This window comes from Sphaeramia orbicularis, chromosome 13 (genome assembly GCF_902148855.1).
Source record: "Sphaeramia orbicularis chromosome 13, fSphaOr1.1, whole genome shotgun sequence".
Classification (NCBI taxonomy): Eukaryota; Metazoa; Chordata; class Actinopteri; order Kurtiformes; family Apogonidae; genus Sphaeramia; species Sphaeramia orbicularis.
The window spans coordinates 49,191,784-49,326,783 of NC_043969.1; the positions used below are offsets into that span (position 1 = coordinate 49,191,784).

Genomic DNA, 135,000 nt, shown 5'->3' on the forward strand with positions numbered 1-135,000 from the left:
TTAAACACTTTAAAGTCTGGGCTGGTTACAGAATTTTACAGTTAAATACGTCTTTATGTCCCATCATCTGACCACATAACAACACAAAAACATGAGCAGAAATGGAAACTCTGACTTCCATTCAATCAAATTTTGAATTAATTGATCAATAACGTCAATCACAGGTGCCGTTGGTCCGTACAGAGGATTTACTGACACGAATACATTTAAAATCCACAGACTGATCCACTTTGATCATTTAACAGGTTTTTCTCACTGCGATCGAGTCCCATGTGGGTTTGTAGACGGACTTCCTGTTGGGTTCAGGGTCCGGTTCCATCTGGACCTGGTGCATCCAGGTCAAACCACATGCAGCGGCTGAGGGTTTTGGGTTTTTTTTACATTTTCTTTTAGGCTGCTGTCGTTTCTATCAAAATATCAAAATCGATTGACTTTTTCAGCAACAATTCAACCAGTTGAACAAGTGGTCACAGATGAACCGTCAGTAGGAGGACGACGTTAACCCATGAAGAGCCAGAGCCCGAAGGAATGTTTCTGTAGATTTAATCTTCTGAAGTGATTTATCACCATTTTTTATAATATTATCCTGTGTTTTGCATTTTTTTTCTGTGAAAATCATTATTTTTTACAATATTAAAGTTACTGATCATGTAGGTCACAGGTGTCAAACATGCGGCCCGGGGGCCAAATCCGGCCCACCAAAGGGGGAAATGCAAAAATGGCACCAAGATATTAACAATTATTTTAGTTCAGGTTCCACATTCAGACCAATTCAATCTCATAATAGCGTATAAATACTCGCAACTCCATTTTTTCTCTTTGTAAATGTGAATGTTTTCATGCATTTACACTAAAACAAAGTATAATTTCGCAAAAACTCTGAATAACCTGAACCATATGAACAACCTGAAATATCTTCAGAGAAGTGCAATTTTAATAAAATTCCACCTGCTACTAAATATTTTGTGTATCTGTAGGTCCACTGTGATCTGTAAGTTATACTGTACATGTGGAAATGATAAACTAAAGCATAATAGTGTCAAAGTTACATTTTTTTTTCAGTTTTTTCATGTTATTCACATTGTTTGAAAGGATAGTTTGTAGATGGAAACATTTTCATAATGTCATTTTACTTTTTTTGCTGTAAAACATAGAGGAAAGTTTGGAGTTGACATTATTTATATATTATTATGCTATTATTTTACTGGTCTGGCCCACTGCAGATTAAATTTAGCTGAATGTGGAACTGAACTAAAATGAGTTTGACATCCTGATGTAGATGTTCATAAAAGGTCTGAGTAAATTCAAAGGTTATTTTATCAAAACAAAGAAAACTGCAGAAAAATTGACGTTTTCAGTCAAATCCATCATTAATTAGACATAAACCCAGTGTGTCCATCCACTGTCATTGATCCAACTCCATGGGTTTTACTGGGGAATCAATGTTGTAGAAGATGACGTTGTTTCCATGGTAACTACGGAGCCTCTGAACGTCCAAATGGGTCATATCTGATGACCATGAAAAGATGAAGAACTGTATTTTACACCAATTATTGACATGGATTGATGAGATTAGTGGAACAGAAGGTCTTAAACAGTTTAGATCACTAGATGGTTCTGGTCGCTGGTGGGCGTTTGGGTCTTTATGGGTTAAACTGGGCTGAAACGGTCCATCCAGACCAACATGGTGGACTTCTGTCGGGTTCAGGGCTGAACTGGACCTGATCCACGTTCAAACCAAATCTGGTTCGTCTGCGTCCAAACACATTCAGAGGCTGAACTTTGGAAACGACCGCGATGAGGCCATTTCTGTCCAAACACTGAAGTTCACTGCATATGGACAAAAGTATGTGGACACATTGAATTCAGATGTTTCTTTTCTAACAGGAGTCTGGGATACAAAACAATAATGACTAATGTCAGAATATAGTTTTATATTATGGGATCGATATCATTGCATTGGTTAGTTTGGGTTAGATTATTATCTTTGTTTCCAAAATGACTCTGAGATGGTTTTTATTTAATTTCTATCAACATTGATTTTTATTTATTTATTCATTTTTTATTGATAACGATGAATTTAAATGTTTTACCTGAAAATTACTAAAATATTTTTCATGCTCTGACTGTAAATATTGATGTTTATATACCAAATGGACATAAATATTGGGACACATCATGTCTACAGCTGTAACATGTCCTGTTCATGAGGATGTAACATAAAAACATCAATATTTCCTTAAAGTTTAATGGGAGATTTTTCTTCCTCAGTGAAATGTGAAGAAAGTAGATGGTTAGTTGTTGGTAGAAAATTAATATTTACAGTAGGGGCAGAAAAAATATAGAAATTTAGAGGAAGAACATTTAAAATTATAGTCATGAATTAAAAAATACATAAATCAATGTTGAGAGAAATTAACTCAAAACCATCTGAGTCATTTTGGAAACAAAGATAACAATTTAAACCAAACTAACCAATGCAATGATATATATCCCATAATATAAACTATATTCTGACATTAGTCATTATTGTTTTGTATCCCAGACCCTGTTAGAAAAGAAACACCTGGATTCAACGTGTCCACATACTTTTGTCCATATATTTTATTTAAAATCCAAAATGAGCAGGAGAAAATCTTTTAAAGATCATGGGATCAAATCAAATGTGAAATACAATAAAATAAAACAGAACTCCTAAATGAAGACCAGACGATGAAGCGACTGGTAAAGAGTTCAAACACAGGAATCAGTGACGGTTTGAGGTTCGGAGGTGGATTTCTTCTCTTTAGGACCAGTTGGTTCGGTTTGACGCCAACAGTCGGGTTCAATGTTCGATGTAAAAATGTGTGAAATTGTCCTTTAGTGTCTTACTCCTGTTGGGTTCGAGGTAACTTTTTCTAAAAACTGTTTAACTATTTAAAAGTTTTGTGTTTGTTTTGTTTCCTGTAGCATTTTTTTTCTTCAACAATCAGTTTAGTTCATTTTTTTCTTTCAGATTACATTTTATTTTTTTAGTTAAGATGAATGAAGGCGTCGCAGTTTCACATTTAATGGACTTTTATTGAATCAGACGTTGGTAAATTATTCTAAAAAGCTGCTGATTGGTTTTAAAATGTTTCCGACTCATTGCATTGAAGATAAACATGTTATATTTAGCCATTTCCTTATTTCCAGGAGGACTCTAAATGTCTCATCAGTGAGTTTTATCAATTAAAGGACTTTGATTAGTTATTGAAAGTCGTATATGGTTCAGGGGGTCCAGTGTGAGATTGTGCTGATTGTTTATTATTATTATTATAATTTTTTTTTTTCAGTCAATAGTTCTTTTTTTTTGCACTAAATTAGGATCTGTTTAATCAACGGGTGTTTTGTGATAATTCCTCCCGTTTTAACATCAATAGAAGGATGGAAAGTTGACGCACATTAACAGAAATCCATGTCTTTTATTAACAATCAAGCTGTTTGTTTTCATGATGTGTTCAAATCTAGTTCGTAAATTTGCACTCCCGACAAACAGCCATCATCAGCCATTTTTAGTTGAATGGAAAAATGATGATCTGTGTTTTTAACATCAAATTAAACTGAGGAATATTATGAAAAGCCAAAAAAAAAACCCAAACAAACCAAAAAACAGAATCATACTTTTGATTCTCAAGATTCAGATCAATTTAAAATGGAAATAATTTAAATCAATATTTTACATGTATTTTTTTTTTGTTCGTACCAATAAATCCTTCAATGAATGTGCAATTAATTAGTTGTATTTTAAGAAATATGTTCATGTAAAACTGGAGAAGAATGAGCAGATTCATTTTCAGTGTGTGATTCATAAATGTTTCTCTGTAATCATTCTTTTCACTCAGAATAAATCTTTTTTTTTTCTCTTTAGGGTCGTGCATTAAGTTAAAGTTTGCCTTTTTTTTTATTGTCTTTAAATAAAACCAGTTAAACAAAGGTGAGGATGTGAGTCAATGCAGTCGTTACTCCATCAGAAGTACAGATACTGTGGTAAAAGTACAAGAACTGGGTTTTACTGCAGTAAGTAGTTGGCAAAAAAGAAAGCTTGTAAGTGAGTAGTTGGTATTTTTGTTTATGGCTCAAGTGGATTATATATATATATATATATATATATATATATATATATATATATATAAGTTAAAAACAAAAATGCTGGCGTTACATTATGTGCTTTTGATGGTTAGAAGGACTTCTGTGGGCAAGATAGGATGAAGTATATCATGAGTGGATTTATGTCACAGGTGGTGTCCTGTCACAGTCCCACCCTGGAACTGACGGAGCTCCTGAGAGTCCACCCAGTTCACCCGTGGACGTGGAACAAGGTTACAATAGTTTTGGATTTTTCATTATAGTGTGATAGCCTGTGTTAAGCATGTTAAGAGTGTTTTTGTGTTTCTGCATTATGTGGGTATTCATGTTCAGGCAGTGACTGTTGTATTCCTGTGCCTGGGCTGTGCGCGCGCATGCGCAGAGAGTGTGGGAGACAAAAAGGAAAGAGACGCGGTGTGTGGAAGTAACAGCAGCTTGTGTTCCAGACTGTTTAGTCCCTGTGGAAAGCCTAACCCTAACCCTGTGGAAAGCCTGAGTCCAGTGGAATTACACTCTGTCTCGGGTGTCCTCAACTTCAGGGCTATTACAATAGTTTAGTTTTGGCTTTTTTTTCTCTAATTCAGTTAGTTTTAATTCGTTTTTAGAGCAGGTTTGCTAGTTTTTATTAGTTTTCATTTTTTCTAAATGCTTAGTTTTAGTTTAATATTACATATATATCTTTTCTTCTCCGTCGTATTCCCATAAATCCCAGACAGGACTGTGCTGCTTTCTCCCAGTTTTAGTCTGCATGTTTCCAGGCAGAGTGGGAACCAGAAGACTGGAAACCACAAGTGACGGACCTAAGTGTCATATGGTGACTGCAGAGAAACTAACAGAGCGAAATAAATCGCTTTCGTTTCAATCCGACATTTACAAAGACGAAAACGAAGGGAATTTTATCCATAATTTTCATAAGTTTTAGTTAGTTTTGTAAACACACAATACAGTTTCAGTTAGTGATCGTTTATTTTCTTTTAATTATAGTTTTTATTTATTTCAGTTAACGAAAATATTTTTTTCAATTCTAGTTTTTGTCATTTCGTTAGTTTTCGTTAACGATAATAACCTTGACGTGGAAATGATCAGAACACCTTTATTTAATGACCTAGAGAGCTGTCCCAATACTTTTGACAACATAGTGTCATTCTCAACACTGAAATACCTGGCACTCAAGTCTGTGATATTTTCATATAGATCTTTTAATTTCTATACTGTAGATACAGAAGTGTGCAACCGCTGAACAGTGACAATAAACTTCTATTCTATTCTATTCTATTCTATTCTATGAAGTCTCAGAGTATAGGATAAATCTTAAATCTAAGGAAGTGTGATTTTTTTTTTTTCTTTTTCTTATACAAAACATAATACAAACACTCGTTAAGGATTAACAATCCGCAAAGGGGCGCAGTATTAAATATTCCACATCACAAACATCAAAAGGAGCAAATAGGTCAAAATAAAAACAGATTTGATATGTGTTGGCTGATAACTCTAGCAGTTTTCCAGTTTCCTCAAGTAGTAATAGAGCTATAATACAGTTGAAATTCGTTCATAAAACAAGGGAAGGAGGGTTTATTTGTGGAGAGACATTTGTTTCCTCATTCATCGATCAAATAGAAAAGATTTGAGAGCAAAAGACAGTAAGTGGCAATCCAAAAAAAGATGATTTTGCTTATAAGTCAGTTCTCAGTGCTTATGTTGACTTGACTCTGTCTGCTCCTGTTGTCCAGTCCAGTCTGTGGGATGAGCTCAGCGGCGGTGTGGCCACGGACTTCCACGTACACTGATATTTACGTGTAAATAAGTGAGTCACGTCCACCTGCCATCAGCATAAGTCGTTTGACGGTTGTAAAGAGCAGAAAACACAGAAATTAGAGGAAAACGGTGGTGTTTTATTGTGGACCGCCTTCAATCCAACATGGCGGAGACCTGCTGGGTGTAGTAGTGAAATCAATAACAGCTGTGAGTTGTGCTCAGTGAAGGCGGAAACAGCACAACGGCCAGCCACTCCTGTTTTTTTTTTTTTTTTTTAATTTTTTAATTTTTTTTTTAAATTGAACTTGTGAAAAAATATAAACTCTCAATGAGGATAATAACATAGTAATACAAATGAACATAAATAAAAATAAAGTACAAAAATCATGGGGATATGTAGCGCAAGAACAAAAATACAATCAAATACAATCCAGTGCAAATAATCAGGCATTTTAAATTAAAGAAAAGGAGCAGAGATGCAACAGTACGACGACGTGTTAGGGCCACATAAGAAAAAAACAAAACAAAAACACTTGTCACTACGAGAATAAAGTCGTAGTTAAAAAAAAATTCTATTTAACGAGAATAAAGTCATAGTTTTAAAAAACTCATTATTTAACGAGAATAAAGTCGTTAATTAACGAGAATAAAGTCATAATATAATGAGAAGTTGTACCTACTCATTAATGTAGAACTGTGAACATTTTGTGAAGTTCTGCTTTCATTAGTCTGTCCTCCATCAACACATGAGTCTAAGGAGTTTGAAGAGAGTTTGCACACATTTGGGTTTGTTGAAAGAACTGAACTGATTTGTAGTAAATTTGGAAATGGGATAAGGAAGAAATGATTAAATTTTGGTGGTGATCGGGGGTGGGGGGGGCCCACGGGGGGGCCCATTTCCAACAAACCCTGAAAATTTCATCAAAATCTGTCCATAACTTTTTGAGTTATGTTGCACACTAACGGACAGACAAACAAACAAACAAACAAACAAACAAACCCTGGCAAAAACATAACCTCCTTGGCTTGGGGGGGCCCACAGGGGGGGCCACTGATCAGCCTTGGCGGAGGTCTGCGCTCTCCGAGTGCTTCTAGTTACTTATGGGACACAGTTCATTTTCAAAAAACAATAGACTGTCAACTTACTCCCCAGTTTTTGTTTTTGTTTTTTTTTTCATATTGTATCTCTCCATTGATTTCCTTTTTTTATTCATTTGTAGTTAAGTTTTTTTTTTTCCCAACTTTATTAATCAAAATCTGGTTATTCAATCAATCAATTTAATAGAAAAAGACTTATTTTTCCCAGACTGAGCAACAACATCAAACTTAAAAGAACAATATTAGTAAGAACATCATAAAATAAAATAAAATAAATATCAAAATAAAGTCAGAGGTCTAATCACAAATTAATACATTCAAATTTTCATAAACAATCAAGGCTCGTTTGGTTTTCACATGTCTCAGTGTCTTTTTGAAGTTTGTTATTTCATTCTTGTAAATTACGAACAGTGGGGGGGGTTTTCATAAATCTGCATCTGTGTATAAATTGTTTGGCCATAATAACCAAAGTGTTATACATCATTTCTTTTTTTCTGTTTTCCATTATAACTCCAAATTTAATGTCTTTGTATTCCAGTTTGGGCGATTGAGTGTCCTTCTCAGATGTCCATTCTTGAAATGCTGTCCAAAATGTCCTGGTGTATGGGCAGTCAAAAAATAAATGTTCTAAAGATTCGATTTCAAATTCACAAAAAAAAAAAACAATTATTTTCTCAATATTAAATCTTTGTCTCATAAAGTCATTGCAAGGATAAATATCATTTAGTGTTTTAAAATGAGTTTTCTTTGGCTTTTGGGGGTATGGGTAGAGTCAGGTATTTGGTTCTAACCCTGATTAAAATTCTTTAGGATAATCTTTTAATGCATTTTTCCGTTTTAATGGTAAGGGGAAAAGTTTACATGTAAGGGCACCACGCAAGAATTTGTTTATACATTTTTCTCCCATAAAATTAACATCATCTATAAAGAGTGACGAGATCCTGAGTATTCTGTTGTCATAAAATAACATTCCTTTGACCATGCTGGCTATGCCTTGTGGAATCGCTTTGATCACCACTGAGTCATGTTTTTTTACTCCACTTATATTAAATTTGTGAACAAAACATCATATTCCAGAAATTCCCTCTATGATCCATTAAATGCAGAATAGACCGTATCCCTGCCTCCACCCAGTCCTTATAAAACAAAGATTTTCTTCTGGACAAGATCCATCCATTATTCCATATAGGAACAGAATGTGGAGTAAAATTATGATTATAAATTAATTTCCAATACAGGAGGACCTTGGACAACTTCACTGGTAACTTGGTAATACAAAAATCACATCTTAACAGAAAATCTATTCCACCACATTTCTCAAATATTTTAGAAGGAATATGAACCAAAAAACATCCACATTTTTTAAATAACTGTTGCAACCATTTGAGTTTGATCATGCTATTCACTGCTTCATAGTCAATCACATTTAGACCTCCTTCATCTAATGATTTTACCACATCCCCTTTTCTAAAATAATGATGCTTTTTTTTTCCAAATAAAATTTAAATTTATTTGATTAATTAATTGAATTAAATGATCAGGAATGGGTAAAGAGAAAGCTGGATATGTAAATCTAGAGAGTGCTTCAATGTTAGTAATCAAAATCCTACCAAAAATTGATATATCTCTTTGTAACCAGGAATTCAATTTAGATTTACTTTTCTTTATGACAGACATAATATTTAATTCTTCTCTGGTTTTATAATCCTTTGTAATGGTCACTCCTAAATATTTCACTTCATTTTTCACTGGGATTCCATACAAGTCAATTGGTTGATAATCATTTATCAAGGTAAGGCAAGTTTATTTGTATAGCACATTTCAGCAACAAGACAATTCAAGGTGCTTCACACAGGACATTGAAATAAAAGAAAAAAAAAGAAACACATTTAAAACATTATAAAAGAAACATGTAAAAGGTGATTAAAACAGCAAGTGAGAAAACAACACATAAAATAAAAAAATAAAATAAATAGAATAAAATAAAAATAAAAACACACATATTAAAGTAAGAGTTGCAGTGCAGAGTTTCAAAGAGAATATAAAGTTTAAAAAGTCAAAAGCCTTTTAGTCAAAGGCAGCAGTGAACAGGTGAGTCTTTAACCTGGACTTAAAAGAACTCAGACTCTCAGCAGACCTGATATTTTCTGGTAGTTTGTTCCAGATATACAGAGCATAGAAACTGAACGCTGATTCTCCATGTTTAGTTCTGACTTTTGGAACCCAGAGCAGACCTGCACCAGATGACCTGAGTGGCCTGGATGGTTCATACTGGACTAGAAGGTCTCTGATGTATTTTGGGCCTAAACCATTCAGTGCTTTATATGTTAGTAAGAGAATTTTAAAGTCTATTCTCTGAGAGACAGGGAGCCAGTGTAGAGACCTCAGAACTGGACTGATGTGGTCCAGTGTAGAGACCTCAGAACTGGACTGATGTGGTCCACTCTCTTGGTCTTAGTGAGGACTCGAGCAGCAGCATTCTGGATCAGCTGCAGTCGTCTGATGGACTTTTTGGCAGACCAGAGCAGATACTGTTACAGTAGTCAACTCAACTACAGATAAATGCATGGACAAGTTTTTCAAGGTCCTGCTGCGACATCAGTCCTTTAATCCTAGAAATGTTCTTGATGTGATAGTAAGCTGACTTTGTAATTGTTTGTACGTGGTTTTTAAAATTCAGGTCTGAATCCATGACAACACCCAGATTCCTGGCCTGGTCTGAGGTTTTTAACTGAAGTGACTGGAGCTGCATGCTGATTTTAAGACGCTCCTCCTTGGGTCCAAAAATGACTACCTCCGTTTTTTTTCTGTTTAACTGAAGAAAGTTATGGCCCATCCATTCAGATATCTGCTCCATGCATTTACCCAGTGCTTGTATGGGGCTATGGTCACCTGGGGACATTGAAATGTAGAGCTGTGTGTCATCTGCATAGTTATGGTAATCTATTTTGTTTTTTTTCTATGATCTGAGCCAGTGGAAGCATGTAGATGTTGAACAGAAGGGGCCCCAGGATGGAGCCTTGGGGGACTCCACATGTAATTTTGGTCTGCTCAGATTTAAAGTTACCTATTGACACAAAATAATCCCTGCCCTTTAAGTAGGATGCAAACCAATCAAGAACTGTGCCAGATAGTCCCACCCAATTTTCCAGTCGATCAAGTAATATATCATGGTAGACTGTTGAATGCAGCACTGAGGTCCAGTAACACTAAAACTGAAGATCTGCCATGATCTGTGTTAAAGCAAATGTCATTAGATACTTTGAGCAGAGCTGTCTCAGTGCTGTGATGTGGTCTAAAACCTGACTGAAAGACGTTAAAGCAGCTGTTGACTGTTAAGAAGTAATTCAGCTGTTGGGACACTGGAGCCTTTTCAATGATTTTATCTAAAAAAGGCAGATTTGATATGGGCCTGTAGTTGTTCTAGATTATTCTTTTTCAGGAGCGGCTTAATAACAGCTGTTTTCAGGGTCTGTGGGAAGACTCCTGAGCTTAGAGACACGTTTACAATCTCTAACAGGTCAGATGCCATGACATGTGAAACTTTTTTGAAAAAATCTGTGGGTAAAACATCTAGACAGCAGTAGGAAGAGCTCAGTTGGTGTAAAATTAACTCACATTTTTTTTAAGTTTAAATATAATCCAGACGCTTCAGAAAAATCACTTATTTTATCAGTTACTAAAGAGATCTGCTCTGCCCTTTTGAGGAAGAGTGTGGTATCATCAGCCAACTGAGTTATGGTCAAATAATGACCTAATACATTTAAAGGCTCAATGTCTGGGCTGTTTTTAAGAAAAATAGCTAATAATTCTGCAACTCAAATAAATAATAAAGGAGAGCAGGAGCAGCCTTGTCGGATTCCTCTTTTAACTGTAAATCTCCTAGTAGTTCCTTGAGGGAGTGAGACAGAACTATTAATATCCTTATACATCAAATTAATTACTTTAATAAACTTTTCACCAAAGCCAAAATACTCTAAGGATTTCATAATAAAAGAATGCTCGACAGTCAAAGGCTTTGTAAAAAATCAAAAAATAAAATAAATCCTTTATCTTCTAGCAAATAATTATAGTCTATTAAATCTAGAACCAACCTAATATTATTATGTATAGACCTGTCTCTAATAAATCCTGATTGAGTTTCACTTACAATCTGTTGTTTGTTTTCAACCGATTAGCAAAAATTAGAGTAAACAATTTGTAATCAACATTTAATAAGTTATTGTTCTCAAATTTTTCAATGTACCTTTTGTCTTTACCAGGTTGGCAATAGAGTAATGACACTTTGTTTCAAAGTCGGCATAAATCATTCTTTTCAATGCATTCCTTCAGAGCATTAAATAATAGTTGTTTTAAATCTTCCCAGAAAAACTTGTAAAAATTTGAGGTCAAACCATTTTGACCAGGTGACTCTCCTGTTGACATTTGCTTTATAGCTGCATCCAATTCTTTCATTTGGATCTCAGAATCACATAATGTTTTAAATGTCAAGTCAATTTTGTTTAATTCTCTCTGAAAAAAGAAAATAAATCTACTCCTGTATGAGTAGATTCATGAGTATAAATTAGAATAAAATCTGTGAATTTCTTCAGATATTAATTTTGCGTCAGAGCATTCTCTTTCATTGATCATCAAAAGATCTATTTTATTCCTTTCTGTTCTTCTCTTTTGAAGCAAAAAAAAAATAAGATGAGTTTTTTTCACCTTGCTCTATCACTTATTCCCAGTAACATGACACAGGAGAAGTGGGTTGAACATGGAAGCTGTAGGCGGAGCTGGAGCGAGGCCAAACCCACCAACAGAAACTCTTCTGTCATCCATACATTGTTGGCTCCGCCCATGAAGTGCGCTTGAACTGAGAGGGTGGGGGCGGGAGGAATACATGGACCAGTTCCAACCTTCCGGTACAGCTCCACCCTTCTGAACCACTGCCAAGAAAAGCGTTCGCAACCTGTGACGTCACACGCAGAACATTTACAGACAGCACCCTTGGCGTACTGCCAGTGAAAGACTCAGCGAAGTAGAGAGTGTCTCCATTTTTCTCACCGACGTGAGGTGCGTTGTATTTCTTGTAAGAACAAGAAATACAACTAAGAACTAAAACACACAAAATGACCAACGATCCGACTACATTTACCCAAAACATCTGTTGGAGAAACTACGGGTTTTAACGTTTACCGCCACGATGTAAACAGCGCAGATGATCCGCGAGGAAGACAGAGTGAATGCACCAGAGGCTGACGGGAAATGTGTGAATATGGAGGAAACATGGAGATCTGCGTCAAATGAAGACCTGGATTATAAAGAGAACTGGAATATATGAAGATCTGGATTCTACACAGAGAAACGAGTCTAGGCCATGAAACGAAACTACCAGTAACCAACCACCAGGAGGCGCTCCGGGGTCCTCTGCCATGATTGGATCAGACTGGAGCCAAGGACACGAGGCCAGGCCAGGGGTAGGTGCTCTGAGGGTCAGGTCTACTGTTCTGATTATTCACAGAAATCTACTGTCATGTTCTGTAAGGCACAAACGAAAACTATTAGTCCTCCCACAACAGAACACTGTGTAGCACAGAGTTGAAACGGAAAGAAATAAACACTATGAATAAAAGAATGTAAAACGATTTTTTTTTTTTAAGTTTATTATTGAGAAGATTAAGAAACCAAGCAAATGAACAACAACCTAGTTTAGAGGGAAGCATTAGTTTCAATTCAAAGATTCCGTTTGGACAGTTTTATTCCGTTTCAGTCTGACTCAGCTGTGTGCACATGTATGATAAACGGTGTGGAAGTATGTCATCATATGGAGCCAGTTCATGTGGGAATAGTAGGAAATGAGCTGGCAGATAAATATGCTAAGAAAGCCTAAAAATCGGACAAAATATTGGTACAGAGTAAATTTAATTATTAAGAAGGAAATTACGAAGCTGTGGCAAGATAAATAGAATAAAGGAAGTAAAAGAGGAGAGCTTTTTATTGTTTGTCCAAACGTTGACTTGAGGCGCTGTGGTAGCAGATGCAGAAGAGAAGAGACATTAATTACAAGACTCAGATTAGGACATGCAGGTCTAAATAAGACTTTATTTGTAATAAGAAAGCATGGAACAGGAAACTGTGATAGATGTAATGTCCCAGAAACTGTTGAGCATGTAATTATGAAATGTATAAAATATTAAAGAGCAAGAAATAACATGAAGAGGAAAAACAGGGGAAATAAGAGGAACTTTCAACATAAAAGATATTTTAAACAAATCATCTGGAGATAAAGCCATTAAGTTTCTGTTATAGTATTTAAAAACAACAAAATTAGCAATAGAATATGAGGAGGTAAATATGTTTGGGTTTTTTTTTGTTTTGTTTTTCCATATTAATGTGTATTATTATAGCCTGTAAATCGTGTTGAGATCATTCATGTCCAGAGGGTGGCGGAAATGCACAATTCATGTTTGTAGCCGCCGTTACAAGATAAAGAAGTAGTAGTCACATGGATCGGTCAACCAATGAGCATGAAGCTGACAAACGTGTATCCGGACGTGGTTCCTGCATGGAGGCGGTGTCAGGTCACAGCAAACGAGAGCTGACTTTCTGCCCCAAGCCGCTAGTACGCTAATGCTAGCCGTTGTTGCTGAGTGATGCAGAGCGCAGACATGATCAAGTTTTTGTAACTTTCGGATTGTTTTGCCTTTATTGGGGTATCATTTTCTCCGCATCTGAGGGTGAGTTTGAGGCGGGTCCGTTGCGTCGTGTTTGCTCATAAAATCGGCAGTTGTCGCTGGCTGTGACTAGCTGTTAGCATTTGGGCGATAGCATTCGTTTGGTAGTATGTCAACTTCAAGTCTTTTATTTATGTTCTTATTAACATTGACATAGTTTACTGCTCACCTACTGCTTCATACATTAATACTTGAATGCTGAGTGATGTTATGTGGTGATGCTCTATAGCTGTTTGCAGACTGGTTCGCTTTGTACGTGCTAATGCTGGACTATTACTCAGTTGACAACGGGTTAACACTCAGGTTCTCCTATGAAGGTAGATTTGTTTCTTTATTATTCAATCAGAAGAAAAGGTGCCTTAGCCAACAGACTTTTTTTCAGTCAAAAACAACTTCACTTCAATGAAAAAAGAAACCCTTTCAATCAAAGAAAAAAAGTGTTTGAATGCCAAAAAAAAGATCTTATTCAATGTCTTTCTGGTTGTTTCTGATGGTCTTCAGTTTTTTCTGATGGTCTTCAGACACTGGGCTGCACTCATACCCCTGTAGAGAAATATTCATGAAATCACACATCAGTAATGGACAGATGAGAGAAGCCCACATCTGTCCAAATACTCAGGGAATGTTTTCTGTGTTTCTAGAGATTATGGCACGTCCTGGACAAACGGCTCTACTATCGTGTCGCTGTCCTGAAGCTGTCTCCATCCTGATGATGAAGGTGGTCAAAGAGGATGCCGGCAACTGCTTCTTCTACCGTGAGGGCCAGCCCCGAGATTTGTACCAGCTTCCCAGTTGTAAAGACCGAGTTGGTCTGAAAGACCCACGGATGGAGAACGGAGAGGTTTCAGTGTTTCTGAGGAACGTCTCACTCAGCGACACCGGGACGTATAAGTGTGTTGTCGGATACGAGGTGGCAGGAGGCAATAAGACAAAAACCTTCACACCATTCCAACCAGCTGACAGTTAAGGGTGAGTTCAGTTAGAAACGTACAGTTATAACCCCCCCAGAACCAGAGGCCTCTGCAGGACTCAGTCTGCGTGTGATACCTGAGTGAATATTTGATTTTAACCAGAAGTACCGGACCTGTTCATTCAGCCGCTGTTTGAGCTGTGAGGGCTCACGTCAGCCCCTTGTCCATCCTTGGATTTGGAAAAACCTTGGCTCAAAATTACAGGATTAAAAAACTTTCCTTCGACCCCAAATTTTGCCTGAAAAAAATCTTCCTATAGGGGGTGGGACTTTTCAGTTTCCCTGGATTTGTTGAGGGTGGGGCTTTGTGCAGAAGAACACACTTAAGGCGCGTTTCCCACCGCAGGTTAAAATTGGTCATGTAACGACTGAGTCAGAGGGACGTTCCTCTAACCCCCCCCCCCCCCCCCCCCCCCCCACTTGCACCAGGACGTTCCTGAGGTGGAAACGCATGTTTGATGAATGAAGTGTGTTCCACCAATCAGCGTTCTTCACTTTTTTCAGGGAAAGTTTGGGTTGAATGAAAGGCTGTTGGTTTTTTTTGGGTGTAAACACCAAGGTTTTTCCGAATCCAGAGTAGATGATAAAAGTTCTGCTGTGGAAACGTGCCTTTAGATGCTCAGTTGAATTGTTTCTGATGAAGTGTTGGGTAGTTTCCAGACGTGTGGGTTTGTGTTTTTCATTGGTCAAACAGCTGATTGGTCTGTCTCCTCCTCAGATGGACACGTCCAGGTCAGAGGACACACTGGGCTGATTCTTCTGTCGGTTCTTCTGTTCTTCTTCTTCTGCTGCTGCTGCTCGTCCTCATCATGACTTTATTCAGATGTTTTGTCCTCAGATTGGTCCAAAGACTATCAGAGTATTTCTACTGATCTGACCTCACACATTCTGCTTGGTGTTGATTCTGATTGAACATGATGCTGACATACAGGGTCACTGGTCCTATTTTTATATGGTGGGGGTATATGCATATATACATAAATACATTTACCAGGATTTCCGTCTATCCAACTGATCTCTAGGACACTATTCACCTGTTTCTTTATGTTTTACGTGTATGATTTTCAAATTTTTTTACAAATTACAAATTTTTAAAAAGTTTTTAAAAGGATTGTGAAAGTGAAGACTAAATGAATTAAACCCTGTGTAGGCAGGGTATCAGTGAGTAGGAGGGGCAAAGTGTTGTGTCTACATTTTCACTTTTTATAGACCTTTTTGTGCAGGTTTTTAACAGATTTGTGTCTGAACCAGCTGTTTTTGCCAAATGATTACAGTAGTAAGTGTCAGTTACTGGACCATATTGGACCGAAGTGGACCATACTGGACTGTAGTGGACCCTACTGGGCCATAGTGGACTGTAGTGGACCATAGTGGACCATGGGTCCTCTCTCCTGCCTTAAACCAACCACCAGTGTCTTTTGTTGTTTTATGGATTTTTATTGGGTCAGTTTTGGTTTTATTTTGTGGTTTTGGTTTTTGAAGGTTTGCAGCTGTTAAAACCGGACCTCGTCTGACAGAACCGACCCCTGGACTCAGACTGGCACCAAATTTAAAACCTGCTTAATGAGATTTTAAAAAAGAGAGAAAGAAGAAACAGAAAAGAATCCACCTGAAGCCCTTAATTCTTCTTCTGACTTTTCTGTTCATTTGAAGTTTTCTAAGTGATTTATCAGCATTTATTATAATATTATCATCTGTCTTCACCGATCATGTAGATATTCAGAGTAAATTCAAGGGGGGGGGGGGGGTTATTTTATCCCCCCCCCGATCACCGTCAAAATGTAATCATTTCTTCCTTGTGCCAGTATCAACATTTCCTGAAAATTTCCTGAAAATCTGTCCTTAACTTTTTGAGTTATCTTACTAACACGCACGCATGCAAACACACAAAGCAAAGTGACCACAATACCTCCTGGCAGAGGTGATGATGTAAAGCACTTTAGGTGCCTTGAAAAGCACTACAGAAATTCACTTTAGTAGTAGTAGTATTAAAATACTGAGTCCTGGTACTTGGGCCTAAATATGATGAATTGAAGACTATCATACACTATTGGCATAAAAAAAAACCTGTATGTGAAAGTTTGATCTTCATCACTCTACCTCTTTTGTGTTTATTATCTATGCTGTTGTGTTGATGCTGTAAATAAAGGCCTGAATGTTCAATCTGCTGTTTTCTGGGTTTTTCTGCTGAGTTTTTCTGGATCCTTGGCTGTAATGGCAGGTTTTTATGGCTGTAGTGTTGGTTTTTTCATGGTTATACTGTGATTCAGCAGTAAATGTTGGCTGAACTTTTACCATTTCACAATGTGTTGGAATGAATACACAACTATAATCAGAAACAAACCGTGTTTTATAGTAAATAACATTTATTTTGGGTTATTTCAGAATCGGACTCGGTTAACGAAGTAAACTGAGAAAACCGATTTAAACCCGAAAACTCTAAATACGTTTTAAAAAACAAAACTTCAATCAGTATAAATATTAGACTTCACACAGATTACTACCACACTTCTCAGTTGTGTTTACATATTAAAATAAAAACACATTAAAAATAAAACATTATAACCCAAGTAGAACATAATGATCAATTCATTTGACTGTTCGTAATATAATAAAAGTCGTCACATCCTGAAACTTCCACTTCTAAGACCAGCAAGTCCTCGCCACAATATAAATGTTCAAAGTTAAACTGATAATATTAAAATGTTCAAAAAATTCCTGGGAAGGAATGCTTCTTGGACCAAAAAAAGAGTTTGTTTGAGGTGCTCTCTGGAAAAAAGGATTCATAAAGTAGATATCAAACTGGAAGAAAAATCCAAGGCACTCTCTTTAAACAAAGACTTCCTGGATGAAGGCTGGAAGCCGAAACGTGTAGAAGTGTTTTTGGGTCTAGATATGACTGTGCCATGTTAATAAAGGCATTTTAATGTTTAATCCTTTCATGCACGAATTATGATAACCTTAGTCAAGATTTTTTTCCTGAGTGTTTTCATTCCTCTCTAGGCATGAAAAAACAATGTGATTGAATTTTTTTAGATGAACCTGTTTTTCATGGAGTTACATGTCCACTCAGCTGGACACCATGTGTTTAATTTTTGAAGCAAAGAAACGTGTATTTACAACACAATATCAGAAAGTGATATAATGTGTGAAAACTATGAAATAAAACATTTTTAATGCAGCTAATCTGATGTTTTCTCACATTTTAACATACTTTAATACTAGTTATTACTCACTTCATGGAGATATTATGCAAAAAAAAATCTTTTTGTTTAAGAAAACTATTATTTGCAGTCTAATAACCATAAGCAATTGATTTACACTCAAACATGTCCCTGCAGATCAGGTTTATCAAGAACAGCGAAGTTACAATAATGGTACAAATTGCAGTGTTTGGGATGGTGCATAAGTGTCCACTGTGTTGGCTGATATGCAACTAAAATGACAAAACCCATGAATATACAAGAGAACAGCTGGAGAACAACTCCATTTTCTCCATTTTCCACAGTGGATATGACATTTACCCAATTAAAAAAATTATGTTATCACCGATGCTTTCTGGCCCAGTGCTTCATCATAGTGTTCACTGCCTGAGACCTCACCGAAATAATACTAATAATACAATATAATATAATATAATATAATATAATATAATAACAGTACTATAATATTACTAATACTGCCATCTGGTGTTCAAATTAAAATATGACAGGCGAGTCCATATGATCATGACCTGAGGTGAAAGTAGTAACAGAACCCATATTAAAGGACATTAGGACTCTACTGAAAAAGACTTGACGTCAGGGACGGACTGGGACTAAAAAAAAGGCCCTGAACTTTTTCCAAAATTTATACCCACAACTTATACACAATTAGGCCTTTAAATAACCACCTGCCAGCGTGTCATGATGCTCCACCACAAGCCTAGACAAGATGTTCACAGAGAACGACTATTTGTGTTAATTAATTTATTTATTTACAGCAGTGGTTTCCAACCTTTTTTATCTCGTGACCAAATTTTAACATCCCAAATTTCTGGCGACCCCAGACATTCAAAACACAGACTTTTTTTTTTGCTAAAATTAATTTGTTTTTGATCATGTAATAGTTTGCTATACTATGTTGCAAATAAACATTATTTTTAGAGGACATTTAGTCTATATAATGTATATTATTGTGGACAGAGGCAGTAAATCCAGGTGTAGATTACTGCACAAAGGGAGAATTGGATTTTCCTTGGTCAGGATATGTACAGTCAGTCCAGCTGTGATTCACAAGGCTGACAATTAAAACTGAACAAACAAGAACTCAAACTATGAATTATGAAAGAGCTGCAGCATCTGAAACTGACCACAATGAACATTTGACAGATAAACAGAACCACAGTGCTGCAGTTTCACACTCACAGTTTGTCTTTTATGGATTGGGATTGGCTCTGTCAACTCAACATATATATATTTTTTAGGAATTTTTTCTTTTTTTAATCAATTACAGATTTAAAAAAGAAATTTCCAGTGACCCAACGTGGGGTCCTGACCCTAAAGTCGAAAAACACTGGAATAACAGTAAATAACTGTTTAAGTTGATGGTAAAATATCATTAAGCCTTCAATAAAGACTGTGAAGTACTGTTCATCCAAGCATAAGATTTTAAAATATCATTAAACTTAGTGTAAACTACTGTTTGGTTTAGCTTAGAGACAGTTAAATGAAGCTGATCTTAGGCACATAGTAAAAATCATGATCATTTCGGAGGCAGTGTTTTCCCTTTACTGAAGAGTTGTCATGGTAACTTGTCATGAAATGTTTCTGTTCCATTGTCCGAAAAATATACCTGTCAGTCGTAATATGTATAAAACAGAACCACAGTACTTCAATTTCACAACCACAGATTGTCTTTTATGCATTGGGATTGTCTCTGTCAACTCATTATATATTTTTTTATTAGTACGTTTTTTTTTTTTTTTTTATCAATTACTAGGCATTTCAGGTGACCTCATGTGAATTCCAGGCGACCCCATGTGGGACCCGACCCCAAGGTTGAAAAACACTGATTTACAGCCTTCGCCTGTAAGTAGCTGGGATAGGCTCCAGCGAACCCTGTGACCCTAGTGAGGATAAAGGGGGTTCAGAAAATGAATGAATGAATAATTTCTGTATTTACAAAGCACTAGTACAGTCTTATAATAGGATTATGTAGGACAGAGCATCCTGGGACTTCCATGTGCTTTCCCTGTCATGATCTTTGGAGCTACGTCTATCTTCAACCTGAGTTAACAAATTATAATATTGTAAAACACTGACTGAGCACGACCTGTTTGGAAGGGTCACCAGGTCAGAGTGTCTTCTCTCAATAGACCATGGCAGGAGGACTTAGGTTCACAAAGACACATCTGAACAAACCGTTAGACTTGTGGGACAATGTCCAGATGAAGTGGAGATGTTGGACCATAATCCACAGCGCCACATCTGGACCAGAACCAAACATCAGCACAAACACTTCATTCTGACCATCCACAGGCTGGTGGAGGTTCTGATGGTCTGGTCCTGCAACACTGAGGCGACCCGGGTCAAACTGGGTCACGGAAAACCGGTTGATGATCCCAGTAAATCTACAACAGAACGACTGAAACAGGAGAATCAAGCTGTTCCAGAACCGGGTCGAAGTCCAGACCTCCACCTGACGGGAACACAGTGGTGGGCCTTCAGGACAGAGTTAAACAACTTTAGAAGGCCGAGAGGACCAGGTGAGTTTTTATTACATTCTGAAACATGAACCCATAGAAGCTGAAGGATATGGACTGTTTTTCTGAAGTCTGTCAATCATCTGAAGTCAGTGGAGAAATGCCTTTTCAAAACTTTATTTAAAATAGTCATTAACACTAAAGAAACAAAGCTCAAAGCGGTGACTTTAGTCTTTTTTCTGTTCAGAATTGATGCTCAGTGGTGACACGGATGATGTCATCGTCTTCATCCAATCCCCTCTCGGCCTGGGTGGGCAGTGCCGCCATCGCCATGGAGACGGGGTGCTGTTTTCCTGCAGTGATTCAATCAGAGGATGAATGTGGATGATCTGACTGAGCTCATGTAACTGGTATTTTGATGAATTTTAGGAACTATAAGCAAACATAAAACAATAATAAAAGGATAATAAAATCATGTTCAAGTTAGAAATAGTATCAAACGTACACTGTAAGACTCACAAAGACTGGGACTCACATGACCACATTTATCCACAAAATAATCATAGGTTCAAGAATAACAAAATAAAATTTAAAAAAAATTACAAAATACAGAAGTGGGTGCTTCTGTGAAACTGGTCCTAAAAACAGGACAGAGGGGCTAAAAATTCACACCAGATGTAGACGAGTGTTATGAAGCAGGTTGGGAAGCACTTTGGGTCTATTTTAACCTCCTAAGACCCAGGAAATGTCAGCAAAGTACAAGCTTTTTTTGTTTTTTTTTAAATAAGTGCCTATATTGGAAACATCATGATGCATCATTTTTTTCAGATGCCGTTTTTAAAATTTTTATGGAATATCCTTTGTGGTGGACAGTTTTGTTTTGTTTTTTTTTCTGTATAAAGTTGTGAAACTCTTGTCCACAAATGTGGACAGAAAACCCATAGCTGGGTCTGAGGAGGTTAAAAATAAATATTTACTGAGATAAAAGAGAAAAATTTTTCAGATAAAACACATTTTTATATTATTTTACATTATATTTAATTTAAAAAATCTGCATGTAACACGGTTAAAAGGACATGAAAATTTCATGCTACGATTTTTTTTTGTATATTTCTTTATTTTCTCACAGGTACATTTTGGGAATTGAACTAATTATGCAAGGCAGTATTTCACAAAAATGACTGCTTTCTCGATTTATATGCGTTTAAATGTTCAGGTTCTGTATGTAACACCAGTGGACACGATGGGTTCCACATCAAACCTGGAATGAGACTGAGACTGATGAAAAATCCACATGTGTGGATTAGAAAAACCACTAGGATCGACACATTGAACACAGTGTCTTTATTTAGAGTCTATAGAAGAGCATTTACACATGTTTACACATCTAATGCTCTGACACCTAGGGAGATTTAATGTCCATATTTGGGTCCTATTTTTGGACCCAATATTTGATTAAAAATTCATTAATTATGGGATGGCTCAGAGCAAGACTATAATTTTTTTTTCGCATTTATCTGAGGTCATCATTAGGTCCATCTTGGGAAACATATGTCAACATTTACCTTTAATTATTGGGTCTGAAAAGATGGAAAAGTGACAGATACTAAAATAAACCCAGTTTCACAGAAGCACCCAAGCACAAATATAAGGAAGAATAAACTCCTGATGGATTCTAGAAATGACTCAACATTGTATGTTAAAAGCAAATGGGAAAGAGAGCTGGTGAGGAGATTCCAGAGGGGATATGGAACGATATGTGAGAAACACACCAGTCAACATCACAACCACCTAAATGGAGAGAATTTAACTGGAAAAATCTAATTTGTTATTTCTTCACACCTAAAATTAAAAGTAAACACATGAATACTCTACAGCTGTGTTGGAGACTTTGTAATCACATGGATTCAGATCACACACACATGTTTTGGAAATGCTCAAATATCCAACCCTTCTGAGGAAAGGTTCACTCAGCTCTCTGTGAGGTGTGTGTATGGACATTTCATTTTATTAACTTTTTTAGTTATTTATTCTATTTCTTTGCTCTATTTATTATTATTGTGACTTCAAATTTTTTAATTTTATGTTCTTATCCTGGTTTTTATCCCAGACTGTTTTTATCTTCTCTGGGTTTTTATTGTGTTTTATTGCATCTTGTTTTTATTTATTTAATCTTATTTATTTACTCTGTTATTTTACTTATCCATGCTGCTAAACTGATAAATGGTGGAACACAGGGTATTTTTCGTCCTGTCTGGAAGCTCGATCATGTACCTGTCTGACAGGTTCAGTGTATGTCTTGCTGTAATGCCAAAAGCAGTCACCTAGACTGCAAAACAAATCTACCCATGGATATAAATAAAGTAACCTTGAACCTTGACTTGATGCAATCCCAAATTCTTGTCTTGTTCTGTACCTCGGAAATTTAGAAGAATCAGTGCATAAAGTGACATATAAAGAGACAGGAGGAGGAGCAGCTGGGTGGGGGTGTATAGGAGGTAGAAGCTCAGGAACACTTCTGTCCTCGGGTGGGTTTCTATGATTTTATGTTTTTATGCTTTTATATTTTTATGTTTTAGGTAGAAAACACATCTTGTCTTTTAAGTCTACGTCTTTTTAATCTAAGTTATTCACAGCTACTTACACTCTGCATTTATTTATTTATTCAGTGTTGATGTGGTATGGCTGTGTTTGTGGAGCGGTGACCGCATTTGTATTCTGAATTTCCCCTAAGGGATTAATAAAGTAAATCTATCTATCTATCTATCTATCTATCTATCTATCTATCTATCTATCTATCTATCTATCTATCTATCTATCTATCTATCTATCTATCTATCTATCTATCTATCTATCTATCTATCTATCTATCTATCTATCTAAACTGAAGTTGAAAGAAAATCTCTTTATAAAAAACTGGGGAAAATGGCTGACATTCAGAGACAAATGTATCTATTAAAGGACCTTAAATATTCTGACACCAACACAGGCTGTTCTTTTCATCTGTTGGTTTTTCTGTTCTTTTGCTCTTTTCCTGCTCCTCAACCTGAGGAGACTGTACTGTACTGTTAAAATGAGAAATAAAAATTGTTAAGAAAAAAAAAAAAAAAAAAAGAATAAATAAATAAACTCATAAAACTGGAGCAAAAAGTCATACAACAAAATAAGATGTCAACAGCTTTTGTAAAAGACACAAACAGACCTGATCTGGATTGAAACTAAAGGGAACCAGACCTGCCATCCTGATTGGCTGATGTATTGATTGATCGGGTCAGTGATTGGTTCAGTGTTACCTGTAGCTCTGTGTCGATACAAAGACACCATGAGCACAGTGGAGATGAAGTATGGACAGAAGACCACCAGGTGACAGAACAGTCTGAGCAGGAGCTGGAGGTCATCAGAGCCAGGGGGTGGAGCCAAAGCAGTGGGCGGGGCTGATTTAAAGGGGTGCACTGTAGGGTTTCCTGTTGACAGAAACACACCTGTCAGGTGAAGGCTGGTGCAAGAAAGACACAAGTAAGACGTTCAGGTACGGTTAAGCTTAGTGTAAAGACGGTAAAGTACTGTTTAGTTTAATGTTCAGGTGGAAAAGTTCTGTTGGACTAGAATGAAGACGGTAAAAACAGTGTTTAGTTTAGCAAAAAGACAGTAATGTAGCTATTAGCTTAGCATTCAGATGATGAAGTTCCATTTAACTGAGACTCATGAACATGAAGTAGAGCTCAACTCCATTAAATACAGCTTTACTGAACAGAATAATCCAGTGGTTCCAACCTTTTTTTCTCTTGACCCCATTTTAACATCACAAATTCCTGGCGAATCCAGACATTCAAACGGAGCTCAAATTAATTTGTGTTTGATCCTGTAATACAGGGATCTCAAACTCATTGTCTTTCAGGTTCCACATTCAGCCTGATTTGATCTCTAGTGGGCCACACTTTATTCCTGTGGCTATTAGCAATCTGAATTCACTTAGCTGATATCAAGAATTTTTTTATGTGTCAGTTTTAAAAAAAATTTATGTGATTATTTATTTTTAATGCTCATGGCCATTTTGGCAGTTAACTTGTGTACTGCCCTATTGGACCTTTTTATTACTTGTGTTGGGAAGGGAATGGCTCCATTGTGTATTGTCCTGTACTGTGTAATTTTATTGGTGTGGCATCTGGTGGTGCTGTTTCTGTGAATGTGTTTAGTGTATGTGCTTTTGTGTTTATGATCCCTGCTGCACACTGAATTTCCTTTCCTAAGGATAAATAAAGTTGAAAGTTGAAGTTGAAAGACCAGCAAAATTATAGCATAATAACCTATAAATAATGACAGCTCCAAATTTTTGTTTGTGTTTTAGTGCAAAAAACCCCATGAAATTCTGAAAATACTTACTTTTATAAACAATCCAAACAAAAAAGATGTGAATAAACCTGAAAAAATGAAATTTCTTAAGAAAAGTAAGTGCAATTTTAACAATATTCTGCCTCATCTTATCATTTCTACATGTGCATTATGGAACCAAACTACAAAGACACTAAACACTTAGTAACAGGCAGAAAATAGTTAAAACTGTGCTTAATTTTCTTCAGACATTTCAGGTTGTTCATATTTGTTCAGGTTATTCACATTTTATTGTATCAGGATAGTTTGTAAATGTAAATATTTTCATGATTTAATGTTTGTTTGTTTTTTCACTAAAACAAAGACAAAGATTAAGCCTTCAATAAAGACTGTGAGGTACTGTTCATCCAAGCATAAGATTTTAAAAATATCATTAAACTTAGTGTAAAGTCCTGTTTGGTTGAGTTTAGAGACAGTTAAATGAAGCTGATCTTAGGTACATAGTAAAAGTCATGATCATTTCGGAGGCAGTGTTTTCCCTTTACTGAAGAGTTGTCATGGTAACTTGTCATGAAATGTCTCTGTTTTGTTGTGCGACTCATATGCCTTTCAGTTGTCGATACAGTCATTATATATTTGTTGTTTTTTTCATCTTCCGTGAGCGTGTTGACTGTGTGACTGAATATATTTTGTTGAAAGAATAAAAATAAAGAGTTCATATGTCAATATACGTTTAGAAAATTTTGTTAGTGTCATATACATTGACATATAATTTAAAAGTAGTGCTTTGACCCGTAGGGAACCATGGTTCTAGATCCTCTGATCCACTTCAGTCCCTTACTTTCTTTCCTTTCTTTCATGTTTCTCAAATTTTTGTACATGTTTTGATGTTGTTATTGTTTGAGTTGTTCTTATTTGTTGATTTTGTGTGTGTGTTCTTTTGTTTATTTTTGTTTATTTTTTTGTTATTGATGCTTCTCAAATTTTTGCTAATTTTTTTGCCTGTTTCATTGTTATTGTTCTTTTTTTATATTTGTTGATTTTTTTAAAAAAAAATTATTTTTGTTTATTTCTGTTCATTTTATTCATGTTTCTCAAAATCATGTACATTTTTGCCATTATTTTTAGATAATTCTTATTATTTTTCTGGTCCAGTCCATTTTAGATCATCTTGGTCTGTATGTGGAACCTGAACTAAAATGAGTTTAATTTCAACATAGAAACTCAGGGACAGAAGTCATGGTCAGTCATCATCTTAAAGTCAGAGGGCAGCGTTGGTCCAGAAGTCAAACGTCCTGACCTGAGACAGACATCCAGGAAGACGGAGACTGTCCGACTCCTCCCACCTCACACCTGTACGAGCCCTCATGACCCGGTGAAACCTGGCGGATGGTCATGTGACCGGCAGGCCCAGTGCCGAGGGCAGAGCCATCTTTAAAGAAATGAGCGGGCAGGTTGGAGGAGGTCTTCGTTACGCAGCGTAGAATGACGTCACGTCCTTCCATCACAGAGACCGGACTCTGCAGGATCACCGGTCCACCTGGACACACAAGTACTGATCTGAGATCTGAGACCACCTCCACATTTACAGAAACTCCACCCACCAGCATCTCCAGCAGGAAGGAAGATACAAAAGATAATTATATGGTAAATAGTAAAATTAAGAATGAAAATATACTAAAAGTGATTAAAATAGATATAAGATAATAAATTAAATAAATAGAATAAAAGATCTAAAACACAACTGGTGGATAAAATAAATAAACGCCACACATTAAAACACATTTAACCCATGAAGACCCAAACAGCCGCCAACGACCAAAACCATCTACTGATCTAAACTGTTTAATACCTGTTGATCCATTAATCCTATCAATACATGTCAATAATTGGTGTAAAATACAGTTCTTCATCTTTTCATGGTCCTCAGATATGACCCATTTGGACGTTCAGAGGCTCTGTAGTTACCGTGGAAACACTGTCATCTTCTACAACATTGATTCCCCAGTCAAACCCATGGAATAGGATCAGTGACAGTGGATGGACACACTGGGTTTATGTTCAGTTAATGAGAGATTTTGCTGAAAAAGTCACTTTCTTCAGTTTTCTCTGTTTTTGATATAATAATCCTCAACTTTAATTTGGGCTTTTTATGAACATCTACATGATCAGTGAATTAAACATAGTAAAATAACTGATTTTTACTGAGAAAAAGTCAAATACAGAGGATAATATTAGAATAAATGATGATAATTTGCTTCAGAAATAGAGAGAAAAATACATTTGGGAACTACCACAAAAGTAGCCCTGGATCTTTATGGGTTAAAAGCCAGTTCAAAAGAAACTGAAAGTGTTCAATGAACTGTGCAATTGTTATTTGGGCCGAATAAACCTCCTCTGATGGTGAAAATGTAAAGATCCCGTTCAGGAGCCATGTTGTTTTTTTGAGCTGAGACTGAACTGTCGCCGTTATATCATCTCAACCTGAATGCAACAACTCTGTTACGTCTTGTTTTAGTGTTTTGTTTATTTGAAGTTGAATTTTGCAGTAAGTGTCTGTTGTTGAGGCACTGAAATGTACCATTAAAAATTCTAAAACAATGCTAATGCTAATGCTAATGGACCAGTATAACCTCTGACCATGATGCGTTTACTTCCATCTCCAGAGCTCTGGAGACTCCACATTCGGCTCTTACCAGTCACAATGACATTGGCACTGGACCCGGCCTCTCCCAGTCCGGACTCACACCAGTAAACTCCGTCATCTATTCGGTCCAGGTACTTCAACGCGCACAAGGACCCGTCCACGTCCCCCCATTCGATCCCACATGTGGTCCTGGTTTCTCTGGTGGTGTTCCTCCTGGTGCTGGCACCAGCAGCGCAGATCACAGACAAGGACTGGCCTTCAAAGAACTGAGACCTGTCAGGATTCAGCTGGACTGGACCCCAAACAAGAGGTGAAAATGAGCCAACCATCGCAGACCACCGTCCTCCTGCGTGTCCTAGGTCAGTGCAGATACTCCACCACCTCAGTACAGTAACTTTTACTGTATCTGAAGTAAATCACCTTGTATTTTACATCAAGACTAATTCAGACCTAAAGGATTTCATCTTGTTGCATCTTACTTTCATCTTGTAGATTTGCATATTTTTACTTATTGTGTCTTTAATACAGTTTATTCTTGTAATGTCTAATTTTACAGATTAAATCCATTTCAGTCTTGTTGTGTTTGTCATGTGATTTTCACCGTTAGATTAATCTTTTCTGTCTGTCTCTGAGCCTGTTTGCATTCACACTAAAAATTTGACCATTATCTGATTTCTGGAGTTATGGGATTATTGATTTAATCATGTAAATAATATAATCTGATATGTTTAATCTGATTATGAGAAATCAGATTAACACACCTGGATTTCTCCCTAATATGTCTTCATGTATGTACAGTTGTGCTCAGAATTATTCAGTTTTGTCAAATTTGTTTCACTGCAAAAAATCTAAGTCTTACCAAATGTATTTTTCTCATTTCTATTCCAAATATCTCATCACACTTAAAATAAGACATAAGAATCACCTGAAGATTAACTTTTCAGTGAGATATAAGAACTGATTTTTACACAATAGATCTAGAAAATCTTATTTCAAGAAATCTTACCATGATAATTTTCACTTGTTCCATTGGCAGATTTTTTTTTTTTTTGTTGCTTGAATTAAGCAAAAAAAAAATCTTGAGTTAAGCAAAAAGTCTGCCAATGTTACAAGTGAAAATTATCTTGGTAAGATTTCTTGAAATCAGACTTTCCAGATCTACTGTCTAAAAATAATTTCTTATATCTCACTGAAAAGTTCCTCTTTAGGTGATTCTGTCTTATTTTAAATGTGATGAGATATTTGGACTAGAAATGAGAAAAATACACTTGGTAAGATTTAGATTTTTTGCAGTGTTGTGACTTATGTGACTTACAAGAGAAGGAATATCAACAAGTGACACTTGAAGAAATTCAAGCTGAAGAACACAGTCCCAACCATCAAGTATGGTGGTGGCAGCATTATGCTATAGGGTTGCATTTCTGCTAGTGGCACCAGGAACCTCATCAAGACAGAGGGCATCATGAAAAAGGAGGATTATATCAACATAAAACTTTGAAGTATGCACCACTTTTAGACAAAACACACTGTCAGTAGTAGGAGGTAAACTCTGGAATAACCTGCCCCTCCCTGTAAGAGAGAGGGTCCAACATACAACACTTTTAAAACTTATTACTTCCACCAAGGAGGTTATGGTTTTGCCGGCGCTGGTCTGTCTGTCTGTCCGTCCGTCTGTCCGTGTGCAAGATAACTCAAAAATTTATGCATGGATTTGGATGAAAATTTCAGTAAATGTTGATACTGGCACAAGGAACAAATGATTAAATTTTGGTGGTGATCGGGGGTGGGGGGGACTGATCTACCTTGGCAGAGGTCTGCGCTCTCCAAGTGCTTTTCTAGTTTAAAACAGTGGCTCCTAGAAAACCACAGATGCACTCATTTTTAATTGACGTACATTTCATCACCCATACACGGTTTGTGTTTATGTTTATGCATTTGGCAGACGCTTTTTTCCAAAGCGACTTACAGGGGAAAACCAATTAAATCACTCAATCAATCAAATTTTATTTATATAATGCCAGATCACAAAAAAAGTTATCTCATGACACTTTATATATAGAGTTGGTCAAAAACCAGACTGTAAGCCAATTTACAGAAACCCAACAGAATCCTCCAGGAGCAAACACTTGTGACTGGTGACAGCGGCGAGGAAAAACTTCCGTTTAAGAGCAGAAACCTGGAGCAGACGCAGACTCCTGGAGGATGGCCGTCTGCCTTGACCAGTTGGGGTTAAAGAGAGAAAAAAAAATCTTGAATTAAGCAAAAAATCTTAGTTTAGTTTGATGTAAGTATAGAGGTGGACAATAAACTGAAAAAAACTGAAGTTTCTTAAGAAAAATAAGTGTAATTTTAACAATATTATTCCTCAACTTACCATTTCTCCATGTGCATTATGGATCAGATCTACAAAGACACTAAACACTGAGGAACAGGCAGAAAATAGTTCAAATTGTGCTGAATTTTCTTTAGACATTTCAGGTTGTTCATATTTGTTCAGGTTATTCACATTTTATTGTTACAGGATAGTTTGTAAATGTAAATATTTTCATAATTTGTTATTTTCTGCACTAAAACAAAGGCAAAAAATTTGAAGTTGTCGTTATTTATAGACATAATGTAATATTATTTTTTTCTCATCAAACTGAGAAGAAAATATGGAGTCATTGTTTTTTGTAGGTTATTATTTGACTGTAGATCATATTGGTCTGTATGTGGAACCGCAACTAAAATGAGTTCCACAGCCTTGACTGTGGAATTTTTGCACTTTGTAAATTCATCCCGCATGCCAGATTAGAACCTCTGGGGGGCCGCATTTGGCCCCCGGGACGCATGTTTGAGACCCCGGATCTAGAACAAAGGTTCCTCTACTGACTATTAAGAACAGACATTGGCCTGAGTAAACCTAGGGCAGGAATAATTATGAACATGGTGTTTTTTGAAAATCCATGAATAGAAAAACTCCTGAAAAAATGTCGTCAAGTATCATTTATTGTTATTCCTTCACTTGTGTATTACATATACTGTAAGTCACAAACAAAGTTGACAAAACTCCTTCATTTCATCACAAAAACAAAAAAATCACACACAAAAAGGCAGGGGTATAAATAATTTTGAGCTCAACTGTATTCCTGTTTATCTCATTCATGTCATTCTTTTACATCTGAACATGTTAAAACAAAACTGTAGAAAACAGAAATGATGTATTCGCAACATGATTGGAAAAAAAAAAAGAACAAACATCACGCAGCAGCAGAAAGTTGACAAAGTGTTCTGACAGTAGGTGTTGCCATGTCTGAGAAGACCAAATGATCTGGAAATAATAATAATAATAATAATAATAATAATAGCTTTATTTATATAGCACCTTCAAAAACGAAGTTTACAGAGTGCTTTGACAGACAAAGCAGACGGCACAACAGCAGGATACAAGATGCAAGTAAAGACACTAAAACAGAAACAACACAATAAGAGAGATGTGTACAGCAAATGCAAAAACAACAGGAAGTCTGATTCTACCATCACTACATATGTATGTGCTCCAAAAGAAATACAATAATGGACTGAGGCATCTAAACCTGGGTTTTTCAATGATCAAATTTCAATGATCATGTAAACTGAATATTACAAATACTAAGTTATCGGGTTTTTATGGTCATGTCATTGTTTTGTAAATGTAAATCATTCCATGAAGAAGACACGCAGTGATGCTAAATAAAAATAATTCCAAATTCAGCTCAGATATCGGTGTTAAAATGTAGGAAACAAAAGGAAAAAGTTGTGAGAATAAGTTATGAGGTGTGTGTGGTTTTTCTTCCACCTCTGAGTCTTTTCTCACCTTGGTCAGTTCTGCAGAACATCAGCAACATCAGAACTAAAGAGAAACAAAACTGTTGTTGGCTTTTTGACTTTTACAAATGTAGATTTGACAGAAACAGACTCAGGTTTGTGGTTCTGTCAGATGAACACACTCAGAGAAAACCTTTACATCTGCAACTTCATCCAAACTTAAACTTTTTCCTGCTGAAGCTGCTCTCAGATGCAGTTTTACAGCAAAGTCAGAATGTTTCTAAGGTGTAAATGTTGTAATGTAATGTCTAGTGTAATGCCAACATGCTTAGAGTGTGTGAGATGGACTGCAGTGGGATGAAGAAGAGTGAATGGTTGGATGTGAATGATTTTTTTAATATAGATGGAGTTATAGAAATGCATTTGAAACTGCTTTTTGTATGTTTTAGTTTTTATTAATGCAGTGTTTTTCAACCTTGGGGTCGGGACCCCACGTGGGGTCGCCTGGAATTCAAATGAGGTGGCCTGAAATTTCTAGTAATTGCTAAAAATTAAAAAATAAATAAATAAATAAATAAAAATTAGCAACTAATAAGAAATCTATGGTGAGTTGACAGAGCCAATCACAAGCATACCAGACAAACTGTGAAGCTGAAACTGCAGCACTGTGGTTCTGTTTATCTGTCAAATGTTCATTGTGGTCAGTTTCAGATGCTGCAGCTCTTTCATAATTCATAGTTTGAGTTCTTGTGTGTTCAGTATTAATTGTCCTCCTTGTAAATCACATCTGGACTGACTGCACATATCCTGACCAACAGAAATCCAATTCTCCCTTTGTGCAGTAATCTACACCTGGATTTACTGCCTCTGTCCAGAATAATATACATAATATAGACTAAATGTCATCTAAAATTATCATTTATTTACAACATAGTATAGCAAACTATTACATGATCAAAAGAAATTAATTTTAGCAAAAATAAAAATGTCTCTGTTTTGAATGTCTGGGGTCACCAGAAATTTGTGATGTTAAAATGGGGTCACGAGCCAAAAAAGGTTGGAAACCGCTGTATTAATGTCTGTTTTCTAAATGATAACATCAGCCTGAACAGGTACTACAGGTGGAAATTAGCACTAGTGCTACAACCTGCTTCATTACACCTGTCCTGTTTAAGGTTAATGTATATTGTGCATTGTTCCTGTTAAAATAAATAAATAAAAGGAAAAAATAAAGAAAGCAAAATGAACTGTTCGGTCGGTGTCGTCTCCGTCCCCTCATACTGATGCTGGTGTTGGACAGTGAAGGTAACAGATCGTACTCACTCAGCACAGATGTTTGTCTCATCGTCCTTCAGCTCCAAATGCGACATCGACAAACAGTGACAAATCTTAACACCTACATTCTCACTTCATGTGAAACCTTTGTGGTTTCATTTAACAGGAAAGTGGCCACACGGATGGAAGAGGTCAGACTGCCTGGTTACCATGGTTACCATCCACCCCCTACCAGTGAAGAGGCTTTCAGGATGTGACATGTATTCACATCCTGTATAAGAAACAGTCTACTGTTCATTTGTGTTTAATGGTGAAAGGTCAAGTCATTTTATGGTCTCTGTAGCGAAATTCACACACTACCTAGCATTAGCATTAGCATTAGCATTACACACAGCACACATTAGGGGTGGTAGCTGCCTTTGAAGACCCTCAGGGACCAACTCCAGATCTTCATTTTCACTGGAGAATTAATCGATATGTACCTTTTTATTAACAGTACACAGTAAAAAAAATACAGTGTCAATATTTCAGACTCAAATTATTTTAACCTAGATAGAGTATTTTTAGCTCTATGGAGTAAACCAGCTCTAACAGTAGAGTTAAAAGTCAGTGTAAAGTTCTGCACAGATGCAGTGTAAAATTCAACACTACAGAGTGATGATTAGTGCCTTCAGGCCACGCTGCATTATGGGTACCAGACATTTTACTCATTGTGTAATATTTTATGTACAGGGGTTCAAGGAGGTTTTGTGTTCATGTTTATTTAGGTTAATGTGTCTGTTTTACAACGTTTATTGACCTTTTTATGTTTATGACACCATTAGTCAAACCTGTAGGATGAACAATGCCTTACCTGATTATCACAGTGAAGCTGTACTGGTGGGAGGAGTCAGCTCTGTCAAGTCATGAGTACATCTTGGGGTGATTGACACATGGAATAATTGCTCTCCCTAGAAATTATACTGACCTCTTATTACAATTAAAGGAGTTACATTAAAACTTACTGAACATCATCTCTCAACCCCCACTTCGGGAACCCCTGCAATTCTACAGTGTTTCCATATTAACACATTATAGAGTTGATTTTAAACTAAATTTGGAGTAAAAAAAAACTCTATAAAGTGTAATCTTATTACTCTAACAGTGTGAAAACACCACAGTGTTAAATATTTTTACACATTTCATTGTTAATTTTGACACTGAACTGAGTAGAATTAACTCTGAAAATTTGACACTGGCCATAGAGTAAATTTTGCTCTAATAATAAAAATAATAACTTTATTTGTATAGCACCTTTAAAAACAAAGTTTACAAAGTGCTTTGACAGAGGGCACAACAGCAGGATACACGAAGCAAATAAAAACACTAAAACAGAAGCAACACAATTAGAGAGATGTATGAACAAGTTAATTATCAAACAGGATCAAATTAAAAAATTAAAAATAAAAATTCAGGTTAAAAAGGGGACAGACATCACATAAAAGCAAGTCTATAAAAATGTGTTTTAAGAAGTGATTTAAAAGATGTTACTGATTCTGCAAGCCTTATCTCCTCGGGCAGGCCGTTCCAAAGTCGAGGGGCGCTGATGGAAAATGCCCGATCACCTTTTGATTTAAGCCTCGACTTTGGAACAGCCAGGAGCCCTCTGCCCGAGGATCTAAGGCTGCGTGCTGGCTCGTAGTCAACTAGCATTTCTTCTATATAACTTGGGGCCAGGCCCATTCGAGCTTTAAAAGTGATCAGTAAAATCTTAAAATCAATTCTAAAACAAACAGGGAGCCAGTGGAGGGATGCAAGGATAGGAGTGATATGATGTTGTCTGCTAAAACCAGTGAGAAGCCTAGCTGCTGCATTCTGGACCAGTTGGAGGCGAGACAGTGATTTTTGGCTGATGCCGGACAGAAGTGAATTATAGTAGTCAAGTCGGCTGAATATGAATGAGTGGATGATTGTTTCCAGGTCATGGTGTGGGACTATTGGTTTGATTTTGGAAATAGTTTGTAGCTGGAGAAAACAGGATTGGATAACTTTATTTATATGTACTTGGAAGGAGAGGTCTGAGTCAAACATTACCCCGAGATTTCTTGCGGTGGGAGTAATGTTTGAGGAGAGGGGACTGAGGCTATTTTTTATTGCAATGGTGGAACTTAGTGGACCGAACAGTATGACCTCTGATTTGGAGCTGTTTAGTTGAAGGAAGTTCTGGGCCATCCAACGACTTACATCACTGAGGCAGTCAGACACAGCAGCTAGGCTTCTGGGGTCATCCGGTCTCAGGGGCAGGTATATCTGTGTGTCGTCCGCGTAGCAATGAAAGGAGACGTTGTGGCGTTTAAAAATCTCACCAAGTGGGAGCATATAAATAGAAAATAAAATCGGGCCTAAAACTGAACCCTGCGGTACACCACAGGCAATCTGGGCTTTGGAGGATGTGTGCTTGCCTATGGTGACCGCAAAGGTTCTATCTAAAAGGTAGGAATAAAACCAGCTAAGAGCAGTGTCTCTGATGCCAACCCAGGTTCTAAGACGTTCAATTAAAATATTATGATCCACAGTATCAAAGGCGGCACTGAGATCTAAAAGAATTAAAATAGCGCTCTCTCCTCTGTCAGCTGTTAAAAGAAGGTCATTGGTGACCTTGAGGAGGGCAGTTTCTGAACTGTGTAAAGGTCTAAAACCAGACTGAAATTTCTCAAAGAGGTTGCAATGAGACATAAAAGCTAAAAACTGGGTTGAAACTACTTTCTCTAAAACTTTAGATAAAAATGGGAGTTTAGAAATTGGTCTAAAATTATTAAGATCAGAGGGATCAAGGTTTGGTTTCTTTAAAAGGGGTTGGACCACAGCATGTTTAAAAGAAGGGGGGACAGTGCCTTGTAGTAAGGATTTATTAATGATTGATAAAATACTGGGTCCAACTGTGTCTAAAACCTTTTTAAGAAATTTAGTGGGGATGACATCAAGACTGCACATAGCTGATTTCATATGAGAGATTATTTCAGTTAAAAACGACAGTGAAACAGGTTCAAAATTTTTAAAATAACTAAAAGTTTCCCTACCTGTATCTAAAACATGATCTGGGGGGGTGATTTGTCGCCGTATATTTTTAATTTTGTTAAAAAAGAATTTTAAGAACACCTCACACATGTCCTGTGAGGTGTCAGTAAAATGACAGGGGGAAGGGGTAATGATAGAATCTATAACCTTAAATAAAATTCTGGGGTTAGAACGATTCGCTAAAATTAAGTTTGAGTGGGACTAATTGTTATTTGAAACAGATTTAAATTCAACTCTCTAAGGGTTAAATTGACTCTATGTATTTTACTGTGTGGAGGAAACTGTAGAAAACCTTCTTATTAACCCTGTAAATTTCCCTGTGGGATGAATAAAGTATCTATCTATCTATCTATCTATCTATCTATCTATCTATCTATCTATCTATCTATCTATCTATCTATCTATCTATCTATCTATCTATCTATCTATCTATCTATCTATCTATCTATCTATCTATCTATCTATCTATCTATCTACAGGCCTTTATTTCTTTGAGCTGCAGGAGGTACCAGGCCTTCATTTTAAGGATGTTTATGTTAGAGTCAGGTGTTTGTCTGTGATTCCCTCTGTGTAATAAGTAAATATAGTCATATTTATCAGGGAAGCTCACACCTGCAGTGACCAAATCTGGACCACACCACTTCAGATGAGTGATCTACAACTATTGGATTATCTTATGGACTTAACTGTATGGAGTCCATGGTTCCCTGTTAGGGCCTATTAGGTCCTTGTATGATTGGAGTTAGTTTGTAGTTGGATTCGTTCCAGTGGCGGCTGCTCATCTTTCAGGGAGGGGAAGCTCATTGTTGGCTTACATTAAAAAAAGTCAAATTATTTAAACATAAATTCGGCCCTCCGTTCCTTTTTAAGAAAATGGTCAGTGACCTTATTGTACCAAGTAAACAAGAATCCTCCAATCAGCACGTGGAAGCCCAGCGTCCAGCCCGGCCGAGCTCCGCCCACAGCTCCATTCACCCCCAGAGACGCCGAGCATCCGGGGGTGGGACAACATCGTGGCATTAATCCAATTACCGTCCAGTTTTGAGGCAATGAAAAAAACAGTTCCACTCAGTCCCATTGAAGTGCATGGACGCTGAGCGTCTAAGGGCAAATGCACTGAGCAGAGATCAAATGAGAAAACAGAGACATGGGAATGGAGGAGAAGTGAACAACATTGAGTCTGTTGATTTGTGATAAAGCTGATTCTGAACGAACTCATCTTTGAGATGAATGTGTTCTAACACATTTGTAGTCAATGAAATGTCAACACAACCGAACAGATTTGACCATTTAATTTTCGTAGTTTTAGGGGAAGCCGAGCTTCCCTTGCAGTCTATGAGAAATCACCTCTGATTCGTTCCCAGTGTGGGTTGGATTCCATCAGGGTTAGACTTTGTCACAGATTCTGATCACAATCTTTATTTCCTCCTCCACTGACTTCCTGTTGTTTCTACCTTCAGTGTCTGTACAAACTGAGCAGCTTCGTGTCTGAGTCTCCACATGAAGGTAACGTTGGACCTGTTTAGTTCTTCCTCTTCTTGTTCTGTCGTTTCTTTCCTTCCAGTAGAAACAGTAGAAACCTGCCTCTGTCACTTTATGGACTTTCTGAATCTGTTCGTCTTCTTTTGATTTGACTGTGATGAGACGAGGCCTCAGAGTAGGAGCTCATTCAGAGGTCAGAGGTCAGTGCCAGGGTCACACTGATGATGTCACCAGATGAGGGTCACATGTTTCTGAAGCTTTTTTAATGTCATGAACTAAAACAGGCCAAAAGGACATAATGTCTTAAAGTATTTGCTGCTGACTCTGTAGATGATAGTTGAAGAACCAGCTGATCCACTTTACTTCAGCCTTCCCCATGTTTACATCATCATCATGCTGCCTTCACTGTGTGAAGGAACATGTACATGCTCTGGCCTTGTGCTGCATTCAGAGACTGTCCATTTTTCTGCTACAGCCACAACTTATTTCAGGGATATGAGGACTCCCACTGAACGATAAAACAGAACTGACTGAGAAGCTTCAACCTGTGGATGAGGAGCTGAGGAGTGAATGGGTTCCATTCCAACTGGACTGGACTGTTCATTCAGTAACTCAGAAACAGTTGTTCATCAGTGAAGGACATTCAGCCACTACTGGAACTCATTCAACACTAGTCTGATGGTTGTTCAGCTGCATTTACACTCATTCAACTGGTTCAACTTTTACACATTTTCTCTTTTTACCTCTGCCAAGTAGGTTATGTTTTTGTCGGCGTTGGTTTGTCTGTCTGTCTTTCTGTTTGTCTGTCCATGTGCAAGATAACTCAAAAAGTTATGGACAGATTTGGATCAAAATTTCAGGAAATGTTGATACAAGCACAAGGAACAAAAGATTAAATTTTGGTGGTGATCGGGGGGATGGGGCACGGCACTGATCTGCCTTGGTGGAGGTCTGCGCTCTCCAAGTGCTTCTAGCTAATTATGAAATAATAAACTACACATTCGTTTATGTCTTAACCACAAATAAACATCAGGTTTCAACTATAGAAAAAGAAGTGAGCCTTATATCTGTAAACAAATATGGAATTCACTTTAATTCACTGTTGATCATCAGCCTCAGGGCGCTATCTAGTGATACAACAGTAGAACTACAGCAGCCATTCACACACACACGTGTCAGTCAATGTACTTCAACTCTTCAAGGTTCATGTCTGTTTCTGACAGTTTTATTTAGTTGTCTGTGTATTTTCAGGTTCTTTGGATGTTAACGCAGACTCTTTAAAGTTTGCCTCCAAATTTTAAAAACAGATTTCAAAGAGCAAAGTGTTTTTTCAGAGATATGAGATGTGGGATGCAGGTCTTTGTCCAGAATCCTGAGTCTGATTTATCTCTGAACCTCTGGTCGACATCTGTCTTTTCTTCGTCATTTGACGATGTTTCAAATTCTGCTGTTTTCATGGGGCGGCCATGGCTCAGTTGGTAGAGCGGGTCGTCCAATAACTGAAGGGTTGGCGGTTCGAATCCCGCTCTGTCCTAGTCAGTCTGTTGTGTCCTTGGGCAAGACACTTCACCCTCCTTGCCTCCAGTGCCACCCACACTGGTGTATGAATGTTCAGTGGTGGTCGGAGGGGCCGTAGGCGCAAAATGGCAGCCATGCTTCTGTCAGTCTGCCCCAGGGCAGCTGTGGCTACAGATGTAGTTTACCACCACCAGAGGGAGAATGTGAGTGTGGGTCAATAATGTAAAGCACTTTGGGTGTCTAGAAAGGCGCTATATAAATCCAATCCATTATTATTCAGTGTTTGTTGTTTGACTGATGTGGATTCAGCGGAATGGATCAGTGTGAGGACAGAGGAGACCCTCCCTGGAAGACTACCAACAGGACCCCCACAGGACCTGGACCTGAGAGTCAACCCAAAGCTCAGAGGTGAGACCACCATCTGCATCTGTCCACCGATGATTTACATGTTGGAGCTCAGAACGAAAACCACTGACAACACTATTCACAGACCTGGACCTGGACCTGGACCTGAACCTGCATCTGGACCTCCATCCAGTTGTGTGTCCTTTCACAGTGACGATTCCAAAGAGCAAATGATATATTTTAAAGATGATCGTCCATCAGAGTCAGTGTAAGTTTCTCCATAAAATGAAAATTAATGTAGTTTGATTTGTTTGAATAATTTCAATTTAGTAAGAAAAGTTAATGCACATTATTTATTATTTAAATCATGATGAGACCCATAATGAACCTTTAAATGTACAAAACCCTGATCTAAGGTTTCTTTGACTTTCATCGAGGTGCGAGTTTCTTCAGAATTGATTCAGACTTTATTGATTTTCAGTTTGTTGATCATTTTGTTTATAGATGTTTGTGTGTCTCAAGACTCAAAAAACTATTTTCCTGATCAGGATCCACCAGAGATCAGAGTCCTCTGGACCTGGACCTGGACCTGGACCCAGCTGTGTGTCCTACAGCAGTGACTGGTCCATGGAGCCACCATTCAATTTCCAAACATCGACCCAACATCCAGTGAACATGAGATGGAGGTGAGTTTAAAATCTGAGACTTTAGAAACTCAAAGTGGTGGAAGGTCATGGCCTGTTGTGAACTGGACCACACTGGCTTGTCAGTGGGTTTTTAGTTTAGGAAACACTGAAATACACAAAATCTACCTGGAATGCACTAAAAGTATCTGAATATCTACTTCAGATGCACCAACGCTGTCCTTCTGTAACCGGGTCCAAACAAAAGGTGCATTGGATCTGGATCTACATGATGTTCAATATCTAATATGGGGAAACAGAGTCAGTGTAATGCAGAACGCTGTCTGAACCCACTGTCCACTGACCTTTGACCCCAAACAGTTAAACTGGACACACAACAACTAACACCAATAAACTAAACAAACCAACCTTAATCCAGACCTTGAGCTGATAAAAGAAATAGAAGACACTGCAGACGTCTGTCATCTCACAACCACCACACAGACACGTTTACACCAAAACACAGACCTGAAATCAGGTTCAATCGGACACACAATGGAACACATTCATCATCATGTTCAGAGTTTGGTCAAAGTGGGGTTCCTCCAGGTTCTTTTGGCCCTCATTCGGTCTTAGGTGTAAATGTGACAGTGATTGTTAGTTTCTAGATGTCAGTCCTATGATGAAGTGGTGACCTATCCAGGTGACCCCCACCTCCACCTGATATGAGCTGGGATGGGCTCCAGCCTCCCCACGACCCTACAGAAGAACACACACAGACAGTGAATGAAAGCCACCATCGGGGTGACTGGGAGTCTGAAGGTCCAATCAGCTGCCATTACCAGGCTCTGTGGGCGTGGATGAAACCTGAACACTGAAGTCGGACTGGGATTTACCTGAAACATTAAAGTGAAGACTGGACAGTAAACTCAAGCGTTCAGGATACAGACAGTTCTGGTAAATACTGGTTCTGGTTGGAAGGTCAAGGCTTATCTGGATGATCTCAGATCACCTTTATGAACTGTTGAAACATGACTTGTGTTGTTCATGCTGCTCTCTATGACAGATGGGTAAATGATATCTAATGTGAGCTCGTTGGTGATTGGTCCACAGAGTGGAGCAGCAGAGCTCAGAGGTTCCCACTGGTCTACAGGATCAGACTCAGCTGGACTCCATATTTAAGGTGTGTACATGTACATCTACTGGTCCATCTGTTCTGTCCAATCATGTCCTGCTGCTGGTTTCAGACCAGTGGATGTCACTGTGTCCAACATGGACCTGAGCTTTGGTCCATGGGTGGACTTTGTGTCTTTCATCATGTTTTGTGTTCCAGCTGCTGGAGGAGAACATCTGCACTTTTGTCAAGAACGAACTGAAGAAGTTCCACCAGGTTCTGAGTGCAGATTACCCAGAAGACTTAGAGAATCTGAGTGATGAGGATGAAGAGCAGAGGAGGAGCTCAGAGGCTTTTCTGAAGATCACACTGAACTTCCTGAGGAGGCTGAAGCAGGAGGAGCTGGCTGAGCGTCTGCGCCGCAGTAAGACCATTCTGTCCAGACTGAACAGATGAAAATACTTGGATTTACTGTGAGACTGATGGTTTGATCTGGGTCTGCATTCAGGAAGTCAGGCTGGAGTTCAGCAGAAACTGAAACATAACCTGCAGCAGAAGTTTGAGTGTGTGTTTGAGGGCATCGCTAAAGCAGGAAACCCCAAAACCCTCCTGAACCAGATCTACACAGAGCTCTACATCACAGAGGGAGGGGCTACAGAGGTCAACCAGGAACATGAGGTCAGACAGATTGAAACAGCATCCAGGAACCCACACAGACCACCAACAACCATCACATGTGAAGACATCTTTAAAACACCACCTGACAGAGACCAGCCAATCAGAACAGTGCTGACAAAGGGCATGGCCGGCATCGGGAAAACAGTCTTAACACAGAAGTTCAGTCTGGACTGGGCTGAAGACAAAGTCAACCAGGACATCCACTTCATATTTCCATTCACCTTCAGAGAGCTGAATGTGCTGAAACAGAAGAAGTTCAGCTTGGTGGAACTGGTTCATCACTTCTTCACTGAAACCAAAGATGCAGGAATCTGGATCTTTGAAGACCTCCAGGTGGTGTTCATCTTAGACGGTCTGGATGAGTGTCGACCTCCTCTGGACTTCAACAACACTCAGATCCTGACTGATGTGACAGAGTCCACCTCAGTGGATGTGCTGCTGATGAACCTCATTAGGGGGAACCTGCTTCCCTCTGCTCGCCTCTGGATAACCACACGACCTGCAGCGGCCAATCAGATCCCTGCTCAGTGTGTCAACATGGTGACAGAGGTCAGAGGGTTCACTGACCCACAGAAGGAGGAGTACTTCAGGAAGAGGTTCACAGATGAAGAACAGACCAACACAATCATCTCCCACATCAAGACGTCACGAAGCGTCCACATCATGTGTCACATCCCAGTCTTCTGCTGGATCACTGCTACAGTTCTGGAGGACGTGTTGAAGACCACAGACAGAAGACAACTGCCCAAGACCCTGACTGAGATGTACATCCACTTCCTGGTGGTTCAGGCCAAAGTCAAGAACATCAAGTATGATGGAAGATCTGAGACAGATCCATACTGGAGTCCACAGACCAGGAAGATGATTGAGTCTCTGGGAAAACTGGCCTTTGAGCAGCTGAAGAAAGGAAACCTGATCTTCTATGAATCTGACCTGACAGAGTGTGGCATCGATATCAGCTCAGCCTCAGTGTACTCAGGAGTGTTCACAGAGGTGTTTAGAGAGGAGAGAGGACTGCACCAGGACAAGAGGTTCTGCTTTATCCATCTGAGTGTCCAGGAGTTTCTGTCTGCTCTTCATGTCCATCAGACCTTCACCAACACTGGAGTCAATCTGCTGTCAGAAGAACAAACTTCTGTTTGGTCTAAACTATCAAAGGTCAAACCTGCCCAGTTCTACCAGACCGCTGTGGACCAGGCCTTACAGAGTCCAAATGGACACCTGGACCTGTTCCTCCGCTTCCTCCTGGGTCTATCACTGCCAACCAATGAGAGGCTTCTACAAAGTCTGGTAAAACCAACAGGAACTAGCTTGAATACCAGTCAGAAAACTGTTGAGTACATCAAGCTGAAGATCAGTGAGAATGTGTCTGCAGAGAGAATCATCAACCTGTTCCACTGTCTGAATGAACTGGAGGATGAATCTCTGGTGGATCAGATCCAACAGAACCTGAGATCAGGACGTCTGTCCACAGAAAAACTGTCTCCTGCTCAGTGGTCAGCTCTGGCCTTCATCTTACTGTCATCAGAAAAAGACCTGGATGTGTTTGACCTGAAGGAATATTCTGCTTCAGAGGAGGTTCTTCTGAGGCTGCTGCCAATGGTTAAAGCCTCCAACAAAACTCTGTGAGTAGAAAGTTTTCTGAAACAATCTCAAATATGAATCTGTCACTTGAACAAGTTTCTACTCATCCCTTTTGTTTTCTGTCCAGACTGAGTGGCTGTAACCTGTCAGACAGAAGCTGTGAAGGTCTGTCCTCAGTCCTCAGGTCCCAGTCCTCTAGTCTGAGACATCTAGACCTCAGTAACAATGACCTGAAGGATTCAGGAGTGAAGATCCTGTCAGATGGACTGAAGAGTCCAGGATGCAGACTGGAGACCCTCAGGTCAGGGTTCAAAAACTAATGGAACACAGTGTTTTGTAGATCAGTTGAACCTGTTTAATGTTGTCTGATGGTTTTCAAACCGACTGAACTGATCTGAATATATGTTGCTGTGTTTTCCTGAAGTCAATAATTCATAAACTGCAGGTAAAAATAAATCACCTTATTATAATTAAACACATGCAGAGAGTAAGGTTTGACTGACCTTCTACATGTGCTGGTTCTCCATCCTCAGATGATGTGTGATGTTTTGTGTTGCAGACTGTCAGGATGTCTGATCACAGAGGAAGGATGTTCTTCTCTGGTCTCAGTCCTAAAGTCCAATCCGTCCCATCTCAGACTGTTGGACGTGAGCTACAACCACCCAGGAGACTCAGGACAGGAGCTGTCTGCTCTGCTGGAGGATCCACACTGGACACTGGACACTCTCAGGTCTGGACTGAGTTGATGCATCCACAGATGATGTGTGATAGAACAGGTGGAGCTGACAGGAACACTGTCAGAGCTGATTCCACATCCTTTACTCAAGTTACAGACCATGGTCAAACATACAGAACTTCAATAACAGATGAAGAAGGAACCATTCAGTGGATCACAGTCATGTAATGTCCATGTTTACATGATGTTCTGACATCCTCCTCCTTTCAGGTTGGAGCCTGGTGGAGTCCGATGGTTGAAACCAGGTCTGAGGAAGTGTAAGTGTGATTTATATTAGATTCATTAAAATCATCAAAATGGAGCTGGTTCCACATCATAAAAACACATAGGGCCTGATTTACTAAAGGTCGGCCCGTGTAAAAACACGCGCAAACTTGATTGCGAACACAAAAACACGTTGAAGCTTATCTACAAACAGGGCGCACCAAGGGTTGCATCTCTCAAATGGGCAAAATAGCTCGCACAACCCATTTAGCGTGTTTGCCCTGATGAATATGCAATATAGGCGTTACTGGCAGAACGTGCAAAATTATTGGAGAAGTAAATGCAAATATTTATTTAGCGCGTGCAATGTGATTTACCAAACCTGAAACTGATTGCAGTGGCTGATTTTGCGTCTATATCTAGTGCGTCTGAAAGGCAGGTTTTAACTGGCACCGCTTTGTGCAAAACTGGCCGCAGTAGTTATGGCGAGGAGGCGGCATGGGCACAACCAAAGGCAACACAGAGAACTAATCTGTTCTTTTCACATCAACATTTTTGGAATGACGTGGGAAAAAAAATTTGAGACATATGCCCCCCACTTTATGGGCCTGCCCCCCACGCCCGGTTCCACCAGTGGCACATCACATTAGGCCAGGACCGACTACTGAGAGATGACTCTCTCTCGCGCGTGCAAGGGAGACTGAATAGGATGGGTTTTAGCGCTGCACAATGCACACACACACACACACACGCACACACACACACACCTACACACACACCTACACACACACACACACACACACACACACACACACACACACACACACACATACACACACACACACACATACACACACACAAACAGTGCTGTCCACGATGTTGAGACTGGACTCCTGAACCGGCTATATAAGTGGATGTTGTTGTTTTGTTTTTTTTAATCATGCCCACGGACTTAAAAGAGTTCATTCACCATACAGAGCAACATATGGAGAGAAGGTATTTATTTCACTAATAACACACTTCACCACTGATAAACAACAACAGAGAAATACCTATTCACCCCTCTGTGTGGAAAAAGAACAACTTCATATTCATTAGTGCTGGTGTATCCCAGAGCAGTTTTTACATCGCACTGTCTCCATGACGACAACCAGTAGCGCACGCAAAATCCTCATTTAACTCTTTCCCCGCCAGAGCATTTTCCAGTGAGTTGGTAGCCAGCGCCAGCCGTTTTGGTCATTTTCACTAATCTTTGGAGGCTCACTGAAAATGTTGTGTTAGGAGTATGTGAACACTGAATACATCAAAAGAAAGAACAGAACTTCAACTTTTAAACACAAAAAACTATTTTATTCTATCTTTATTCGTTCGTGAGATATAAACATTTGAATATTGGTCATTTTCAGGAAAAAACTGAATTTTGAGCAAAAAGCTGAGAAAATTGCATTTTTTTCAAAGATATTGATTTTCAAGAGAAAACTGATTTCCTATTTACATTTTTGACTCTTTCTTATTCACCAACAGTAACACTATCTTCAAAATCACAAAATAAAATAATAATAACAGCAATAATAGTAACAAACAGCTCTAAGATATCCCATCATTCCACAAAATGTTAGGGGAATCCACACCAAACTTTAGACCAAACATCTTGTAAAGCACAAGGTTCCTTCTAAACTTTGCACATTTACATACATCAGTTATAAGTCTAACACATAGTAGTTTAGCTTTTGGATATAAACACCTCAATATTCCTCATTTTCAAGAAAAAAAGAAACAAATGCACTAAATACTGTAGATTTCTGGCCTTTGGCTGCACCAGGTCCTCCTGTTGGACCAGCTGCTGTGTTTGATCTGTAAATAATTCTATGGACATCTAGTTATTTATCTCTGTATGAATATATGTATTTATTTATTTCATACAAAAGCCAAATCCAAAAGTGTCTTCCATGTGTCCTGCTGACATTCTACAGCTGAATATGTTCTGTGTCCTCAGTCTGAATCTGAACTCACTCTAACAGATGCAGACTAGCTTTCCTTTGTCTTGTCCCATGTCTGTATGTCTGTCTTCTCCTTGAATGTCCACTAGAAATGTCTCTTTTCTCTTCCTCCTGTCTGTCATTTTCTCCGTGTTGCTCTGTGCCCCCGCCCCCCCCACAGGCACCTCCGTGTCGGACCTGAGCCGCTCCTTGTTTCCCGTGTTCCGTGTCCGTCTCCCTCACCTTCTATTTCTCCGTTCCTGTCTCTAAATGGTTCTTCTGTAGCTCCATCATATATTGAATTGTCAGACTCTGTCTCCATAATCATCTTTAAGGCTTTTGAAACTGCGCGCGGTTCCTGCAGTCTTCATTTCCTCATTCAGTGACTGCCGCTGGATGCGTTGCCATGGGATACGGAGACTCCAGTGCAAAAACGTTAAACCCGGCCCGTCATTTTTCCGAAAAAGCTGCTTAATTGTTTGTTTTTGGACTAAGGAAAGTAATTCACATGATCCACAACACCTCCAACTACAGTATAACAGTGAAAACACGGATTGACGGAAAATCTCGTCATTGGCGGGGAAGCGTTGGGAAGCAATTGACGGAATATCTCGTCAATGGCGGGGAAAGAGTTAAATAGGGCGGTCTCCATGACTTTGTCATTTGTGCCTGTTGTCATTTGCGCAGGCAATCTTAGTTGATCACCCCTGACACACAAATCAATAGCACACGCATATTTTAGCGCGAGCAAGCACATTTGTGATCAGGCCCAAAGTGTTTGTGAGGACCGTCAGGATCATGGAAACATGACCCAACAGACATGGACACAAATGTCCTGAGTCCTCAGTTTGACTCCCATCTGACTGGAAAAGTTGATATATGATAAAATAAAAACTAAATAAACATCAACGATCAAGTGTTTTTACACATTTAAATGTAAATTACACATGAATCCAATGAAAACCCAGGTGTCCCAGCTTTACAACATCACTTAAACACAGCGTGTATTTGTTCAACAGCCTGTGGGTAAATGTACCCTGATGTGTGTCTGTCACGAAAACAATCTGTAAAACTGTACACGTCACAAACATTAGTGATTAGAACATGAATAAGAAAACAGATGAAAAATAGTTTGTGTTCTTTCAGCTCCAACAGTCGCACACTTTATTACTGACTGAACATGTGTTCAAGAATATTTTACTTCCTTTGATAAAGGATTCAAGGAAAATCCAGTCCTTAATAAATGTTGAATCTGCTGTTTCTTGACAGGAAAATGAAACATGTCAATCTAATCTCTATTCTGACTTCACTGGTGTAATTTCTTTGTGAAAATGTGCTCAGAGGCGACAGATACATGTACAGTATAAACCACTGGATGAACCTTTAATTGATCATTATTGTAATTAGTAAGAATTACACATGATCCATCCATCAATAACAGATGGTCAGTCAATCAGCTGATCACTGATCAATAATTGCAGCTGAACTGTGTTTTCTTCTGTCCATCAGATTTCTGTGAACTCACCCTGGATCCAAACACAGCGAACAAATACCTCAAACTGTCTGAAAACAACAAGAAGGTGAAACGAGTGTTTGAGGTTCAGTCCTACCCTGATCATCAGGACAGATTTGAGTTCCATCCTCAGCTGATGAGTTCAACTGGTCTGACTGGTCGCTGTTACTGGGAGGTGAAGTGGAGTGGAGAGGTTGAAATAGCAGTGACTTACAGAGGAATCAGAGGGAAAGGAAACAGTAGAGAGTGTAGGTTTGGATTCAGTGATCAGTCCTGGAGTCTGGAGTGTTATGAAGATGGTTACACTGTCAGCCATAATAACAACTACACAATCCTTCCTCAGTCCTCCTCCTCCTCCTCCTTGTTCTCTTCTTTTGCCTCTGGTAGAGTATCAGTGTATGTGGACTGTCCTGCTGGATCTGTGTCCTTCTACGAAGTCTCCTCCAACAAACTGATCCACATCTACACCTTCAACACCACATTCACTGAACCAGTGTTTGTTGGGGTTGGACTCAATGAATGTGACTCCTCAGTGTCTCTGTGTGATGTGTAGATGTGTTTGTACAGATGGTTTGCGTGTAGTTGTGATTGTGTAGATGTCTTGGTGTAGATGTGTGTTTAGATAGATCCCTTTGTTGTCATTCCAGGACACATGCAAAATATCAGTGTACTTGAACGAAATTTCGTTGCATGACTCTTGAACACAATATAAAAAAAACACTTGTGAAATGTTCAATCTCAATATGTAATAAAACATGCTATGTAATATAAAAAGTGCTGTGTTATATAAAAGTGTTGTGTGCACACTAGTAAAAAAATGTTTTTAAAAGTGCAACATCTGTTTAAAATTCTATAAAATAGTTCTAGCAACGGATTTTTAGTCTTTCATTCCCTGTGGGTGTTTGGCTTCCCTTATTGTGAGTTCAGGAGTCTTATGGTTTGAGGGATGAAGCTGTTGCAGAATCTGGCTCTTCTGCTCCTCACACTACAAACCTCCTACCAGAGTTAAGCAGTCCATGGTGTGGATGTGTGGGATCTCTGATGATGGTATTGGCTCTTGTTAGGCAGCGTTTGTGTCCCAAGTCCGGTATGGAGGGAAGAGAAGACCCAATGGTGGAGGTTTTCTCCACCGTTCTCACCACCCTCTGAAGACACTTCCAGTCTGCAGCTGTGCAGCTACCACACCACACAGTAATACCATTGGTCAATATGGACTCGATGGCGTTTCTGTAAAAGGTGGTGAGGATGGAAGGGAGGAGGTGTGATCTTCTCAACCTGCAGAGGAAGTGCCAGCGCTGCTGTGCTTTCTTTACCTGGGATCCTGTGTTTTTTAGTCCAGGTCATGGTGCTTGTTTTGTGTTCTCCTTAGAACTTTGTGCTCTCTAGCACCTCCACTGCTGAGGAGTTAATATGCAGCAGAGTGTGACTGGGCCGCTTCTTCCTGAAGTCGACGATGATCTCCTTTGTTTTGTTGACATTCAGGAGAAGGTTTTTCCTGCTACACCAGTTCAGTTCTCCAGCTACTCCACTTCCTCTCTGTAGTCCAAGTCGTTGTCTTTCCAAATTAGGCCCACGACTGCTGTATCATCAGCGTATTTGATGATATGGTTGGTGGTGGACCTAGCAACACAGTCATGGGTCGTGAGAGTGAAGAGCAGCGGACTTAGGACACATCCCTGAGGGACGCCGGTGCTCAAGGCGATGACTGAGGAGGTGTTCTTCCTTACCCCTACAAACTGGGGCCTTTCAGAAAGAAAATCCAGTTATGCAGTGTGTTGCTGTAGCCCAGAGCTGCTAGTTTGCTTACCAGATTCATTCATTTTCTGAACCTGCTTAATCCTCACTAGGGTCACGGGGGTCGCTTGGAGCCTATCCCAGCTACATAGGGGCGAAGGCGGGGTACACCCTGGACAAGTTGCCAGTTCATCTCAGGGCTGAACATACAGAGACAAACAGTCACTCTCACATTCACACCTATGGGCAGTTTAGATTAACCAATTAACCTATCAGTGCATGTCTTTGGATGGTGGGAGGAGCCGGAGAACCCACGCAGACATGGGGAGAACATGCAAACTCCACACAGAAAGATCCCACCCCCATTGACTGGTGTTGGAATCGAACCCAGGACCTTCTTGCTGTGAGGCACAAGTGCTAACCACTGCACCACCGTGTCACCCTGCTTACCGGATAAAAGCTAAACTAAAATCAACGAACAGCATCTGCACAAAGGCGTTCCTCTCCTCCAGTTGTTGAAGACTCAGATGAAGGGCAGAAGAAATGGCGTCCTCTGTGGAGCAAATAGAGCAATAATCAAACTGACATGGGCCAAAGCCAGACAGTAGTTTGGAGACCATATGCTGTTTGATGAGCGTCTCAAAGCACGTCATCATTATTCAAGGAAGTGTTAAAAATGTCTGTCAGAGCTGAGGTCAGCTGGTCAGTGCATTCCCTGAGCAGATGCCCAGGCATCCCATCTAGTCCAGCTCTTCAGGGTCCTGCAGACATCAGCAGTTTTGTAACACAGCAGCGGTTCTCCTGACTTGGGCTTGGGTTTCCTCACTATACTGGACTTCAGTACCTCGAACATGCCAACATTTGTTTTTGTGTTGATGTGTTTGTGTCGTTGTGTTCACTCATCCACTGATCAACGTGAGATCATGATTCATGTAAATATACACACCACTTTTAATTTGCATGTTATCTCTATGCTTTCCACGTGTATGTTCACACTATTATTAGCCCTCTGTCCAACCTGAATCGATGCATCAAATACCATGCACTGAGGGTTAGGGGTTAGGATTATGTGAACCAGAGATCTCGGCATAAATTGACACGCGATTAAATGGCGTTGAATAATATGCGAAAAGTCGAAAACGCGTAAGTATAGCACGCCAAATGCTGTAAGAACTGGCATGACATCTGCCATTTATTGAGATGAGTCTGCACTGACTTCCAGATGTGAACTGAACTGAACTGGTAGAATGAGAATCTTTATCACTCATCACATTAAAATGACTGATTGTTTTCTGTTGTGACTTAAATCCACAAGTATCCAATGTGTCCAATAGGATCAATGTTGACACAGATAATTAACATAATAAATGTCCTATCATTATTTTTTTGACAGTTTACAGGATGAGCACAATGCTTCTCCCATTAGTGACTCCTACTGTAGGTGTGGACTATATGGAATATAAGGGTCGTTCACACCGTTTTCAGAAAGTCACCTGGATCAGATAAATCTGACTTGTTTCCTCTTATTTCTTTCTCTCTTCTCTCATCCTTCTCTTTCCCTGTTGGACACTGATCACTGATGATTGTAAAAATGTAATAATAAAAGCTAAAAGTTAAAAAGAAGTAGTATCATTGCATCAATTTTTTATCAAGTCCTTGCATCTTTTTTTTTTTTTTTTTTTTTTTTACAAAAGATGAACTACAACATGTTAGACTACAACTCCCAGGATGCCTTTCAGCAACAAATAACCATTCACAGAGTTTCAACCCTTTACATTTCAGTAAACTGTACAAAAAAAAAAAAAAAACATATGGAAGAAAAGTAAAAGACTACAATTCATTTCCACCTGATGACCCCTCCAACATGGTTCTGCCTTTACAACACTTTAATTATTTTTGCTAAACAATTTATCCACAGATGTAGGTTTATGAAGAGCCACCCACTGTTCTCAGTGTATATAAATGAAATAACAAACTTCAAAAAAACACTGAAACATATAAAAACCAAACAAGCCTTGACTGTGTATGAAAATTCAAATGTATTGATACCTGAACAGACCTCTGTCTTTTATTTTATTTTATTTTATTTTATTTTATTTTATTTTATTTTATTTTATTTTATTTTATTTTATTTTATTTATTTATTTTCATAATGTTCTTTACAAATAATGTTTCAGCATAAGGTTGATATCGATGCTCAGTCTGGAAAAAAAGTGTTTTCTGTAATTCTTCAGAATGTATGTCCAGATTTTGATCAATAAAGTTTAAGGATTAAAAAAAAAAAAAAAAAAAAAGCAACATGGTGCTGCCTTCAGGGGCGGTAACAAAGAAGGACTGTTACTGGGGACAAAACAAACCAAAATAGGGACAGAATTTCAGAAAAATACAGAAAAAAGAGAACATGGATTAAAAAAAACAATGGGGAATTAAAAAAAAAACCCAAATAATTAGTAAAATTTTGCTTACTTGTGACATTTCCCTTCAGGAACATTAGGGAACAGTTTGACTTTTTATTTTTACTCTAATATTTTTCAATCTATGCTCATGTTCTCCCTGTTTCGACTGTTTATATATTCAGCTGTTGGTCAAATACAAACATGCTGGGTCAGCGCTTTTTTCCTACAAACGCTTCAAACTACGGAACTGAACTTATAAACTTTTTTTTACTGAGCATATAAACTTTTTTTTTTTTTTTTAAATAAACTTTATTCAGATATCAGTTTACAATACTGTCAAACGTTTAACATATATCACAATAGACACAACACACAAGAATACAGATATAAAAATAAAATACAATCATAAAATCAGTACATGCACAGAATACATTTCCAACAACACATATACAAAAACAAACCAAAAAAAAAAAAATTTCAAAATAGACACATAAATAATCTCTCATCTAAAATTTCATCAAATGTCAGAAGATTTATTAAATAACTTGTCATAGCTATCCAGAAATGGTGAATTTTTTTTATTATTAACAAGGGTTAATGAGTTATAAAGTGAGTTGAATTCAGTTAAAAAATGAGGAAAGGTTGGTTTAGAGGCTGGAAATTTTTGTTTATGAATGAAATATTTACCCAATAAAATAAAAAAATAACTAAATATTGCAGATATTTGTTCTTATTTTCATAATAACATATAACATCTTTCAGGGAAAAACAGTATCATATGTTAATTTGGGTGAAGATATAAGAGCACAAGTCAGACCAAAACTGCTTTGTGACATTACATGAAAAACAAAACAAAACAAATGGTTTAAAGTTTCATCAGCATGTCCACAAAAAACACAGGAGTCTGCACGTATAAACATCCGCGTATTTTATTTACAGCGTATTACGTCATTTAGCTGCGACAAACCCGGAAGTTCGTCTCTGGAGTCAAAATGGAGCTGCGTTGGAGCGAGGCGGCTGAGGAGGCTGATGTCGGTTAACTAGAGACCTGGGACCGTTTAACCGTCCACAAACCCGAAACACACCGGAGCGGCGCACGGACGGTGTCTGGGAGGACCGAGCCACAGTCCGAGACGCACTTAGATGGTGTGAGTGTCCGTTTTTTGCCGTCTTCTCTAGCAAGAGGCTAGTTAGCATGCTAACATGTCGAGTCACGGGTGTTTGTGTTCGCAGCCTCAAACTTTACAATACTTTACGGTCATTAATAAGAGTTTTTAACCTGTAACATTTCGTCATTAATGTCTCGAACTGTGGTGTGTGTAAAATTTAGCAGTTTAAGTTTCGCTACGTCTTATTTTGTCGTCAGTGTGTTCGCGCTAGCAACTAAGGGAAGCTAATGTTTTTATTCCCTCTCATGGTGAACTTTCATAGAATTCCTCTGACCAGGTGTGTGAACAGTCTGACCAGGTAACTGTGTGTCATACATACTGATACTGTGTCTCACATTTAGATCCTTAAGCGAAAGCATGAATTCAAGCACATTAAAGCCAACTTTACCTCAGTTTTTTTCTCACTTTTGAAGTTAATGTCATATTAGTGATAAAGTTATAGGAATCAATAATATGACATTTGTAGTTATTTATATTTTATGGGTTTTTTTTTTAGAAAGTACAATGCTTTGTTTATATGTTTGCATTTTTTGTTGAGTATTTATGCCTATCTGTCTGTCAAACATTTTAGTATCGGGTGATGTCAGTAACTTTAGCATTAAGATAAGATATGACTTTATTGACCCCACTGTGGAGAAATGTCAGTGTTTAAAAAAAAAAAAAAAAAAAAAAAACTTGGTCAGCGAACAATCTTCAGTACACATTACAGCTTAATGATTTGGTCTCCCTGGGTGAGTTCAAAGCGCTGATAAAAAAAAAAAACTGTGTTACTGAAGAATGCAATTGCTTTTCCTGAGATAGATTTTGTCAGTTTTAATATGTTTTATTTTAGAAGTTTTGTAACTTTGTAATGGTGTGCTGTCTTGGCCAGGTCTCCCCGGAAAAGAGATTTTAATCTCTAGGGATTTCCTGGTTAAATAAATGTTAAATAAATAAAAATAAATGAATAAATACATTTTTAAAAAAGCAATGTGCAGAAAAGACAGACAGAAACATCCAAGACTGAAATATAAACCTAAATCTGCTGTTTAGATTGGAGTAGATGAGACTTGATTAATTCCACTACGGGGAAATTCACTGGTTAATGCAGTAACAGAATAAAGTGTTAGAAAAATGTGCAGCATGAAGGTAGTGCAAAAGACAAACAATACAAAAATAGTAATGGTACATGGTAATAAATCTCTATAGGCTAAACATATTTACGTAAGAGCAGAATTGCAATACTATTATTAATATTAATGCCTACTAATATTAATATTACTGATCCTGAGTCAAAGGTGAAGAAACCAAGCAGTTGTGAGAGGTTTTAAATTAAGTTATGTCTAAAATAGAACAGTAATTATTGTTTTCAACAACCGATACAATGTCCAGAGTCTAATTATGTAAAATAGAAAGAACTGTCTGGAGCCAGGAAAGTGTACTAAAAGTCCCCTGTTCTTAACTCTGCAGTTGCCTGTTTTTCATAATTATGTCATTTAAATTTGCATTGACATTACAACAGTGCAACGTTTGGTGCATTTATGAAACTAGACTACAAGGATAATTTTTTATTGCAGGATGAGTTTAGCTAAAAAAAATGCCAGGCCCAGATAGGCCACATGACGCAGGTTTCAGTTAAGGAGATATTTGAAAATGGTTTTAGTCTGTGTCATGGCTGCTCATTTTTACAGATGGACAATGTAAGAATGAGTTCAGGAGCAAAAATAATGGTCTGAGCAGTAAGATTGATTTCCATTTCACCTGATGACCATTGATACTGACTGATGTGACGTGCTGTTGAGTTCAACGCCCACATCATCCTGCCGTTAATCGTCCTGTGCTGTTTCCCCGGTGTAGGCGGTCATGGCGGAGAAGCAGGAGGTGTGGAAGAGACACATCTCAGAGCAGCTGAAGCTCCGAGACCGAGTGCAGAGGCAACCCTTCGAGGAGATCTTCCACCAGTGTGAGTTGGCAACGTCACATCCAAATATACGAAAAATACGATAACCCTCAATAAGCTTAATGAACATGCACCTGGTCAACACTCAGTCTGGTGTCAAATCCAAACATGAATCAGCAGTTTCATCATAGTTTATCCTTCTGGTATCCTGTCCAGAGAGGTCCTTCTAACCACCAAACAAACTTTTTTTTTTCAATATACTACATAAAAATTTGATGGTTTTTTTTCTCTATTTTTGCAGCCTGGCACATGTCAGTGATTAACAGTAACATTGGTTAATATGCATTATTATTCTTCGTGCTAGAATTGTGTTAGAATTTTAAAAATCATGCAAAAATGAGGAACTTTTGAATTCTTACCTAATACAAATTGTGAAAAATAATGACCTTTTGTAACATGAAGTGCAAAGTGTGCATAATATGCTCACCCAGATACCAGGAGGTTGAAGGTTTTTCACCTCAGCAGCTCTTTGAAGAGTCAAGATACTTTGTACAGATAAACTTTATTGATCTCTAGGGGGAAATTCACTTTTTAATCAGCTCAATAACATAATCCTCAGACTAAAGTGTTGTAGCCCTGCAGGCACGAAAGATCTTCTGAATATTAATCAGGTTAATCACCAACTACAGATGCTCTTCTAGTTTGGCAGAATGAGATGAAATGGATGATTTGGATTGTCCAGGATGTCTTCATGTGCATCTGACTCCGTCTAACTTCTGTCCAAAAACAGAACCAGCTTCATTCACCAGTTTTTCCTGCTGTTTTGGGTCCTTTTTTTGTCCAAATTTTTGTGATTTTTTTTTTTCCAGTATCTGCTCTTAATGGGGGACGTCCCCGGATATCCTCATGGGGAGCAGGTCTGGTTTGTAGGAGGTAAATGTTGTCAGGCGGACGTACGCTGCATTTATGTGTGTTTCTAAAAGATGAATGGCCTGTGTTTCAGATAACCGTCTGCTGGAGAAGTCGGACCTACAGGCCGTGCTGTCAGAGAGATACCAGGCCGACAAGTATGAGGTCCAGAGAGGACACGAGGCCAGGTGAGTCCTCTGGAGGTGGACCACATCCCCTCCACCACGCAGAAAACACACACGGGACTGTTGAGCTCATGCTGCCTTCAGGTGCTGTCAGGAAAATGATTCTTTCCACTTGTGAAGTCAAAATTACCAGTGCGTTGTGTTCATGTGCTTTTGTCATCATAGGGAAATGAAAAATGGCTGACACACAATTTATCATGACCTGCTGCTTGCTATCATTGGCTAACCAAACTGCTAGCTAGCATCTGCTCTGGGTGGATAAAACCAAACAATAATGACATTTTAACATCGTTAGCCTCATCACATAGTTGCCAAAGTCAGATTTTTGGCCAAATTGTTAAATCTGCATAACTTAACTGAACACTGCTGATTAATTTTGCATCACTGGCTATGACATGATTTTTGTTCTTTCCTCCTGTTGCTACAATTGCACTTCACCCAGTTTTTCTTGCACTTGATAATGTTTTGCTTATTGTACTTTACCACTGATGCTTGATTTAATCCTCTTTTTTGTTAGTTGCTTTGGATAAAAGCATCTGCGAAATGTAATGTAAAAGTGCAAGCTGAGATTGCCTTAAATTGTGTATGTTATAAATGTGTAAGATCATTAATTAACAGCAGAAGAACATTAATAAAACCAATGTTTATCATTGGTCATGAATCCCTCGTTGCTCTCCACCATGTTGAAAAGGTCAAAGGTTATTTTCATCTTGTGGGTCAATATTTTTTCCCCAGTTCTCCAGTGGAAATTATGACTCGAGGGGGCGTTCATGGCCAGTTTTCCAGATTGTAACTAGTATTTACCATAATTTCGCTAGTGCGTGAAGGCAGTATCAGTGTCCTTCAGTCTGTAGTTCAGTGTCCATCATTCCGATGCTCTTTGGTAAATTACAGATCATGACGGTGTTTTGTCGTTTTTCCAAACAGCTCGGGCTCTGACTCGGGTCGCAGCGACGCTCTGCAGCAGGAAATGGCCCAGATGAGAATCAAACACCAGGAGGAGCTGACGGAGCTGCACAAGAAACGAGGAGAGGTCGGTCTTTCACACCAGTCGCAATCAGAACCCAACTCGCAAACATCTATTTAATCCATTACGGTTCAGGACCTGATGTCAGAGTCTGTCAGGGCCAGATGTTTGTGGGTGGATGATGTAACCCAGTCTGAAATCGTCGCCTCTCAATATGTGACTATTAAAAGGAAAAATAAACACATCAGAATATTTTATTGATCCCAGGGGAAATTGTGTGTTATAGTTGCCCCATACAAGTAAAATAAAAAAGTATTAGAAAGAAATTATCAATATTGCAAAAAATATATACAGTTGCGGAAAAAAATATTAGAACACTTTTGTTTTCTTCAGTTCGTTCATTTTAATGCCTGGTCCAACTAAAGGTACATTTGTTTGGACAAGTATGATAACAAAAATAGTTCATAGTAGTTTAATTTCAGAGCTGATATCTGTCCATTTTCCATGTCTGTCCATTTTCCATGTTTTCTTGATAATAACCAAAATCACTTCAGTTCTTCCCTCAATATCTATGCCCTCGTACTGACAAAGACAGTGCTTTTAGACAGTCCATTTTTTCTTTTCGTTCTGTTTTAGTCACATGACACACACAGGAGTTCGGACTTGATTGCATAACCATTGTTTTCGATGACTTTCAATGGTCTAATAATTTTTTCCACGACTGTATATCTGTCTGTCTACCCACCCACCCCTTCTCAAATGTATGACCTCATGTACATTTCTGTCTTCATAATCTTGTGGGATGTTCAGGTCTTTCTACAGCTCCTTATTAACGTTCACCTTAATCCTCAGAGTTTTTTTTTTGGAGTTTAACAAACGTCTCGTAGGTTTTTCTGAAATCAGCTTCGAGGCTCTGCTTCAGATGAATCGGTGGTTTCTTCCTGATTAAATGCTAACTCAGGCTGTTGCCAAACCCCGGTTTCTCAACAGTTTCCTGTAAAACCTCAGCGTCAAACTGCTGATGGTGAACGGATTGTCGAAGAATAAGTGCTGTGTGCTTTTATTGGTCCTGATGACTTCCACACGTCGTCCCATCCTCTGGAATCAGAGCTTTTGGGGTCGTTTGGTCCGTCGTGGAGACAATGGCGTGTTCTGTGGTCTTTAAACCGTCTCCTCATCGGATGCTGAGGTGGTGAATTGGTGACGTCATGTGACCCACTGTCATTGTGTCGTTTCTCTGCAGCTCGCTCAGAATGTCATCGAGCTCAACAACCTGATCCAGCAGAAGGAGAAGGAGATCCAGAGCAACGAGGCCAAGTCAGTGCAAACACAGACGTATTCTAAACAAGGGGTGTCAAACATACGGCCTGTGGGCCAAACCCCCCTCCCCCTCCCTTCAAAGGGTCCAGTCTGGCCCACAGGATGAATTTGTGAAATGCAAAAATTACATTGAAGATATGAACCCTTTAAGCGCTGGAGTTTTTTTTTTTTTTTTTTTTTTTTAATATTCAATATTGATATCAAGATTTTACAAAGCAGTTTCATTCAGTTATGTTTCTTATTGCATTATTGTGACTTTGGTTTTTAAAGGGTTCACCATCAAGGATGTTAAAATCATTTTAGTTCAGCGTCTACATACAGTAATAACTAATAAAAACTGACAACTCTACATTTTTCTCTTTGTTTTAGTGTAAAAAAAAAAAAAGTGAAATTACATGAAAATGTTTCACATTTTTACAAAATATGTAAATAACCTGAACAAATATGAACAACTGATAAAGAACTAAGTACAATTTTAACAATAATTCCTCCTGTTACTGAATGTTTTGTGTATTTGTAGATCCACTGTCATCTGTAAGTTGTGTAAATAATATCCAATCCAACTTTATTTGTAAAGCACTTTAAAACAACTGCAGTTAAAAACAACAATATAAATAAAATAATCAAATAAATAGAATAGATAAATAAGAACAACAAACTACTACCAAGTAAAAAATATTGAATAAAGATAATACCTTCAAACATCTCACATGGTTTCAAAAGCCAAGGAGAAAAAATGGGTTTTAAGAAGGGATTTAAAAACAGACAGAGGGGAGGCCTGTCTGATATGGAGAGGCAGATCATTCCATAGTTTAGGAGCTGCTGCAGCAAAGGTACGCTCACCCCTGAACTATATAAACTGAGACATATTGACACGTTGAAATTACACATTTTTCGCATGAAATGTCAGGTTATTTGTGTTATTCACATTTTTAAAAGACAGTTTGTGAATGTTAACATTTTTATTCTGTAGCATGTCTGTGTTTTCACTGGTCATGTGACACATTGTATTTTTTTTGCTCAGGATGTTGGAGTTCCAGCAGCAGATCAGCAGTTTGGAAGGCGACTGCAGAGACCTGAAGACCTGCCTCCAGGTAAGAGCCCTTCCACCAATCACAGCCCTCGGCCTCAGCTCAAGGTCAGTGATGAGCAGTAAAAGGTCTGATTACCCACAATCCTCCCCCGGCCGCCCTCTGGCTCCCAGCAGCCCCTGTTCTGTGCTCCCAGCATCCTCCAGTAAAGCGATGTTGGTCCCAGAGCAGCTGCTGACAAGAAACAGGATGTGACATCATAGCGTGGGCCTGTACCGAGTTCCTACTGGCTCACAGTGATGACATCACATCCGACATGACCAATCAGCACGGAGCGTCAGGGTCAGGTGGTGGGAGGGTAGGGCGCTGATCTCAAGTTTTCAACCTGAGGCCGTCAGTCTGAACCGAGGGCTAAAAAAAACCCCACCATCAGATCCATTTAAAGCAGGGGTGTCAAACATGCGGCCCGTGGGTCAAAACCGGCTCACTGAAGGATCCAGTCCAGCCACTGGGATGAATTGGCAAAAATTAAACTGAAGATGTTTAGTCAGTGGTGTTGAATTAGTTTTAGTTCAGATTCCACATACAGACCAATATGATCTCAAGTAAAATAATATAATAATCTATAAATAATGAGTCCGAATTTTCTTCTTGGCTTGATGTGAAAAAAAAAAAAATTCATTATGCCTATAAATAATGACAACTCCAATTTTTTCTCTTTATTTTAGCAAAAAAAACCAAACCAAAACATTAAATTATGAAAATATTTACATTTACAAGCTATCCTTAAACAATAAATGTGAATACCCTGAACAAATAAGAACAACCTGAAATTAAGAGCAGTTTGACCCATATTCTGCCCCTTACTAAATGTTTGTGCCTTTGTAGATCTGATCTTTAATACACATGGATAAATGATAAAGTTGTAGCCTGTCCAACCATCCGTCTTTCTCAATGAGAAATCTGTCTGGAATCACGGGGCTTGAATCCAAATATGAAGGTGGGACTAACAGACGCCAAGTAAACCAATCACAGATAAGACGGACGTGACGCTTTTGTCAGAGAAACTTAAGAATACAGGGTTTAATCTGTAATTCAAAACTTATTTCTGAATCAAACCACCAACAACAGTTGTAAACAGATTGGTGGACTTGGAACTGACTTTGACTTGTGACAAAAAGAAGTCGGTGCATATGACGCATTGTGAAACACTCGCCCCTCAGACTTGTGATTGGTTTGGTATCAAACAGTTTGTGTGTATTTCATAGTGAATGGCCCAATTCCAGACTGTTTTCTCAGTATTGAATACACTGAGAAAACAGGATGGATGAACAAGCTAATGAAGCTGAGGCATTATATTGTAAAAGTTTTCTTAAGAAATTTCAGTTTTTTCAGATAATTCACATCTTTTTTTTTTTTGTTTGGATGGTTTTAAAACTAAATATTTTCATAATTTGATGTTAATTTTTGCACCTAAACACAGACACAAATTTGGAGTTGTCATTATTTATAGGCTATTGTACTCTTATTTTACTGGTCTGGCCCATTTGAGGTCAAATTGGTCTTAATGTGGATTAAAATGAGTTTGACATCCCTGGTTTAAAGTCGTCTTTAATTGTTCGGTTGTTTGTCGTCGTTTCTGTCTCCTGATGAACTAATTAACGGTGGTGGATACATTCAACCCCACAGGATCTGGAGAGAGCCAATCAAACGCTTAAGGACGAGTATGACGCCCTGCAGATCACCTTCAGCGCTCTGGAAGAGAAGCTGAGGAAAACCACGGAGGACAACCAGGAGCTGGTGTCCCGTTGGATGGCTGAGAAGGCCCAGGAGGCGAACAGGCTGAACGCTGAGAACGAGAAGGACAGCAGGTCTGAATTACACCGGTTCTGAAAACACCAGGGCCACACGTACCAGTTAGGCTCACTAAGTACTTGCTTTTACCCATTTTATTTTTAGCTCACCGGCTGATAGGACTTTTGTTTGGGTCCATGACCTTCAACCTTTAGTGACGATGAAGGGTCAAACTCAAGGTCACCAATGTCTAGATTTCTTTTTTTGTCACTTAAGTTTTTATTGAAATTCTTCACATATGTTTAACAAAACAACAAAAAACGAAAAATGAACAAACCACCATGCCTTGGTCGCATCACACATACGTCAACACAGCCCTATCCATTCTTTCCATCCTTCCTAGCTCTGTAAACAGTCCATTTATTCCACTTTTTGTCTATTTGTGCTTCCTGTTGTCGCAGTCTAAGAGTCACCCTTTCCATTGTATATATTCCGTCAATAATTTCAATCCACTGGTCCTGTGTTGGTGCTTCTGTTCTTCCCCAGTTCCTTGTAATAGCTTTTTTGCAAGCCACTAAAAATATCTTAACCAAGTATATGTCGTTTCCTACTACATTTCCATCAGGTAAGTTACACAAATGCCAATGTCTAGATTTCAACAATCTTCTCCAAAAGTACTGGTTGGATTCATTTCACATTTTTATGTTTATCTTCCTTTGGAGAATGTCTGTAAAGTTTGTTCAGTTTTGAGAAATTTTGATTTTTGAATTTTAGACAAATTTTAAAAAATATTCTAAATGTTCCTTTCCTTCTAATGGTCCATATTTGGATGGTTTATAACATGTAAATGGTTCCAGATATCAGTCTAGTTCCTATTGATCACTGATAGAAGTCATATCCTCCTGAGACCCAGCAATGCACTTTTGTTCTCTGTAGGGGACAAGAGTTTCACTGTTTTACTTTTACTTTTAACAAAAAAAAATTCTGTCCAATGCAAGATATTCCATTAAAAAACAAAACAAATGTATGCAGAAAAAACTGTTGCATCATGCCGTTTTCATTTAGGGCAGTTATTTAATGTAAAAAAGCCAAAATCTTTACCTGTACTGGAGTCTCAGGAGGATATGTGGACTTTTATTGGATGAGTCGAGTTCTCCTCCAGTCAAAGTCCCACCCACTTCTGTTGTTCGATTGATGTGCATCCAGACCACAGGACTGGAACATACAACAGAACCTGACAACCTCACACATTCAGCTGGGACTGATCCACATAGAACAGATGCTGACGTACAGGGACACTGGAACTGTCATATATACTGTACCCGTTATGTCCTTTTGACATTGGTATGACATGTTGTCAAACTGTATTTTGTCTTTATGTTCTTACTCATAATACATGCTCTTTTTAAAAGTATATTAATGCAAATAGTACTCTCTTTTAAAACAGTTACGGCTCGTTATACAGGCTGTCCATAAAGTCTCTCTACAGTTTATCACATTTATTACAAAATCAAATCAATAGATAAATCTTTGGAAATTATTACAAAGTGAAAATTAGATATTAATTTTTTTTTTTTTTTTGCCTCATTTAATTCACCTCTATATAGAACCATTCGTTGAATCCCATCCAGACGGTCCTGGGTTTGTTTTCATGGTGGATGTATCACAGCCTCGTCAGTGATCTTCGGCTTCAGGTCATTGATGTCTCATATCTTTGTTCCAAACACCATATTTTTAACATAACCCCATAGACGTAAACCCAGGGTAGTGATATCTGATGAAGGAGGAGGTGTCCAGGGAATTGGACCATCCCTTCCGACCCACCAACATGCAGAATCCAATGTGGTGGTGAACCATCTACCTGGGAAATGGTGGTTGGTTGAAGGTCATCCAGTTGTGGTGACACATATTCAGTCAAAAGGTCAAAGGTCAACATTTGCAGTAATTGATCTCTTGTTGAATTAAAATGAACCAATGATTCGATTGCACATGATCCCACAATGTGATTAAAAACTTGGATAATCACTGAGTACATAGAAAAAATCTGATTAACAAATTTCATCAGTTGGTTTTGTAATTTTTTGAAAAAACTGTAAAGCGACCTTGTGGACACCTCGTATAACTATATTATTTGTTTTGTTTTTATTGTTTTATCTGCCTGTGATGCTGCATCTTGTCCAGGTCATGGGCCTACCTGGTTAAATAAAGGTTAAATAAACAATATTCAGTGAGAACAGAGAATTTTGTCTTCTCAAGAGGATGAGAGCAAGAAGAAAGATTGTTCTGTCCACTACATTTCAAACTTCATGAGAAACTTATGTGCTGAACTTGTTGGAGGTCCTTCTGCATTAACCACGCCCACTTCAAATGCCTGACCAATCGCACAGTAGTCCTCACACACAGCAAGAGAAAATAGTTCTGCCTTGATGGTTTGTTGAATAATCATTTTGTTGCTGCAAGACATAGTTTCTTTGTTCTTGCGGAGTATGTCGCAGGCTTTACACGATCTCTGAGAACATGAGGTCTGATCTCTGCTCTCTGATTGGCTGTTCCAGACGCAGACAGGCCAAGCTGCAGAAGGAGTTGGCCGACGCCGCCAAGGAGCCTCTGCCCATCGACCCGTCAGTACCGTTTCCTACTTCCTCCATTTGTGCCCATGTGACCCCGGTCACACTCATCCATCAGTCTGTTTCCTCCTCAGGGACGACGACATCGAGGTCCTGGCAGAGGATTCTGGGAAAGGAGGCGGGGAGACGTCACCAAACAGGCCGCTCAGTCGAACCCCCAGGTGAGTCTGTTTATTTACTACAACTGGTTTAGACATTTCAGTCCATTATCAGATTTCTTTCGGAGTTTGTACGCACTTAGTGATGGTACAATCCAACTTCCTTTTACTGTCTTCAACTCATGTTTGACGATGTAACTTCTGTTTTCTACTATTTTAATTCTGTTTACATATGTACAGATGTAAAGAAACGAAATAAATCAGACTAACCTGTATACATGCAGGTAAACAGAGTATTGGGCATAAATCCAGGTGTGTTAATCGGATTTCTCATAATCAGATTACTGCTGTTATCTGATAAAACAGATCAGATTATACTGTTTACATGATCAACAAAAAAAGCACTCGGAGAGCGCAGACCTCCGCCAAGACAGATCTGCCGCCCCCCCCCCATCACCACCAAAATTTAATCAGTTGTTCCTTGTGCCAGTATCAACATTTCCTGAAAATTTAATGAAAATCTGTCCATAACGTTTTGAGTTATCTTGCTAACAAACAAACAAACACACAAAGCAAAGTGATCACAATACCTACAATAATAATCTGAAAACTCCAAAAATCAGTTGAGTATTGGTGTGAATGTAAATGGGCTCAATGTGTCACTTTGATTATGTTTTTAACTCACTGGGCAGACTCAAGGCCACAGTGACTCACTACTCCCTCTAGTGGTCACATGAACTCACTTCATCTCTCTACAATCCTTTCTTAGAACTTCAGATCTTTATTGTAAATGCTTTGAGGATAATCTCAGGTCATTTTTTAATATTTCTTGTTGATACTTTTTAATTACTGTACTTAAACTGGTCCTTATAATGTTCAGACTGTGATGACTTTGGTTCAGTAACGATGTACGTATTTGTTCATTGACGATCTACAGTAAGAAGATCTCCCAGCCGCCCCCTGGTGGCCTCCTGGACTCCATCTCCAACATCTTTGGGTAAGTGTCTGTGTCTGTCTGTCTGTCTGTCTGTCTGTCTGTCTGTCTCTGTGTCTCTGTCTGTGTCCGTGTCTCCGCCCGTCCATCTGTCTGTCTGTGCGTTCACCGTCCATCTGTCTGTGTCTGCAGCGTGTCTGAGTGTGTTCAGCCTGGACTCCTCCCTCCACACTGCAGGTGAAGAACTGAGTACACTCACCTGTTTGCACTGTTAGCAGCTTGATTGACAGGCTGTGGGCGGAGCCACAGGCAGGAGTTTAGTCACAGACCAAAGACCTTTTGGACAAAATCCAAACTTGCAAAACAAAAACTTTCAGACCGTTGAAGTTGGGTTGAGGTTCATCAGTTGAGGTGTTTGAGGTGATTCTCCTCTTTTTGTTGTCTTTAATTCATTCTAGAGTCTGAGTAGAGAAGCAGAGGCTGATGGGAATGGTTCATGATGTAGAGCAATTCTTCAGGATCTGACCCCAGACTCTGCTTCACTTCCCAAACTGAACCATGGTGTGTGTGGACTTGGTTTAATGTTGTCTATATGTGAAAAAGCAGCAGAAGCACCCATTCAGACTATAATTCCATTTTTTACTTGAACCTTTATTTATCCAGATTGGTCCCACTGAGATGGGGGAGTCACAGTCACATCCTTACAGTTTACAAAAGCATTTACACACACACACACACACACACACACACACACACAGATAAAACAAACAGTTGAAACAGTTACAGACCAACAGCCTTGAATCCAAATTTCACTCTTTAAAACCACAGAATGGAATCAGTGTTTGTAGATGAATCTCAGACTGAAGTGTGTTCCAGGCATCAGGAGCTGAAAACCTGAGACATTTCTTTCCTAATTCAGTCATTATCTTCGGAACAAACAGTTTCTAAGTGTCCACTGAGTGGAGATTGGAACTTCCATGATTCCAGGTTATAAAGTACATCTCATCTCAACACAGCTTCTGCTTGGTGAAACCTTTATTCTATTTATTATTCAAAACAGGGATGTTTTAATGGATTTGTCTTCTCCCACATCTAGACCATATTAGACCAGATCTTAACCACTATTTATAAACCAGTTTAATCTGATTTAATTTTCCCACTGAGGATAAAGAGGTTTAAAGCGGTTTCTGATGAGCCTCCATTTCACTGTTGAATCAGTTCTGAACTTCAGAGTCATGGAGGAAAAAGAAATCCAATCGAAAGATCTGAGTCAGAGTTTGGTCCAGTATCTGGTCCAGTATCGGGTCTGATTGAGCTGCTCACGGTGCGAACACTCGGTGATGTTTGTAGTGAAGTGATTATTGATGACTATAATCTGATACTAAACTAATAATGTTGTTTGTTGTTGTGCTGTGAGGATGCTGTGACCTTTCACCCCTGATCCCTAATGATCCTCAAAACCAATCGGCTGCATGTTGCCATGGAGACGGATATCTGTGCCAGCAGATGTGTCCCAGTCCTGAGTTTGGGATCAGTTTGTTCAGATGTAAAATCATGAAAGTTAAAGGTGGTGATAGTGTTTTAGAAGGTGAAACTCAGCCATGAAGCGTCCGTTCAGAGGGTCAGAGACCTCCACAATGTCAATAAGGTGGTTTTAAAATAACTGTCGCAAACATCTACAATGTCCTGTTCATGTATGTTCACAGCACTGTTAAAATTGAGTGATTCCAGTGTTTGTTCGTCTCAATCACATTCATTTGTAGACATGATTGGAAACTAGGGGTGTAACAATGCATTCGTTTGTACCGAACCGTATAGGTTCAGGGCCTTCGATTGAGTACAGAGGTGTGCCGAACAAATCCATGTAGCCTATGTGAAGAACACAAACACTGGGGAAACAGGGTGGACACAAGCAGAACCCATGTGCGGGGTTTCCTCTATATACATTCAGCAGCAGCGAATTCTCAGCGCCGCTGCAACAAAAACCCAAAACATGACAACAGAGAGTATAACACGAGACACAGAAGATGGGTCAGATGTTCAAAGCATGTTAAGTTTCGGTTTTCAGTTTGTAGCAGCTTTGTGGCACAAAGGAGTCCACGGGTTCCTTTATAGAAAAAAGGGTTTTATTTTTTAACTCAAGTTGGTAAAATCCAGTGAACCTGCTCCTCTTCTCCTTCACCGTGCTTCTGCTGTGGTGGTACTGTGAGGTCACGTTCACTGCACCTCAGGGAATACTGTGAGGTGTTCACAAACACCCAGTAAATTACAGCGTTTGCCATAAACGAACATTGAACATTTAAAAAATACAAAAATACATAACATGTTAGCCTATTAATGCACAAATAACTGAACAGTATTTTGTAGAAATGTCCTGGGTCCCACAGGTAAGTTACGGAGCGCCCCCCCCATACACGCACACTGGTCTCCTTCACTGTACCGAAAATGTATCAAACCGAAGACCCTGTACCGAAAATATACCGAACCAAAATTTTTCTGTACCCTTACACCCCTAGTGGAAACTAATGACAGAATCTAAACACAATATATGCAACGTCAAACAAGAGTTCAAAGTGTATTTAATAAAACAGAAACCACAGCACCTCTGTAACATTTACAACCAGCACATTACAACAAATATTTACTATTTTTAATTAGAGCTGCAACAACTAGTCAACAACTAAATTAACCAGCAAGTCATTAGTGACGTCATTCACTTTCGTTTAAGGAAAAATATTTATTTTATTGCTGATTGCAACTCTGGAGTATTTTTATAAACTTTTTTGGACACTGGAATTGTTCTGCACAAAAGGCGCTTTTGTTTAAGGGAAAATATTTGTTGAATATTGAATTGAATATTTGTTCAACAATTTTTGTTATGCTGCAATGAATATAAGCCATTCTTTTTTCTTTTTTTTTGCAGTTGATAATCTGACTAGTCATTAAAGTAGTTGTTTGTTGAAATTAGTCGTTCGTTGCAGTCCTCTTTTTACTGTTAGAATGAGCACTGACCTTCACTTTCATAAAGCAAACACTGAACTAACTGAGTTCATTCCGTTTGTCCTCCGCCCTGGTGAACATTAAGTCGTGTGAAATTGAGTCGCCTTCTGAAATGGAGTCAGTTGATGCATTTTTCCTGTAAATCTCATAAAGCATGTTAAAACAACATGATTGAACTTCCTGACACTGCACATCGATCACCCATAACATCATGACTGACGGAAGTGTTAATGATATTATTTAATTCCAATGGTTCCTTTTACTGGGTTGGATGGATTAGACACAGAATGAATATTTAGTGGTCGATTCTGATGTGTTGAAGCAGCAAAATGATCAACGTAAGGATTTGAGTGGCTTTGCTTTCATAGAAAATGAAACTGTGACGACCGGGTCTGAGCATCTCCACAAAAGCAGGTGTTGTTGGTCTACAGTGGTTAGTAGTACCGACCAAAAATGGACAAAGGAAGGACATCCCAGTCTCAGACAAACATGAACGCACAGTAGTCCGTTTATTTTTACCTAATTATGTTCATTTTATTTATGTGTGATTTTGTTGCATAATTTGGTCAGTTTTTGTTCATTGGCTTGACTACCATATTCTTTTTGCATTCATTTTGAATCATTTTGTTGGGTAGTTTAGTAGTTGTTCATTTTTGGTGGTGGTGGTGTTTTGTTTTTTTTTTTGTTTTGTTTTTTTGTAACCATTGTTCATCTGTTGGAGGTGTTGGACAAATAAATCTGATCCATGGAGGTCCACCGCTCTACTTCCAGGACCTCAAAGATCTGTTGCTGCCATCTTAGTCCAAATACTTCTGCACATTTTCAGAGGCCTGGTGGAGTCAGAACTTTTTTTTTTTTAATTAGATGGCTGTTGATAATGTTCTGTTCCCATAGATGCTGGATTGTTTGAGAGCCAGTTGTTCTTTAGATACTTTTGGTTGGTATGACCCACTTTATATTGGGAATGATCAACAAGATCTGGAGATACAAATTCTTACTTGTCAAAGTCGTTAAGATCCCTACTCTTGAACATTTTTGCTGTCTCTAATAGGGGTGTGTATTGACAAGAATCTGGCGATACGATACAAATACGATATATCACAATTCATCATGATACTATTAAAAAGGCAATTTTTTTTTCTTGTTTCTTTTTTATTAGATTATTTCCTTGAAGAATTGAATTACACTAGAAATATGCACAAATACTAAACACATTTCTATTTGATCACAGCAGGATCTAATGCTATATCACAAAATTTTCCTGTGTTAAGACTTAAATTATGTTTTTACAGGCATTACAGTTTAAGATCCTGTTCAAATGTTCATATTCTATTAGGTCATAACTAACATCAGAACATTATTTCTGTGCAATCCCAACAAAGGAACTAACATTATTTAATAAGAGTGTTAAATAATAATAAATAAAAGAAAAACAAGAAAACAAAACTGAACCTCCACAATATCTGCATTTGAATAAATACCTAAAAATATTGATACAGTACTTCTTAATATTTATACCGTGTTGTGAAATGAAATATTGCAATATTTTGCTGAACCGGTATTTTCTTGCACCCCTAGTCTCTAACATCAATTTCGAGGTCTGCATGTTCTCTTGGTGTCTAACATATATCCACCCACTGATGGGTCCGATTGGAATCGTATCATTAACATTAATCCAGCTTCACTAATATGTTAAATGCACTGTATGTAGTGTCTTTTATGCCTTTAAATCTAGAGAAAATGTACTTGCTTTGTTAATGACCTGTGGACCAAGTGCAGTAAATGGACTCCACAGAGTAGACGTGGCCTCTGGCACTGATATCTGTTCACATAAACCCAGATTTGACAAACTGACCGCCTGGAGCTCTCTGTCCTCACACCAACACCAGGCCGTTGGTCTGTCTGTTCATCAGTGTTGTGTGGACAGAAAGTCTTCAGTTTGTTGGACTTTACCTGCAGATGCCTTTTCATCTCCCAGTGACGTTCAGATTTAGTTTTGTTGTCTTGTGAAGTTGTGGTCTGGACCCGGTCTAACTGAATCCTGGCCCCCTCATGTCCTATAGATCATAACCATCGCCCAGTGGTGTCGGGCTGTTTCTGTAACGCTCCTCTTCCCTTCAGCAGGCGTCGATCTGCCAACTCCTTCAGCACGTCACCAGAAAACACTGAAACGCCATCAGGAGTGTGCGCCGAGGTCCGAGTCCCGACCACAGCGCTGCATGTCTTTGTAAGTACCTCCGACCGTGCCACATCTGGGCTCCAGCTAAGTATGTCTGCTTATGAACACCAACAAAGACACAAATCCAGGATAAAGGGTTTATTGTAGATGTGTAGTCCATTTCAGACCTAATGAATCCAACATGGTGGACTTCCTGTTGGGTTTAGGCCAGTGTTTTTCAACCTTGGGGTCAGGACCCCATGTGGGGTCGCCTGGAATTCAAATGGGGTCGCCTGAAATTTCTAGTAATTGATAAAGATAAAAATAAAATTACTAATAAAAAATATATAGTGAGTTGAGAGAACAGTTCCAATACATAAAAGACATGACAAACTGTGAGTCTGAAACTGAAGCGCTGTGGTTCTGTTTATCTGTCAAATGTTCATTGTGGTCAGTTTCAGATGCTGCAGCTCTTTCATAATTCATAGTTTGAGCTCGTTTGTTCAGTATTAATTGTCAGCCTTGTAAATCACAGCTGGACTGACTGTACATATCCTGACCAAGGAAAATCCAATTCTCCCTTTGTGCAGTAATCTACACCTGGCTTTACTGCCTCCGTCTGTAATATTATACATTATATCGACTAAATGTCATCTAAAATTAACATTTATTTGCAACGTAGATAGCAAACTATTACATGATCAGGAACAAATTCATTTTAGCAAAAAAGTGTCTGTTTTGAATGTCTGGGGTTGCCAGAAATGTGTGATGTTAAAATGAGGTCACGAGCCAAAAAAGGTTGGAAACCACTGGTTTAGGCATTGGATCCAAGAGGCTTTTCTTTACATTTGAACATGTTTCCACCATATTCAGTAAATCCAGGTCCACCATCATACACTGACGAGGGGGCGCTATATAACCTTTTTTTTTTTGACTATACACCACTACTGGGTGTTTGAGGCTTGATATACTGTTAGCATCATAGCATAATTATTATGTCATATATAAGAAAAATATTATTTGCGAGTCGTATTTTTTTTTCATGTTGTAGCCAATGATGAAAGATGAAGTGTTGGGAGAGTAAAGTTGGCCAAAAATATGCAATTATTCTATGAGGCTAACGATATGTGTGGTGTGTAACATGTGATTGTGTTTAGAGCAGAGGAAGTATAATCCTTATGTTCTTGGGTGTCGTGTGTTCAGGAGGCCCATGACGGCGAGGTAAATGCCGTGAGGTTCAGCCCTGGCTCTCGTCTCCTAGCAACAGGAGGGATGGACCGGCGGGTGAAGCTGTGGGAGGTCATCTCCGGTGAGTTTGACCCTCGACCATCAAAGACCCCCCCCACCCCCGATAGGTCGGACTCTGATCGGAACCACATCCTGATCTTTGGGTTGTGCAGTGGCGTTCAGCACCTCCCACCACAGCTCGAACATTTACATTTATGCAGTTGGCACATGCTTTTTTCCAAAGCGACTTACAAGGAGAAGATTAACAGTTAAACTCTCTCTGCTTTATTTGTAAAGCACTTAAAAATAACCACAGTGGACCAAAGTGCTGTACAGAAGAATAAATAAAAACCAAAATGAAAGAATAAAATACAATAAAGACATAAAACAACTGTACAACTTAAAAACGAACTGATACCAAATAAAACAATAGCTGCCAGCTACATAAAAGAATTCTTGAGGAATCTCCGCTGGAATCTCACTCCATCGTGTCACTGATGCAAAGTCAGAAATGCCCATTTCTTCTAAACTGCCCCTCTTCAGATCCATTCATTTTATTGAATTTCTCTGTTGAATTTCTTTAGTTCTACTCCATAAATGTACTGTACTGTATCCAATGGTTCAAGAAATCAATCATTAAGGAATTTGACATGCTTTTTTCATGATATATATAAACAATATTTAGCTTTTATTCGTATGGACCCTGTCGAAAGAGAAATTCAGGTTCTCAGGAAAATCACCGCTTATCAATTAATCGTTAATCGATCAATAAGGTCAACCAACTAATGATTAAGGGATTAATCTGTAATTTGCCTCCCTATTTTGACTGTACACGGGTTGAATGTGTGGAAGCTCATGGTCGTCTTTTTTTTGTTGATGCTCAGGTCGTTGTGAACCTAAAGGAGCGCTGACCGGCAGCAACGCTGGAATCACCAGCATCGAGTTTGACAGTGCTGTAAGGCCTCGCGATGCGTCGCACATTTCGCATTTCATGTCTTTGTGGATCACTGGTTCATCAGGATCAAACTGATGTAAATGTGTGTGTGTCAGGGCTCGTACCTGCTGGCGGCATCCAACGACTTCGCCAGTCGCATCTGGACCGTGGACGACTACAGACTGAGGGTGAGTCTAGGGACAGCCAATTAGGCCTCACTGTAACCATGGCAGCTAGCCGGTCTGTGATGTGATGTAAAAGGTCTGAACTCAGAGCTCCGCCCTCAGCTGCCGTCCAGCTCCCAGCAGCCCCTGCCCTCTGCTCCCAGCGTGCACCAGTGAAGCAGCGCTGGCCCCAGGAGGCTGCTGACAGACAGGATGTGACGTCACTTTGTGAGCCTGCACTGAGGTCCTGCAGGCGCGCAGTGATGACATCATCCAACAGAACCAGTCACCATGGAGTGTCAGGCTGAGGGGGCGGAGCCTGAGCGGTGATCTCACTCTTCTACTGAGACCAAATTTCAAAAATTAAAGCCCCAACAGAAGCCATGTTAGATCATGAGACAGTATTTAACTATTATGGGCGAATCCTGACGTCTCGAAGTTGTGGCAGGAGGATTCATGTTGTGTTTACGTAGCCACATACTTTTCCTGAATTTTCTCTTTTTTAAATCTAAACTCCAAATCCTACTTTATTTTCAGAAACAAACTAATGTGAATGTTCTGTTTTCTGTGGCTGTTGAAGTTACAATATGATAGATGTTGGTGAATGTTCATGGACGTATTATCAATGAACTGGTGTTTGTCTCTGTCCGGTTCTGGTCCAGTTCTAAGATGTTAAAGGTGTGTTGTTTTTTTCCCCTCAGCACACGCTGACAGGCCACAGCGGGAAGGTTCTGTCCGCTCGCTTCTTATTGGACAATGCCCGCATTGTCTCCGGGAGCTACGACCGGACACTCAAACTGTGGGACCTCCGCAGCAAAGTCTGTACGTTACCCGTCCATCTGTCCGTCCGTCTGGGTTGAGTTTGTGTCGGTCGTTGCTGGTTCCTCACCTTGCTCTGTTTCACCTGTGCAGGTATGAAAACGGTGTTCGCAGGTTCCAGCTGTAACGACATCGTCTGCACTGAACAGTGCGTCATGAGTGGACACTTCGACAAGAAAGTTCGTTTCTGGGACATCAGGTGAGTCTTCGTCATGTGACCCGGGCCGTTACGGTTCAGGTGTAAAAGCAGACGGACGTGGTCTTTGACTCTCAACACATCCTTTTTTAAGGGTTGTTCTGACAGTGCATTTATAAATTCAGTTTCCTCCTCCTCCCTTTGAGACCAATTTATTTATTTGGACGTAATGTATGTCTTGTTTTAAATATTAGTTGTGTTGTGTAAAACCGAATCAAATATGGACATTTTAGAGTTTGTAACCTTAAAAAAAAGTTAATTTCAATGTTTGACTTTGGACTTTTTGTCTCATAAAACTTTCCTCTCTTCCTGGTCTTTGGCCAGTATGTTGGTTTGTTCGTGGCGCCCTCTGGTGGATTAATTGACAAACACTCATTCCAACCCAATGGATGCATGGAAGTATAACGGCAATGATGCTCGACAACATTTAAATGAATGAACTATTTACATACACTAAGTGGACAAAAGTATTGGGACACATTAAATTCAGGTGTTTTTTTTCTAACAGGGGTCTGTTTATAAACTTTATGGACATAAATATTGGGACACATCATGTCTACAGCTGTAAGATGTCCTGTTCATGAGGATCGGAGATAAAAACATCAATATTTATTTAAACTTTAACGATAGATTTTTCTTCCTCAGCGAGATGTGAAGAAAGTAGATGGTTAGATGTGGAAAAAAAGTATTATTTACAGTCAGAGCAGGAACAGTATCTTATAAATTTAGAGGAAGAACATTTAAAATGAGTCATGGATAAAACCAAACCAAAAAAATTAATGTTGAGATAAGTTAAGTAAAAACCATCTTTGAAGTATTTCGAAGCAAAGATCAATTAAATCAGACTAACCAATACACTGATATTTGTCCCATAATATAAAACTATATTATAACATTAGTCCTTATTGTTTTGTATCCCAGACCTTGTTAGAAAAGAAACACTTGAATTCAACGTGTCCACATACTTTTGTCCATATAGTGGATGTAAAGTTGAGGACAAATGGGTCTTTAAAATCATCAGAACCGCAGCCATAACGGTATTGGAGAAGGTCACTGGACACTGACAGCCAATGAGAATGTCTGAACATCTTTGTGTGGCATTTCAGGGCAGAGAGTATCGTCCGTGAGTTGGAGCTGCTCGGCCGAGTCACGTCTCTGGACCTGAACCACGACCGAACGGAGCTGCTGACCTGCTCCAGAGACGACCTGGTGAAGATCATCGACCTGCGCACCAACGCCGTCCGCCAGACCTTCAGGTACGTCACGTGACCCTCGCACCGCACAGACCTGCCGCCGTCAAACCACACCCACATCTCGGTAACGAGTGTCACTTTGTCCTTTCAGCGCTCAGGGGTTCAAGTGCGGCGCCGACTGGACCCGGGTCACCTTCAGGTCAGTGTCCACATGCACCAGAACTCTACCGACCCTGACCCTGACCCTTGGGCAGACACAGACGCAGTGTGTGTATTTGAATCAGATGATGGATGTTTTTGTTAGTGGAGTGAGGGGCTCTGTCTACAACTTGACAGAAAGTGAACACAGACTATCAACAGGATCCAAATGACACCAAAGAACCAACAAGGAAAAACAAGAACATGTACACAGAATGATCTAGACCAGTGGTTCTGAACTGGTCTGGCTTCAGGACCCACTATCACCCCTCAATGACCAGACCAGACCCAAACTGATAAAAATTAAACTTCTAAAGTGTATTTAATAAACAGATGTTGTGTTTTGAACTGAAGATAATACAGAATACCACAGTATGAAAACACAGACCAGTTTAATAATAAACCAAACTGACCAGCAGGTGGAGACGATAAATATGGAAATATTGCCTTTAACACTAAATTCGGTCCATTTGAACCCAAGCTAAAATGTGAACTCAGTTAAAAATTCAAAGTTCATTCAGTCACTTATTGAAGAATTAAACCCACTGAGGTTTTAGTCCAGTGGAGGTCAAAGCAGATCTGATGGAGTCGGTGTCAGACCTGAGTTTAAACATGATACGAATAGAACCTGTTGGTTCTTCTTTTATTCTGTTTAATGTCTGATGTTAATTATCATTACAGTGCATTACCGCCTCCTACTGTTGGTGAGTGGGAATGCACAGAGCTCAGCTCCATCAAAATAAAACACAGGATTGGATTATAAACATTATTATTTTTCCAGACAAAGGCCCCTGACCCACTGGAAATAGGTTTGAGACTCGTCTAGACAACCTGAAATGTATGAACACATGGAAAATAGTTGAAAATTTAATTCTATAATCTCATAAAGTTTTATAATGAACATGTACAGTTGTTTTTCATAATAGATATGATTAAAAATTCAAGTCGGTTTTTTTTTTTTTGTACTATAACACACTACATTTATTTTATATAATAATGATAATTAACAGACAGATATTGAAAGTTAAATTCTTCCTAAAAATGGTGTAAAACAACTGGCAAATAAATACGGCCTGATGTCCCTAACATCGAACCACAATTGAATTTGTGTACTGTACATTGTACTGTGCTGTCAAATGACAAATAAATTCTATTCTATTCTATTCTATTCTATTCTATTCTATTCTATTCTATTCTATTCTATTCTATTCTAAATGACACACTTTTATTGCAAAAACAACATGAGTAACTCTAGTCCTGTTGTAATGGTAGTCCTTACAGGGTTAAAGCCTGTAAACGTCTTAAATGTAGTAAATATCTCTGGACGTGTCGGATGGGGGGGGGGGGGGGTAAAGACTTAGGCTGTGGTTTGTTTTCCTGGTGAAGGCGTGTCACACTCTTCTGTTGTGGTCGTTTCAGTCCTGACGGCAGCTACGTAGCTGGAGGATCAGCTGATGGAGCGCTGTACGTCTGGAATGTCCTGACGGGAAAAGTGGACCGAACTCTGGACCGGAACCACAAGTAAGATCCTCCAAAACCTGAACAAACCTGTCGCATTGACCATGAGCGGAGCGTGGCATTCAGTGGTGATGCACATGAAGGCGTTACAGTGAAACGTCCATGAGGCTTTAGTGTTGAACCATTTAGCTCTGAGTGCACATGTCTTAGCCACAGATGTTTACAAGACGACGTTTTATGGAAGTTTTACTTTTATTAGATTTGATCTGGCACAGAAAATAAAAATGCATATTCACTAATGTTGATGTTAATCATTGACATAGGCCAGGATGAAAAGATCCAAAAATAACTAATCCAGTTTTGTTTGTAGTATATTGGGAAAAAATAGGGTTTTTTGCATAAAAAAATATGCTTTGTTTACTTCACAAACATGGCATTTAAATTCTTAAAAAATATGAGAATTAATGAGTATTTTATATTTTTGTTTATGGCTCAAGTTGATGAAATACAATTTAAAAAAAAAAAAAAAAAAAAAAAGAAAAAAAAAAAGAAAAAAAAAAAAAAAAAGAAAGAAATTTAAACAGTGTATGAGATACATGTTGACAGTACTACGACACAGATGCACAGATCATGTGTTTTTGGCGGTTAGAAGGACTTCTATGGGCGGAGCTACCTGAGGGATAAAAGTGGTGAATATCTGTTAGGGTGACCAAACGTCCTCTTCTGCCTGGACATGTCCTCTTTTCACGTCCTGTCTGGAGCGCTCGCGTGGTTTTTTACAAATGATTGAAAATGTCCAGTTTTCATTGTTTTTCACAAGAAAAACTCTTTAAGTGTGTATGTGTCAACACAAGAGCAGTTTCAGTGTCCGTTACTGTTTGTGCAATCAGAGAAGTTCCAAGTCCCACTGGAAGAAAAGACTGCACTGTCCAGCGACATATGGGACATTAGGACAGTGAAAGGCACCGGACGGACCTGTCCACAGACGCACTATAGCAGGGGTGGCAAACATACAGCCCACAGGCCAAAACCGGCCCACCAAAGGGTCCAATGTGACCCACAGTATGAATTTACAAGAGTTCTACTGAAGTTATTAAGAGTCAAAAGTGTCAAAGTTGTTTTAGTTCAGGTTCTACATTCAGACCAATATGATCTACAGTAAAATAATAACCTGTAAATAATGACTCCATGTTTTCTTCTTGGTTTAATGTGGGAAAAACACTATATTATGCCTGTAAATAATGCAAAAAAAAAAACAACAACTTGAATTCAAATCAAATCAAAGTTTATTTCTATAGCACTTTACAACAACATAAAGAAGCCCGAAGTGCTTTACATTTAAAAGCATGATTAAATTATAAGATAGAAACAGGTTAATCAAGTACCATAAATATGCATAAAGCAATAGGACATAAAACACAGTAATAAAGAGACCACAGATTCAAACCTAATAGTGTCTCAGTGCTAAGGGTTAAAAGCCAGTCTAAACAGGTGAGTCTTTTGAATTATAAAAATATTTACATTAACAAACTGTCCTTTTAAAAATTAGACGTGAATAATCTGAACAAATATGAACAAACTGAAATGTCTAAAGGAAATGAAGAGCAATTTAACCAACTAAATGTTTACTAAATGTTTTGTACCTTAGTAGATCTGATCTATAATGCACATGTATAAATGATGAGTGCCCTTATTCAGTAAAAACCTGTAAAAATTAAATTCTGGGTTTTTTTTTTTTGTTTTTGTCTGCTATTCCACCTAAAACACAGAAAAGCTAAACCTGATCTTGGCAGGTGTTGAAAGTACAAATAATCCTGAAAAAAAGGAAATGAGTACATACACACACTTTTACAGCTACACACTGCAAAAATCTAAACCTTAACCAAGTGTAATTTTCTCATTTCTAGTCCAAAAATCTCATCACACTTAAAATAAGACAAAATCACTTAAAGAGGAACTTTTCAGTGAGATATAAGAACTGATTTATGGACAATAGATCTGGAAAATCTGATTTCAAGAAATCTTACAAAGATTATTTTCACTTGTTCCATTGGCAGATTTTTTTTGCTTAATTCAAGATTGATTTTTTTTTTTTTGCTTAATTCAAGCCAAAAAATTTCTAATTAAGCAAAAAAAAATCTTGAATTAAGCAAAAAAAAAAATCTGCCAGTGGAACAAGTGAAAATAATCTGGGAAATCAAAATATGGTCACCCTAAAATGATGGAATAACTCAAACCGGATCTAAACACTACTCTCTCCATCGACTGTAATGCCGTTGTTGTTGTTGTTGTTTCTGACACAACTGGAAGTGGGCGGGGCTTCGTCTCTGTGGTTGGGTATGGTCTTAACGTAGTGTTTGTCTCTGCAGCTCCGCCATTAACTCGGTGTCGTGGTCGCCGTCGGGGGCGTACGTCGCCAGCGTGGAGAAGGGCAGCAAGGCCATCCTGTGGTCCGACATGTGAGCGGGCGGGGCTACGGGAGTGGACGGACGCTGACCGGCGGCGGCGGTGAGGGGCCGGACGTTTGGGCTCTGACTCCGCCTTCACGTTTAAAACTCAGCTTGAATCGTCAGACGCCCGGTGCGTTTCCAGGCGTCTGACGCGGGACGGTCCAGCTCAGATGGACTCACGGACAAAAACAAAGTCTGCAGCGACGAGACGAGACTAACGTGTGTGTTTGGAAAAATATGTCGAACAATAAAACCCAAATAATCCTGTTTATTGATGTGACTGTGGAGGCGATGTGTGATTGTAGAGTCCTGAGGCAGCCACCAGGGGGCAGCGACGCAACAGGACAGGAGGACGAGCTTCATCCAGCAGGTACATCCACGTCAGTCACATCCTGAAATCAGTCCAATCCACTTTAAAGAAACACGCAGAGCAGAAAACCCACTAAAATACTGATTAGATCCTTTAACTCGGATCAGAAATGTGTCCTCGACATGATGATTATTAAAGGAAGCGAATGAAAAATATTTATTTCTGTTGCACAAAGTCATGTTTTTTCTGTGATAATGTTTCCTCCTGTGAAAAAATGTTAAATAAAACCTTTTCAGGTCAAAACCTCTTTTCCTTTCTTACACATTCTTACATTAGATCAGTCATGTTAGTTCAGCTTCCACATACAGTCAAATATGTTCCAAAGTGGATCAGAACCAGTAAAATAATGATTATGAAAATGTTTACATACACAAAGTACCCTTAAAACATGTGAATAACATGAATTACCTGAAATTTCCTAAATAAAATAAGTGTAATTTTTTTTGTTCAGTGTTTTTATTATATACTGAGTTACAGAAAAGCATAATAGTCATTTTTTGTTTTTTATACCCAAATCCATGAACATTCCCACCCAGTTGCACCATACAAAAAAAAGAGAAGATAATTGACAATAATAATAATAATAAATAAATAAGGAACAGATATTAGTCACAGACTCGTATTAATCAGACTACTGTGGAATAAGTGAGGGCTCTACTTCTTTTATGTGATTCAGAACAGGTTGCCAGGTACTGGAAAACTTATCGGCACATCCTCTTATAGAATATTTAATTTTTTCCAAATGTTAAATCACGTAAAAGTTCCAGAAACCAAGATTTGAATATTGGAGGTTGTTTATCTTTTCATTTAAGTAGTATTAGTCTACAAGCTAGAAGAGTGGTGAAGGCAGTTAAATTTTTAGATTTTTGGTTCAAATGAAAAGAATGTGATGGAATGCCAAATATTGCAATTGTTGCCTCAGGTTCAATATGTGTAATTTTACTAATATTCTGCCTCAGTTCATCATTTCCATGTGTACATTAGAACTTTCAGATCACAGTGGATCTAAAATACATAAAACATTTAAGAACAGGCAGAATATTGTTACAATTACACTTATCGTTCCTAAAACATGTCAGGTTGTTCATATTTGTTCCAGTTATTCATGTTTTTGTGAAAGGATAGTTTGTAGATGTAAATATTTTCATGCAGTTTTACTTTCTTGCACTAAAACAAAGACAAACATTTGTATTTGTCATTATTTATAGGTTATGGTATTATTTTCCTGGTTCTGATCCACTTTAGATCATATTGTTCTGAATGTGGAACCTGAACGGAAATAATTTTATCATCCTTAATTGTTAACTAGTGCGTTGACCCATGGGATCCACGGGTTCTAGATGTGATAGTTTTTATATCAGGGGTGTCAAACTCATTTGAGTTCAGTTCCACATTCAGCTAAATTTGATCTGCAGTGGGCCGAACCAGTCAAATAATAATAATATATAAATAATGTCAACTCCAAGGTTTTCTCTATTTTAGAGCGAAAAAAGTAAATTTACATTAATGAAAAGGTTTACATCTACAAACTGTCCTTTCAAAAGATGTGAATAACATGAACAAACTGAAAAAATAAGTGTAATTTTAACAATATTCTGCCTCAGTTTATCATTTCCACATGTACATTGTAACTCACAGATCACAGTGGATCTACAAACTCACAAAACATTTAATAATAGGCAGATTATTGGTAAAATTACATTTTTCTTCAGACATTTCTGTTCATATTTGTTCAGGTTATTCACATTTTTTACAAAATTATACTTTGTTTTAGTGTAAATACATGCAAATATTTACATTTAAAAGAGAAACATTTGGAGTTGTCATTATTTATATGTTATTATGATAGTATTTGACTGGTTTGACCCACTTGAGATTGAATTGGTCTGAATGTGGAACCTGAACTAAAAGGGTTGTTCGTATCTTCAGTGTAATTTTTGCTTTTCATAAATTCTTCCCCAGGGCCGGACTGGACCCTTTGGCGGGCCGGATTTGGCCCCCAGGCCGAATGTTTGACACCTGTTTTATGGTGTGCATGTTGTACCGCATTTGTCCAGCAGTTACCGCCAAAGTGTTGTGGCCATAGCAACATGATTGTAAGGATATGTTCAAAATGACTAATATCTCCCAAAACATTGGTCCTATCAAGTTTCTGTTTTCACCAGTCTGTTCACTGACCAAAAATACACAAGTATGATGAACTGCAGCAGACAGCGGTGTACGGACTTAGTGTGAATCCAAACACACACACGCACAGAGGCCACTGGGCTTTTATCATACAGATCCCTACAGTGTAGTTTTTGTATCTCACAGATTCATCCCATGGCAGGTATTGGACTGTTAGGCGGCCGGTTTCAGCCCATGGACCGTATGTTTGACACCCCTGCATTAGACAGAAAGAAAATGAGAAGACCGAAGTGGAAATAATCAAAGTATTCACAACTATTTATTCATTTTAACACTTTAACATGAACACAAATCTACAACAAACTGATTTTAATTCACCAAAATCAGCTCAAATTAAAATCACAACGTCCATGAAAACACCGATGCGACCCTTTTATCTTCATATACGTGTCCTCGACAGGTTGAGATGATAATTAAAGGTAATTAAAACGGGGGTTTTTTTTGTGTCTTTTTTGTGTCTTTTTTCTCACTGTAAAATTGCGACTTTTCAGGGGTACACACTTGGTCCTGATCAGATGTTGTGTTAAAGGGGCTTCGTTTAGTTCAGGTTTTTCTAATGTTTCCAGTGTCGCCTGTTGAAACAGACAAAGGTTTGTATATTTTAGCATGTTTTTGGGGTATTTTGGTGTATTTATGCATAGTTTTTGAATAATTAAGTGCATTTTTTCGTATATTGTAGTGCATTTTAGCTTGTTTTTGTATATTTTAGTACATTATGGTGTGTTTTTTTTAGTTTATTAGTGCATTTTTTTTTAGAGAATTTAGTGGATTTTAGCTTGTTTTTGTATATGTTAGTGCATTTCTTTGTGTTTTTTAGTTTACTAGTGCATTTGTTTTGTATAATTTAGTGCATTTTAGCTTGTTTTTGTCTATTTTAGTGCATTTCTTTGTGTTTTTTAGTTTACTAGTGCATTTGTTTTGTATAATTTAGTGCATTTTAGCTTGTTTTTGTCTATTTTTGTGCATTTCTTTGTGTTTTTTAGTTTACTAGTGCATTTTTTTTTATAATTTAGTGGATTTTAGCTTTTTTTATATATTTTAGTGCATTTCTTTGTGTTTTATTTTACCAGTGCATTTCTTGTATAATTTGGTGGATCTTAGCTGGTTTTTGTATATTTTAGTGCTTTTCTTTGTGTTTTTTAGTTTATTAGTACATTTTTTGATAATTTAGTGCATTTTAGCTTGCTCTTTGTATATTTTAGTGCATTTCTTTGTGTTTTTTAGTTTACTAGTGCATTTTTATTTTATTTTTTGCAGAATTTAGTGAATTTTAGCTTGTTTTTGTATATTTTGGTGCATTTCTTTGTGTTTTTTAGTTTACTAGTGCATTTTTTTGTATAATTTAGTACATTTTTATCTTGTTTTTGTCTATTTTAATGCATTTCTTTGTGTTTTTTAGTTTATTAGTGCATTTTTTTGTATATTTTAGAGCATTTTTTTTCATATTTTAGTGCTTTTTTTATATTCTAGTGCATGTTAGCAATTTTTGGTGTATTTTAGTGCATTTCCTTGTGTATTTTAGTCTATTTTTGTGCATGTTGGTGTATAATAACTCATCAACCAACAGTTATTCACGGTGGAGGGGTTCAGCTATGAGCTTTAGCATCTGTAGCACAAACAATATTCATGGGACAAATGGAAATGTACATTAGTGGATGTAAACATGGTTCAAACTGGTTCAACACAATAACTGAGGTCTGTTGGACTGATATTTATGTGGAAGGAAGGAATGAAATTTAACCAAAGAGAAAAATGTCTGATAAAGCCACAAATTCAGCTTCATCAAACCTGCAGGTAACTTTATTGTGTAATTAGTGTATTTTTAGTATATATGTTCATGTACTTTTATTGTATGTTTTTGTGTATTGCAGTACATGTTGGAGTATAAAAACTCTGAGGCCTGTTGGACTGTTATTTATGTGAAAGGAACATCTGAGATTTGACCAGCGTCGTCTTATAATGTCATGAATCCCTCTTCCTTCCCCGTGTCGACGCCCTCTACACGTATGACCAACCCTCTGAACATGTTACGCACTCACTGCACGTGTGCGGCAGCTGCTGATGTCAGCGCTTAGACCGCTGAGTCGGAGCTGATCGGCTCAGATCACACATGTCCTGCTCATCACATGTGGGTTAACAGCCGTGATGTCAGACCTACGCTAACGATGATGATCAACAACAACAACACACCGATGATAATAATGGTAGTAGTAGTCATAGTAGTAATAATAATAATAATAATAATAATGTTACGCCGCTGTACGATGAACCTCTGAACTTTTTAATGACTCAAAAAGAAGACTTTATTAATCAGCTCAATCTATGAAGCATCACAGAGAAATTCCAGAGTCGGTCTGATGGTAAAATCATTGTCAGTATGTTTTTATCGGGTGATGGTTGTCATGGTAACGCCCTCTCGTCTAAGGGTTTTCTGTATTTTTTCATTATTTTCTACGTTTTAGATGAATCCTAAAAGCATCAAACCTGTAACGCACAAACATTTTTATTAGAAAGTTGTTGTTTTTTTATCAATTGCTAGAAATTTCAGGTGACCCCATCTGGGGTCCTGATCCCAAGGTTGAAAAACGCTGCCCTAGCTGCAAAATTGTCCGTTTTTGTGCGTTGCTTCGCCATGTTCCGTTTCCTGTTTTGTGATTGTATTTGGCACTAGGAGACAACAGGAAGTGAAGTAGTTTGGTTCTACGCAGGCGTTTGGTCCTGGTGCTGAGTCCACCTGGTGTTCTTACTATATCCATAAATGGGAAACTTCACACACTTGTGCGTGTCCGTCTACATGCAGATTTTCCCCCAAAACACACGTCTGAACATGGAATTAAAAGTGAGAACACAACACCACTTCTGTGTTTTGGGCTCAGATCGTTACCGTCTGAGCGTAGCCTCAGAACCTGGGTGTTTTCTTTTGAACATGGGAGGACGTTACTCCGTGTTTCTACATCGTCTTCAGAACCTCGAGTATGACACACCCACTGATGATCAGGGATGGGAATCGAGAACCTGTTCTTCTATAGAACTGGTTCCCAGTAGCTCAGTGCTTTGGAATCGTTCGTCTGTTGCTTAAAGGTTCCACTGGTTCTGAAAGGTCATCAGGTCATGTCCATACTGTGGTTGTGAAGCTTCTACAGTCTGGTTGTATTTGACCAGTAAAGACCGCACTAGGACCATTTACAACATTTACGACAAAGGCTTAAATTCGTCCAATTGCTTTTCCCCTTTTTGTTTTTAGCTCAACCAGCTGATAGGACTTTTATTTGGGTCCATGACCTTTGACCTTGAGTGACATTGAAGGGTCAAACTCAAGGTCACCAACATCTAGATTTCAACAATCTTCTCCAAAACGACTGGTCAGATTCATTTCACATTTTTATGTTCATTTTTCTTTGGACAATGTCTATAAAGTTTGTTCACAGTTCTGAAAAAATTAGATTTTTGAATTTTTGATGAATTTTTAAAATATTCTTACTGTTCCTTTCCTTCTCCTGGTCCATATTTTGATGGTTTAGAACATGTAAATGGTTCCAGATATCAGTCTAGTTCCTATTGATCACTGATAGAAGTCATATATGGACTGTGATCGGATGAGCTGAGTTCTCCTCCAGTCAAAGTCCCGCCCACTTCTATAGTTAGACTGATGTGCATCCAGACCACAGGACTGGACCATAGAACAGAACCTGACAACCTCACACCTTCAACTGGTTCTGATCCACATAGAACAGACTCCGACGGACAGCGAAACTGGAACTGTTTAGTCATATCGTTAGCCTCATAGTATAATTGTCTAAGTCGTACTTTGGCTAAATTACGACATCTGTGTAACTTTACTGTCCTAACACCGCTGATTCATTTTTCATCATTGACTATGACCTGAAAAAAATAAGACTTAGTCAATCATGCTACAAGTACAGAAGATGATTAGGGCCACTGGAAAAAAAACAAAATGTTAAAATTAAAGTCCAATATATGTTTTTTATTATTATTCTGAGAAAAGTCAGAATTCTAAGAAAAAAGTCAGAATTCTGAGATTGAAGTCAGAATTCAGACTGTTTTTTCTCAAAATTCTGACTGTCTCAGAACAGTTATAAAAAAATATTCAAAACAGAATTCTGAGAAAAAAGTCAGAATTCTTAGATTTAAGTCAGAATTCAGACTGTTTTTCTCTCAGAATTCTGACTTTAGTCTCAAAACAGTTACAAAAAAAAAAAAAATGAAATGGTCAGAATTCTGAGAAAAAACCCTCAGAATTCCAAGATTAAAGTCAGAATTCTGACTTTTTTCTCACCATGCAGGGTTTTTTTTTCCTCAGAATAATAATTTTAAAAATATACTGGACCTTTTTTTTTTTTTTTTCCCCAGTGGCCCTAATCCTCTTACGTATTTAAGGCTAATAATTGGTGAACGTTGCTTCATAGAACAGATGTAATGCTGAAGACTCATTTCCAGGTTTTTTTTTCTTTGATTTGATGGTGAATCCGGGTGGTTTGGTCTAAACGTGTTCGGTCTGTGGACGTTTCCACTGGCTTCCACTGCAGGATTATCTGAGTGTCGTGGCTGTAATGATCCTCCTGCTGACCACGCTGCCCCAGTGGAGATTATAAAAGCCTCCGTGGTCCTGATCAGCTGTTCCAGACCCACCTCCGGTCCAGGTCCAGCTCAGACTCAGCGCTGCTTCAGGTCAGTCTGTAACTCCACTGTAAAACGTTCTGAATTATCCAAAAAAACAAGCAAAAAAAAGTTACCATGAGGAGAGGATAAAGTAGAATGGAACGGCTGATTTTCATCCTCAGAAGAAGCAAATAATACAAATAATTTGTAAAAGTTGCAACAATTTACAAAAAAAATCCAAGGGAATGAATTTTTCGTGCAGCCTTTTGCTGATTTCAAGCTAAACAATGACTTGTGTGGAGAAGGAGTGGATTAAATAAGTTACACCTCCTCGTCCCACTGCTTTTCCAGTATGAGAATGTTTTATTTCTAGGAACTAAGGTAGGATTATTTCTGTTTTTGTTGCATATTTGAAATAAACTGAATTTAAACTAAACGAAAAGATCCAAATTATGTAAAAGGTGTGACAAAACAAGAATGAAAAAGGAGACAAAAATGTCCCAGAAAATACAGCACGATACAAATGACGCAACAGAGGACAGAAAAGACGTGTCAGATACAAGTAATGAAAAGAACAAAATGACATGAGCGAAAAGTGACGCAATGAGACAAAAACAGCAAAAGAAGAAATGAAAGCAAATGGAAAAACATACACAAAAAGATGAAAAAGAGCGAGATAAAAACAACAGCAACATGATAAATGCAACACAACCCGAGAAAAACGATATAAAAGATGAGATTAAAACAGTAACGTGTGCAACAAGATGAAAACGAGGCAAAAAAAAAATGCAACGAGATAAAGAAATCAAAGAAAATGTTTAAAATTCAAAATAGAGGAGGAATAAACAATGTCTGAAAAACTTCAACACAAAGCCAGATGGATAATTCAAACCACTGATTAAGGTTAAGTCATTTTATCCTCAACCAGTCCCAGTACACACAGCACTTAGCATTAGCACGTAGCATTAGCACTGGGACCTGTCAAAGGCGTTTTACAGATGGATTATTTTATGTATAGTTGTGTTAAAATGACTCATAAAAGTTGATGAAACCCTGGAAGTTATTACCACAAAGAGAATAGAATAGAATAGAATAGAATAGAATAGAATAGAATAGAATAGAAACTTCACTATCATTCATACATACACAAATGTACAACAGTGTATTAGGGCCACATAAGAAAATAAAAATGCTTTTCACTATGAGAATAAAGTCGTTTTATTTCCAGAATAAAGTCATTTTATAGTGAGAATAAAGTCGTAATTTAAAAAAACTAATTATTTAACAAGAATAAAATCGTTATATTTTGAAAATAAAGTCAGAATATAATGACAATAAAGTTGTAGTTTTTAGAAACTCATTATTTAACGAAAATAAAGTTATATTTCGAGAATAAAGTCATTATATAGTGAGAATAAAGTGGTAATTTAAAAAAAAATAATTATTTAACAAGAATAAAGTCATATTTAAAGAATAAAGTCAGAATATAATGACAAAGTTGTAGTTTTAAAAAACTCAGTATTTAACGAGAATAAAGTTGTACTTTTATGAGATTAAAGTCGTAATATTTTGAAAATTCGACAGTTTCTGATTTTACAGTGAACTCAACAAACGAAGCAGCACCTTTCCCTTCTGTTGGACTCCAAAACTCGCTGTAGAATCCTCAGTTTTTTCATAAACACTAAACCCTCTAGTTCTGGTGGAACCACCGACAGTCCTGCAGACGAACACTTCATCAGTTTCTCCTCCGCAAAAGAGGAAATTTACTCCAAATCAGTTCAGTTCTTCCGACAAACCCAAATGAGTGCAAACTCGCTTCCAAGTCTTAATACTAATGCTAATGTGTTGATGGTGGGCGGGGCTAATAGGCTCAGTATTTGGCCTTTGTGCGTAAACCCCAAATGAACGTAGAAATTCACATATTGTTCCAAGTTCATTATTCGATGAGTGAGTACAACTTTATTATCATTATATTATAACTTTATTCTTGAAATATTACAACTTTATTCTTGTTAAATAATGACTTTTTTTAAAACTATGACTTTATTCTCAAAATATAACGACTTTATTCTCGTAGTGACAAGCGTTTTTATATTCTTATGTGGTGCTAATACGCCGTCATACAAATGCACATAGAACAGAAGTTTGTTGCCTGACTGTTAAAGTGATCTTATGTTAGTACTGATTAAAAATAAAATTAAAAAAGGCAATAAATACGTAATTGTAATAATATGTGAAATAAAGATGCGACTCCAGTTTTCTTGGTGTTTGTTGTAGTTTGTTGTCAGTTTGGTTCATAAAGTTCTTCCACTGTTGAAAAACCTGCAGAAGCTGTGGTTGAACTGAACCGTCAGACACACTTTTGATGTTCAGGTTGACTGTGTCGTGACCTTATGTCCGTGTGGCGTTCACTGTCTGCAGGTAAAAACATCACTCAGTCACCATGAGTCCCAAACACATCGTCTTTAAGAAAGTCTCCCGCGACAAGTCGGTAAGTTCTGCTTCTCATCACACTGTGGTTTTACTGAAACGAGCAAAGTTTTTTTTTTTTCAGGTTTAACCCAGAAAGACCCAGGGCTCCTTTTATGGTAGTTTCCAAATGAATTTTTCTCACTATTTAACTTTTCTGAAGTGATTTATCACCATTTATTACAATATTATCTTCTGTATTTTGCTCTTTTTCAATGAAAATCAGGTATTTTTTCATATTTAATTCACTGATCATGTAAATGTCCATAAAAGCTCCAATTGAAATTGATCATCAGATTATCAGAAACAGAGAAAACTGAAGAAAAACTGACTTTTTCAGCAAAATCTGTCATTAACTGAACATAAACCCAGTGTGTCCATCCACTGTCATTGATCCAACTCCATGGGTTTTACTGGTGATTCAATGTTGTAGAAGATAACAGTGTTTCCATGGTAACTATGGAGCCTCTGTACGTCCAAATGGGTCATATCTGATGACCATGAAAAGATGAAGAATTGTATTTTACATCAATTATTGACATGGATTGATAGGATTAGTGGATCAACAGGAATTAAACAGTTTAGATCAGTAGATGGTTTTGATTGTTTTTATGTCACTTTAGTCATTCTGTCATGTTAAAAATAATCATTTCTATAATATTTTGATCCACAAAAGAATGATTTCAGGTTTGAAATATTTTTCTTTTTTTTATAATTGTAAAAAAAAAAAAAAATTATATTTTGAAAATTTGAAAAGCAAAGTGTGTATCGTATATAACATGCATAGAACAATGTCACCATCCAGTTTCAGTGAGTGCGTCCTTTTTGGTTCTGCTGTTGAATGAATCAAAGGTTCAGATCCAAACGACGCCTAATTATTAAATGTGAAGTGGATTGAATGGGTCAGAACAGTAAAATACTATCAGAATAACCTAGAAATAATCACAACTCCAGGGGCGGCTGTGGCTCAGTTGATAGAGCGGGTCATCCTTTGACTGAAGGTTAGTGGTTGGAATCCTGGCTCCGACTGTCCACATGTTGAAGTGTCCTTGGGCAAGACACTGAACCCTAAATTGCTCCCAGTAGGGCCTTGCATGGCAGCAGCCACCTACTGGTGTGTGAATGGGTGAATGTGAGGAATTGTAAAGCGCTTTGGGCACCAGTAAGGTGTATAAAATGTGCTATATAAGTTCAGTCCATTTTTAGTGTGAATACATAAAATTATATAAAAATTACCAATTTTTTTATATACAAAAATAACAAATTTTTTACAATTCCTTTCACAAAAAATTTAAATAATCTCAACAACCACAAACAACCTGAAATGTCTTTAGAAAAATAAGAGTAAATTTAACTTAAAATAATAAAATAAAACTTTTCCACCGCAGGAACTTTGAGCATTACCCTGAAATTTGAAGAACCCCAGTGCGTTTCCATCTAAATTACGTGGGTAAAAACTTTAGCTTGCCCCCAGACTTTCCCCCGTAGAAGTTCCTGGTAAGGAGGTAGTACTTTTCAGATTACTTGAGGGGCGGGGCTGTGTGCTGGAGAACACTGATGGGTGGACTACACTACATTCTGTTCACCCACCACTAAGCCGCAGCAAACTTTTTTGTTTAGTTTATTTAATTTTCCACAAGCTTTGTATTTTGCTAATTCGGAAAATGGACCAATATTCTGTTTGTTATTAAATGTTTAGTGTATTTGTAGATCCACTGTGACCTGTTAGTTGTAATAAACATGTGTAAATGATAAACTGAGGTCAAATATTGATAAAACTGTTCATGTCATTGTCATTTTTTGAAAGGATGGTTTATAGATTTAACATTTTCATTTTGTAATTTTACTTCTTTCACTTTAAAACAGAAACCTTTGGAGGTGTCATTATTATTTATATGTAATTGTGTTTTTATTTTACCGGTCTGGGTCTGGGGTTCACGTTGGGCTGAATGTGGAACCTGAACTAAAATGGGTTTGTTTAGATGTTTGGAGTTGACTGAATAAACCTGCAGGATGTGGGTGTTTGATGGTCATCCACTGGGTTTGTGTTCCAGCTGACCGTCTACATGGGCAAAAGGGACTTTGTGGATCATTGCGACTTCGTGGATCCGGTCGGTGAGTTCTGCCACTAACAAAGACTAGTTTGACCAGATAGTTTGGAGGAAGACATTGATGCACTTCTTACATGTTTTCCACCTTAAAGACCCAGAACTATTTATACTGGAACAAAAAAGTTCCTCCAGACTCACAAGATTTGGAAAATTACTCAATTTATTGATGAAAATCTGCATTTTTTTTCACCTTTTACTATAAATACATGAAGAACTCAACTAATGAGGCTTGGACTTGACTGAAGAAGCATCACATCATGGACTCAGCATCTGTCGGAGGTTCTCCTTGGACTGGGACATGTACGAGATTAGAAGACAACAACCATCTCCAGGGCACAAACAGAATGTCTTTATCATCTCGGCATGGCCTCGTTAGTCCAACATTAACAATATTTAGATGGTTTTCATCATCTAAGCTTCATCAGCAGCCAAAGTAGTTTCCAGTTTCCTCCTGGTCTTCCACCAATAGGGAAGATTTGTCGTCAGTCAAATGTCCAAGCCAGTTGAAAGTTCAGACAGAACTGTTACAGGTTACCTCTGGGGGTGAAAAAAGACCTGGAACCAAAGTTAGACCCGGGTCTCTGTGGTGGAAACTGAGTTCTTCCAAACATTCCTCTGTCCATAGGAACATTTCTATGGTAGAAGTGGATTAGATCTCAGAACCTCCTCCTGTCTCTGTTTGTTTTGCAGATGGAGTTCTTCTGATCGACCCAGTGCAGCTAAAAGGAAAGAAAGGTCAGTACATGTGACCTTTGACCTGCTGGTACGTGAAAACATATGATCAGTAAAGAAAACATCCACAGCTGTGGATGAATATTTCTATATACAGAAGATGCACACATTTATGCACACCATCAATCAGTGAATAAATTACATACTAAATGGATTATTCTTACCTATGATGTATACCTATAATGTATAATATATCTACCTATAATATATCTATATAATGTACATATACTATAATCTATAACACTGGTCTACAATTTTAATAAATGATCTGCCTCAGAGATTAAATGTGCGAATTGTTACGTATTTTAATCAGATTAATTGTTAAATAAATGACCAAAGTGCTGATTTGTTGATGTTTTCCAGGTATGTGATGGTGTGTTCTTCCACATGTATGCTGGTTTATGTACATTTATACAATAGATTTATAAATGTTCCACTGATAGAACCTGTTAAGTCCATGTATTGTCATGTGCAGACAGTGTTTTGAAGTAGATTTGACAATAATATTCATTTGGACTGAAACCCATTTTATCATTAATTCTCAAATTTCACATTTTGACCCCAGACTATATCTGCAAAACTTAAGCCAACGAGCATTTAGGACTGGATTAGTCTGGATCAGTGACTCAGATGTGGTGGAATTTCACTACTTAAATTCTGGAAACATTTAACTTGTAGACCAGTGTAACGTATATTCAGTGGTCGAGTGTCTTCCATCTCAAAGTTGCCAAATTAAAATGCGCTGACACTGAATTTCAACAGGATGTTGGTACTGTATGATAAAAGCCCTCTAGTGGCCTCTGGTGGTACTGCATCGTTCCATTTCTGCTGATGTGAGTCCTTCTGTTTTCTTGTTGTTTAGTGTACGTGATGCTGTCGTGTACGTTCCGGTACGGTCGTCAGGACATGGATGTGATGGGCGTGGCCTTCAGGCGGGACCTGTTCGTGGTGACCCGTCAGGTTTACCCTGAACTTCAGGACAAGGAGAAGCTGACCCACACCAAGGTCCAGCAGAAACTGCTCCGGAAGCTCGGAGACAACGCCTACCCCTTCTACTTCGAGGTAATGACGCAAACACACAGAACATGGTTGAACAATCAGAACATTTCATCTGAACCACAAGTCCTCGTACAGCAGATCAGTTTGTCCACTTTAACCTGGAGGAGTTGGTGCCTCAGAGTTCACAGTTTACAGTTTGTTTTATAATATTATAATATTATTTTAACCCATAATGACCCAGTGTTACTTTTATGTCAGTTCCCAAATTAATTTTTCTCTATATTTAACCTTTCTTAAGTGATTTATCACCATTGATAGTAATATTTTCCTCCTCACTTTGAGTTTTCTTAGTGTAAATAATTTATTTTCCTGTTTTTAATTCACTTATCATGTAGATGTTCATAAAAGCTCCGATTAAAGTTGAGGGTTGTTCTATCAAACGCAGAGAAAACTGAAGAAAAAGTGTCTTTTTCAGTCCAATCTATCATTAATTGAACACAATCCCAGTGTGTCCATCCACTGTCATTGATCCAATTCCATGGGTTTTACTGGTGAATCAATGTTGTAGAAGATGACTGCGTTTCCATGGTAACTACGGAGCCTCTGAACATCCAAATGGGTCATATCTGATGACAATGAAAACACGACAAACTGCATTTTACAACAATTATTTTCATGTATTGATAGGACTAGTGGATCAACAGGTATTAAACAGTTTAGATCAGTAGATGGTTCTGGTCACCAGTGGCTGTTTGGGTCTTTAAGGGTTAAACTAATAAAGTATTAATATTTGATATTGATATCAATATTTTTTTTCTGTTTCTTGGAATCTTTATTTCTCAAAAAAGTCTCATAACATATAAATTATGGACCAGTTTATTAATCTTTTTCAACTCTTTAGATTGATATTGATTTAAAGAGTAGTTTTATAACATAAATAGTTAAACTTCACAAAATAAAGTTCTCGGTTCATGTGGTGATAAATAAACTAAAATATAAATGTTTTGCTCATATTTACACCTGAAGGAATTAAACTTGTTACTGATTGATGATACAGATGATTTTTAATACTTTATTTATTTAAACTGTTCTTCAAATCCATGTTTATAAAGGTTTAAAAGTCTTCATCCAGATCTGAACTCACTGAAAAAGATGCTGTGAAATGTAGCAAAGCCTCATGGGAGTTGTAGTGTATTTGAGCCGAGGATCTGATTGATATGAGTTTGTGGTTTCAGTTTCCAGACAACCTGCCGTGTTCTGTGGCTCTGCAGCCTGGACCCAATGACGTGGGAAAGGTAAGAAAAATACCCAGAATGCCCTGCTTCAGTACCGGCTGAGCATGTATGTGCAGTGATGTTTGTGTGGATCCTGATAAAGACGACGTTTGTTTGTTCATTTCATATTGTATATTTTTATTCTGTTAGACTCATGTTTTTCTCCTTCAGGGTCTTTTCACACTAAACAAACGGACCTGACCTCTGTTTTTCAGCCACTAAAATCCATCCGTTCTTTTTTTTTCTTCTTGTGACAGAAATGTGCAGTGGAGTTTGAGGTGAAGGCGTTCTGTGCTGAACATCAGGACGAGAAGGTCGAGAAACAGTGAGTCCACCTCAAACAACTGGTGCAATTAGTTCATAAAACACATAACAGTGAACAGACGCTGAAACACGACTGCAGTTATTCAGCATCAGCACAGAACGCTGAAGCTACAGTGACTCTGTCCATGACGAATGGCTGCAGAAAGCTGAAATGTTTGTACATGTCAAATTTTCTCAAACAAAACCCAGGAATCAGTCACATCCCAGGTCTTTAATAAAGGTCAGGGGTCAACACGTTGGTACAGGCTTCAAAAAAATACTATGGATAAACATCAGGAGTCTGTCATATATGTTTGCTCCAGATGAACAAAAAAGTTCAATTCTGTGAGTTTAATTTAATGCATTCAACATAATGTAGTTATTTTATGTCTGGTTTTTATGCTGTTGTTTGTTTCCTGCATCAGGAGTTCAGTGCGTCTCACCATTCGTAAAATCCAGTACAGTCCAGAGAACAGTCAAGTGGTTCCAGTCGCCGACACCACCTTCGAGTTCCTGATGTCGGAAAAACCTCTGCACATCAAACTGAGTCTGCCCAAAGAGGTCAGTCTGTCACCACCCCTTTACTCTTAGATCTTAGGCTACGTTCAGACTGCAGCCCAATGTGTTCCAAATCTGACTTTTTTGCCCGTATGATTCAAAAAAATTCCAAAGATTCCAAAAATTTTATGTGCCATTTGTGTATACATATACACATAGGAACCTTAATATGGTCGTTCAGATAAAAGATACTAGAAAAAACACATAGTTCTGTAAAAAAGTCCATGTACATCTGTAATAAAAGTGCATAAAAACTGACCCAGGAGACAATAAAATGAAATGAATAAACAAATAAACAAATAAATACACTGTATCCAATCTGTTACAGACAGTTTGAACAGCACTAATCTGACCCAGACCACTTTCATATGTGGTCCTAAATCTGACCCAGACCACTTTCATATGTGGTCCTAAATCTGACCCAGACCACTTTCATATGTGGTCCTAAATCTGACCCAGACCACTTTCATATGTGGTCCTAAATCTGATACGTATCTGATATTTTCCAATGCGACTTCAGTCTGAATGGCCAGACCACATTTATCCGACCTTTATGTCATTAAATGCGACAAACGTCACAATTCAGCGTCCCTCCATATTTCCTTCTGTAAACACAGTGTGTGTCCGTGTGGTCTTGTATTCCATCAGGACCTCTTTAGTCCATGTGGGTCACTTCAGGGTCACACTCAGTTCAGATTCAAAACTGATAGAAGTCGCATTTAATGTGGAATATGAACCAACACACAAAAAAATCAGATTTCACCAAAACTTGACAAAGACCTAGTGTGTGAACGGAGCCGTAGAGGACTAGTCTGGATCCTCTTATTTCTAGATCCATGAGGTGAAGATGGATTATAATGAACAGATCCAGTTTAAGTTACTCTGAAACATGAAACTGCTGAGAACACTTTCTTTGTATGTTCTTGTCATTAATAATCCATGATGATCTTATCTTATTGAAACCCTGTGGACTTGTGTGTTTGTGTGCAGACGTTTTACCACGGTGAACCGGTCAAAGCTATGGTTGAAATCACCAACTCCTCCAACAGGAACATTAAGGACATCAGTCTGTCAGGTGACCTTTCATACACATCCATACTCTGACCTTATTAAGAACCTCACAATCCACCCTTAAAACACACTGAAGGGTTTTAGTCGAGCTTCCTTTATTATTACCTCAGATGTTCAGTTGTTGGTTGAATGGGACAGAGCAACACAGCCGACAACCTGGAGGGGGCGGGGCCTGAAGTGGCTCATGTGCATTTAAAGGGCCAGCGCTCCAAACCACCTTTCTGGTGTCATTACTCAGAAATAGGGTTGAAGATGGACCTGTGGAGTTGAATGAATGAAGAATTCAGAGCCAAGCAGAGCATTTACAGTTTATGGAGACCACAGGGAAATGTGGGGGTATGAAGAATCCCATTTAAAAAAGACTAATATCACTCCTTAAACACTGAACTGTTTTTATATTTATAATGAAGATTTCTTTGTTCAGGGGATGAATAACAGCAAAAACAAAAGAAACAAACATGAGAAATAAACAAGATCCCATCCATCTCTAGCTGTGTTCAGAGGTCATTGTTTTAAAGTAGATATTGTCAGTTTTTCCAACATGGATTCACCCCTCTTTAACCCATAAAGACCCAGGGCTACTTTTATGGCAGTCCCCAAATGAATTTTTCTTTCTATTTAACTTTTCTTTAGTGATTTATCACCATTTATTATCATATTATTTTCTGTATTTTGCGTTGATTCAGTGAAAATCGTGTATTTTTCTATTTTTAATTCACTGATCATGTAGATGTTCATGAAAACCCAGATTAAATTTGAGGGTTATTATATGAAGAATGGAGAAAACTGAAGAAGAAGTGACTTTTTCAGTAAAATCTCTCATTAACTGAACGTATACCCAGTGTGTCCATCCACTGTCATTGATCCAACTCCATGGGTTTTACTGGTGAATCAATGTTGTAGAAGATGACAGTGTTTCCATGGCAACTACGGAGCCTCTGATCGTCCAAATGGGTCATATCTGATGACCTTGAAAAGATGAAGAACTGTATTTTACATCAATTATTGACATGGATTGATAAGATTAATGGATCAGCAGGCATTAAACATATACATGAGTAGATGGTTTTGGGTCTTTATGGGTTAAACTCAGATGTTTTTAAAGCAGATCTCTGTCAGATTTTTCTTTTTGTTACATTCAGCTTAATTTGTGAAACTGACCGTATACAGTTTGTCTGTAGTATTGTAGTAAAATCAAACCTCGTACTTTGTGTGGTTGCAGTTGAACAAGTGACCAACGTCGTTCTTTACTCCAACGACAAATATGTTAAATCAGTGGCCAAAGAGGAGACCACGTAAGTAGGACTGACTGATGTGACTGTTTTTACCGACCGATCAAACCCTTCTCACTGACCTGGAGTCATCCACTGTGTTTCAGGGACTGTGTTCCCTCAGGGACGAGTCTGAAGAAAGAGTTCACCCTGTACCCTATGCTGGCCTACAACAAGGAACGTAGAGGACTGGCCCTGGATGGACGCCTCAAACACGAAGACACCAACCTGGCTTCGTCCACCATGTGAGACACTAGACCAGGGCTGTCAAACTCATGTTAGTTCAGGGGCCACGTACAGCCTAATATGATCTAAAGTGGGCCGGACCAGTAAAATAATATAAATAATAGGATAACAATAACTTTTGAGTGAAAAAATTAAAATTCCATAATGAAAATGTTTACATCTATTAATTGTGCTTGAACATAACATGAACAAATATGAACAAGCTGAAAATTCTTTTGTAAAATAAATGGAATGTTAAGAATATTACGCCTTAGTTTATCACTTATACATGTGAATCACAACTTAGAGATCACAGTGGATCTACAAATACACAAAATATTTAATAACAGGGAGAATACTATTAAAAATTCCACATACTTCTCTTAAGACATTTTAGATATCTACATTTTTTGTTAAAGGTTAGTCTGTAAATGTAAATATTCTTGTGTAATGAAACTTTTTTACACTAAAACAAAGAGAAAAAATATACAGTTTTCATTATTCATGGGTTATTATGATACTGTTTTACTGGTCTGATCATTTTTAGATTGAAATGACCTAAAATGATTTTAACATCCTTTATTGTTAATATCTTCAGTGTAATTTTTGCATTTCACAAATTCATCCCAAGGGCCGGATTGGACCGTTTGGTGGGCCGGATTTGGCCCCCGGCCCGCATGTTTGACACCTGTCCACTAGACTGTCCAACGTTAGACTGTGGACAGACGGTGTTTAGAGACGAGTCTTTACTGAGTCTGTTTTATTTACATGAAGTGATGAGTTTTAGGTCAGCTTTTCTTTGGTTTTAGTCTTCGTCTGACTTTCATGTGGCTAAATGAATATTAAGACTTTTGGAATTCCTCAGGGCTCTATCCTCGGTTCTCTGATGTTTAACCTTCAGCTCATATTGTAACAGTCAAACCATCCACTTGAGTTATTACTGACTCGGAATTTAGTTAATTGAGACATTTGGTCCAGTTTGGTTTTTAACCTCAGTTTTGTTTGAGTTAGTTTTAGAGGTCAGAAGCAGGTTTAGTTTGAGTTTTAGATGAACTGAAGATGAGAACAGTCTGATAACTACGTCAAGACATTTTATCCTTCTGTATTCTTTTATTTTCTTAAAATTATGTTTGTTCTACAAAGTGCCTTTTTATGTGCGGCTCCCTTTCATTTTAGTTTGTTTTGTGTCATTGGTTATAGTTTTTATTTATCTGTATCTGTATTCCATTTACTGCCATGTTTTATATTGTGGCCGTTTTTAGTTTTATTTCGGTGAGTGAATCCACTGCTGGTTGGAGTGCATTTAACCTGGTTTTGAATCTGTCACAGTGAGTTTTTAAGGTGGACTCTGTCTTTGTGTCAGTGTGAAGCAGGAGGTGTTGAAGGAGGTCCAGGGGATGCTGATCTCATATAAGATGGTGGTGAGGATGATCGCCTCTGGGTGAGTCTGTTCAGACCTGACGTCAAAGTCCACTCACATGTGTAAACAAACACACACACTAAAAGCTGTCATTTCAGTGTTAAACTGGCTCATCTTTGTCATGTTGGTGTTTTTCATCATCACTGCATAAGATGTTCATCGTTCAACATGTGAAAACTCATTCATTGCACTGCTTCTATTCATGACATCTGCTTTAGAGATAGATTTGATGGAAAAAAAATTAACTTAAAATATATCATCGCCAAGGTGTGATTTGTCAAAAAATAAAAATAAAAAAACAGAGGGGGGGGTGTTCTTTTGTCCTATGGGTGGGGCGTGGGGGCAGCAGTTATACGTGAGGGTGTGGTCCATAACTAACGTAACTAACGCTGGGGTGAAACTTTCCATACTTTCAACGTCCAGCTCCTGGTTCTATTCCTCTCTTCTACAGCGGATTTTGCACGAAATTTTCACACCTTCTAGCCTGTATCCACTGGACCCCCTTCACTGCTCTATGGCGCCCCCACAAAAGCTGGGCCCCATGAATTGGTCCCATTTACACCCCACCCCTCAGCTCCCCCACGGCGCCCCAGTACATGGGGACGTTTACGAACTCTGAGACTGCTGACAGTTGGGTTCAGGTGAACGTTAGTGTCAGTAATGTAGGATATAGGAGGAAGAAAACTGACACAACCTGCTGGTATTTACATTGGGTGGCTGCCCCCCCCCCCCCCCCCCCCCCCCCCCCCCAGGATGAAATTCATTGAGCAGAAGTATGGATATAAAAACCGGACTGTAAAAAACTAATCATACCCTGATCATCACCATCAATAAACTGCAGTGGTCCATGTTTGTGAATGTATTTAAAAAAAAAAAAAAAAGATAAATACATCCAACAGTTCCAGAATGAACTCAACATTATCTTCATAAAACATAACATTATCGAAAAGTAATTTAAGGAAAGTAGGACATGATGTTGAGAGATAATGGATGTTTTTCTCAAAAAACTGAATTAAGAATTGAGGATAAATTAATCCTGTTTTGATGAGAAATCACGTCCTAGTGGTGTGAAGTGGTATTACAGTTACATCCCATTAACCAGACTGGCTCTTACTATAAGTAAATAAAACCCATAAGTCGATCAGTTACACTACCAAGACGTAAAATCATTAGTTTAACAGTAGCTCACCCATCACCTCTCCCACTCCTGTAGCCCTGCCCCTTTTGTCCAAATATGGTTACTTCAAAATCCTAAAGGTCAACATGCTGACAGCCAATAGGAGACGGCGCCCAACCACCATCAATACTCTGCAGTGTCGATCTGCCAGGGTCAAAGAAAACACAAGTGGGTTATTTCTGCAAGTGGTTCCCTGTGATGTGGACTAAATTTCAGGACGTTCTCATGAATCATCACCAGTGAAACAAACCTGGTGGATATTTGAGGTGATGGTCCGTATCTTCTGCAGTAACAGAAACCCCCCCACTGGGTCGGAGGGAAAAGAACCTCCGTCATGTGTTGAATAAAGTCAGAGTTTGTGTGTTTGATGAACCTCCTTTAATCCTAAAATGTGTTTTGTGTTTGTGTTCCAACAGGACCATCGGATCCAGGTACGACCCCCTTTGGTTTTTTTCCCGTTTCATTCCGTTGTATCTTGTGTTTCTTTGTGTGTTTTTCTTACAGTGTGTGTTTTTTTTTGTGTGTTTTCTAGTGAGGTGTCTCTGGAGGTCCCGTTCAGACTCATGAATCCTAAACCTGAACCAGGTACCGGTCCTCTAACACCAGGTCCAACCCCCCAAAACGGGCCTAAAGCGCTGACGGTGTTGTTGTCTTTGTTGTTGTTGTTGTTGTTGTTGCACAGATAGTTTTCCTCCTCGTCTTGCGTTTCATCCAGGCCTCTTCGTTGCCAGGTCTGCTCGGCTCTTGTCAGGTTTTAGTTTCCCGTTGACAGATTCTCACTCACGTTTTTGTGAGTTTGTTCTGAACCCTCTGACCTCGTCCTCGCTGACGGATCCAGACAAACCCAAAGTGGGTCAAACGCCGTCTTCGGACCGGGTCGTCTTACACGTCGGACACCCTCTATTGTCCCATGTCCGTCTATTTCTGAACATTTTCTTATCGTCTGCAGTTAAATGTGAATCGTATGTTTCATAAGTTCATCCAAACACGGCCTCATTGTTTTGTCGAGTAGATGATCAGAAATATCGACTTCAGAGGAAACGTGAGGAATGACATGCACATTTATATTCGTGGAGTCGGTTTATTCAGACTAAAGCGGCTCCAGTTCAGACTTTTCAACAACTCGCAAAATTTCCAACCTTCACAAAGCGCCCGAGACATCCTAAAAACATCCATTTTTTTCATTTTGTTGATAATTTTTGCTTATTTGTCTGCATTATGTTTATTTTTATAGATCATTTGGCTCCATTTTGTTCCATTTTTTTCCTTATTTTGTTCTTTTTTTTTTTAAACATCAATTTGTTTTATTTTTTTGATTATTTTGCTCCTTTTTTGGTTCATTTTCATGTTTATTTTTGCTTTTTTTTTTTTAAAGTTCTACTTTTTGCTTTACTTTTATTGATTATTTTACTGATTTTTGTTCCTTTTTGGCCCATTCCATTGATTATTTTTGCTTATTCTTTGTTCATTTGACTTATTTTGCCATTTTAATTTTTAAAAAAAATCATTTTAGTTTATTCTTATTAATGATGTCGATCATTTTTGTTCCTTTTTTACCGATTTCATTGATTACTTTTGCTTATTTTTTGTTCAATTACTTTTTGGTTTAGTTTCATTGATTATTTGTCTCCTTTTTGTTCCTTTTTTGCTCATTTTGTTGTTTATTTTATTTACTTTTTTTTTTTGTTCAGGTTTACTTTTTGACTTTTATTGATTATTTGGCTCCTTTTTTTTCTTTTTGGCCCATTCCGTTGATTATTTTTGCTTATTCTTTGTTCATTTCACTTATTTTGCTAATTTTTTTTTTTTTTTTTTTTTTATCATTTAGGTTTTTAGGTTTACTCGTATTAATGATGTTGATCATTTTTATTCCTTTTTGGTGATTACTTTTGCTTATTTTTTATTCAATTAATTTTTGATTTAGTTTCATTGATTATTTTTACTCCTTTTTGTTCCTTTTTGGCTCATTTTGTTGTTTATTTTTGTTTTGGTTTTCAGTTTAACTTTTTGACTTTTATTGATTATTTTGCTTTTTTTTGGTTAATTTTTTGCTCATTTTGTCGTTTATTTACAATTTTTTTTTTTTCCAGTTTTACTTTTTTGACTTTTATTGATTATTTGGCTCCTTTTTTTTCTTTTTGGCCCATTCCGTTGATTATTTTTGCTTATTCTTTGTTCATTTCACTTATTTTGCTAATTTATTTATTTATTTATTTTTTTTATCATTTAGGTTTACTCGTATTAATGATGTTGATCATTTTTATTCCTTTTTGGTGATTACTTTTGCTTATTTTTTATTCAATTAATTTTTGATTTAGTTTCATTGATTATTTTTACTCCTTTTTGTTCCTTTTTGGCTCATTTTATTGTTTATTTTTGTTTTGGTTTTGGTTTTCAGTTTTACTTTTTGACTTTTATTGATTATTTTGCTTTTTTTTTGGTTAATTTTTTGCTCATTTTGTCGTTTATTTACAATTTTTTTTTTTTTCCAGTTTTACTTTTTTGACTTTTATTGATTATTTTGCTCCTTTTTTTTTTCCCTTTTTGGCCCATTCCGTTGATTATTTTTGCTTATTCTTTCTCCATTTCACTTATTTTGCTAATTTTTTTTCTTATCATTTAAGTTTACTCGTATTAATGATGTTGATCATTTTTATTCCTTTGTGGTGATTATGTTTTACTTATTTTGTTCTTTTTTTTTAAAAATCTTTTTGGCTCAGTTTTATTAACTTTGGTTTGTTTTGGTTGATTTTTTTTATTGTTTAAAAGTCTTCTTTCTTTTTAATCCTTCTTTTTTACTGATCAGAACGTGGACACATTCAGGTCTTTTTAAATGTTATTTTTACACATGACCAACATGTAAAGCAGTGGGATCGGTCCACTCATCCGGAGCGTTGGATGTGGTGGTCGTGGTGGTCATTAAGGGGTCATTAAGGGGTCGTTAAGGGTTCATTAAGGGGTCGTTAAGGGTCACCTCAGGTCAGGCGGCTGTTCTGCCGTGCAGCCTCTCGTCGATGAGCTGTAATCTGGACGTTAATCTCAGGTTCCATAAACTGCAGTAACAGCACAAACGACGGCAGCTGTCAGCGAAACACAACACAAGCTGATTAACACACACATGTTCTGTCTGAACCCACTCACGCCTCTGTTTGTTTGTTCGTTTGTTTGTTTGTTTGTTTGTTTGTTTGTCTGCTTCCTCTTCTTCGATGGACTCTGCAGCCAAGGAGAGGTACGACCACCCTTCACTCTTCACACCAGCACAACCCCCTTACATCTAAATCTGTCCACACAGACTGTAGAAAACCACAGCTAGATGGCGCTGCAGTCACACTTAGCTGCACTGCCACCATTTAGATCCAAGCCAATCCAACTTTACTTGTAAAGCACTTTAAAACACCTGCAGTGGACCAAAGTGCTGTACAGAGGAATAATTAAAACCAAAATAGAAGAATAAAATACAGAAATAGATATAAAGACATAGAAACTGTACAAAAAAGAAAAAAAGTGCTATGCAGAAGAATAAATAAAACCCAAATAAAAAGAATAAAATACAAGAATAGATTAAAAAGCCATACAATTAAAAACAACAAAGTAAATAAATAAATAAAACAGATAAATAAGAACAATAAACCACTACCAAATAAAAACAATAGAATAAAGATAGTACCTTCAAACATCTCACATGGTTTCAAAAGCCAAGGAGAAAAGATGGGTTTGAAGAAGGGATTTAAAAACAGACAGAGGAGGCCTGTCTGATATGCAGAGGCAGATGGTTCCATAGATTATCACCTTTTTTCTGTATTTTTATCGACATTAAAGTAAAACACTGCACAGAACAAACAAATACTGTGAAGGAGGAGTGTTAACCATGGAACAGCAGCAGAAAATATCATAGAAATAAAAATATTACACCAACAACTGCTGATGTTTTAGCTTATGATTTAGATTTTACCGTCTTTATGGAATTGTCTTTTGTAGTTTGATTCTTATCAACAGTGGTACATGTGAATGTAAAAAGAAAAATGGAATTCAATTTATTAGGTTTTTATTGTTTCCAGAATCAACAGATTTTTTTATCATTCATTTCTTGCATTTTCTCAGGTTTATTACAAATGAAGTCTTCACCTTAATGTATTCTGAGATTAAATAAAAATAATAATAGTAATAGTTGTAATAGTAATAATAACAATAATAGGTACGACACTGATGATGAAAATCAGACATTTCTGGATTAAATTGATAATATATTGAGGAAAAGTCCAAATATTTTTAATGATAATTTTCTCATTAACAAAATATAGAAGAGGATTAGCGTCACTGGGGAAAAACAGTTAAGGTCCTATATACATACATACATATATATATATATATATATATATATATATATATATATATATATATATATATATATATACATACATACATACATACATACATACATACATACATATTTATTTATTTATTTATTTATTTATTATTTTTATTATTATTATTATGAGAAAAATATCTGAATTCTGAGATTAATGTCAGAATTTGGACTTTTTTCTCAGACTAATAATAAAAAATATATATTGGGCCTTAATATTTTTTTTTTTCCCCCCAGTGGCCCTAATCCTTTTCCATTGAAAAAAATCCATATTTTCCATATTTTTATGACAAAGTTTCAGTTTCATCTGAACATTGAAGTGAAATATAGAAATAATGAAATCAAATAACATAATAATCGGTCACTTGTCATTAAATCGTGTTTGTTGCATCTGTGGAATTCAGCCTTTGAAAACATGAACCTACATTTGTTTTTCTACTTCCTTCTCATAATAGATGTTTATATAGAAGAAGTGGCTGTAGGTGTTGGTTCTTTCTGTTGCGTGGCTTTTGTCGTCTTGTTAACGTGGCGGTTGCGTTGATGTTGTGTTGGACTGGGTTTCACTTCCTATTGTTCTAGAAGTGCTTTTACTGACAGTGTTGAACTGGAACTGATCTCATGTTTATTTGTCTATTGTTCATCATGTTCTGGTCTTATTTCACTTCGTTTTTGTGCCTAAACTGAAACAAACCTGAGCCGTGACATTGTCTCAACCTAAATGTTACGTAATGATTTAACTGTAAAGCATCACGTGTCTAAACATTTTCTGTGTACGTCACCGTCAGTGAATGGAAACCCACGTTTTCTGTGGTTTTGGCTTCAGGAAGTGATGTTTAACTGTTGATCTGTCAGTGATTTTAGATGTTTGGATGGTTTTATCAGAACAAGCAGGACATTCACTGAACCATTCACTGAAATAAGAGAAAAAAACAAACATAAACATTTAGGTCCAGTTTTTGTTTTTGTTTTTTCATTTTGTTTTGTTACATTGTTTCCTTTTTTTTGTTTGTTTTTTTGTTTGTTTGTTACATTGTTTGCATCTCGTTTTTTTTTTTTTTATTTGGTTTGTTTTGTTATGTTGTTTCCATCTTGTTTTTTGTTGCATTGTTACCATCTTTTTTTGTTTTGCTTGTTTGTTACATTGTTTCCATCTCGGTTTTTTTTTCTGTTTTTTGTTTGTTTGTTTGTTTTGTTACATTGTTTGTATCTCGTTTTGTTTGTTTGCTTTTTGTTACATTGTTTCCATCTCGGTTTTTTGTTTGTTTTTGTTTTATTACATTGTTTCCATCTTGTTTTTGTTTGTTTTTTTGGGGGGGGGGGGTGTTTTGTTGTGTTGCTTCCATCTTGTTTTTGTTTTTTCTATTTTGTTTTATGTTGTTTTGATCTTGTTTTTATTTTTCACGTTTTATTAAATTATTTCCGTCGTGTGCCTTTTTATTTTGTTATAATTTCGTTCCATCTTTTGTCATTCTTTTGTCGTACAGTCGGTCCAGATCTTCGTCCTTTCAGTCCTTGTTTTTCTGCTCTGATAAGCAGCTCCCACGTCAAACATCAGTCTTGAATAAGCTGATCCAGATTATTTTTTGAAAACAGACTCCACTCGTTACTATATGAAGTTTGTAGTTTTGTTTTTTTTGTGTGTTATTTTGCTCAGTGAGATGAAAACAGACAAAAACCAGACCTCACAGAGTCTGAAAACGTGAAACTAATGCGGAAACAGTCAGATAAATGATGGATGACTGTTATTGGTGTCATCATTCCGGACTTTTCCAGGAAAGCGGAGTGTAAGTGATGAGGCTGAAACAATCCCCCCGTCCTGTATCTGCAGGAAACTGACCCGGCTTTGGCTCTTTATCGCCTTTATCGTCGCTCACAACACTTTTTCCTCCCAGATCAGATGCATTTGCTCTGTTGTTCTGGCGTGTGATCGCTGCTCGGGCTTCATTTCACTTCTATTCACGTCCAATCTGATGTCTGACACAACGCCGCCCGAAATCCACCTGCAGGGATCAGCCGCCACGTTCCCATCGGAGTCACCCGAGGACCCAAAAACGCTTGTGTAACGGCCGCTTACGTAAAGATGAACGCAGCATTCTGCCTCCGGTTTGCCTTTCACTGCTCTTTATTATTGTCATTGTCTGTGCTTTTAGAGACACAAATATCAGGTCATGACACTTTGATCGTTCCCCTGGGGGAGAAAACATCGAACAGAACTGTGGGAAGATGGTTTTAACCGGCGGCGTTTTCACCTGAGATCAGAGGTTAAAGGTCACACGTAGAAGAACAGGGACTGAGGTTGAAGTAGAACTGGTTCCAAAAGTCTAGAATCTGAACCCTCACCTCATATTAACCCTTAAACACCCAAAGATCCACCGGCGACCAAAACCACCCCCTGGTCTAAACTGTTTAATACCTGATGATCCACTAATATTATCAATACATGTCAATAATTGGTGGAAAATACAGTTTTACCTGAAATATTCATAGGATAAAATCCACAAAAAAAAATCTACAAAAATGTACAAAAATGAACCAAAAAACCTTGAAATATGGCATAAAAGTGAACAAATCCGCCTGAAGTGAGGAGAAAATGAGCAAAATACTGGAAAAATGAGGAGAATTCATCATCTCATACCAACCAGAAAAATCTACTGATGGAACTGTTTAATCCAGTGTTTTTCAACCTTGGGGTCGTCTCTAACACAGACACAAACAAACCACACTATAATACATGGTGATCCATTAATATTATCAATACATGTCAATAATTGGTGGAAAATACAGTTTTACCTGAATTATTCATAGGATAAAATCTACAAAAAAAATCTACCAAGATTTACAAAAAAATGAACCAAAAATCCTTGAAATATGGCATAAAAGTGAACAAATCTGTCTGAAGTGAGGAGAAAATGAGCAAAATACTGGAAAAATGAGAGAATTCATCATCTCATACAGAACCAGAAGGATCTACTGATGAGTTTGTGGTTTTTTTGCATCAAAAAATCTGGTTTGTTTCCATTACAAACATGTCATTTAAAGTAGGGATGTCCGATATTGGCTTTTTTTCCAAAAACCGATATGCCGATATTGTCCAACGCTTAATTTCCGATTCCGACATCTACCGATACCGCCGCCAATATATGTGGGATATTAAACTAATTTTAGGTAACATCACATATCTCCTGTCATGGAATTAACACATCATGACTAATTTTATTGTGATGCCCCATTGGATGCATTCTCCAATGCAACAAGGCTTTCAAAATGTAAACACTGTCTGTGCAAAGAATACATACTTCAACTGAAGTTGTGGAAAAAATGCCATATTTATTTATTTTCTCTCCCTCCCTCCATGAGTCTATTACAGTGTGGCAACTCTACTGTACTATTTTGAAAACTGCACATTTCTTTCAGCTACAAACAATGCTTCATTTATGCGTTGGTAAATGCCGGTGAAATCAAGGCATTATTTTATTGGTTGTAATGATAGGCAAAAAAAAAAAAAAAAAACGATATTCACCGATATTACATTTTTATGCCAATATCAGGCCAACGTCCCTAATTTAAAGGGTTAAAAAAATGACCTTTATTGAGTACTAGCGGTATTGTACCTGTGGTGCCATTGTACGATAGCATGGTAAGTGGAGGTTGCCTGCCACCACTATCCATTTGTAAACTATCATTTAATCCTGCTTTGTGCAGGTAATAATTGGAGCCAACATGTGAGGCATGAAGGGAAGAGCATGTATGTGTTTGTCCTGTCAAACATGATTACATTCACACAGCGGCAGTGAACTGCAGCCTTCACACTGTAGCATCGTCTGCTAGCAGTAGAAATGTCATGAACGGAAGCAGAACCACCTCTGAAAATGGAGTATGGAGGCAGGGATGAAGAATTCAAAGTAGAGAGAGGCTAAAATCTCCCAGCATACCTCACAACATTTGAATACACACATAAAATTGTGCCTAGTAGACAGTCAGGTGATGTCTGTATTCATTTGGTGAGTTTGTGAAGGCTGAGGAAAAGTCGTACAAACGCCCTCCTGAGCTGCAACATCGAAGGGACACAGAACGTGTTTTATATAGGAGGGTCTGAGTATTTATTCACCTGGGTTTGGTGTTTCAGGTGCAGCTTCAGCAGATGCCATGAGTTAAACGTCTGTAACACAGACACAAACAAACCACCCACACTTTGATAATTAAATACTGTGGGTACAAGTTTAAGGATCTGAGTTTATCTGAAATCAAACCCAAAATAATCACGTACAATGAACTGTGTTTTTCAGTGTTGAGACTGATGACATGGTGTTTGAGGAGTTTAAGCGAGCCTACCTGAAGGGAGTGATCGGCGACGACGACGAGTCCCCGACCGAGGCCTGAACGCACCACGGCTCCACCCACCTCCATCCCCCCAGTCCACCTTTAACCCCCCGGTCCACCTCCAACCCCTGGTCCACCTCCACGCCCGTGGTCCACCTCCAACCCCTGTTCCACCTCCAACACCCTGGTCCACCTCCACCCCCCTGGTCCACCTCCACCCCCCTGGTCCACCTCCAACCTCCCTGGTCCACCTCCACCCCCCTGTTCCACCTCCACCCCCCCGGTCCACCTCCACCCCCCCGGTCCACCTCCACCCCCCTGGTCCACCTCCAACCTCCCTGGTCCACCCCCACCCCCCTGGTCCACCTCCACCCCCCTGGTCCACATCCACCTACCTCCGACCACCGTGATGGAACCCACAGTAACTCATGTTTCCGCTGTTGAACTGGAAGACTGAGCTCTTCTTTCATGGATGTGATGGAGCGTCGTCAAGGTGACGCAGAGGTACATTTAACCCTTTAACATCCTCTCAGCTGATTGTTGACGTCAGTAGAACTGATCGACTGATTCATTCAGTCAAAACACGTTACAAAGAAAAAATCCATCTGACGTCTTTGCGTCTGGAAACACTTCCACTTGTTTTTATGTTTAACAGTTTCAGAGGTTTTTACTTCAGCTGAGATTAAATATAGTTTAACGCTCTGCTGTCCAGGTGAGCATATTAAACACACTTTACACTTCATGTTATTAAAGGTCAGATAATTTTTCATAATTTGTTTTAAGTCAGAATTCAAAAGTTGTTCGTTTTTACATGATTTTTATAATTCTAATCCATCCACTAAAACCATCCCATAATAAATTAAATTCCTACACTAACACCCTTCTACCAAGTGAGTATAAAATACACACTGACACATTTAACATTTGACCTACAACCAAAAATAATAATAAACATGAACCAATGTTGGTGTTAATCACTGACAGATGACAGGATGAAAAAAAAAACTTCAAATTTTTATGTAGATTATTAATAAAAAAAAAAAGTTTGTGTTTTTTTGCATCAAAAAAATCTGGTTTGTTTCGATTACTAACATGTCATTTAAAGGGTTAAAACTATGACAGTTATTGAATATTTGCTATTTTTGTTTATGGCTGAACCCATGGACATGGATAACACAACATTTTGTCATGTAGATTTTTTTTTTTTTTTTACAATCAATGAATGAAAACCATGAAATGACTTGACGTGAATGAATGTTTCAGTTGGAAAAAAAAAAAAAAAAAATCCTGATTGTTATTTTTTGCCAGGATATTTAAGGTGGATGTTAAAGGGTTAAAGCAAGAGGAAACTGGGAAAAAAAGAAACAGAAAATATAATACTTTTTCATCTAATGTAGAAAAACAAATAGAATCAAATAAAACGTTTATTTAGGAACAATAAGGTGTTGTTTCACAGACTCCAGTTCTTCTGTCTGTACTTTATTTAATGAATTAATTGGTTTATAAAGTGTCAGAAAATAGTAAAGAATCTTTGTTGTTTTAGCTGAAATGTTTAGTTGTGTGGTTTTTCTGTAGTTCTGTGATTTAATGTGTTCTGTAGTGAAACCTGTGATGTTTCCTTGTTTTCCGTCTGCGTTTACACGAACAGTTGGAGTCGGTGTAGATCATATTAACGTGTGTTTACCGACGCTAATCACAGTGTCAGTAGTTTAGCTTCCTGTACGATGAATGGCGCTCTTCTGGAATAAAAGAAAACATTTGTTGCCAATGAATGTGTTGGTGTTAAATCTGTTCATTGCGTTTACTGAACATTTCATTTCATTTCTTCAAATCCCCATTAGCAGCTGAAACATCAGTTGTTATTCTTCCTGGGGTCTCTTCTACATTACATTACAGTTTTAATTATTTCTATTAATTTTAAACCATTCACGCCCACACACACAAACAAACGGGACATATAATACAACAGCCCAATGCAATAAAAATAAGGTTTTAGGTCCTTAGGACACATGATCGTAAACCACAGGAGATAAGTAAACACACTGTCAGTACGGGGTTTTACATAGAGCTGAGGTATCACTTCTGCTTGACTTTAGAGTCACATGACACCAGTCCATTTTCTGTGACCCAGCCCACCTAGCACAAGGGGGTCAGCCCAGAGTTTGAAGATCAGTTTACAAGGATGATAAAAGTGATGTGTATTGGAATGTCTGGATCCATTTTCATGGTTGGGGTGTGGATCCTCAGCGCTGAGTCATACTGTGAACTTTGTTTGTGGTCAGATAAGCCAAATTAAACTGATAAAAATGAGACCTAAAAGAATCCAGACTTTTTCTTGGAGCTTCCAACAAAAGAACACGTTAACAAATAGATGCAAACTGTGGAATGTAATGTTACTGTTAATGTCAAGGACAGACTTCATTTTATTTATAAAGAAAACTTGAATTAACCCTTTGATGCATGAATTATGACAACCTTAGTCAAAAAAATTTTTTTCCTTAGTGTTTTTACTTCTCTTTAGGCATGAAAAAAACAATGAGATAGATTTTTTTTTTCTTAAATTAACCTATTTTTCATGGAGTTACAAAAATGTCCACTCATTTGGACACCATGTGTTTAATTTTTGAAGCAAAAAAACATGTATTTAAAATGCAATATCAGAAAGTGATATACTGTGTGAAAAATATGAAATAAAACCATTTTTAATGCAGCTAATCTCACATTTTGTCATCTTTTATCATACTCTAATTCTAGTTCTTACTCACTTCATGGAGATAATATATATATTTTTAAAAAATTGTTGAAGAAAACTGTTAATTACAGTCTAATAACAATTAGCAATTGATTTACACACAATCATGTTAGTGCAGATCAGGTTTATCTAGAACATAACGTTACAGTAATGGTCTGAATGTCAGCGCATGGGATGGTGCAAAAGTGTCCACTGTGTCGGCTGATATGGAACTAAAACAACAAAACCCATGAATATACAAGAGAACAGCTGGAGAAGAACTGTCCACTGGAGTGACCACTGAGCATGAAGGGGTTAATTTGTTGTATTCTGATCATGTGAGTAACAGGGTTGTGTTGGCTAGAGTGAAAAAGTGGAAATATGAAAAACTGAAGAGACGACTTAACTTTGGTTAAATATGTTGATGATTGAACCTTCATCAGTAATCTGGAATCAGTAAAGTTCTATTATATCTAATCTAAAGGGAAAATAAATGAATCTAAAGTTCTTCTGCAATATTTCTGTGTTTATTCTTTGATAAAAGTTCATATCAGGTATTTATCAGGTTTTATCAGACACAAAAACACACTGAACATTTATTCTGCATTTTATTGAAGCTTTTAATTTTTTAGACACAACAAATAACAGTGAAGGTTTAAGCTCTACAGTGACAGAACCACCAACCAAACATAAAGCAGGTCTGCTGTCGAAGGGTTCTAAAGGGACGTTAAATTAAACCAACTGTCCAAGGAGAACCTCAACCTCCATTTAGTGTCACATCCAAATCCACCACCACATTCACAACACGTCCAACGTCTCAAAGTTCACTGGAAAAGTTTAGGCCTTTAGTTGAGACTGAAGTTGATAAAAACCAATTGTGAAAATAATAATGTGAGTAACGATGCTTCCTGGGACTGAAAAAGGACGATATGTGTAAAATGTATCATGTAATTTGTGTTTTGAGCTGTGGTTGGTGGTTTTTTGACGTTAGCTTACTGAACATCTGAGCTAACGGTGGATAATGTTGAGAATCAGTGAAGAAAATAAAGATTTAGACTGAAAACCTGATCTAAATCATCTGCATAAAAATCAGGCAGAGACAGACGTTAGCTTATGGAGGTAGCTAGCTAGCATCAAGGAAACTACAGTGTTTTAGTGATAAAAACAATTCCACATAAACACAATAAATGTGCATAAATCGTCCTTTAACCCTTTTCTCATGTTTGTTGAATTAATACATTGATTTAGACTCTTTTTATTCTTTACTTGTGGGACATTGTGCCCATGGCTTAGCTAATAATAGCAGCTAATGAGAATATATCAGTTGCAACATTTGTCCACATTAAAACATCGGCTTAAGGTTCATATGTGATCAAAAACACTATTAAAACCATGGATTTGGATTCCTTTTGTAGCTTGCTAGTCTGCTAGCTTCATCCAACATCCAAATCCAAACATCTGTAGATGTAGAACCCATAATTTTTACTGTCAGAAATTCCATTTAGTTGAATTTCTGACAATAAAACCTGAACCTTTAAGCAGATATTTAATGCTCAACTCCCTTTTGTGTTATACTGTTGGGCGTCCAGAAAAGTGTCCGATGTGTAGAATTTAGTTTCAGAAACATTATTTATGGTGTCATTTTGTCCTTAGATTTCAGATAAAGTGTTTCTTGAACGTTCTTCAACTGGTCCGAAACTGTATCTGTGATCGACTCATTTGGGCAGAAACACCAAGAGAATCCGGTTTTCTTTGTTCCATTGTTCGTCCTTGTGGACCTGCCCTGCCCAAACAATGCGACCATAAAGACAGGTCATATATCGCTTTACGCTGCAGCGTCAGTGTCTGGGGAAAATCAGATGACACAGATGTGAAAACCTCCACCGGGTCTGGAAAAGATAGCACTTTAGCAACAAAGACGCAGATGAGATAACGGATTCACAGTAACTGATCAAACTAAAGGGGGAGGTTCTCCGGACAAAGACCACGTCCTCGATTAGAGACGAGACAACAACAGTCCAAACAAATATGAGACCGATTCATGTCAGAACAAAGACAATTAGAAAATTCACAAGAAAAAGCACAAGTAAAAGTGACACCACAATACTGAACAAAAAAAAAAACAGTGGGAAACATAAAAACAGCCCCGACGCTCCAACGTCAAACTGTCTTTGTTTTGGCAAAAAGAGAAAAAACAAACAAACAAACAATCACAGTTATGGTTGTTGAAAGGTTCGGTTTCAAAGTGAATTAAAATATTAGTGTTTTTGATCTGGAGACAGTTTTCACATTTATTGTTTTCATAATTCAGTATTAATATGTGATAAATAAATGGCGATAAACTCAACATAAGCAGATTTGTACAATAACGCTTTGCTAACACTAATTATCCTTTTTAGCTCATGAGCTCCTCAAAGTGAAGCCACATGTGTCCACTTCCACCTGGTGGGTGGTCCTAAGCTCCGCCCCCTGTTTCACATCCAATCAACATTTCCCAAATGTGATTTTTAGGTAGAATTCATGGGAGTCGTTTGTGTTTGAGTTGTCATCTTACTGACTGGGTTTTAATAATGTGTAGTGCTGAAGCCCCGCCCATTTTGTTGTGCCACATGTACGGTAACGTCACCATCATTCCAACAAACTGCGACTTTCTTGACTTAAGTGGCATAATTAAAACAAGATGAAGAAACTGTCTTTTATATTATTATATTTTTCCATCAGGTGACATGGGGCACAGCGGATGGGGCGGGGCAGGATGTAGCTTAACGTGACTGACAATTGTGATGCAAAGCCATGATTGGACTTTCAACACCAGAAAAACTGCAATATTTTGGCCTCACCTTTCCACCACACGCTGAAATGCCATCAGTCTTCACATTCAGTCAAGGACAATAATAATTTCATAATTGGGGAGGGGGTGGGGTCGGGGGGTGGGAGTTGCACTATTCACCATCTTTCCTGGTTTGGGGCAAATGTAGGGGATGTTAGTTTTAAGTATTTGTTTTGTGACTTTGGCCTAAGCTAATCATCAGGGAATGCACTGCTAACTGACTTTTAAAAATGATCTAAAATAATTTACGGACATTTTCTACAGGCAAACAGCACTGATTTATGTGTTATTCAGGCTGATGGTTTCCTTTAGGGGGTTACGGTGGGGGGTGTGGCGGTTGACCCACCCCAGCTGTAATTGCCCTCCTCATAGTTTTCATCTCTGAATGTTCTAAGTAAAGGCGTATCACAGGAATCTGGGTAGAGCAATGAGCCAGAGAAGGTGCTGCTGGTCTCGTAGCTAGCGTACATGCCGTTGGTGTTCTCGTCCTTCACCTGAAGCCACACGGCGTCCCCTGCGGACAGGTGAAGGATGACTAAATGCGAGGTGGTCCCTAATGCTCGGGCGTCAGTTTGTTTTAGAACTGGGTAGAAGTTGAGAAAGATGCCGACTTTGAGAATCCGCTCGTAGACGGTGAGGTGGTAGGTGAACATGTAGGTACCGTTAACTGGAGCGAAGTAGATGCCCAGCGTTGCGTCGTAATGCCCCTGGACGTTGTATAAAACATGGGAGAAGACCACCGGGGCGTTGGGGGGAGGGAAACTGCTCGTCAACTCTGCAGAGAAGGAGGACTGGATGGCGGGCATGCATGGACCTGGATATCCCATCATCCCCATCATCCCCATCTCTCCCTTCTGACCCTGTGGCCCTACTGCACCTTGTGGCCCCATTGGACCTGGATTACCCTGGTCCCCCTTGTCCCCCTTGTCCCCGTTGAGCCCATCGGCTCCATCTGTGCAGTTACAGTCCCCCTTCGGCCCAATGTTCCCCTTCTCACCAGGAGATCCAGGACGGCCAATGGGACCCATATTACCCATGTCACCTTTACTCCCCTTTGGCCCCATTGGCCCTTGAGGACCAGGATTCCCTCTGGGTCCTGCAGAGCCAGGCAGACCGGGTGGTCCTGGGGGGCCCTGGCTTGCTTCGCAGGCATCGGGACAGACGCCATCATCTCCTTTGGGACCCTGATCCCCTGGACGACCCTCCACACCAGGCTGACCCTTTTCACCTGCAGGACAACAGAACCAGGTCAGGAACATCTGATGGACCAACGAAGACCACCAGGGTGAGGTACTTCTAAAAAAAAAATAACAGCCTGACACTATGGCTCCAAACTGGTCCAGATTTACACCGTGGGCAGCGTCCGTCCCAACACATGATCAAAAGAACACCTTTAAATCAAACTGTTCTAACAGTGATGACCGACAAGAACAAGTGTTGCATTCAGGTTCTATCTGTGGAACTGAAACGACAACAACATGTTCACACTAACGCAGGGCTCTCAAACTCATTTTCTTTCAGGTTCCACATTCAGCCTGATTTGATCTCCAGTGGGCCAGACCAGTAAAATTATAGCATAATAACCTATAAATAATTACAACTCCAAATTTTGTCTGTTTTAGTGCAAAAAACCCCACGAAATTCTGAAAATCCTTACTTTTATAACGTATCCAAACAAAAAAGATGTGAATAACCTGAAAAAATTGAAATTTCTTGAGAAAAATAAGTGCAGTTTTGACAATATTCTGCCTCAACTTATCATTTGTCCATGTGCATTATGGATCAGATCTACAAAGACACTAAACACTGAGGAACAGGCAGGAAATTGTTAAAATTGAGCTTAAATTTCTTCAGACATTTCAGGTTGTTCATATTTGTTCATATTATTCACATTTTATTGTTACAGGATAGTTTGTAAAAGTAAATATTTTCATAATTTAATGTTATTTTTTGCACTAAAACAAAAACAAAGATTTGAAGTTGTCATTATTTATAAGCATAATGTAATATAATTTTTTTCACATCAAACTGAGAAAATATAGGATTTTTATATGACATAGTAATAGTTTAGTTTTATTTAGTTTTGACTTTTTTCTCTAATTCAGTTTGTTTTGTTTTTAGCACAGCTTTGCTGGTTTTTGTTGCTAAACCACAAGTGACCAGAAGTGACGGACCGTGAAGTGTCATATGGTGCTGCTAGCTAAAGTTGCACTAGCGAAATAAATCAATTTCATATCAATCCAACATTGACAAAGACGAAAGCAACGGGAATTTTATCCATTATTTTTTATATACATTTTAGTTTAGTAAGCACACAATAGTTTTACTTAGTTATTGTTTTTTTCTTTTAATTATAGTTTTATTTTATTCAGTTAACGAAAATATTTTTTTAATTCTAGTTTTCGTCATTTCATTAGTTTTTGTTAGCAATAATATTCTTGCAGTGCACATAATGTTTCACTATCGAACAGTCGACATACGTTAAATTTAATGTTCTATGTGTTTTATTTGCTGCAAGAAACTGAGAAGATACTGAAATCTCACAAATGAAACCACGTAAAAGCTTAAAAATTCACCACTTGGGCATCGACCTCTAATCGTCATGAACTGGACCGATCCCCTGTAGATCTGAACCAGTTCAGTGACTCACCTTTGAAGCCCCGCCCTCCTTTGGGTCCCATCAGGCCTTGCATGCCTTGGTCTCCTTTGTCGCCACCGTCTCCTTTCTGTCCTGAGGGTCAAACACATCAACACAGTCAGAAAGACGCAGCAGGAGGATGGTGGACATGGACGTGGACGTCTGCTGAGATCTCTGGAGTCCGGGTACCTTTAATGCCTGGTCTGCCGGTGAAACCTGGAGGACCTCGGAAACCCGTCAAGCCTCTTCTACCAGGACTACCGGGTGGACCTGATGGACAATGTTTGTAGAGCATTAGATTCATTAAAGCACAGGGAGTCTTGGTGGTCCACTGGTAGATGTGGTCCTACCTGGCATGCCCCTGTCTCCTCGGTCTCCTTTGGGTCCCTGGGTACCCTGGCAGTGGGTGCAGAGGCAGTACCAGGGGATCTGATCGGGGGGGACGGCGCCCGGGCTCTGGAGCAGCATCTGGCAGTAGGCGTCCATGGCTCCGGGTGGCATGTCCGTCATGTCCGTCGTGTTGGGCATCCCCAGCATGTCGTCCGGCATCCCTGGCATCCCCGGCATGTCCGGCGTCTCATACATCTCTGGCATGCCTGTCATGTACCCATCAGGGTAGCTGTCCCGTGTCTTGGGTGTTGGGTATGGCGGCCCCGCCATGACATGGAGGGAAACCGCCATCAGGAGGTACGGAAGAAGAAAGATCTGCATGGTCTGAAGAACAGAAGGGTTAGTGAAAACTTTGTAATAATGAGTCCACACCACCAGGGGGCGCCGTCCCCAACAGGAGTCAGACCAGGTTCAGATCAGAGGAGCCCAGTCAAAAATGTCCAATAATCACATATGATCATAGTGAAGGGGAGGAGTTAAGTATTAACTGATCCATGAGGTTTGATGTGATTGGACGATGATCTATTAAACAGAAGGCACAGTGATGGATGGATAAGAGATTAAAAAAAAAAACCCAAAACAAAACATCTGGATGTGTTTCAAGGTTTTTATCGGAAAATATAAAGACATTAATAAATATTTAGTTTAATGATTAAGTTTTGTGTGAATTCATACTTGACAGATTTAATAAATTTAGAAATAAATGACTGTAGGATGATCTGCTTTTGTTTCACTTTGGCTGTTTTAATTAATTATTTTTAGTTTGATTTATTATTATTATTAGTAGTAGTATTGGTTGTATTAGTATTAGTAGTTATTATTATTATTATTATTATTAGTAGTAGTAGTAGTAGTAATTAGTAGTAGTTGTAGTAGTAGTTATTATTATTTTTAGTAGTAGCATTAGTTATTATTATTATTATTATTATTATTATTATTATTATTATTAGTTGTAGTAGTTATTACTATTATCATCATTATCATTATCATTATTATTATTATTATTAGTAGTAGGAGTAGTTATTATTATCATTATTATTATTATTATTATTATTATTATTAGTAGTAGTAGTAGTAGTAGTAGTAGATAGTTGTTGTAGTAGTAGTAGTAGTTATTATTATCATTAGTAGTGGTAGTAGTAGTAGTAGTAGTAGTAGTAGTTGTAGTCTTGGTCACTCTGTTCTAATTTCTTTTTCCTGTTTTTCATTAAACTGAATGTCATCTGAAGTAAAACTTCCAGAAAATAAAAAAAAAAACGTCCTTTTCGGGTGTTCTGACAGAATCTCATCCATTAAACCAAACATCACATTTCACATCATTTACTTTTTACTGTTTCATGTCTTTTTCTTTGTACATATGATGCCTCTCTTTCTTCTTTCATCTGTTACATTTAATCCTTTTTCCATCATATTCCTCTGGTCTGTAAATATATGCATATGTGTACATTTGATACTTTATTTCTGTGTTTTATTACTGTCTTTCCCATCCTCATGTTCAGTTTACACTGAAAAAAAAAAGAAAATCTGATCTTGTTTTCACTTTATTGACCTTCTCTCTTCTTTCAAACAGACTTTCTTGTTATTGTTGTTTTTGGTAAAAAAATCTGTTCACATATTTCTTTTAATGCTTAAAATTGCACATCACAAGCATTTATAGTAATACAAAATAATAATTGTAAATAAATAAGTCATTATAATTATATCAATAATCAATACTAACAGTGATTACAGTAATGGTGATGATAATAATAATAATAATAATAATAATAATAATAATAATAATAATAATAATAATAATAATAATAATAATAATAATGACCATTGGCAGTTATTGACAGTATGTTTTAATAATGTAATAATATTGTTTTTATTATATTATTTCTTTTTAAAATGTAAATTCTGACTAAATGAGATTTTTCTACATATTTGTGTCATAAATTTGTAAAAATGTCTCATTTCTTTTATCTATTGTCTACATTTTTTTAATGAATAAAGACAGAGCAGTAAGTTTTTCATCATATTTTCATTATATCCTGACTTTTATATCTGTTTTTGCTCATTAGTATTATTAGTTTTGGTAAAATTGGTTCAGATTTTCCTTTTAAATATGAAAACAATTACATTTGGATGTGAACATCAGAATCAGAATTCTCTATTAAGCCCAGAGGACGATGTTGTATGTTACAGTATCTTCATGCAAGTATAATATTAAAAAGTAGCAAGGAAAGAAATGATCTATACCACCAAAAAAGAGAAACAATATAAATAAATACAAAATAATTATAAAATATACATATTAAAACACTCTATTAAACAAAATTATGATATATACTAGACAAATATCAATATGAAACATACATAAATGTGCAAAATATTGTGTGTAATTATAATTATGTGGTTATAAGGTGGAATACATTAACAATATTAGAATAATGTAAATTCTCCATCACATTTTTACCCACAAATAAGTTTGGATTTAGTTTTTTCAACGTGTTTCTGTTTTTATTTGTTTCATAAGCGTTTTGTTTTTGTTTTTTTTAGACTCTAAACCGTCCTGTCGTGTGTTTTTCTTGTACTTTTTATGTATTCCCTACATTTTCCTTAAGGTTTCCATCATATTTGTAACATCAGTGAGTTTTTTAAAATGTCCTCTTTAACTCTGTCTTTAAATAACTAAATGTCTCCGTCCGTTATTCAGTGTCTGTGGATGTGATGCTTCCACTCACCATTGGCTGGCTCCTCAGGGTCATGTGACTCGTCTCTCTGCGGCGTCTGGCTGATCTGACTTTCCCGTCTCAGCGGCAGCAGCTAATAAACACCTGGACTCCACCCCCTTATGCCAGCCCCACCCCCTGCCAGCCGGACTCAGGTGTGTGTGTGTGTGTGTGTGTGTGTGTGTATCTGTTGAGTAAGAACTAGGCCTGTGTTTTTTGTGCTTTTGTCTTTAATGCATAATGTGACCTCATTAAAAATAATACGGTGGTGTCACATCGCAGCACATACGTGAACACACACCTTCCTACACCTGCGAGGACACACACCTGAGATCCACGGAGACGCCGCGACCTGGATGCGAGCGGGGAAAGTGAAATGTGTCCTGACTCCGAACAAAGACGCATCATGTAAACCAATAAATGTGAGTTTGTGTCGGAGCTGAAACGTCGACACGTAGAAGAAGCGGATCATAAAGACCAGGATCGTTAAACCAGACTCGTACCATTAAACCAGACCACAACTGTTAAACCAGAACTGAGGTTTAATGGTTCCTCTGTGGTTTTTAACAGTCCCAGTCTGGTTTAACAGTTGCGGATCTGGTTTAACAGTAAACCAGACCCACAACTGTTAAACCAGACTGGAACAGTTAAACCAGACTGGGACTGTTAAAAACCACAGAGGAACCATTAAACCTCAGTCCATTCAGATGTTTTACACTAAACTAGACATTTCATCTCCATAAACTGAGACTTTCTGGACTTGTAAAACATCTTATCTGTAAATGGAGTTTATAAGACTATTGTATTCAAAATTACTAATATCACCCATAATATTGGTCAGATCAACACACACACACACACACCTGGGTCCGGCTGGCAGGAGGCGGGGCCAGCATAAGGGGGCACAGTCCAGGGGCCTCACGTATAAAGCGTGCGTACGCACAAAAACCTGGTGTACGCCCTTTTCCACACTCACGTTCAGATGTATAAAGAGTGAAGTGACCTTGGAAATGTGTGGTCCTCCACACCAACTCCACAGCTGGTGTACGCATGTTTCTAGTGCTTTGGAACCATTGGAGACACTTAAAGGTGACACTGGGAAACTGTTAATAATGTGAAAAGGTCATTCCTCCGATTGATGTGCACATCAGAGATAGACAGATGAACAATGAACACACAGACACGTCATCCTACTGCCAGAGCAGCACATCCACCAGCAGAACCACAACCAACCAGACCAACCCTGTATCCATCAAAGCCAATCTGCCCAGGAGGACATTAAGCAACGACCATATAAAGAGACAAGGACCCAAAATTCACTGGTTGATAAATGCATTTAATGCAGTCTTCATGTCTGTGAGAACATTTATTAGTCGGTCCAGTCGCTCATTGACTCCGCCGATTGTCCTCTCGATGTCCTACTGTGACTCGGGTCAACACGGACCCATGCGGGTCGGACGGGCATCAGCAGCTGGCTGTTGGACCAGAGGACCGGCTAACACTGGGGAGTCAACAGAAGCCTCTGTGACCGGAGGATGATACTGGGTCTGACCGTCTTCTGTCTCATTGTTGGAAAATAATAATTTGAGTGATTAAACATGAGTCAAAGTCTAGGATTTCCTCTTTGATTTCCTGACATGATTACGCATGAACCTTTATCTAGTTTGTCTGTGATCAGACTGTGTATGACCCGTAGAATGAACTAATGTGTGACTTACACTAATACTAAATATATATTTACATTGGGGGTGATCTGCGTCAGCCCTGTGAGAAAAGTGTCACAGTAACGACGATTTTCTGCTCAAACGGGCTGAGTTCATCTCTTTTCTTCTTCCTCCTGTTTCGGCCTCCCCTTCGCGTCCATGACGTCATCATCTGATCATGCAGACCCCGTTTATACTAATTTGCATATTTAAATGTCGGCGTAGAGAGGGAGGAGTCAGGTACTCCAACATATGCGCTCAAATCCACGCTGATTGGGATGAATAAAGGAAATGTACGTGGATTCGGGCGTACGCTCAATTTTATTCATCTGGATTTTTTTGTGCGTACGGACTTTTATAGATTTGGGCGTACACCAGGTTTACGTATGAACTCCACGCAAGTCTTTATACATGAGGCCCCAGGTGTTTATTAGACACACACACACACACACACACACACACACAGAGGCCACTTGACTTGTATAATATAGATTCTTTTCCATCTGATCCTGCTGATACTGACAGTTGAACACCAAACATATGAACATGTATCTGATCTGAAGGTGATATGAGCTCAAATATAGAACAAATAGAAACAGAAAAGCACTCGGAGAGCGCAGACCTCTGCCAAGGCAGACCAGTGCCCCCCCCCCCTGATCACCACCAAAATTTACTCATTTGTTCCTTGTGCCAGTATCAACATTTCCTGAAATTTTCATCCAAATCCATCCATAACTTTTTGAGTTATCTTGCACACGGACAGACAGACAAACAGACAGACAAACCAACGCTGGCAAAAACAGAACCTCCTTGGCGGAGGTAATAACAGACGAACAGAGGAGACACAAACTGGACCCAAACGTCTTTCAGAACCGAACATCAGCAGTATTTTCTGTCTTCATTCAGATGAGATCGTGGCCATCACTGCCTTTGCAGATCTGGGTCGCACGGCTGTTTTCATCAGGTTTCCAATTGTTCCAGAATAATATGATCTGTGAAATCATTTCCAAATTAAAATAGAGGATGTTTACCCTGAAGGAGTTTATGGATGTTGACCTGATTAAAGCCACGAAGACTGACAAAGAGACGTAAGACCAGAATTACTGGAGGAAGACCAGAACCACTGGAAGAGGACCAGAAGGACTGGAAGGCAAGGCAAGTTTATTTGTATAGCACATTTCAGCAACAAGGCAATTCAAGGTGCTTCACACAGGACATTGAAATACAACGACAGGGAAAAAGAAACACATTTAAAACATTATAAAAGAAATGTGTAAAAGGTGATTAAAAACAGCAAGTAAGAAAACAACACATAAAACCCCATAATATAAAAACACACATATTAAAGTGAGAGTCGCAGTGCAGAGTTTCGAAGGAGAATATAGAATTTAAAAAGTCAAAAGCCTTGTAGTCAGCGGCAGCTGTGAACAGGTGAGTCTGGAACCTGGACTTAAAAGAACTCAGACTCTCAGCAGACCTGATCTTTTCTGGTAGTTTGTTCCAGATATACGGAGCATAGAAACTGAACGCTGATTCTCCATGTTTAGTTCTGACTTTTGGAACACAGACCAGACCTGCACCAGACCACCTGAGTGGTCTGGATGGTTCATACTGGACTAGAAGGTCTCTGATGTATTTTGGGCCTAAACCATTCAGTGCTTTATATGTTAGTAAGAGAATTTTAAAGTCTATTCTCTGAGAGACAGGGAGCCAGTGTAGAGACCTCAGAACTGGACTGATGTGGTCCAGTGTAGAGACCTCAGAACTGGACTGATGTGGTCCACTCTCTTGGTCTTAGTGAGGACTCGAACAGCAGCATTCTGGATCAGCTGCAGTCGTCTGATGGACTTTTTAGGCAGACCAGAGCAGATACTGTTACAGTAGTCAGCTCCACTAAAGATAAATGCATGGACCAGTTTTTCAAGGTTCTGCTGCGACATCAGTCCTTTAATCCTAGAAATGTTCTTGAGGTGATAGTAAGCTGACTTTGTAATTGTTTGTACGTGGTTTTTAAAATTCAGGTCTGAATCCATGACAACACCCAAATTCCTGGCCTGGTCTGAGGTTTTTAACTGAAGTGACTGGAGCTGCATGCTGATTTTAAGACGCTCCTTGGGTCCAAAAACGACTACCTCAGTTTTTTCTCTGTTTAACTGAAGAAAGTTATGGCCCATCCATTCAGATATCTGCTCCATGCATTTACCCAGTGCTTGTACGGGGCTATGGTCACCTGGGGACATTGAAATGTAGAGCTGTGTGTCATCTGCATAGTTATGGTAATCTATTTTGTTTTTTTCTATGATCTGAGCCAGTGGAAGCATGTAGATGTTGAACAGAAGGGGCCCCAGGATGGAGCCTTGGGGGACTCCACATGTAATTTTGGTCTGCTCAGATTTAAAGTTACTTATTGACATAAAATAATCCTTGCCCTTTAAGTAGGATGCAAACCAATCAAGAACTGTGCCAGATAGTCCCACCCAATTTTCCAGTCGATCAAGTAATATATCATGGTCGACTGTGTCGAATGCAGCACTGAGGTCCAGTAACACTAAAACTGAAGATCTGCCATGATCTGTGTTTAAGCGAATGTCATTAAATACTTTGAGCAGAGCTGTCTCAGTGCTGTGATGTGGTCTAAAACCTGACTGAAAGACGTTAAAGCAGCTGTTGACTGTTAAGTAGTAATTTAGCTGTTGGGACACTGGAGCCTTTTCAGTGATTTTACCTAAAAAAGGCAGATTTGATATGGGCCTGTAGTTGTTCATTGAGGTCTTTTCTAGATTGTTCTTTTTCAGGAGCGGCTTAATAACAGCTGTTTTCAGGGTCTGCGGGAAGACTCCTGAGCTGAGAGACACGTTTACAATCTGTAACAGGTCAGATGCCATGATGTGTGAAAGTTTTTTGAAAAAATCTGTGGGTAAAACATCCAGACAGCAGAAGGAAGAGCTCAGCTGGTGGAGAATGTCCTCCAGATTTTTCTCATTGACTGGATTAAACTACGTCATTGTGTTTAAATGGTTTTCAGACAGCACAGATCCTGAACCTGGTGTTGAATTCATGGCCTGTCTAATCTGCTGAATTTTCTCTGTAAAGAACAAAGCAAAGTCATTGCAGGCCCTGGAAGAGTGAGGTTCAGGTGCTATTGACACAAGGGGGTTTGTTAGTCTGTCAACGGTAGAAAACAGTGCTCGAGCATTATTTTTGTTTCTGGTGATAATGTTTGAGAAGAAAGACTGCCTTGCATTCCTCAGCTGTAGATTATAAGTGTGAAGTTTCTCTTTGTAGATGTCAAAATGAATCTGGAGATTTGATTTTCGCCACCTGCGTTGGAAGAAGACCAGAACCACTGGAAGAAGACCAGACGGACTGGAAGAGGACAAGAACCACTGGAGGAAGACCAGAAGGACTGGAAGAGGACCAGAACCACTGGAAGAAGACCAGAAGGACTGGAAGAAGACCAGAAGGACTGGAAGAAGACCAGAAGGACTGGAAGAAGACCAGAACCTCTGGAAGAAGACCAGAAGGACTGGAAGAAGACCAGAACCTCTGGAAGAAGACCAGAAGGACTGGAAGAAGACCAGAAGGACTGGAAGAAGACCAGAAGGACTGGAAGAAGACCAGAACCTCTGGAAGAAGACCAGAAGGACTGGAAGAAGACCAGAACCTCTAGAAGAAGACCAGAACCTCTGGAAGAAGACCAGAACCACTGGAAGAAGACCAGAACCTTCATATCATTCCACTGAATAATCCCTCCACTTGTTGATGCTCTTTAACCCTTTAACTGATGGAGAAGGAGCTTCAACCATCAGTTTAATAAAGATCATGAAGACTGGGGGTCATGTGGTCTGATGAGTCCACTTTGACCCTGTTCCAGAGTGATGGAGTTCCCTTTAACAGGCAGAAACCTGGAGCAGACCCAGACTCCTGGAGGATGGACGTCTGCCTTGACCAGTTGGGGTTCAAGAGAGAGAGTAAAGCAGGAGGAAAGAGAGAGCGATAGAGAGAGACTGGGGGAGAGGGGGAGAAGGGGGGAAGTAGGGGGAGACATATGGATGCAGTTGATGCACAGAAAACTGAACTAGAACTGTCAAAAGTAGATCAGCTATGAACTTGTGAAAGTGATGCTCTACTCTCTTTCATGTGTAAACTGACCTGATTAGGCCTTAAATGTGTCCTGTTAACGCGGCTGTAACTGTGATCCTCTTCTATACCAACATCCAGTCGGGTCGACTGAAGGCTGTCACTGGATCCGGCCCAGGGAATAGTCTATAGGTGGGACCGCAGCACCGTGGCATCCTGGGAATTAGGATGTGCCTGCTCATGTAGGTCATCTGTGGGCTGGTGTGGTCATGTAGGGCACCTGAGCGAGGAGACCCACCCACCACGTCATCTGAGACCAGGCCGGCACCGGGAACCTCCGAGGAACCGCAGGAGCTGTACTGACAAAACCGACTGAACCAAATATGTACAGACTGAACACAAACACAAACGCTAATGAGGTCCTGCTGCTCATGGATGAAACACTGACATTGGCATTTGATGATCATGATGATACTGACGTCTGTTTATGAGTGCAAACAGATTCACCTGGAGAAACTAGAGAAGGAGTCAGTGAATGTAACATATTTCAGGCTTTTATCAAACAGACGACATGAAACTTTAGACCTGGATTTGACCTCATTACTGTGTTTTTATGTATTTATGGACATCAGTGGCGGCTGCTCGTCTTTCAGACAGGGGAAGCTCATTGTCGGCTTACATCAAAACAAAAAAAAAACCAAACCAAAAAAAAACAAAAAGTCAAGTTATTTAAACATACATTCGGCCCTCCGTTCCTTTTTAAGAAAATGCTCAGTAACTTTATCGTACCAAGTAGGCGTCTTTTCCAGGGACTGGACCAGTGTCCTCTCTGCTTAGATTGCCTTGGCCCAGTGTGTTGTGGGTGTTAGACTTCAGCCTTTATAAACTACAGATGCTCCTTTCACTGCGACCTAGCCGACAGTTTGATTGATTTAACTATTTACAAAACAATATTAAACTTGAACAAGAAATGATTAAATTATGTAACTGAAACAAGAAAACGCTGAAATTATGTTAAATTGAAACAAGGAAGTACAATGAGTGTGTTTTATTTATAGTGCAAGAAATGAACGAGTTATTTGGTAGTGGTTTCTCTCTCCATTTCACAGCAGAATGTGTGACAGTATTAAACTGAACTGTGTCAGTGAAGGAGCAGATCTGAAAACAGCTGTCAATCAAACGGGATTCAGCCTTTCGACTGATCCTCCAATCAGCACGTGGGATTCTGGCGTCCAGCCCGGCCGAGCTCCGCCCACAGCTCCATTCACCCCCAGAGATGCCCGGCGTCCAGAGGCGGGACAACATCGTGGCATTTATCCAATTACCGTCCAGTTTTGAGGCAATGAAAAAAACTGTTCCACTCAGTCCCATTGAAGCCCAGAGACGGACACAGTCTACGGACAAATGCACTGAGCAGAGATGGAGGAGAAAACAGAGACACAGGAATGGAGGAGAAGTGAACAACATCGAGTCCACTGATTTGTGATAAAGCTGATTCTGAACGAAGTCATCCTTAAGATGAACGTGTTCTAACACATTTGTAGTCAATAAAATGTCAACACAACCGAACATATTTAACCATTTAATTTTTGTAATTTTAGGGGAAGCCGGGCCTCCCTTGCAGTCTATGAGAAATTGCCACTGATGGACATGAATCTGTCTGGATTAGAGACTGAACCTGTGGATATTTGGTTATATTATAACATATATATAATATACTGTATGTGTGTGGGTTTTTGTAGTGTTGATCATTTCTTTCCTGCTACTTTTTTTCTTCTTGTACAGAACAACTGGAACACAACAGTTTCCCCCTGGGATTAATAAAGTATCTAAAGTATCCTGATTCTGATCCTGATCCTCATTTCCACTGAACCTGGTGACCGTCACTAGGGGTGTAAGAAATATCAGTTCTGCAATATATTGCGATATTTCATTTCACAATACTGTATCGATATTAAAAAGTACTGTGTCGATATTTTTAGGTATTTATTCAAATGCAGATGAGGCGGAGGTTAATTTTCTGTTTTCTTTATTGTTTATATTTTATTTATTATTATTTAACACTGTTTTATTAAATAATCCTAAAAGGACTTTTTACTGCCTGAGAGACAGAGATGTTAGTTCCTTTGTTGGGATCGCACAAAAATAATGTTCTGATGTTAGTTCTGAACTAATAGAATATGAACATTTGAACAGGATCTTAAACTGTAATGTCTGTGAAACAGAATTTCAGTTGGAACACAGGAACATTTTGTGATATAGCATTAGATTCTGCTGGGATCAAATAAAAATGTGTTTAGTATTTGTGCAGATTTCTGGTGTAATTCAATTGTTCCAGGAAATAATCATTTAAAAAAAAGAAACAAACAAAAAAATTGCCTTTTTCACAGTATCATGATATATCGTGATATATTGTATTGTGATCCTAGTATTGCGATTTGTATCGTATCGCCAGATTCTTGCCAATACACAGCCCTAACCGTCAGCACCACATTAATGTTTCTGTTTTAACCTTCATGTGTCACTAATGCACATTTTTTGTCCTTTTGTAAATTATTCCTCTTCATCTGCATCATTTTGTTTATTTTAGTTCATACAGAATAATTTATTGTAACTCTGTTGACAAAGTTTAGTATTCTAATTTAAATGTTTCTAATAAATCATCAGAGGACTGTGAATTCAACTGCTACCCTCTTTAGTCATTTGGGACAAAAATGTCAACGTATAAAAACTGCTATAAAAACTTAACAGATGAATATTTTCTCTGCTTTTTTCTGCATAAATCTCTTAAACACTTTCAGCTCTGCTCGTAATGACCAAACTTTCAAATATTTGAAGGATTTTAACCCTTTAAATACTGGTTTTATTGGTTAAAGTCAATACTATTATTCATGAAAAATACACAAAAATTAGTTTTCCATAATTTTCCATATTTTGGCAGATGGGGGATTTTGTAAAACTACTCTTGGATATGGAATGACACGTCAGCAGCACGTCGGATGACGCTTCTGAGGAAGACTGGAGTCACAGTCGAAACTGTCAAGCAGGTAACATCTAAAAACTATACCTTGTCTGAACAAACAAAAAAAGAAAAGTATAACTACATAAACAGAAGACAAAATGAACGTCATTAACCTACTCTTGGATATGTTGTAGATTTGACCTTAAAATTGACCTTAGTACATTATAGGTTTTCGTGTAACATCAGATTTAACATTTACTCCCCTCTTGAGTCATTAAGGACAAAAATGTCCACTTACAAAAACTGCAATAAAAATAGTATAGATTTTTTTTTTTTTTTTTTTTTAACTTTTTGGGTCAAATATTTTGATCAACCTCAGTCCTGATCATATCGATCAAATATTGAACAATTATCAGGATTTTTAGAATCCTATAATGACTGAATGTTTGGTCATTTCGAGCAGGGCTGAAGGATTTATGCAGAAAAAGTATAAATCTGTGAAGTTTTTACGGTCGGTTTTTGGAGGTGGGCGTTTTTGTCCTGAATGACTCCAGAGGAATTAAACCCACGCCTCAGGGTTAAACTGTGATCTCTTCTACACCTGAATAAATAGGTTCTGAGTCTTTGAGAACCTCTGGGTTTTTTTGTACTTTTTATTGCACTGAAGTGAAAGAGGCAGGAAATATGTGGAGAAAGTGAACACGAGTGACATGAAGTAAAAGGCCTGAGGCTGGAACCGGATCCAAACCCTCTGCATATGTAGTCCACCATCCACCAGGTCAAACACAAACCCTCAGATTCATTTTCATTTCACTCTCACATCTAGTTTCAGACTTCCTTCACTAACTCTAACACTGAAACAATAACTGAATATGTAATAGACTTTTCTGTCACTGGTTTTAGTCTCGGACTGGGGTTCATCCTCTGAGAACCCGCATCACAGCCGACGTTACGTGGGTCTGGATGAAGCTGTAGGACCCACACGGTGCAGATATGAACCTGAGGTCCACAGGTTTAGGACATTTTACCCACAAACCTCAACGTGTAGAAAAGTCAAAAAGGTTTATTCAGTACTGTTTATGAACACAACACACAAACTGCCACAGTTTAACTCCAACGGTCAGTTTAAAAAATTGTGCAAAAATGAATCACTTTTGAATTTTGATCAACAAAACAAACTGTGAAAAGTAATATGATTTTTTATAACATGAATTGTAAAGTGTGTATAACATCTCACCTGGATACCAGAAGGGTCAGTGTATCTGTTGGTAATTAGATTTTTTTCAGAAACAAAACAAAAACCGGTAGTTCATTGATTTTCGTTTTAAAACAGAAGAATTAAAAATGAATTTCAAGGCGGATTTCTTTTTCAGTGTCAAAACAGATAAACCAAATTTACAAAACTGATTGATTTTCATTTTCTGTTTCTAATAACTAAAAGGAAAGTTACTCCATGACAAATGGAAAAATTGACCAAAAACAGCTGGTTTTTTTTGTTTGTTTTTTTTTTCATTTTCTGAGTCCAGATGTCATCATTTTCAAGGAAAGAGCGCTAATGCCTCTGTCACTATTACGAACAATGGGTTTGTACGAATCTTCCAGTTCGTACGAAATCTGGACATCGTAGACATGCTCCCTCCATGAATGGCTACGAAGTCCAGATTTTGCCAAAATAAAATGATAAAACTGAAGCAAGAGGAAGAAAACCTAAAAACAGATGGAACAAAAATCACAACAAAAACAAACTCATCTGTTTTTTTCTTTTATCAGTTTCTTAAAAATATAATTCTGTTAAAATTTGTGAAAACTGTTTTGTTTCAATAGTTCATTAGATCAGTCTGAAGATGCTATTGTCCAGTGGTTGTCATGGCGACGGCTCTGACCTCTGTCTCAGTAAAGCACTGAACTGAACCTGATCCTGAACCAGCTGTTGCTCCTATGATGCGGATCCGGTTTTCCGACCTGGACCTGGTCTGTCCCAGCTCTGACCTGAACATTGTGAAACGTTAGCGTATCCGGTCTGGCCTGACCCTGTACCCATGATCCTTTGCACCAGAATCCATGTGAACCAGTTCCTTTCAGCTCAGTCTGTGAATGTGGGTCAGAGTCGGTCTTTCATGGTCCTGGTGGATCACCTGGTCCCTGTGGATTCTCTTCAGTGTCCTGGTGTTTGTCATCGTCGTTCATTGTTTTCCGTTTTTTCTTTTGCTTCGACTCTTCCACCGGAGGCAGGAATCCAGACCTCAGACCTGGAGCTTCTGGTTCTGGTCCAGACTCGGCTTCAAACCGACCCTCATTATCCAGAACCTCCACATCCTCTGGTTCTGCTGTGACTTTTAACATCTGAACTGAGCTGTTCCAACCCCAGGGTCCAGATGGACCTGGATCAGGTCTGAGCTGGTGTTAAACGTCTCCAGATGTGTCTGATTGATCACTTCTGATCAGATCTGATTCCTGATCAATGATCACATAGAGGAGCTCATCTACAGTCTGACACACGTTCAGGTCCGGTTCCAGACCGGACGAGTTTCTGTCAGTTTAATTCACTGCTGTTTTAAGGCGACAGATTTAAGGTGGACTGTTTTCTAATCCTCTCACCTTCACTCTGAAGGTGGAGCTTCGTTCAAGCGTCAAACACACCTGAGGAACACACCTTTAAGAACTTCACTTGAAGGAACTCTAAACTGGGCCCTGACCCGAAGGTCCAGGTCCACACCACCTGGTTCAGGTCCAGGACTGACACTGTTCACAGAGGTGAGTCCAACTGAAGCACCAACCACAATAAGAACTAGAACCAGAACTAAAACCAGAACCAGAACTAGAACTACAACCAGAACTAGAACCAGAACCAGAACCAGAACCAGAACTAGAACTTGAACTAGAACCAGAAGCAGAACTAGAACCAGAGGCAGAACTAGAACTAGTACTAGAACTAGAACCAGAACTAGAACTACAACCAGAGTCAGAAGCAGAAGCAGAACTAGAACCAGAACCAGAACCAGAACTAGAACTAGAACCAGTACTAGAACCAAAACCAGAACCAGAACCAGAATTAGAACCAGAACTAGAACCAGAAGCAGAAGCAGAACTACAAGTGTGAGAACCAGGACCAGGATGAAGACCAGGACCAGTGTGAAAACCAGGTTATACAGCACATAGTAACAGTTATATACTGTACTATGTACTGTGTATACTATTATACTGTATATAAGTACATACTGTATGTAGTCATATACAGTACATAGTAACAGTTACATTCTGTACTATGTACTGTGTATGCTTATGTCCTGTACATAGTACCATTTACATTATATATATATATATATATACATATATATATATATATATATATATATATATATATATATATATATATATATATATATATATATATATATATATATATATATATGTGTGTGTGTGTGTGTGTGTGTGTGTGTATATAGCTCCAGTTTGAGTTCCAGTTGTGTTTGTTCTCTTTGTCTTGTATCCAGTTGTTCTGGTGCTTGTAGATCCCGTTGTGTTTCCTTTGTCTCCCACTCTTTCTTCTCTTTGTCCTCCCAAACACACTCTGCTCTTTGTCAACTCTCACTCTTTGTCACACACACAAACACCTGGAGTGGAGGCCCAGGTGTGTGCAGGTACAGCAGCTTTATGTTCAGCTACAGGGCCGACTTTGAACAGCCACAGATGACACAGATGGGACTGTGTGTGTGTGTGTGTGTGTGTGCGTGCGTGCGTGTGTGTGTGTTTGACTTTCGCTGCCTTTCTGTCTGTTTCCTATAAAAGATGAACTGGTGCTGAAACCAGATCCCAGTAAACAGAAACCAGTGACAGTACACGGTACACCCCTGTGATGACCCTGTTTCCATACACTCACTGCTTTTTCTATCCATAAGAGGACTGTGTATTCTCTTCCATTCAATGTCCCGGGTGTTTGGTGTAAATGCCGCTGACCTCCACCTTCCCCTCTGAGACCCTCCTGTGGTCCCCCAGAGGACGCTGAGGGGGAACCGTTCACAGCAAACAACTTCCGATGAGGAAACACCACATTTAATATAGGACTAGTATTATTTAGAAACAACTCAAACCAAACCAGGTGTGTTTATGAGCGGACCACGTTTGGACCATGTGTCCACCAAAGGTATTACCATTAACGAAAACTAACGAAACAATGAAAACTAGAATCGAAAAAAACATTTTTGTTAACAAAAGTAAATAAAAACTATAATGAAAAGAAAAAACATAACTAACTGAAACTGTATTGTGTGTTTACAAAACTAACTAAAACGTATAAAAATTATGGATAATATTCCCTTCGCTTTCGTCTTTGTCAACATCGGATTGATATGAAATCAATATTTTTATTTATTTATTTATTTTTGTATCTTTATTTAGGCGGGACAAAGCACATTAATGAACACGTTTATACATTCCATTTCAGTATAAACATGTAAATATGCTGGAGTTAGCGCTAATGCTAATTTTCATCCACAGTCCCCACATAATAAATAACAGAGATCCATGCAATACAAAACAAAACAACACAGTGTAGTAAGTGCAGTACAGAGCAAAACAGTGCAATATGTTGCAAAACAGTACAGTTCAATATACTACAATACAGTACATGTCATTTCACTCGAGCAATTATAGCTAGCGGCACCATACAGTCTGTCACTTGTGGTTTAGAGTCGTCTTCCCCACTCTACCTGGAAACATGGAGACTAAAGTTGGGAGAAAGCAGCAGAGTCCTGTCTGGGATTTATTTGGATAAAAGATATGAAAAAACTAAAACTAAGTGTTTAGAAAAAAAACGAAAACTAATAAAAACTAGCAAACCTGCTTTAAAAGCTGATTCAAATGAACTAAATAAGAGAAAAAAAAGTCAAAACTAAATAAAACTAAACTATAATGAAAAAGTGATTACCCATCATGCCTAGTGCCTACAGTATTGTGATGGGGGGGGTGTGTGTGTCAGTGATTACCCATCATGCCTAGTGCCTACAGTATTGTGATGGGGGGGGGGGGGTGTCAGTGATTACCCATCATGCCTAGTGCCTACAGTATTGTGATGGGGGGGGGGGGGTGTCAGTGATTACCCATCATGCCTGGTGCCTTCAGTGTTCTGCTGTGGGGCTCTTCAGTTGTCCAGCTGTAGGTTCTACGTTCTGTCCATAAATGAGTTCATCTGAACCTGAATGAACTGAATGAGCAGGTCTGAACATCAGTGGACTTCATCTGGATCTGATCGTCCAAATGTGGTTCAGGAGCAGAAGACGTCGTTTACACATGGAGCAGACCTCACAGAGTCCAGACCTGAACCAAAATGCATGATGTTAACTGGAGAAAAAGCCAAATACAGAGCATAACATGATAATAAAGGGTGATAAATCACTTAAAGAAATGTTAAATAGAGGAGAACTCATCTGGGAAGTGCCCCAAACAGAGCTCTGGGGGTTTATGGGTTAATGACTCCTTCAGTGGGTTTATTAGAGGCAGCAGCTCCCCCTGGTGGACACTCACACATCACACCTGAACTTACCTGAATGCTCTTTTCCTTCTTTCTGCTGCTGTTAGACATCAAACTCTTAAAGACACTTTATCATTGAAGTGTTTTAGTTTTGTTTTCATGTATTTAAGAACACAGGTGGACATTATTGTATTTAATCTGTATTTTAGTCTGATCTAAACAGTCTGCTTAGTGACCTCCCCTCTTTTATCACTTTATTTATTATTACTATTTATGTCATTTTTAGTCACTTCAGCAATTTTTTTTGTTTGTTTTAACTTTCTCTTTATTTTTTAAAATTCTATTTGATGTTTCGTCTTGTACTGCTGGGACAATTGAATTTCTCCTTGGTTTATCAATGAAGTGTATCTTATCTTAATGACACTGCTCCCCAAAGGGGAGGGAAGGGGTATTGTTTTTGGTTCAGTTTGTTTAACTCTTTGTTTGTTTCTTTGTTTAACACTTTAGCAGCAAAATTATTGGTTGAATTCATACCATATTTGGTTTATAGATTGCCAGTGACCCAGAATAGAACTGATTACATTTTGGGAAAAGTAGGTCAAAGTTCCATTTTTTTTTTTTTTTTTTTTTAATGAATTTTTTGAACCATTTTTATTCTCCCTTTTTACTCATAATGGGCAAAATTTCAAATGTTAATAAAAACATAAATTTGCTTCAATTTACTTCAGACTTGGCACATATATAGAGGTAATCCATATGTTGACATCACATACATAGACATGATGACATCAGCTGGATCGATGCCAAAATAAAACAGAGTACCCGTAAGGGGAGGGGTTTGTTGTGCCTGGAACCACTTGTTTAATCAGAATCTGCAGACATCGTTCCTGGTTTAAGGTTATTGATTTTTTAAATTTTTTTTTAATTTAGTGATTTATTCCGAACATGCAATGAAATTTAACATATATGCGAACAAGCAAAACATGCATAATAATACAATTATCAACAATCATAACAATCGTAGACAGAAGAACAGCACAATAGTTCCATTTACATGTCCACACATCAGGAAACAAAACAGCAAAAGTAAAGTAAAAGACTGAAAATAGTCAGTCAGAGCATAGCTAATTCCAATATATATTTTAAACTGGCCTATGTGTGTTTTAATAAAGTTGAATTTATACATTTTTCATCTGTAGTTGTTAAAATAAAATATGATTATTGCCACAATGAAATTTCATTTCATTTCTACAAGGTTTTGATGCCAAATACAATCAAATAAGATTAAAATGTATGCTTTATTAATTTATCCTGAGCAGAAAAAAACACCAATGTAACTAAAGGATAAACATCAGTGGATTTACAGAAGACAAGAAATAAACCATTAGAGTACCTGAGGAGACGCTCCATCCAATATTTAATAAAAACTTCATATTTTTATATGGATTTAAAGAGGATTTCATTCATTTATCTCATTATAATATTTGTCTTGGGTCTGACAGTAGATTCCACATATTTATTTGTTTAAATCAATGAGTAGAAACTAAACCTGAGAAGGAAGAAAAATCCAACACATTGAATGTTCAGACTGTACGACCGGTCCAGTCCATTAATAATTTTTATTTGTATTTTATTTCATTGCTCTTTTTTTTTTTTTTTATTCTGTTTTTATTGTTTTTTTTTTTGTTTTGTTTTTTTTTGCATCTTAAACATTTTGTTTTATATAGATTACATTATTTAATTGTATCATTTCATGTATATTTTTGTTTGAGTATTTATTTGTTGGCATTGTATTGCTCTTTTTGTCATTTCAATTTTATTTATTAATTTAAAAAAAAAAAAATTAATATTCATTATTATTTAATTGCTACTTTTTCTTATATTTGCATGGAGCAACAGTAACACATGTCAGTTTCCCCTTGGATTAATAAAGTATTCTGAATCTGATTCTGAATTTTAGTTTTACA

At 38.2% G+C, this 135,000-nt stretch overlaps 5 protein-coding genes and 2 non-coding genes across 12 annotated transcripts; 5 read left to right on the forward strand and 2 right to left on the reverse strand.

Moving 5' to 3' along the window:
- Positions 1-20,425: 20,425 nt before the first annotated feature.
- On the reverse strand, positions 20,426-32,441 carry LOC115431048 (Fc receptor-like protein 5). The gene is made up of 6 exons (XM_030151295.1): positions 32,418-32,441; positions 31,144-31,179; positions 27,358-27,600; positions 25,962-26,201; positions 23,623-23,793; positions 20,426-20,682 (listed from the first exon to the last, which is right to left on the reverse strand). The coding sequence occupies exons 1-6, from the start codon at positions 32,437-32,439 to the stop codon at positions 20,573-20,575; spliced, it is 822 nt and encodes a 273-aa protein (XP_030007155.1). The 5' UTR covers positions 32,440-32,441; the 3' UTR covers positions 20,426-20,572.
- Positions 32,442-36,859: 4,418 nt separating this feature from the next.
- Positions 36,860-48,177, forward strand: LOC115431035 (protein NLRC3-like). 2 transcript variants are annotated; one of them, XM_030151274.1, is made up of 11 exons: positions 36,860-36,932; positions 38,707-38,834; positions 38,917-39,039; positions 39,320-39,457; positions 40,508-40,577; positions 40,728-40,932; positions 41,017-42,811; positions 42,898-43,071; positions 43,330-43,500; positions 43,717-43,763; positions 47,199-48,177. In XM_030151274.1, exons 2-11 carry the CDS (start codon positions 38,740-38,742, stop codon positions 47,753-47,755), a joined length of 3,375 nt encoding a protein of 1,124 aa, XP_030007134.1. In that variant the 5' UTR covers positions 36,860-36,932; positions 38,707-38,739; the 3' UTR covers positions 47,756-48,177. The 2 variants fall into 2 exon arrangements, with proteins under 2 accessions (XP_030007134.1, XP_030007135.1); XM_030151275.1 differs by having other exon boundaries at positions 36,889-36,932; positions 38,736-38,834.
- Positions 48,178-52,302: 4,125 nt separating this feature from the next.
- Positions 52,303-78,659, forward strand: atg16l1 (ATG16 autophagy related 16-like 1 (S. cerevisiae)). Of its 4 annotated transcripts, none has more exons than XM_030152573.1 (21): positions 52,303-52,480; positions 54,338-54,443; positions 55,384-55,477; positions 56,402-56,507; positions 57,685-57,758; positions 58,786-58,855; positions 60,482-60,663; positions 63,142-63,207; positions 63,288-63,374; positions 64,249-64,308; positions 64,438-64,482; positions 69,367-69,472; positions 70,607-70,712; positions 71,515-71,585; positions 71,681-71,752; positions 72,430-72,550; positions 72,641-72,746; positions 73,850-73,999; positions 74,088-74,135; positions 75,554-75,655; positions 77,962-78,659. In XM_030152573.1, the coding sequence occupies exons 2-21, from the start codon at positions 54,344-54,346 to the stop codon at positions 78,053-78,055; spliced, it is 1,860 nt and encodes a 619-aa protein (XP_030008433.1). In that variant the 5' UTR covers positions 52,303-52,480; positions 54,338-54,343; the 3' UTR covers positions 78,056-78,659. The 4 variants fall into 4 exon arrangements, with proteins under 4 accessions (XP_030008433.1, XP_030008432.1, XP_030008434.1 ...); XM_030152572.1 differs by having other exon boundaries at positions 52,303-52,478; positions 69,370-69,472; XM_030152574.1 differs by lacking the exon at positions 64,438-64,482 and having other exon boundaries at positions 52,303-52,478.
- Positions 58,899-59,185, forward strand: LOC115432287 (small Cajal body-specific RNA 6). The gene has a single exon (XR_003937189.1).
- LOC115432286 (small Cajal body-specific RNA 6) lies at positions 71,804-72,079 on the forward strand. The gene has a single exon (XR_003937188.1).
- A 6,515-nt stretch (positions 78,660-85,174) lies between the features above and the next one.
- sagb (S-antigen; retina and pineal gland (arrestin) b) lies at positions 85,175-108,106 on the forward strand. Of its 2 annotated transcripts, XM_030152112.1 has the most exons (17): positions 85,175-85,288; positions 87,641-87,710; positions 89,743-89,803; positions 90,490-90,534; positions 91,394-91,593; positions 92,766-92,825; positions 93,062-93,129; positions 93,533-93,668; positions 94,656-94,740; positions 95,959-96,031; positions 96,115-96,252; positions 97,596-97,673; positions 99,246-99,260; positions 99,362-99,414; positions 102,049-102,058; positions 107,482-107,589; positions 107,877-108,106. In XM_030152112.1, exons 2-16 carry the CDS (start codon positions 87,663-87,665, stop codon positions 107,573-107,575), a joined length of 1,164 nt encoding a protein of 387 aa, XP_030007972.1. In that variant the 5' UTR covers positions 85,175-85,288; positions 87,641-87,662; the 3' UTR covers positions 107,576-107,589; positions 107,877-108,106. The 2 variants fall into 2 exon arrangements, with proteins under 2 accessions (XP_030007972.1, XP_030007973.1); XM_030152113.1 differs by lacking the exon at positions 107,877-108,106 and having other exon boundaries at positions 107,485-107,851.
- Positions 108,107-113,196: 5,090 nt separating this feature from the next.
- Positions 113,197-118,914, reverse strand: LOC115431616 (complement C1q and tumor necrosis factor-related protein 9-like). The gene is made up of 5 exons (XM_030152111.1): positions 118,831-118,914; positions 116,065-116,428; positions 115,904-115,984; positions 115,727-115,807; positions 113,197-114,304 (listed from the first exon to the last, which is right to left on the reverse strand). Exons 1-5 carry the CDS (start codon positions 118,852-118,854, stop codon positions 113,385-113,387), a joined length of 1,470 nt encoding a protein of 489 aa, XP_030007971.1. The 5' UTR covers positions 118,855-118,914; the 3' UTR covers positions 113,197-113,384.
- Between the last annotated feature and the right edge of the window lie 16,086 nt (positions 118,915-135,000).

Excerpts from the sequence above, each read along its gene's own strand:
- LOC115431048 (XM_030151295.1), bottom strand. The coding sequence starts at position 32,439 with ATGAGACAAACATCTGTGCTGA. Across the intron at positions 31,180-32,417 it reads GAGACAAACATCTGTGCTGA|TTCTGATGTTGCTGATGTTC; the intron begins GTGAGTACGATC and ends GTTTCTCTTTAG. Across the intron at positions 27,601-31,143 it reads GTTCTGCAGAACTGACCAAG|TCCAGCTGAATCCTGACAGG; the intron begins GTGAGAAAAGAC and ends TTTGGGGTCCAG.
- LOC115431035 (XM_030151274.1), top strand. The coding sequence starts at position 38,740 with ATGGATCAGTGTGAGGACAGAGGAGACCCTCCCTGGAAGACTACCAAC. Across the intron at positions 43,072-43,329 it reads TGCAGACTGGAGACCCTCAG|ACTGTCAGGATGTCTGATCA; the intron begins GTCAGGGTTCAA and ends TTTGTGTTGCAG. Across the intron at positions 43,764-47,198 it reads GAAACCAGGTCTGAGGAAGT|ATTTCTGTGAACTCACCCTG; the intron begins GTAAGTGTGATT and ends TCTGTCCATCAG.
- atg16l1 (XM_030152572.1), top strand. Across the intron at positions 57,759-58,785 it reads ATCCAGAGCAACGAGGCCAA|GATGTTGGAGTTCCAGCAGC; the intron begins GTCAGTGCAAAC and ends TTTTTTGCTCAG. Across the intron at positions 74,000-74,087 it reads GCCGTCCGCCAGACCTTCAG|CGCTCAGGGGTTCAAGTGCG; the intron begins GTACGTCACGTG and ends TTGTCCTTTCAG.
- sagb (XM_030152112.1), top strand. The coding sequence starts at position 87,663 with ATGAGTCCCAAACACATCGTCTTTAAGAAAGTCTCCCGCGACAAGTCG. Across the intron at positions 94,741-95,958 it reads TAAGGACATCAGTCTGTCAG|TTGAACAAGTGACCAACGTC; the intron begins GTGACCTTTCAT and ends GTGTGGTTGCAG. Across the intron at positions 96,253-97,595 it reads AACCTGGCTTCGTCCACCAT|TGTGAAGCAGGAGGTGTTGA; the intron begins GTGAGACACTAG and ends TCTTTGTGTCAG.
- LOC115431616 (XM_030152111.1), bottom strand. The coding sequence starts at position 118,854 with ATGACCCTGAGGAGCCAGCCAATG. Across the intron at positions 116,429-118,830 it reads CCCTGAGGAGCCAGCCAATG|ACCATGCAGATCTTTCTTCT; the intron begins GTGAGTGGAAGC and ends TCTGTTCTTCAG. Across the intron at positions 115,808-115,903 it reads CGGCAGACCAGGCATTAAAG|GACAGAAAGGAGACGGTGGC; the intron begins GTACCCGGACTC and ends TTTGACCCTCAG.